The sequence below is a fragment of the Lethenteron reissneri genome, chromosome 24, assembly GCF_015708825.2.
Source record: "Lethenteron reissneri isolate LAM-NWPU_2019-01 chromosome 24, ASM1570882v1, whole genome shotgun sequence".
Classification (NCBI taxonomy): domain Eukaryota; kingdom Metazoa; phylum Chordata; class Hyperoartia; order Petromyzontiformes; family Petromyzontidae; genus Lethenteron; species Lethenteron reissneri.
In genome coordinates, this window is record NC_083802.1 from 14,150,049 (window position 1) to 14,294,227 (window position 144,179).

Sequence of the window (144,179 nt, forward strand, 5' to 3'; positions counted from 1 at the left end):
AAACATCCCGGCGCCCTGACCACTCCGCTCACTTTCCAGTACGTCTGCATCTCTTCCCGCGGAGCCAGAGGCGCCCCAGAGTAGCCCCCCCCCCTACCCTGCACCCCCACTGCCCTTCATCAACCCTGGCCACCGCCTTCCCCAGCCCTGCCTGGTCTCCGCCACCCATTCATAACGTTCCTGTCGCGTCCACGCAGTGAGGAAAGCGACGAGCTACCTAGCTACCCACCAACTCTCGACCGACAAACCTCGTCGTCCCACATCCATCATCACCATCACCCCCCCCCCCCCTCCATGCTTGTAATCCCTCCGTAGTCCACCCCTGAATCCATACATCCAAACCCCTCACCATCCCAACCACTCCTCGCCATTTTCATCCCCACTTCTCCTTATCCCAAGTCTTCATTTATCATCCTAACACCTCATCATTCCCTTTTCATCATCACTCCTCATCATTCCAAGCAGCAATTATACCCCCCCCCCCCCCCACCCATTACCTTCATCATCTCTTTAATCCCCAGACCTAACCAGCTCCATTTGTCATCTCCCCAATCCATAATCACCCACCACCCCTCGTCATTGCATCCATCCCCAACTCCTCTTCATCCCAACGCGAAACCTCGTTTGCTCCATTCATGCCGAACTTTCGCCGTCCCCTCGCAACTCACCCACCCCACCCTACCCCACCCTCGTCTCTTCCCTCCACCACACCGCCATGCCCCCCACCCCCCACTCATCCTTCTCCATCTCCTCCCTCTGTGGGTAAAATGAATCTCGGCTCCACAGGGAGAAAGCGCGCAGGCGTCACGGAAGCCACCGGCTCGGGGTGGATGCGTGGCTCTGTCGCGCCTGCTTGCACCGTGTATTATTATTCTGTGTCCTCCTGTGCACATATTTTTTGTTGGCAGATTATGAGTGTCCCCATTGGCTGGAGAAGGATGTTAGATTATGGTAATATAAATAATAATAATTCCGCTGTAGAAAGTTACAATCTCTATTGGGCTCGATAAACGTTGTATCACTGTGGGAAGTCACATCGTGTTCGTCATACAGTGTGGCTGCCCCTCCTCTCCCCTCCCCCGCCATAGGAATGTGGAATGTTGGCTACTTGGTAAACAGCAAGCGAAGATCAGAACCTCCCAGTGTTCGTTTGACTGAATTGTTTATTTACAGAGGAATGCCACCTACATTTTAGTATAAACTCCAACCTTCCTTCCACACTAACACACCCCAACGTACCTTAACGTTAACACGCAACCGCACCATACACACCTCGGTCGGTCTCATTACATATTTATTGATGTCTCGGGTAAATTTCAATTATCATTAAAATACTTCTTACATCTGGGTGAATTAGTTTGCGTATTTTGCCACAGCAAGGCGCTAAAGAACTAACATACGAATCCACAACATGAGTCCAAAGCCTTATTTATCTGGAAGCTGAGTAATTTTACAAAAATATGAAAATCACAATACCAATTTCTAAATAAAATCAATATCTGCTAACTTGTTTATGCAATCTTATTACAAAGATAAAAGTAATTAAAAAGATAAACCTAAACGAAGCGACAAGACGATGTCTCGTGACTCGCAGGCAGATTCCGGGTCCCACGATGGCCAGATGTTGACTACCTCGCCAGGTATACAGGAGGTCGTGGATAATACATTACGGATGATATTGGTCGCGAAAGCCTACGTGTTAAAAGGAGGTCGTGGGTTATATCCCAACCCTGACGCCTGCTGTATATTTGGAGTTTGTAATCCCCGTTGTCATCTGGTTTTTCACCGGGTCCTCCGGTGTTTCCTTACAGATTTAGAAACACACGTTTAGAGTTTTTCTCGTTGCTATAAACTTTACACTTCATTGAGCTATCAATCGTGGCCCGGTCGCTTATGAAAAATAGCTATACTGTATAGCTCAGTGGGCCTTACCTGGTAAAATCAAAAATATTTTCTAGTTTGCATATACACTACACAGCTGTGGGATCTAAAACATAAAGCAAAAAAGATCAAGCCCAAGTCACAAGAGTTAAATTCAAATTCTAAGTTCAGATTTTAAAAGAGGGGGAGCAGAGGTGCAATGGTGAGCGCATTGCACAACCTGAGTTTGACTTTTGGCTATGGATGACAGCAGTGGCCAGTGACAGATCCACTGTGGGGATGTCTTCATAATTGAATCTCTTGTTTGGAATTCACGGGCCACAAGTAATGTTTATCAATGGTCCTATTTACCGTACGGCATCATTTTGCACTACTGCCACCAAGAACAAATTTTCAACTGCAGCGAGCACATTCGCCTCTACCCCACGTACAGTACTTGATACTTAATCAAATTACATTCTAATTACAATTAGAACATCGACAGGCTGCTGCACACGTCTCCTGCATGAGTGGAAAATTAAAGACAAGCCTGCACAGCAGAGCGATTGTGGCCATGCAACCCAAACTGTGGACCATAACAGTAAACCACTGTACGATACAATAGTCTGCGTTCCTTCAACGGAGGCATAGCAAACCTACACAATCTCTCTCCTTAAGCCCTCTCTCTCTGTATGCATGTACCGAATGTTGAACTTCTTTCACACCGTACGTATCCAACGGTGATAATCGTGGCTAGCGGACCTCGACATTTGGCATTTAATTCTAGATTTGAAGCTTTCGTGACTGCAAGGATTCATATTTTGGCATTTAGTTTCTGGACGTATTGCCATGCGCCTGATTCGAATTAGAATTACAGCCTTGTTCTGTCGTCATTGGGAGTTGTTTTGACCATACTTCGCCAGGCTGGTCGATGCAGGATTGTTTTAGAGAGCGGAGCACAGGACCGGTTTCGGCATCACTCACCGCCACTGCTGTTCACCGCGGCCAGAATTAAAACTCGAATCGGCCGGGTTCCATATCGCGGTGCGCCAACCGGTGCGCCGCCGCTCTCCCTTCTACCGAATCCGTTTGGTGAAATATAAGACGTACGTCAAATGTTCGAGTCGCCCACACGACTGCAAGAAGAACAGCGCACACCTCCGCGCTAACACTCGCTCTCATCACCCACCGTCAACCCCACCACCACCACCCAACAACAACCCTCCACCACGCTCTCATCACGGCCCCCTCACGCCATCTCTGTGCGTGACCCCCATGGGGCCAAAGTCCGTCCGCTAGGAGCCCGCCCCGCCGCTCTCTTATCGCGACCACACGGCCCCCGAACCGCCAGCGTCACCACTCTCCCCAAGGGCAGCCAGCCCTGCCCCTTGCGTGGGAACAGAGAACCCGCCCTGGGGGGGGGGGGGGGGGCAGCCGGCTCCACGCACAGGGACAGGCACTGGCGCCGCCTCGTCTCCCTCCCCTGCTACCCCCCCCCTTCCCACCCTCCTCTGTTCTCCCTGTTCCCTTGGTCGGTCTCTGCAAAACGATGAGGTCTGCATTACTCGCAGTGTGTTGCTGGGTTTAATCACCAATGCGTTTCTACGTCTATGCACCCCACCTTCTTTTTCGATTTAAAGCTTTCGTGACTGCAGGGATTCATCTTCTTGGTTCTTTCGGTAAAGTCACGTAGAAGGGAAATAATAAAATAATAATAATAAAACATAATAAAATACAATTCTCACGACGTTTCGGCCACAACGCAAGCAGTCGTCCTCAGGTAAAGAACAGGTCTGTCGGAAAGACAGCGTCTGAATGAACGCCACCAAGCTTGGCAGCGTATATTTAAGCTGGGTTAAATAAGTATTATTATACATAGTGTAATATTGCAATGTATAGTCTAAGGTATAGGGTGGTGTATAGTAATGCAGTATATAATTTTATGTTGGGTTTGTCTATGGCAGTATATCGTACGGGGTAGATCCGTGTGATGTAAAGAAAAAGTTTAGCTGGAGGCATATTTTTTCACCCAACCTTCGTCGACCAGCTGAGCGGTATGGTGAAGTATGGTCGAATGGGGGCCTTTTTATGACCTGCACGGTGAGGGGAGGGCCTCAATGCAGCAAAGATTCACGAGGGGCTGTGCGTGAACTAATAACACCAATGCAGTTTTAAGATTCTACAATTTACGTTAGAAAAATATATATTGAGAGCGTTTGATCAAAATGCCAATGATTTTATTCATAAGGGTCCTGCGTTGGGATGTTTGACCAGTTTAGTTAATGAGTATTTGGTATGTGGAAGAAAACTGGAGTACTGTACATACTCAAAAAAACCAACCATGCATCGGAGGGGGTGACACTAAAAGCTCCGCACAGAGTCGAGAACCCATTGCTTTACTGACATCGCCTGAGTGTTTTGAAGCCCCAAAGCCTACAACCCCTGGTAACCCCAGGCCATCTCCCACCCAAGCACTAACCAGGCTCAACCATGCTGATAGCCCACCATCTGTTGAGATTTGGTACATTGTGGGTGATTTGCTTATCGGAAAATCACGATTTTAAAGGAAAATTTTAAACTTGGAAATCCATCATCGTCAACATCATCAATAGTGTCCATGGCTTGGCACTGCCTGGGTCGGTTAATAGATACTACTGTATGTATCTATGCGTTCGTATATACCAGGTTTAGTTTAACCAAAATTTAAAAAACATATTTCAAGAGCCGCAATGCACGTGAATACGAGAAGATGGTCCTTAATAAACAACGTCACAAAGCAGTCCTTAAAGAGCCGCATGCGGGTCCAGACCCACAGGTTGCCGACCCCTACAATATACCCATCTCATGTCTTCGTAAATATCCAGTCCTGTCTTCTCTTTTCCAAAGCCTCCACGACATTTACTGGAAACTGCCGTTTCACTGCAGGTAATGACCCAGAAATAGTGTTCTTCACTAATTTTCGGGGGGAGGACACTTTCGCCGACAAGACATCATCAGTATGAGGGCCGCCACACCATTTGAGACCATTGGAGTTTGACATCATCATGGGGTGTTTTCACATTTGCGTATTGTCGGGGGCCCACGTCAGGGGCCGCACTAAAGGTCACCAGGGGTCACCAGTGGCCGACGGGCCTTGCAACGAAGACCACTGCTCCAGGGCAGCGGTCCACAAGATGACATAGACACTTGTCCGAGTTCTAGAGTTTCTCCGATTGGCTGTTCAACCAACAGTAGATGGCGCTCTTTCATGCTGTGTTTCATTTACACTCCCACTACGATACCATCCGCACGATTGTATACGTGTACATGCACAGCCCTTCCTCAGTCCACTGCTGGATGATGGCCTCGCCATACCAATGTGGGTCGTAAGGGTTATCAATGCAGGTTGATGACAATGGGGAAGAGAGACGCGGGAGTATAGAGTGCAGTACAACAATGGGGTTTTTCTGTTCACCTCAGTAACAACGGCCGATAACAACCTGCTGTGCACGGAGGTTGCCCATCGAAACGCTATGCAGGCTCGACCCTACTTAGTTTCAGAGATCTGATGAGATCAGGCACATTCCAGGCGATTCGGTAATAGGCCCCTCAAACAATATGACGTGCATTTCTGCTTTGAAATACGTGCACCAATTTAAGTCACGTGTGTCACGTGAGACGTCTTCATGACCTGGTGAACACCTTCGTTTGGGAAATTCTGAGATTTTTCTTATTTTGGATAAAAAGACAATTCATTTAACTTCATTGTTATCATTAATCGTGTTCTAAATCCTGCATATTGACACCTAATCTATTGTAAATTGTGATAACAGTGAAAGTATAGTATAAACAGACAGAGGATTGCAAAATCTGGCACATGCGATATACAGTGCAGTACGTGCCATTGTAGTGATTGTGTTTTAGATATGGATTATTGAAAGGGCAGATTAATTCCATCTGTCTGTGGAATTAATCCCAGCCCAAAAGGCCTAAAGGCTTGTACATTGACCTTGATACAAATGCAATACATAGAAACAAGCAGAGATAATTCCATCTGGATGTTGGCCTCCCAAAGGCATCACTATCTATCTAGCTCCTCCTAGGGGAAACTCTCATCCAGCAGTGGATTAACGTGCATGTGACCAATCATATGGATGGTAAAATATTTGGTGCAGAAATTAGTAGATACCCTATCAGGTGTGGTGGCAAGGTAAGTGTAGTGGGGATATTTAGAATGAATAAAGGGGACACATTATTTGATGATGGCAGTGGTGCAAAATAACAATGCACAAAAATCTCAAAACACATTCGTCAACAACAATTTCTTAAATGGAAAAATATATAATTGTTCAAAATCTCATCCATTAAAAGTGAAATATTGCTTTTACTGCCATTTGACCACTCATATGGCACAGTGTGTAGGCAAATTCTGCCATCTGCTGTGTAGAACAAAGGTTACTTAAAGGGATCTCAGAAGTAGCTTTGTGATATCCACTTCTGTGGGTCGTTCTCTAACACGAACGGTTCGACTGTTCTGCAAGACTTCTGGATTGTTTGTCTCATTCGTTGAGTATTTGGCTGCTATAATTGCCCATATGATAAGCCACTTCCTTGAGCTATCATTTGTGGCCCGATCGCTTCTGAAATAAAGTTTTTGTGGGCCTTACCTGGTAAGATTAAAAAAAAAATTCTTTCAGATGAACGCCGATAGCACAAATTTGGAACAGGGCAAAAGACAAAAAATGCAAAAATCACTGGTAAAAAACTCCAGGACATACGACTCGTGGATCCCTTACATTGTAAAAGTATACGATAAATTCAAATGAGTTACCGGCGGCTAAATAAAGGACATCAAACAGTCTTCTCTCCTGTCTCACCCCCACGTAACCCCAATCTCAATGCTTGCACCACCACCCTCTCTCTACCCCTCCCCCCACCACCCTCTACCCCGCACTGCCCGCCCCCTACCGGGCGCCACGTGATCTATCGATCGATCGGCTCGGCCGCTCTGCTGCACGGGTCTGGGCGCGCGGGTAACGCGAGCCCCCCCCCTACCCCCCACCCCGCCCCCCCTCCGCGTGTTTTTTTTCTTCCCGCGCGCGCCGCCGAGTCTAGACTATGGGGAGGGGGGAGGGGGCGCTGGGGGGTGGGTGGGGGGAAGTGGGCGAGGGGGGTTGAGGGGAGGAGTTCGGGTTTAAGAGGGCGTGGCCTGTAGCCGCTCGCAGCCAATGGTAATGCGAGCTCTCCTGTTAGGTTCGCAGCCAATGGTAATGCGAGCTCTCCTGTTAGGTCCCGCCCTCTTTTAGTATTAACCCCTCCCTCTCATATTCTTGGGTCTTTCGGTAAAGTCATGTAGATAGGTTCAAATAAAAAACAAAAAAATTACAAAACTACGACGTTTCGATCGCAACACAAGTAATCGTCATCAGGACAAAACAATTGCGGGAAAGCTACTGAGGCAGGATGTTTTAAAGGTTTGAAATGGATGTAGCCCAAGGGTCATCAGCGAAGTGGGCGGGGCTAGTGATGTTAATGTAATCAATTAGCATGTCAATGTAAGATCGCAGAGCCACCGCCACATCCAGGAGAACGAGCAACGATGGCTGTTAGTGAGACATTGAACCTGTTAATGTAAAGACATTTAACCTGTTCATGTAAAACCAGAGAGTCGAAAATAACTACTAACATCGGAAGGTAGGATGGAAACATCCCAGCCAGTTATGACTGAAACTGGTTAATAATGTCCTTCCAATGATTGCTCACTTTGTACTCATCTTCTCGGTTTAAATTGTGTCTGTGTCGATATATATGGATGGCTTCATGAACGAATCTTTGTTGATAGCCAGTGGGCTTGCAAAGTACCTTCGACTTAGAGAAATCAATTTAGTGTGAGCCCACCGCATTAAAACAATGATCAGCCACGGCCGAGGTATTGGTCCTACCGTGTTTCAGATCTGCCTTGTGTTCACGAACACGGTCCGAGACATGTCGCTTAGTTTCCCCAATGTAACTACTGCCGCAGACACAGCTTAGTTTGTAGACGCCGGGGTATTGCATGTCAGGGATCACATTCTTCACAGATGGGATCAGATCACGAATTTTATGTACTGTGTTAAATCTAACCTGGATCTTGTGTTTGCTCATGATTTCCAAAATCACGATTTTATGTACTGTGTTAAATCTAACCTGGATTTAGAGTTTGCTCATGATTTTGGAAATCATTTTGGAAATCATGAGCAAACACAAAATCCAGGTTCGATTTAACACAGTACATAAAATTCGTGCAAATGTATCACTTTAACATCACTCGCTTATGACCCTTGGGCTACACTAATTTAAAACCTTTAAAACATCCAGCCTCAGCAGCTTTCCTGATATTTTTTTTTCTCCTGATGACGATTGCTTGTGTTGCGATTGAAACGTCGTAATTTTTGTTGTTCTTTTATTTGAACCTATCTACGTGACTTTACCGAAAGACCCAAGAATATGAATTCCTACAGTCACGAAAGCTTTAAGTCAAGATTTACCCCCCCCTCTCCCGTACAAACTCCGTATAAGAAATCCTAAGTGAAGGGAGGGGGATTTATCGATTTAAAGCTTTCGTGACTGCAGGGATTCATCTTCTTGGTTCTTTCGGTAAAGTCACGTGACTTTACCGAAAGAACCAAGAAGATGAAGGGAGGGGGGGTTAAAGCCCCCCTCCCTCACTTACCCCGTAGGTCACGTCCCCTTTAAAACAAGACCACGCCCCCGTGGCTCCGCCCCCACACCCCGTGGCTCCGCCCACACCACCGTGGCTCCGCCTCCACACTCCGTGGCTCCGCCCCCACAGCCCCGTGGCTCCGCCCCCACACCCCGTGGCTCCGCCCCCACAGCCCCGTGGCTCCGCCCCCACAGCCCCGTGGCTCCGCCCTACACCCCGTGGCTCCGCCCACACCACCGTGGCTCCGCCCACACACTCCGTGGCTCCGCCCCCACAGCCCTATGGCTCCGCCCCCACAGCCCCGTGGCTCCGCCCCCACAGCCCCGTGGCTCCGCCCCCACACCCCCCGCCCCACACCCCCCACGCGCACACTCGCGGGATCGCGCGCACGCACGCGACTGCTTTCGCCCCGTGCTCCGCTTGTTCCCCATTTAACCATTAGTATTGTTATTATTATAGTTAGAATATCATCGTTATCTTTGATGTCATTTTTTTCTTTCTTCCAGGGGTAGTTTTTTTTCCGAAAAGTTTGCATCGATTCGGGGTAAAATTATTTTTTAGTTAGGGGGTTAAATTAATGTTTTATTTACGTTATTCTTTTCCGCTAGCGACGTTCGCCGCCTCCTCCTCCTCCACCGCCGCCTTATAAATGCCCTGCTGGTCGTAGAGAGCTACTCATCGTGGCCTTAATGCCTCGAGTGGTCAGTGCCTCGTTAGTTTTAATTAATGCGTTCTAACTAACATCATCGGTGCTTTACCATGCGCGTTAGCAAGCGATAGCGACACGGCCGAAGCCGCTGGCAGTTTTTTTTTTTCATTTTAGCCACAACCCCCATTTGTGTTACTTCGTAACACGCCAACTTACTTTATATGCAACAATTTTCACGAGGTTTTTTTTTAGTAGATTAGTTTAGTTAGCATTGTTAGCTTTATGGTCACTTATAAATCCGCCCCGGGAGGTTCGTGCACGTGGGGGGCCGTGGGGCGGCAGTGAGAGAGGTTCGAATCCGGGTAAAGGTTATCTGCGTTACGAGTTGGGTTAACCTCAGGTTGGAGTCTTGGTAAGGTTAACATTCTTGGCAATAGTTTGGCTGGTAGCTAGATTACCCGCTAATGTTTTGGTAAGAAGGGCTAATAAGTCGTCGGGGCTAAGAGGGATTAAAGTCGTCACGGCGTGGAGCTGAACTGCGGTTGTAGTCGGCGTCAAGGGGCCGGGGTGGGTTAACTTCAGGTTGGAGTCTTGGCGAGGTTAACATTCCTTGCAAAGATAACAGCATATAGGCTGCTTGGTAGCTAGATTACCCGCTAATGTTTTTGTAAGAAGGGCTGGTAATTAGAATCGGCATAAGAATTAGTACCGAGGCAGATTCGTGTGTCGGCTTCAGGCATTGCAGTAGAGGTTAGGCTCCGGGCTAGAAGTGAGTGGGTGTCCGAGGGGGTGAGGGGGGGTCAGGTCAGCGAGCTCTGTGCCCCCCACGAGGTCCCCGGGGGGGCTGCTGCTGTCGCTGCCTCTGCCTCCTCCACCACCGCCGAGGGGGGGGGCGGTCGGAGCCCGAGGCGGCTTGGAGGGGAGGAGGAGGAGGAGCGGCGGGGGTGGTGCGACCCAGACGCTCGTCGCCATTCGTCGGGGCCCCGGAGGTCTGGATGGTGCCCCATGCCCGCGGGCCCCGCCGCCCTGCCCCCGCCGGGCCGCGGTCGCGCCGCCGCCAGCCCCGCTAGGGCCGCCCGCCCGCCCGGCCTCGTCCCCGGCCTTCTCCCCGGCCCCCCCGACCTCCTCCCCGGCCGCCCCCCCGGCCTCGCCTCCTCGCATGTTCCGCTCCCGGCGTTCGGGCCTCGTCCGGCGACTGTGGCGTGGCCGAGCCTCCGCAGCCTCGTCGTCCCCGTCGTCCCCGTCGTCGTCCTCGTCCCCGTCGTCTCCGCCGTCGTCCCTGCTGCTGTCGGCGTTGTCGTCGAGCATGAGGTGCGAGGAGGCGACCGAAACGCGGAGACGCCGTGGACGCGGAGACGAAGAGGACGACGACGAGGAGGAGGAGGACGGTGGCGGCGGCGGTGGCGGCGGGGGGGGAGAAGGAAGGGACGACGGAGCCGCTTGCTCTGCCTACAAAGCGCTCACGCACGCCTTGCTCAAGCGCCTCAAGGAGAAGCAGCTGGAGGCGCTGCTGCAGGCCGTGGAGAGCCGTGGAGGGGCCCGCACGGCCTGCGTGCTCGTGCCGGTCGAGGGTTCGGCCACCCGCTCGTCGCCCCGTCTCGGAGGCCCCTCGGTCACGGACGCCGACTGCGGTCTCCCGCTACCGCCGCCGCACGTGTTACTCTGCCGGCTGTTCCGCTGGCCCGAGGTGCGGCACACGGCCGAGTTGAAGAGGCTGAGCGTGTGCGGACAGCATGGCCACGTCGAGGGCGACTCTGTGTGCTGTAACCCCTACCACCTGAGCAGGCTGTGCGGGCCAGGTGAGACCGGGGGGGAGGGCCCACAGGCACGGGACACACGAACCTAGCACATGATACGAACACGGGTCACACATACCTAGCACATGAGACAGACCACGGGTCACACAAACCTAGCACATGAGACGATCACGGGTCACACAAACCTAGCACATGAGACAGGCCACGGGTCACACAAGCCTAGCACATGAGACGACCACGGGACACACAAATGTAGCACATGAGACAGACCACGGGACACACACACCTAGCACATGAGACAGACCACGGGTCACACAAACCTAGCACATGAGACGACCACGGGACACACAAATGTAGCACATGAGACAGACCACGGGTCACACAAACCTAGCACATGAGACGACCACGGGACACACAAATGTAGCACATGAGACAGACCACGGGACACACACCTAGCACATGAGACAGACCACGGGTCACACAAACCTAGCACATGAGACGACCACGGGACACACAAATGTAGCACATGAGACAGACCACGGGTCACACAAACCTAGCACATGAGACGACCACGGGACACACAAATGTAGCACATGAGACAGACCACGGGACACACAACCCTAGCACATGACACAGACCACGGGACACACAAACCTAGCACATGAGACAGACCACGGGACACACAGACCTAGCACATGAGACAGACCACGGGACACACAGACCTAGCACATGAGACAGACCACGGGACACACACACCTAGCACATGAGACAGACCACGGGACACACAACCCTAGCACATGAGACGACCACGGGACACACAACCCTAGCACATGACACAGACCACGGGACACACAAACCTAGCACATGAGACAGACCACGGGACACACACACCTAGCACATGAGACAGACCACGGGACACACAAATGTAGCACATGAGACAGACCACGGGACACACAAACCTAGCACGTGAGACAGACCACGGGTCACACAAACCTAGCACATGAGACGACCACGGGACACACAAACCTAGCACATGAGACAGACCACGGGTCACACAAACCTAGCACATGAGACAGACCACGGGTCATTGGAAGCGGGGACATGGGGGGCACAGATTGCACGCACGGCAGCCGCATGGCACAGACGGGGGGGGGGGGTCATGGACATCGGAGACACAGGGCTCGGTTAAATGGGGCATGGGGGCACAAGTGCTTGGGGGCCATGGGGACTTCGAGGGCATCGGGAAACTGGAGCCAAGGGCTGTGACAGGGGGGGGGGGAATTAACACCACCGCATCGGTAAAATGGATGTTGAACTTCGTTTCCAGAAATGTAATTTTTTTTTTCAAAATAACGCTTAAGTATGCGAGCTTGACCCAATTGGCTGAAAATGTTAACTCCTTACCCTGATGTTATACCAGGCTAAACCGTTAGCCATACATCTAGCCCTAACCTTTTTAATTTCCGTCCCATCTATACCCAACGTTTAACCTAGCCTCAAGCTTGGTATAATAAATATAATTCTATCCTTAATCCCATTCGTAACCATAACTTCGTTTCTAATCCTGGCCTTGCCCTTGTCCATAAACGCAGTCCTAACATTAGCCGTCACCTTAACATTGTTCTTGACACTGCCCCTAACCCGAGCGCTTACCCAAACCCCAACACCACCGTAATTATATCCCAACCCGTAGACTTAGCCCTTAACCCTATCCCCTAACCTCAGTCTTAACCTCTAACCCCCAGCCCTAACCCTTACCAGCGTCTGAATGACAAGCACAGTATTTCCAAGTTGGTTTTTCAATACTGAGCTGGCAGCTCTGGTTCGTCTGCTTCTCATTGCAAATATACAAAAGGATTTGTTATTTATATGCACAGACGAAGGCTTTCTTACATCGTGCGGGCCTTTGGTGTTATTTGATCATAGTTTACTCTGCTGGTCAGTGTGGGTTGAGTGAATGTTTCGAGCATCAACGTTTGCATCTCTTTTGCACAGGTCATTTGCTGCTGCTTCTTTCGTACGGCTGACGTAGATGCAGAGCAAAAACTACAATTTCACATTCTGGTGGTCAAGTCCAGATAACCACATCAGTCAGCAGTGCTTTTTATCATCACTGCAATGTATTTGTGGATCGGGCATTGCGTCGTTATATATTGTATGGTCTCTTCTGGATGACCACAGTCGCAAATCTGCTGACCATCTCGTAGCACACCTATTACAACCTGTTGTGCGTGGTGGTCACCCATCCAAGCACTATCCAGGACTTAACTCTGCTTACCTCTCGTTCTGGGTAATTAGGTAAAAGGCTTTTATCCACAATAAGCGTTGTAGATTATCCAAGTTCACTCACGTGCCTTTGGAGATTTAAGGCTGTTTCTTGGAGCTGGTGTACAATTGTAATGGCAGTGGAGGCTGGAGCAGAGGCAAGCATAATCATGAACAGTGTGTGCAGTGGTTATTAATAAGGGATTTTTTTGGTTCTTCTGTTCGTGGCGTTCTAACGAGTCCTTTGTTCTTTTTATAAAGGTGATATGAGATAGAAAATGGGCTATACTGTCAATAGGCTATACTGTCAATAGGCTATACTGTCAATAGGCTATACTGTCAATAGGCTATACTGTCAATAGGCTATACTGTCAATAGGCTATACTGTCAATAGGCTATACTGTCAATAGGCTATACTGTCAATAGGCTATACTGTCAATAGGCTATACTGTCAATAGGCTATACTGTCAATAGGCTATACTGTCAATAGGCTATACTGATTTGATTTTTTTTAAACCATTACAACTCTTAAGGGGTGCAGAAACAATTATCTTCACCTCGAAATGGTATAAAAACAAGTTTCAGTCGTCTGCTTTCACTGCGAATACAATGGATAACAACAAAGATTCATTATCGAGAAGAGGAGTGTGGTATTTGGCTTTGAACTTGTGGCTGCAAGAGAGTGTGGGCTAAGGGGGAGTTTGAAACTGGCCAGCAGAAGAGAGGCCCACCCAACAGATTGATCACAGTGCATGGTGCAGTGGGGTTGTTACACATTTTTTTTACTGCTTTTGTCATGAGTGCGTCATATAAAATTGGATTCAGCTCGTTATTTGACCGAGTGAGCTGATTTATACGATAGTCGGGTTTTACTACGTACGAGACACCTGCGGGAAAACCCCACAAGTTGTAGGGGGGGGGGAGAATAAGATGATGCAAAAAAAGCAACATTACATACATCGTTATGGTACTAAAGATACATTTGAAACAGTTCTGGTATTCATATTATTGGTTCTTTCGTTAAAGTCACGTAGAAGGGAAATAATAAAAATATAAAACAATACAATTCTCACGACGTTTCGACTGCAACACAAGCAATCATCATCAGGTGTGAAATCCACTTTTTTCACATTTTCTTGCTGTGGATTTCACATCTGATGATGATTGCTTGTGTTGCAGTCGAAACGTCGTGAGAATTTAATTGTTTGATTATTTTATTATTTCCCTTCTACGTGACTTTACCGAAAGAACCAAGAATATTAATCCCTGCAGTCACGAAAGCTTTAAATCAAAATTTAGCTCTGGTATTATTTTAGTAATTGTCAAAAGTAAGATTGTATCGTGCCAGCCTATATTGTATTTTTTTATTATTAACGATAGTTTAAAAAATATATACCCATACATTTGGTTTCTGAAATCCAATTTATTGTAATCTAGTAAGCAACGGGGAACAATTGTGTGCCAAAGCAATACCTCAAATGACGACTGAAATTGTAAATGTGTGCTGAAATCTTATTTGGTGTTACTCATACTGTTTTCTATATATCAGCTGTATTTGTGCATATGTAAGTCTGCTAGGTTGTTCACAACCACAGAAACCCAAATATAGGATGCTCTCAGCAGGTATGAAAGGCAAAGTATTTGCTTACCCAGTGAGGCGTTTGGGTTCAAAGCGACATGCCAAAGAAAACTTTCCCAAGAATTTCATGTGTAACTGTAGGGTTGTGCTGCCAGGTCGCACTTTTTGCGATGCATCCATTGTGTTTAAAGTTTATTACAAATAGTCTTAATAAACACTCTGCAGCGTGTTTGTAGCGTGTAGGACAGACAAATATCACGTGTGCCTTGTTTGCTAACGAGACATTCATATTTTTAATCGGACAACGCAAATGTGAACATGAAAAAATGTGCGACATTTGTAAATGGTCCGGTTATCCAACGTTTAAAGTTGTGTAAATGCCACAGACGTATTGTTTTTTTCTGTGCTGCCTCGTGCCTTTAGTCTAAAAGTAAGAAGGTAAAAAAATGGGAAAGATGAGTTCAGATACGATTTTGGACAAATGTGTTAGGCTCGTTTTGGAAAATGTGATTTTATCTTGGCATAACCTATGGTGTAAAATCTTACAAGAGGAATTGCTGTAGGTTCGTTGGGCCTTTTTATTGGCCTCTGGTGGACTATGCAGGCAAATGTCTATGACAAAATCGTGCTAAAATATGCTGGTGTTGTCAGACCTTTGGAGCTAAGCAGAGTTTTGCCTGGTTATTTGGATGGGCTACTGCCAGTATTTGCCAGGTGTATTAGGCATGGGGCTTTTAGTTGTGGTCAGGGGATGGCAGTGCTGAATGTTTTCCTTTTTTGTATGTTTTTTTTTAGTTTTCTCCAGGTACTCTGGTTTCCTCTGACATCCCACTCATTCATTAATGGTATTAGACACACATCATGATGTAAGACCTTTCTGGAGACGAAGAGGACGACGACATTAGCATTAAATAAATTGGCAATTTAATGATTGCGTATGACAGAATCGCCTAGAATGAGCCCAATCTCACCGGATCTCGAAAATTAAGCAAAGTTGGGCTTTGATTGTGTTTGGGTAGGTGATCACCATGCAAAAACAGATTGTTAGCTTTGTCGGGTTACGTGGTGGGCAGCAAAGGGCATTACAGCAAAATCAGTTGTCTTGTATTCCATGCTTCCAGATTTATGCTCACCATCTTCAACCCTCACCAGTATGGTGAAGTATGGTCAAATACCCCCACAACCCGCACGGGGTTGGCAGGCCCTCATCTAGCAGTGGATTAACAATGTGCAGATGTAGAATGAGGTTGCGGCATTGTTCAGCAGCTTTCACACGTCAATGATTTAACTTTAGATGCATTTACCGCGTCATGGATTGGGAGATTTTGGTCAATTGCAAGTTATGCAAAAGTATGACTGCAATAGAGATTGGGGAAAGGTCTTAGGATCACAAAGTATTATATAATTGTACAACCTTTGCAGTGCAAATGTGTTTGCCAACCAGGGCTGATAAGTTTTATAGCAATACAGTATGCTTAAAATTAATCATGTGTGTTTGTAACACAACCAAGCTTTTATGATGATTTGCACTTTTTCATAAGCATATATGTTATTTCACTTACACTACTTCATAAAGATTTGCAAATGAATGAAGGCGTTCATTCAGATAAACACACGTTGAACTGCATCTTAAGCTTTAATTTATGGTTTGTGAAAATGAAACGTCCAAAAGAACATTCTATAAATACAGTATATGTATATTTAAAAATCTACTTGCTAACCCTGTATCAGGTTCCAATTTTAAATGTTCAATTTCTGAATCAATGTTATGCAGAATTTCCTCGTTAAAGTGATGAGTCTCAAAATAGTATATAAAATATAATCCCTGGTGTGAGAATATTCAGCTATGCTAAGAGACTGGGTGTGTGCAGTGTGTAAGACATATGCATATTTTGTAACATAATATTCCTAACGGTTGTTATCCAGGTGTTTTATATTTTGGCTCAATATTGTTATGCGCTTTCATAACCGGCATCAAACCAAAATCCATTATCGAACTGTATGCATTCGGGCATAACTGTACGCTGCGTTCCTTTTGGAGTTCACATTTTCTTTTAATCATAGCTATCACCATTTTTGTCATCTGATGGAAGAAAAACAAAATCCTATGCTGTCCTTTTAATGTCTCCTCGCTACCTTATCATTTTATTTATTGCTCTTTGAACATCAGGGTGAGGTGGGTGGGTCTTGCCTGGGACTTAACAGCACGTTGCATTTGAAACAGGGGCGTGTTGGTGCGAGTCCAGTTGCATCAAGACGCCTCAATTATAGCGAAGTGTAACTGTGGCTCACATGGCTACACCAGCGTCGGTAGTAAATTCAACTTTCCACAACTTTTTTTTGTCAAACGCAAGCACTTGGCCATAAAAACCTCCACCAGCGGGCCCTTTCCCCTCCCCTCCAAAACAAATTCTGTGATTGTACAGTGCCTTTACGGTGTACCCACGAGACCGAATTTCAACGTTTTTTTTTTTGGTGATCTGAGTGTTTAAATACCTGAGCCCCGATTCTCTTTTTGGGGTTGGTGGAATGGTGGGAACTTGGCATGAAACGTGCTGTGCGCGAGAGGCCTAGCGAGGGGGTGGGGTTTGGGGATAAGGGTGGGCGGGAGGCGGAGGGAAACGTCGGGTTTGAGCGATTAGTAGAGACTTGCGCATACATGCCTGGCGCCAGCCGAGACTTTTGTTTATCTGGGGAGAGACCGAAATCTCTTTTGCCCCTTGGACTGCCCGCAACAAACGCAGAGCAAACACAAAGAATAACAAAGCGGGCTGTTTTGGTTAATGCTTCTCTCCCGCCTGTCTGGCTCTTGCGTGGAATAAACAAGGCTAAGCAAAAAAATATATAAAATAGAGCCACAGACGGCAGACTGATAAATGCCCAATAATCCCTTTTTCTGCCTCTTGTATGTGGTCAGCTCTTATGGTCGTTATCACTTATCATTACCAGCTAATTTTCACTTGCTTTGTGGGGTAAGTTTGGGGGGTTTTTTCAGCCCGTTGGAAATTCCTTCTGTGCACATCCATATAAAGTTGTTGATATTCCACTGTATCTGTGGTTGCCACGTTTAGTGTGATTCTTTGAGTATTTTACTGTTTTAGTTTATACGTTATAAGCGTACTCTTGATTGTGTTATTTTATGCTAGAAAACAAGTGTTTATGGTGAAGCAAACGTGGTTTAATATTCCATTCTAAAATGTGTTTTTGTCAACCATTTTAACAGAATCACCCCCACCTCCCTACTCACGTTTCCCTCTGGTGGAGCAGAGTAAATCTACGGGTAAGTTCAGTGAAGTCATCCTCTTCCCCACCTCGCCTCTTCTCTCAACTGCCCCAAATGTTCCAATCTCCCAATCCAACACAACGCAGTTAAGCACAGTTTGTTTTAGAACGATGATGGACACGTGATGAAGAACATCCATCCTGATGTTTATGGAAACATTTCTATAAATGCATTCTATATTTGAAACTTGCTTCTTAAACTTTTTTTCTAAATTAATCGTCTTATTCGTAAACCTTGCTTTCCGTTCAAGTATTGAATGTGTCGAGTTAATGTTTGTTGCCCCTCATGATTTCATAACTGCTTGTTTTTCTACAGAATGACATTACGTCATATTCCTGGTTATCACGTTTTACAAAGCTTTATATCTTGTTTAATGTTACAGATCTCTCTGAATCGACAACTTCATCTACAGAAACAGGAGCTTCACAAAGTCCACCGCAGTTTTCTGGTAAGCATCTAACATACAAATTACGTGCATGGGTCGTTCGAATCGGATTGCGTCGATATGGATAGAGTTTCGAATATCTGGCACATCCAAAATGTCTGCAGCTCGTGCAAAAACAATGATGCATTATAATTGAGAATGGTACACCTCATGCTTCTCTTTATCTTATGCCTATATCAGCTTGTAGCTGTGCATTTTTGAGACGTACAGACATACCCGCATAGCACTTCATGGAAGCTGTGGGTATGCGTTTTAAACCACATTTTCCTGAGGCAATGAAATGCCCTCTCTGATTACTGCAAGTGAAGTTGAGTTGAGAGGTTGCAAGAAGGATTAATAAATAAATTACATTTACTTTTCCTTCTGCTTTTACTGACGTGTACAAGAGAGACAGCTCAGACCGCGTTCAGTACAGTTTTAAGATAGAGTAGTTAAGATAGAGTAGTACAGCGCTGAGATAGAATATAAGTGGTCGTCGTCGTGTTTGAAGAGAAGGCAAGAGAGATGAGGAATGAAGACAACCGGATTGTGTCAAGAGTAAGATGATGGACAGATAATTGCCGTGGCGCCCTCATGCCATGTAATTACAAGGACAGCAGGTGATGGTTACCTGTAATCGCCCGCGCATACCTTTCATGCGTCTGGTTAAGGGAGGGGCTTGCAGCCAGTTGGGTGTATGTGCGTTTTTGTGTAATTTCTTTCAAGAGTTTGGGGTGTCTTCGTGCGGTGTGTGTGCAACATTGCTTCCTTTGAACATGTACAGAATTGGTTATTCTTGCATATTCGTGTGATGAAGCTACAAATATAGTCAAGGTTTTGTCCACTTTTGCAAACTACCTCGATCATTGTGCTATCAGTTTTGAACTAATTGTTTTAATTTAGTATACATGTATTAAAGTATAGTGTTGTGTGAATTATAACTGAAACACATTGAACGTGTGGGCCGTACTTTGTTGGCTCAGCTGGTGTGACCATACTAGTATAATCCTCATTCCAAAGTGAAGCTTATACATAGTTTAATCAATTTGAGTTTATGGTGACTGGACATGGTTTAACAGTTAGGTGTGAAACGGGTGTAATGAATAAACCAGGAATGATAATGTCAGTAGGAGCAGTCAAAAACAGTGCAAAAAATCTCCAGTTAATAAATGGCAGAAGGGAGTGGATAACACAGATTTCATGCTGTGTGTGAGTGAAGGGTTTATGACCTACAGTTGTAAAGTCTGAGACGAATGAATGGAGAACCAGAGTCCTTTATCGTTTGCAAAATGATGTGCTTTGGAAGACAAAGTAATGAAGAAACGTTGAAAGCACCAATTTACTCAATCTATTTTATGTTCTTCGGTTTTTTTTTGCACTTGAAATTGTGCCGTGTTTTTGCCCTTCATATTAGTTAGCAGGATAGACTAGACGTTGGAGGACTTTCCATTGATTCAATTTGCATAGGATCTATTACTCCATTTTAGCAGCTTGGGCATAGTCTGTAGGCATTATGAAAGACTGCAGGGCAATTTCGTTAAGGCAATCTAGATTTGAAGCTTTCGTGACTGCAGGAATCCATACTCTTTGTAAATGACCTTGAGCACAAAAGTTTGAAAATGAATATAAACCATTTTTACCTTTATTATATATATACATTATGTTTAACGTGTTCAGCCTAATTCTAAGTAAAGGAAATGAAGTTGAAAATTAGAACTACCGCTTAGTAAATGAAAAGGGCGGCGTATCATCAGGATATTGGAGATTATAATTCTGCCAAAAAATACTTCATTGCTGAAATAAATACTTGTTTCATTTGCGCATGTAAGATGTTGCAAAGGTTTAAGTTTAACTCGTTTTTGAAATTTGATAGTCAATCTGCATGGTTTTGAGTATTTTCTTACAATTATACAGATTATATTGAATATAATTATAGCAGATTCACTACAAGTTTTACACACACGGTAATTAAATATTTACATGTCTGCTAAAAAGAACAGTTTTTGGTAATGCGAGTTTAGATAAACGTTACACCTTACATAAACAATAGGACGCATGTAATGTATGCCTCTAACACGCAAAAGTGAAGGTCTTGCAGCGAAGTACACTTCAGTGAAACTCAAGTTTTTAATTGTAAAATTAACTGTAAACTGCACATTATACAATTCAACATGCCACATGCAAGCCTGAAATAAGTGGTGGATGATTAAAGTAAAGTAGTTGAATTCGGCTGTAATATATAGGGTGACAGTTGTTCGCAGTACTTTGTTTTGCAGTCCACATTTAACTATAATGGAACAGAATGATTTAAACTGTTAACACTTGTTGGGACTAGATCAGCATTTAAAGCACTTAGAAAAAAATGTGTGTACGTTAACCTTGTTGGCTAAAAATGGTTTGCTAAAGCGCTTAAGTATAAGCACATGGTAATGCAGTCCCGTGTGTATGAGGCATTAGTTTCATGGCAGGGTGCGTGAATGAGGTTGGTCATACTTGGCTTAATATTCCGTGGGTTAATTTACACTGCAGACCTAAAATGACTTCCCACTACAGATTGTGCGACAGGATTAACTAAGTGGCACCAAATGATATTGGCAGTCTCTCTGTGCTTTCATTTTGAAAAAAAAAATACTCATGCTGATTGCCAACTTTCAGGGGTGATTCATTCATATTTAGGAAATGCTTTAAGGTAGGAAACTGGTGTGGCCTACTGTGTGTATAGAATTTTCGGTCCAATTCTCTCTTGGGTCCATGACTAACTTGATAAAGTGAAGACAGCAGTTTCTGGTTGGTACAATCGCATGGTCTCAGTACTCCTCCCACCATTCCCTTGGGGATTTGAACGGGAAAAGCGGCTTGCGGAAACAATGAGGCTAGAGTACTTCCATCCTGTCGCCTTGCCTGGTCGTGCGGGATCAGTTTTGTCACATGACTTTTCTGTGGAAAGTTTTGGCGTTTTCGACAATTGTGCCTGCTTTAAAGGTTTGCTGCCATTTGCACAAGACCATTGAATGGGTAGCACTGGCACCCTTGCACATTCCTGGTCTGCGCCACTATTTTTTGTTTTTTTTAGCCATATATATTTTTTTCCTTTTCCCTTACTCTCCCTTTGCTTTGCCTGTGTTGTTCTCGCCTTGTCAGTCTTCCCCTCCCCACACAACCCCAATCCTTTCCACCAGCACCCCCCTCCCCAACACAGCACACGCACACCCTCAGGGAACAGCCTTCCTGGCTCCTGTTCAAGTTTAAACTGCAACCCCCTCCTCTAAACAGACCATGCCGTGCAAAGTAACTTCAAGCCAGAAATGTCTCTCAGTCCATCATGAACACAGACTTACCCCCTCAAGGTCTTACAAGCATTATTAGTCATTATTTAACACAAATGTCACCTATAGGCATCCATACATATTCCACTTCAAAGGTCAAATAGAAAATGCAAGTTCAGAAATATTATTTATTTGAATAACGTTTTTCATTCAGTGTTTTCCAAATATCACGTTCCATTTTTCAATTTATCAAGCAGTCAATAATCAACTATTGTATGAAATCGCATTAAAGTACAATTTTCCGCTGTTAAGAGACTTAACATATTTCAATTTATGCTGTCTATTGTGCCGGTGTGACTTTCGTTTTTTACAAGTGGTCTGTAATTCCCGTTTGGCATGAGTCTGGTTTACGAGTTCGCCTTGCCTAATTCCCCCCCCCCCTTCTTTCATTCTGCTTTGCTTCTTCCCATCGCGTGCAGTGATTTTTACGATGGCTTTCGGTCTTAATAACCTCCTCCAGACCTCAAAACCCCTACCCTCCTCCCCCATCCAGTTCCCTTCCTCCCACATCCACAACTAGGCTTCCTACTTGCCCTCCCCAACAAAAAAATTCAAATTGCATGCAGGACTTCATCTGATACAGGAGCATGGGGTAATTTGGGGCACACTGCGAAGGAGAGCTTTGTCGCTGCCATAAAACCAACTTCTTCTTCTTTCGTACGGCTGATGTAAATGCTGAGCAGCAACTATAATTTCACATTCAGGTGGGTCAAGCCAGATAACCGCGTCAGGAGCAGTGCAGTGTATCGCTGTAATGTTGCCTTTGTATTTGTGGATCGAGAATTGCGTCGTTACATATTGTACGGTCTGTTCTGGATGACCACGGACGTATTTTGGAGAGTTTTTAATTTTCCATTTGCGCATCAGTTGTCCGCATCTGCCATGGTTTGTTCGGGTGTGGATAAAACCAACTGCTTGACTATCACTGCCACCCCTTAGTTTATCCCGTAATTTGAAACCAGAGAAATAGAGTGGGTTTAGGAGCGAGAAAGCAGAATGAGCAGTTCTTGCCTGTACGGCCTGTGGCCTCATGGTATGAATTCCTTTTAGGTTTGACTTGAGATTGTGCCTTTTAATTAATGATCAGGAACGCAGAAAGGTGGCCGCCCCATGGAAAATTATAGGGTCTTATGTGCACAAATCGCTATGTTCCTGTGGGCCAAGGTTTGGTTTACGAATTGTTGTATGTAATGCCTTGTTTTTTAATTTATCTTGAAGCAAAAATGTGACCAAGCATGTTATATGAATGTATTTGTAAATCTGCAAGAAATATAACTAGTGACAAAATTTATGTTCTTGTACTACCACCATACTACCCACCCCCACACACATTGTTTTAATCTTGCATTCTTATAGTTTAGTTGCATTTTACAATGCTTAGATTTTAAAGTGAGAACTTTTATGTTCAATTGAGAATGTCTGTCTAGGCTATCCACCATCTAAGCTTGGAATGCATTTATGTGCATTTGTTATAATGGAGCAATTAAAAAAAATAGGACATTTACTTTAGCATCCAGTGATTTTTGCCTGTAAAAGTAAAGTTACCTTGCATTAGTGAATGCAAGGTCTCTTCTTTAGTTCAGAAGTTAATGCACGTTATTCAAGTACTTTTGAAGTTGGATGCATGTACAGTAGACTTTAATGGTTGCTGGTTTAAATAAATGGCATGTAGTGATGTCCATGACCGAGTCTTAAAAGTGTCTTATTGGTCTGCCTTCAAATTGAAAAATGTACAACAATACTACTGTACAATGTGCATCACGTAATCTTCAGTGGGCTGAAGGTGGGTGGTAGTGGCATTTGATTACTTTGGCCTTAATCACAGCATGCGAGCAATGCTCCGCTGACCCTCCCATCCCCCAAACTCCTGCCTCACTCCATTGAGGTCTTTGCTTTCCTGCCAAGCTTATTCCCCTCCCTTCTCCTTCGCCCTCCGCCCCCTACCAAATCAACCTCTCAGCCAGTCACCACGGCCTTCAGACATGGAGCCTAATGGCTTCAGCTTTTGGGTTTGGGGGGGGGTGAACTCTGTTTGTTCAGCACTAATCCACACCCCTTGCTCGCCTTGGTCAGGCCAGGCAGAGGCCAGGCCCAGTCTCTTTTGGGGGCTCTGCTGTTAACCACGGTGCAAGATGGCGGGTGTAGTAACCATGCCCTGCTAAGAATGTACGTGTTTGTGAAGAAATTACCTTATCAAAATGGGTGTGCAACAACAACAGCAAAAAAAAAACATTATTTCTTATTTTTCATGTAAATTTGTTTTAGTTAAATTAATTTCCTATCGTCCACAAGTACTGTATTGCGGTTGTAATGCGTTGCAACATGCACATTTATGACATCTGTGGCTTGGTTTTATAAGTCATTTTTGTGATAATTTTAGACAACGGAAAACCTTTAAATATGAAAACCTGTTTAACTGTTTTAGCATTAGGGAAAACATTGCATTTGTATTGTAGACCGTGCAATTTTTTTTGCGATTTTACAGAGTAGGACTTGAAACCTGAGTTGGTGTGTGTTTAGTGATTAGATAGGAAAGAGGGACTTAGAAAGGGGACTTTGGAGCACACTTTTAACGTAAATTGAGGGTTAGAGATAAGATTCCTGAACCCTACCCCCAGCCCTATGCACCCCGCCCTCCTGAAACCCCATTACCGGCTAAAGTAAACATTCTTCTGTTAAAGCCAGCAATTACCCCCCCCCCCCTTCATCCTGCCTTTTCTCCCAACCACCACCATCCTCTTCCCTACATTCTACCCGCTCCACTTTTTATGGTTCTGGTTTGTATCTGCGAAATGACATCCTTCCAGATTTAGTCCAGCAACAACTGCTTTATTGTACTTTCGTCACCAACGGGAGGCCCCTGGTCAGCAGCAACCTTTGCCTCTCCTCTGCTTGTAGAGGTTATTGAATTCTTCTTGTGGTATTTGCAGGATACATTTATCTTTTATTGCATAGTCATAAACATTTTCAGTTATAAAATTGTGTTCAAAGAACTTGTAAAGTTGCTTTTATAATGTCGAGCTTGCTTGCCGATTTGTCCAGTTAGTAACATTTTGGAATGGACATTTTAATGTGGAGAGATGTTTAAGTTTATGCTTGTTTAGTGATCATAGTGTAAATAATGAAACTATGTTTTATTGTTTTGTGCAAATACAGTAAGATGCTGTCTTTCAGAGTACTAAAACCATCTGAAACAAAGAATCCGTTAACTTGATTTTCGTCATTAAATACTAGAACATATTTACTGTTTTAAAAATGCATTTGAAAGCACAGAAAAGGTAAACACCTGAAAATCCCAAGCTTTACAGTAAAGCGATTTAATACAACTTGGTCATATTGGAGATAAAACTGCAAAATGTGACTTTATTAGCCTTAACTGTACACGAGTAATGAATTGTGCTAAGCTGGTAATTAGTAAAATACCACAATATTGGCAAGAAACATGCAGCATATGATTCCTCAAATAATTTATCTGCAAAATGTGCCACAAACATTAAATACATATCTTTTATGTGATTAGACATAGCTTAACTGTTAATCCCCAACATCTATGACCTCTAGGTGTCTGCCAATCTTGAAAACAAAACTGACTTGTGTTGCATTGGCATGTTGTTGATGATGTGTTGGTTCCTAGAGAGTGTAGAATAATATAAAACTTGGTTGGACCAGAGATTTTATTGAACTTCCACATCAGTTTACCCAGGTTGGAGTCCAGCCACTGTACCCAGCAAGGGCCCCTTTAGGCCTTTTAGAACTGAAATGAATACCTGATGCTGCGAACATTTGGGAAGGAATGAATAGTGGAGGGCAGTGAAAAACCACCCCCTTCGCTTACAGGGCCAAGAAACAAGTGCAGCCTAGCACCCTGTGGTCCTTCAGGAAATTCGGTACGGGTGCTTCGACTTTTATGTACATATTTTTCAAATAAATGCTTTTTAAAGAATGGAGCTGGTTGGCTTGCCTCAAAGAAGGAATTGCTCATTTCAGCTCCATAATAAATATGCTTGTCTATGACCTAATCACCTAAAATGTGGCCGATCGCATAAGACTTTGGCAGCTCAGCAGAGTTGAGCTTGGATAGTCCTTATTGGGTGACCACCGTGTACAACACAGGTGTTGTAGGCTACTGTGACACAATATTGTCAGCAGAGTGCAGTTCAGCTCATGCAATTGTGCTCTACAATGCTCCAATATACCTCCCTGCATTCACTAACCTGTGCTAACGAGTGTGGTGAAGTATGGTCAAATAACCCCCACGACCTGCATGGCTTGAGGAGACTCTAAATCAGCAGTGGATGGATTTAACCGAAAATATTACTGCAGATGTGAAGGTACAATGTACCATAAGCAGCAATCTGCAATCGTGTGTGTTTGACTTTGCCTGGAAAGGAGAGAAGGAAAAGTGGGTAAATTCTGTATCGTGGTAAAAAAAATAGGAGCTATCACACGAGGCATGTAACAATTTAATAATTGATTTATGTTTAATTTGCTCTAATGTACTGTGCCTATATATGCTAAATGTGATTGTTTTGGTAGTTGCTATTATTTCCACTTTGTTTAAGAAAAAGAAAATCAACAAGCTGGGGGAAATGGGTGTCCGTGAATTGCACAAGTCACTTGTTAATAATATTCTGCAAAACACTCGAAGAAAACAGAACACTGAACGAATAGTGTTTGTTGTAAAAACATACGAAGTTGTTTGACAGCGTAAACTTGTTGATACTCAAAAAGTTTTTCGGGCGAGAGTTGTTGAAAACTAATTTGGAGATTTCTATTAAATAGGAAGTCGTGTTGAGAAAACATATCCTGTTGCAGGAAAGCAGTATTTGCTAGTCGTACATTTCAAATAATTATTTTCCAGCCTCGTATTAATGACCACTTAAGTCCAGAGAAACTTAGTGGATCAGGCCATGGCAAGCAGGAAGTGGACTGACAAAAGGAACACATAACTTAAAGTGGAATTCCAATAACAACAGTTGAAGCAAATCACATAAATTATTTTGTTGTTGTTGTAGGCTGTAAAACTGTTGACCAACGCTGTATCAACATATCTGTTTAGAACTGTAACATACTGTATATACAGTACATATTTACCCTCTTCATTGCAGTTGAATCGTGTATTGCAAATGTAGAATGTGCATGTAATATCTATCGGGCAGTGTTGGAAACTGGTATTGGAAAGAATCCCTTTTAAGTCGTAACAACCTCAGATATTTAGTGGTATTTCCCAAAAGGCTCCCTTAAAACAAATACCCATCTAACACCCCCACCTATTAAATGGCATGGCTCTGCAAGCGTAGCTAATGAAAATTAATGGTCTGAAAACAGATGGCAAAGGTCAGCTAGGCGTGCTTGCATGTAACATATTTGAGCTGCTCTCTTCATCAGGCGGTTGCTTGCTTATTTTCTGTATTTTAACACATTTTTAGACTTCACTATCAACGTTTACTCCTTTTAGGCTATTTCCTACCGTGTCTGAGAAATATTATGTCTATTCGTCCATCCAAGGACACTTCATGGAACTACAAAATCCTGAGGCCACTCACCACAACTTACCACACAGGTTACCAATAAAATTGTTCAGATCTCGATAGTTTTTAGACGAGAGTGACAAATACGTGATTTTTATTCATGGTAAAACACCTTGTTGCTTTGTACCCACACAGTCATGTGTTTGTGAGAATGCATTAATGTGTGTGTGTGTGTTTTAATATTCTGCAGAAATCCAATAATCGTCGTTGATATGGCGGGGCAATATCGCAGATCCTGTAATCTGCGGCACACCACGACGATTTCAGGAGGAATTTGCTACAGGATTCCATTGGTCCATGAACATTTTTCATATTTAAAGTGGAAGATTAGCATGAGGCTTAGGGATAATTTAATCCGCGATAAAATTTGCGGAGTATGAGGTAAACATTTTCTCAGACCTAAATGGCGCAAATCTGCCGTATGGGTCTATAATATAGGATTATTTGCATATTTTAGACTTGATATCCAAGTCTAAAGAATACAAAATATTTTTCTGCTCAACAAACCACATCAGCACAGCTAGTCTGTGTGGATGAAAAACTATTTTTTTAATGAAATAAAAAAAATCGTACCTCTGCATTTCCCTGCAGTTCCATTCATGCAGCTCCCCATTAGTCTGCCCCCTTCTGTGGATCGCGGTTTGCAGTCCGAGAAACTTTTTCAATCCCCTGCAGTGTGTCGCAGATTACATAAGTGTATATACAATCATATATCTATAATCATAACAGTTACAGCAAGCTTGCATCAAAACTCAGAACTCTCAAATAAATGTTGGATTTTCTGTGCACGTCTGTCCACGTGTGTCCATTTGGAAATGCGTTTTGTGTGTTTCTTTGTGCACATCTTTGTACAGCCAACTTTGCTTCTAAACAGTACTTTGTGTGGTGTAAACTAAAAATGTAAGCATATTGCCTCATAATCTGGATGGAAAACCTATTACAGAATTGTAAAAATGCATTGGTATTTTGTTCTTTAAAATGTTAAACAAAATATTCAGTTGTTGTTTTGAAGTCTTCAAATAGATGGTATTTTCATGTCACCCTATTTTGAGCCTTAAAAGTTTGCCTCCCAATAGCTACATATGTCCTACTAAAGTGAATGCTTTAAAAAACAAAGTGTCAGAATAGAGTAGATGCCATCATCATCAGTGATTGCCTACTGCTGAATGAAGGCCTCACTTTCACCATATCTTACGGTTCCCTGATACCACAGCCCATTCAATTCCTGCATCTGAACTCCTATCATCACGCTTGTTTCCTTTGACTGGCATTCCATCACCAATATCGTCAATTGGCCATCATACACTTTTGCATTGTGTCATGCCATGACTCAATTATTTTTCTCAATCGATATGAGGACTCATTTGCCTTTTCTGTCTGCCGTGTGGTCCTCTTTCTGACGCTCAGTATAATCATAGCATCTATTTCCACGTTTGTACACATCAGCTTGTCTTCCACTGTCGGTGTATATATTTTTGATCCACATGTCATAGTTGGCATTGTGATGTGATAGTAAACATTATTTAGGCATGTGGATATGCTGCAAAATAAAAATACAAATTCTTTAACAATAACATTTTCATTAAAAGCCCACAACTGAAAAACACGGCAAGGAAATGCAGGCCGAGGGAAATCATGGAAGGCAGACGATGAGGTGGAACAAGAGAAGGGTGGAGTGATTTTCTTAACTAAATTTGTACTTTAAAATATATATTAGTTTAGTTCATTTACAAACATTTATTATTTTCTTGGCAGTTCCAAATATAATACCACAAACATGGTTGGAAATTAGCCCCATTATATGGCTTTCATTGACTTTGTGAATACATCTTTCCCATCCTTTGCACTCCAGTCGTATTTTGTATTGTTTGCTGTAACTTTCTGACTTGCCCCTACTTGACATTTGTGAAAAATTGCTTATAGCTCATCTTATTTCTCCAGGATAAAAAAGATTCTGATTCTAATCTCGGTATGGTTTAAATTTAACAAGCACTGGACAAATTCAGTACGTTAATTTTGTTCTCAAAATATTATTTCAGATTCTGCATGGTCTGTTTGTGGAATATAATTTTAAATCTAATCACATTGTATATGAACATATTGAATGTCAGTCTAACAATGTTCAATGTAGTGCTTGCAATATGTTTTATATATAGCCATATATTCATTCAAATACTGTGTTTCATTTTTAAGGGAGAATATTTAATATACATACACAGATGTGAGTTGTTGATATTAGTAGATGACAATCAGATGGGACTGTTCAAATATGAATAATTTTGACTAAGTCTGGCTTCTGCTGCCTTTCCTGTCCAATTTCTGTTTCCAGTTTTGAAGTTAAAATGCATTTAGCTGGGCAAATGGTTTTTGGTTGGCTGGGCGAGGTACTGTATAGAGGTCCCGTGTTTTTCTAAGGTCTCTGCTAGGGCTGTGGCATGTCAGATATTAATGGGCCTCTGGCCGACTCTGGTCTCAGATTACGGGGGAGAGGGAGAGAAATAGAGAGACCGAGGATGATAGAGGCAGTGAGAGAGAAGAATCAAATGAAAGATCCATGAAGGAATGTCTTAATGGAAGGCAGAAGTCCTTGGAGAGTTTGGGGGTGGGGAGGGTTGAAAGACACGTTCATGTATTTATGAATGGGTAGACAAACATTATCGGTAAATGCTGTATTTTTAAAACAAACAGATTGTACAGGTTTGCTTTATGAATTGTAGCCGTTTGAATAATTTGTTTCAAAGCTGTTTCATGAGAATTGTTTGTGTTTTCTGTAATGTAAAATCTTAAGTTAAATTTGTAAAAAATATACAAATTGACACCTTGTTATACATTAACATTCATGTTTGGAGAAACACTTCATAATCGGAGTGAATGTATATTGTATGTAACGTAATTGAGAAATTACAACTCTACAAGTGAATAATATGCTTTTGGAAGCACAGGCATGATTACTTTTGCTCGTACCATTGTTGCTGTGATGAATGCTCTGCAATTGAAAGCCTGCAAAAAAATCTCCCAAAGCTCTGCATACTCTAATGTGTACATCAAAGGCTGTAAGATTTGCACAGTTAGTTTGCTAATGTCTTAGCCGCATATGCAAATCTGAAACTCATATGAACAAATCTCAAATAAGCAAATCCACAAAAACACAAAATAAAAACACAATTAATTTGAAAAAATTTCCCACGCACAATAATACATGTCAACAGGTTTTCACTTGGCTTCCCAAGTTATTATTCAATGATAATAAATATATGGAAAACACTTGTTATTTACGTTATTAGGATTGCTGTTTTGACTTGTTTAAGTTGTTTTTTTTCACCTCCCTCCCTCCCTCTCTTCCAGACCAGAGCCTGTCACCGGATGCCATGAAGCAGCCCTGCTGGTGCCACGTAGCGTACTGGGAACACCGATCTCGAGTCGGGCGCCTGTACCCCGTGGGCGACGCCTCAGTGGCTGTCTTCTACGACCTCCCCCACGGTGACGGGCTTTGCCTAAGCCAACTGACGGCGAGCCACGGCAACCGGGCTGGTGGAATTGGTAAAGCCAGACACTGCTGCGTAAACACCCTGTGCTTCACGCCAACCCTCGCTGTCAACCCGATAAGGCTTTAATGGGAGTGAGAGGATTATTTTGGTGCGGGGGGGGGAAGAGACGTTTTTAGCATTGCTTCTGACTGTAATTGACGAAAATGATCTTGTAGTTTGACGGTCAACTATTTTTGGTCACAAACCAGTATAAATCTACGAATAAATAAGCGCGTAAATATTTACGTGCTTTTAATGTGACATTTTTGCTATCATTTACAGGGGTTCTGCAAAAAAAAGAGAAAACAAAACCTAGTAAACTTAGACATATAATGTAATATTTCTAAGTTTAGTTTACTAGGTTTTGTTTTATCTTTGTTTTTGTACCTGATGATGATTGATTGTGTTGTAATCGTTACGTCGTATGCTGTTATTTAATTATTATTTTCTCTTTCTATGTGACTTTACCGAAAGAACCAAAGAGTAAAATGTTTCTTCTTTTGCCAACGTAAAGCATGCACACAAATGAGACAATGCTGTGGGCATTGCATGAGCTGCTACAGCCATATGTGGTGTTGCTGTTCCTATGAATGCCATTTTTCATGTGATCTATTTCTCCATGGCTGAAATATGAGTGAACAGTTTTTGTCAGTTTTAACTGTTTTAACTGACAAAAATAACACTAGCTCTGATATGTTTTTGCTCTCAAAATGTCTATCCAGGAGCAATAAATGTTTCGTTTTCTCAGATATGCTCTGCATTTGTTTAAGATTATTATCGTCGCTGATTTTCCCACCACAAGAAACAGTTTCTAAGACCCAGAAGTGGATTTTGGGTCTCAGTGCTGTGTCTCAGCAGCGACTCTTGCACTTTTATTTACTTACAGATGGAAGCTCGTGTGTGTTGTCGAGGAAACTGTAAACACTAATCCCTACAAATATCAACATCTCTATCACTTCATTGTGATGTTTTATTTAGTATTTTTTTTGCGAGTGTAAGTTTGTTTGAATTGCACTTCCGATTAACACCGTTGGCTATTGGCTACGTATGGTTCGAAATAATTTATAAATACATACAACCGCAATTGAAAACTGTGTGGTCACTATAACTGCTGTTATTGTTTTTCTTGTTTAAATATATTCATGCAAATTTCCCTTTAATCATTCTGGAAATTTAAACAATTAGTTCGGCCATATCTCTAGCATGCTTCCATTTCGGCATGGAGAAATGTTTACAGAAATTCGTCCTAAAGCACCAGGGGATGCCTTGTTATGTGCCTATATATTTGTCTTGGCACAATGTCCATTTTGTTTAAAATTATAATGCACTTGAGCAATCGAAAAATATGTCCCCATGCAGCCCACAGTCACCACCCGATTAATCGTAATCATATGTAGGTCACATTACCAAAACCGTTAGATTGTTGAAAAATTATTAGCACCTAGGTGGCCGGATGGCTCAACGGTCAGAGCGCTGAGTGGGTACCGACAAGATCCTAGATTCGGATCCAGGCAACCGCCTGCACTTAAACTGGGCTCTCATGTGCAGTGAGTCGATATTCTCAGCCCAATCATCCATGATTGCACAAAAACAAAATCCATGACATTATATCTGGTTCTTCAATTAATTTGACTGTCATACATCAAACATTACTGTCAGTCGGACAGCAGGTCCGCAAGTGCTGTCCACTACTGTGTGTACCAGAGGTCACTTGGATTGATTTCAGAGGTAGCCCTATGATATCCATTTCCAGGGTCCATTCTCAAACGTAAATGGTTGCACTGCTTTGCGAGCGTTACAAATAAAATAAAAAGTTAAAAGCACCATAGACATTTTTGTCAAAAAAATACATTCGCCGCTCCTGTGAGCTGGCCATATTAAAGCAATTAAAAGTGAACTGCTGTTTAACGACACATTTATATATTTACGCAATATAACACAAAAACCTGTATTTATCGATGATATTGGTTGCGTAAGCCTACGCGTTAAACTGCTGTTTGATATTGGTCAAAATAAGTCAATAATGACCTCTGTGGCTTTGCACTCACTTTTTCTTCATCAGCTGGCAGCGGTGGTGGCATCAGCGAGTCGACAAGCCGCACCAGGGCCAAGATTGGCTACGGGTTGCTGCTCAGCTGGGAGGCAGACGGTGTGTGGTGCTACAATCGCAGCCAGCATCCACTCTTCGTCAATTCACCCACGCTGGATGGGCTTGGTGCACGCAATCCCGTTGTGCGCAAGGTAACGTTTCACTGGTGACACGCACCGCAAAACTTTGTCTTCGTATTTCGACGACCATACGTGCACATAGCCTACATCTAAAATTACCAGGAATGTGCCCAGTCCCATCAAATTTCAGAAGCTAAGCAAGGTTGAAACTGGATGGTGCTTAGATGGTGACCACTGCATAAAACAGGCGTTTTATTGTTTTGGGCAGCAGAGGGCAGTGTAGTGAAATCCATTGTTGTGCTGTGATGATATGCTTCCACATCTGTGATCCCCGCCTTCATCAACCTGCACTGACCAGCATGGCAAAACTATGGTCCAATAACCCCTATGACTGACAAGGCGTAGGGAGGCCGTTATTCCATGGGTTGCCAAACGAGCTGTACATGTACACACTGGAGCCATATTATGAAAATATTGGATAGCGGTGTTGATGTGCCATTGTTGTATCTTAACCTTTATATATGATAGATATTTATGTAATTGCTATGAAGAAGGTACACTGCTGACCCTCCATTCTATTTCTAATCAGACTAACACATTTACACTTTCACATGTTTAAGTGTATAGTTTAAAATAAAATAAACCCATTCGTGTGTTTGTATTTGACGGCATGCAGGTTCCTCCCGGCTATTCCCTACGGGCTTTCGACTTCCAGCAATCGATGCTGCTGCAGGAGCATCAGGCACGTCACGAGAATGGACCCTACGATCCCAACAGTATACGTATCAGCTTTGCCAAGGGCTGGGGACCTTGCTACTCCCGTCAATTCATCACGTCCTGCCCCTGTTGGCTTGAAATATTGCTGAGCGTGCGCTGAAGCATGGTGGTGCAGACTACGGAAATTGTGGATTGAGGTTGGATCGCAGTGTCTTGAGGTCCAGTTGTCTGGAGAAGAATATTTTTTGGCCGACCGTCAGGCTGAAGTTGGCCTGGTTCTACGCGGAGTCTCGACAGAAGGGCTGTTTTTTTTACTGTGATTGAATTAGCACACCACACTGAAACCCTTCGTGCAAAGGTGTTCTGCTGTTGCTGTTCAACATAGACCTGTGCGCGATCAGAGAAACGCAATGTTTTAAAAATGAATGGGTTTAAAAAAACGAATGCAGTAGTTTTGAAGATGTTGCTTCCATCACTTATTAAAGGTGCCAGGTGTTCACTAGCAATCACTAAATAAACCACTCCTGCCAGTGTGTATGTAATATTAACATTTCATTTTATGAAGAAACCCATTAGAGGCTTAGGCTAGAGCCTAGAAGGATAATAAAGTTACTGTAAAATAGCAGTATCAGAGGTGTACTCCAAGAAGAACGTATCTTCCTGTATAAAAAACAAGTCTACTCAGCACATACAAAGTACAGCTTAAGTGACTATTTCAAAGGCTTGTTTAGTACGTTATTTTTTTTTACTTGTTATTGTGATGAAGGAATTTAGAAACCTGGGGAGCCAGTTTGTGAAATGAACTATTCTTAGATAAGTGTGTGTTGTAAAATGCAGTGTTAGGGCATATACCACACAAAACTAATATGTATAGTGTGTATTCTGGCACAGTTTTATAAAGGCAGCATACGCATTACAATACAGAAATTGTGGAGAGTTTGAGATAAGTGCTCGATTATGATTTGCAAACCTCATGTTGACGTAATGGCTGTTTGCGTCTGTGTATTATTACATTTGTATGCAAGTGGAAAGGGAGAAGCCAGCACCGAAAACGTAAGAACATCCATGCTGGATGCTTTCATTCAATGAGACTCGTTCCTGGAAAATGAATTGAAAGTGCGGGAGTAGCAAGAAGAATTAGTGTTGTGGGGACATGATGCATTATGACAATCTCATTTGTACTGCTTCTCCACACAAAGGATTGGACTTTGCTTTATTTCATAAAGAATGGTTTTGTAATTTTAAGGTTATGTACACACACATGCACTTGTATGTGTATATAGAAGTAAATAACCACAAGGACATGAACTCTTTAACCATTAAACATTTCTTTGTCCCATAAGAGAATCGACTGTTGCGAAGGCACATCAACACAGATTTAATATAAATATTTTATATAATAAAGTATATATAAATGTTACATATGGAAATATAATATGACGATGCGTGTAAATACGGACTCATTTGTACGGTTTATTATTTATGTATAGCCACAGATCTTGTATGGACAGTGACGAGATGCACTTTGTTCACACAGTATGTAAATCGGCTTTAGAGAGCAAGATGAAAGCTTTTACTGCAGACAAGATTTTTTAAGAGGCTATTTTTGCAGGGTGAACAAGCCAGTAACACCCTGGTGTGTGTTAACCCATTCTTTGCGATACAAATCATCGATGTTTATTTGGATAAATAAATTATGCTAAACAGCATTATTCTTCTTACATGCTTGAAATTGTGTGTTTAATTTTCCATCATCATTGCCATGCCATTTGCGATGTTGAAATGTGGTCTGAAATCCTCACTTTGGAAGGATAAAGTTGAAGATCATCTGTACATGTCATACTCTTGGCAGAGTGGAATGTGATCAAAGCTAACGTGATGAGATGCCATGTGACAGTTTGGCTGATGAGCTTGGCACCTGGGCTTCCTGTATTTGAAACAAACTAAAGTTACTATAAATTTATTTTTGATTTCCAAACAGGTTGTTTGCGAATTTTGCGTTTATAAAGGGTGTCACGTGGGCCTGTGTTCCGATATTAGGAAGCCACTGGAGCTTTGCACTTTGAAATCTTGATTGAAAACTAATTTCTTGAACACCATTGGAACCTCTTTTGCCAGTAGCAAAATATGATAATTGTTTCTTTTCCCTTTTATCTGGCAACAAAACTGACACCTTTTTTGCAAGGAGTCATGTTTGCATTGACCACAATACCTGCGGTCGGAATGCAAACAAAAAACATAACTCTGATTATGTATGCACTGTCCTTGAAATTGATTGGTCCACACCCGAGACAGCTTTCCTTAGAGCCATCTGGTCCAACACCATGTGAGACTAGGCTCTAAGGAAAGGTGTCTTGGGTGGACCAATCAATTTCAAGGACAGTGCATACATTATCAGTTATGTTTTTTGTTTGCATTCCGACCGCAGGTATTGTGGTCAATGCAAACATGACTCCTTGTTAAAAAGGTGTCAGTTTTGTTGCCAGATAAAAGGGTAAAAAAACAATGATCAATTTCTTGAACAGTTTTTTTGCGTTTAGCTTCTTGTCCTTCCCCCGCAACTCCAATGAGCACAGTTGGCTCCGTACGGTCCGAAACAAGTTAAACATACATATTCTATTACGGTGGTACTTCTCTATTTAAAGCTTTCGTGACTGCAGGGATTCATCTTCTTGGTTCTTTCGGTAAAGTCACGTAGAAGGGAAGTAATAAAATAATAAAAATAAAACATAAAATAATTCTCACGACGTTTCGGCCACAATGCAAATAGCCGTCCGACTTTACCGAAAGAACCAAGAAGATACGGTGGTACTCTTTAGCATTGCTTCCACGAGATGCAAATTGCTCGAGTATTACATTTGGCATACAAGCTGTTTGCATCAATTTGCTTGTCAAAGTTGATAATATACTGGGAAAGTTTTTTTTGTTTGAGGTCACCTTTGCACCCAGCAATAAGAGTACAACGTGTAAAGTGGATCATTTTCGGTGAGTTCAAATGTCGGAATTTCATTCCTTGATGACTGACTCGAAGAATAGGTCAAACTCCACGAGAGTGGGAAGCAAACTTTCTGCATTGGCACGAACTGCATGAAGTAAGTGTGTAACAATGAATCGACCATCGATTAAAATCAATTCCTACTCTCGCAATACATGCATTAATCGGTGTATTTAAAACTGTTTTGTGATTGGCTCGCATACACTGCATCCGTGAGCGAGAGGTTCTACATGCAACGCAGTGGCAACACAAACTTGATTCTGGGATTGTGATGCAGAAAAGAAGCAATTCATTGAATCATTAAGGGGGGGGACTTGCACGCTTGCCGATAGCGCAGGAAGCTGTATAATTCATAGTTGCACGTGTTTACACGGCAATGCATTTGGTTTTTTATATTGCTTACAGAAACTGCACACAGTCTGGGCACGCCAATCGCACACTCTTCGTTCTTGTTGCGGAAAAGCTAAAAAATATATGTTCATGCTTTGGCGGGCGACCATCATAAAACTTGACTTGAGCATACCAGCCTAAGCCCACATACACGTGCGCTCTGGCACAGCATTTTTGGAGAGGGGTGTGTGTATCACTGCGCGAGTCGCGTATATTAATGCGTTAGGGGGGGGGCATGGGCGTTTGAAAGGCGTGGAAATTGATGGGATTATCACAAGTCACGGCGGAGCAGGCATGGCACGGATAAATTTAGTAGCGCGGGACGTTTTGGTGAGAACGTGGCTTCATTCTTAGGCTTCTATACCAAAGACCTTATTGGGGTCAAAAGAGTCACATTTGATCGTAGCGGGGGGGGGGGGAAGTGGCAGGCCACGGTATGATTTTGTCAAGCACTGCTCGAGGTTAAAGTACAATAATCTACAACCCCGTACATGTTTTAGGCTGAAGGCAGGGACAGCGAGGGTTACGATCATGGCTTTTAGAGCCTGCGGCCTTGTGTCAACCACCACTGCACAGTCCCAAAGGACAAAGCTCTGCTTTATTGCTCCAAAGTCTAAAAATGCTTTGAAAAAAACCGCTTAGCACTGGTAATCAGCAAAGGGCAGTATTGAAAGTACTACGGACAGCTGTATATAACATGTCAAACTGTATTTGTATTCATTTGAGGAGTTACACAGGCGATAGAGTAAGTTTACCATATCGGAGTATCGTTGAAATACAAGTATTACGTAAACTAGCAAACATGCTTATGTCGTGTTCATCAAAAATTATCGGTTATGCGTCATTAAAGTAATATTTTATTGATAATAGGTTTTTCCCCCTTTTTATGGCAACAAAACAGGTGTTAAGATGTTAAAACACCAAACTGAAACCTTTTATAGGAATCATGTGTGCATTAACCACAATGCTTGTGGTCAGAATGCAAACAAAAAAATACTCTGATAATATATGCACTGTCCTTGAAACTGATTGGTCCACACCAGAGACATCTTTTTTTTTAGCCTTGTCTCAAACGATGTTAGACCAGAGGACGCCACAAGGCGTACAGCCCAAAGACAATGCACTATCAGAGTAATGAGAGCTCGGGTTGAGCATCTACATCATGGGACATCCTTTGCCAGTACCAAAATATGATAATAGGTTTTTTCCCCTTTTGTCTGGCAACAAAAACAGGTGTTAAGATGTTAAAACACCAAATTGAAACCTTTTACAAGGAATCGTGTCTGCATTAACCACAATGCTTGTGGTCAGCATGCATTACAAAATCTCACTCTGATAATATATGCATTGTCTTTGAAACTGATTGGTCCACACCAGAGACAGCTTTCTTTTGAGCCTCATCTCAAACGGTGTTAGACCAGAGGACGCCACAAGCATTGTGGTTAATGCAGACATGATTCCTTGTAAAAGGTTTCAGTTTGGTGTTTTAACATCTTAACACATGTGTTTATTGCCATAAAAAGGGGGAAAACCTATTCTCATATTTTGGTACTGGCAAAGGAGGTCCCATGATGTCATATTTTATTGTGATTATTTTGGCGATATGCGATTGCAGTAAAGCTATAATTTTCCCCAAATGTTATCCCAATTGTGTTAGCATTACATCATCAGATTCGTAAAAAGCCATGAGGAACTCACGATGTTGCAAAACCCTGTGTTACTGTCAGGGGAAGCAGGTATCACAGAACTACTACCAAGTGATCTCGTATCTACACTAGGGGGCATCACTTTTCCATCAGCCCTGCTGCAGATATTTGTCATGAAAGTCAAACTGATATTTTATCCAACAAGTGCCTAACCGAATTTAAGGTGATATTATTCTTGTGTAGTCAATGGTGACTAGTCTGAGACCATCAACTAATGCTATTCACAAGCCCCAAGATAAATGGAATGAGTGCTGTTTGTAAAACTAGTGTGTATTTTTTTACTTTTCACTCAACAGATATGATTATTTACAATTGCTCTGCACTCTTGCAGTTGGATTGGCGTTCCAAGAAATTACAGACCTTACTTTTTGGTTCTTTCGGTAAAGTCACATAGAAAGAAAATAAATTAAATAATAGAATACGCCATTTCGATTGTAACACAAGCAACCGTCATCAGGTTGAACTACATTTGAGAGAGAGAGACAAAACACGGAGACACACAAGCAGAGAGAGACACAACAGACACACCGATACCCAATGCCTCTGTGTCGAGGCATGAAATAGAGAGAGAGGTGGGTCTGCTGGAGCAGCTGCTGGGAGCAGAGAAATTCGCATGTCACTGAAAGACTCAACAAGACTGGTACATTTTAGAGAGATGTGTGTGGAAATCCACCCCGAAGCGACCGAGGAGAGAGAGCGAATGGACCTATGAGAGCCTGGTAATTTTTTTAGAGAGAAATAGGCAGTTTAAGAAAACAAAAATTTTGCTAATTTTTTGGAAATTGATTTCAATGCAACACAGAGAGTCGGCTAACACACAGTTAACGCATAGCCTGGTTGATTACGATCTCCAAAGATTGCTAAATTTGAAGTTAAGTGTGAAATTTAACAAATAGAGACAGAGAGAGAGAGAAAACAAACTTACATCCTCCCCGTAGAAGTGGTTCAAACTTGATTTGAAGCGTTCGTGACTGCAGGAATTACTCTTTGGTTCTTTCGGTAAAGTCACGTAGAAAGAAAATAAATTAAATCATAGGTAGAACTACATTTGAGAGAGAGACAAAACACAAACACGGAGACACACAGACACAGACTCTCATAGGTCCATTCGCTCTTTCTCTCCCCTGGCCGCTTCGGGGTGTAGTTCCACACATATCTCTGTGTGTCTCTGTCAAATTTCACACTTAACTTCTAAGTTTAGCTATCTTTGGAGATCGTAATCAACCAGGCAATGCGTTAGATGTGTGTTAGCCGACTCTCTGTGTTGCATTGCATTACATTTTAAAAACATTGCTACATTTTTCTTTCTCAAACTGCCTATTTCTTTCTAAAAAATATTACCAGGCTCTCATTGGTCCATTCGCTCTATGTTGTGTCTCTGTGTGTCTCTGTGTTGTCTTCTCTCTGCTTGTGTGTCTGTCTGTGTGTCTCCGTGTTTGTGTTTTTGACGGTTGCTTGTGTTGCAATCGAAACGTCGTATTCTATTATTTAGTTTATTTTCTTTCTACGTGACTTTACCGAAAGAACCAAAGAGTAAATCCTGCAGTCACGAAAGCTTCAAATCAAGTTAGAGAGACCTTTGTTGCGAAGGATGTGGTTATATATAATGATTTCGTGATATATTTTACGATGTTTATGGTAATTTTTAAACTTTCTTTAAAATACTTTGTAATTAATATATTTACATGCTATTGTAATGAGTAAGAGGAGATACAGATTTAATGATTCCACCACGTATATTACAGATTACAGTATTTAACTATCACTTGAAAAAAGAACTACATTAATTGTATAACTAAAACCTGAATATGGTTAGCCGTTTGTAAATCCACTGATGGACAAAGGCCTCACCAGTCATGGGGGGGTGGGCTGACCATACTTCACCCCACTGGTCACTCAATGGTCTGTGCTAGTTGGTGAAAGGGAACCAGGACCAGTTCAGATACCACTCGCCAATGGTGTTAGTTGGCCTGGAATCGAACCGAGGTTGCTGGTAAGCATGCCTTTATTGTGTCGAATGCATGTTCTGTGAGAATTAGAATGATTAGTCGAATTCAGAGGAAATGAGCAGTAGCCAAACTGAGGCATCATAAAGAGACAGTGACATGACAAATGTAAAACATTAATATAAGTTGTTTGTCTGATGCATGCCAATGCGATGTGTGCTATCCATTATAAAGGCGGATCGTATATATTGTGTGTATTAACAGGTCATAGTGCTACACACCGTTAACCTAGAAACCTAGAGACTAATTCAGCCACACGGAGGTGAGAGTTTTAAAATTTTTGGATCTAGCAAGAGCCAGATAAATTAGACATCTGTCTGCTGGGCAATAAGATGACTTTAGAGGGCAGTCCAACCAAGTATGTTAATAACATGTCCACTTAGAAGGATAGGAAAATTCCATCATATACATGAGGTTTCTTTAGGGGTTCCTCTCATAAAAGTAAAATTCACCGAGAAAAATGGCCATACACAGCAGGACCGTCTGAAAAAAATCATAGACTCGAGGGCTCACCAAGGACACCTTGGTTAAATGCAGTATTTCTAATTGTTGCTTTTAATCTGTTTTTAACGAGACCATGGAGAATTACGTTCAATACTTGGTGTGTAAGGCGGCCGGTGCTGCATTAATGAACTTCCAGCGAGCATGAATGAAGCCCTTGTACGTGTTGGGTGTCAGGGTTGCATATTCATATGTACTCAACCCCATGGAGCGACTTACGGTGCAGCGACGCTTGTGTTAATTTCCTTGCCGTTAATCCCAAATCGTGCACATATGGGTTTCTGTCCCGAGTTTGACTGTTCAATTAAGGTTGTATTCCATGGTATTAGACTTTTCCCCCAGTCAATATATATATTTAATATATGCAGCGTACAGGAGTTCGGTACCATACCAATACGGGCATATTGTTTACATTCACAACGGTGATATTTCGCTTTTTAAAAAGTTATTTTGTTTTTAAACCCTGCAGTCAAGAATATGATTGTGTATTGAACACAACATCAGCATCACTGGAAAAGTTGGTGCATTTTAGTAGGTGACTTTGATGTAGTGCCTCAGTACAGTTTACTGAACCTTTTTGAAAAGTATTTTTGGTTCTATTTATTTTAACTTGTGACGATATATTTGTGTTTATGTGCATTGGTATGTACAGCATCTTCGAATACTTTTGCGTTCAGATGCTATGTACAAATCCCCCAAACTATTAATATTTCATCCATTGCTGAATGACCAGAAAAAAATACACGTGTTGGGGACCTTTAATTTCTGGTGGGGGGGGGGGGGGTCCGGAAAAGAGTGGTCTTCGTGGGGGGATCTAGCGTGAGGTTCGTATTGTGTAGGAGAGGGTACTGACCTGCTGCAGGTGGGAGCAGAACAAAATTGTTTTTGGAGGGTGGGGGAAGCGTGGGATGAGTGTGGTACTACTCCTGTTATCCTCGCTACAGCAGCAGCTTTTTGCTTACCGTCGAACGGAGACAGTCACCGCATTGCGCGCTTTCTGATCCACTTCTGCGGCCGTCTGGAATGCTCTTTCCTTCCGATATTAGGAAGCCACTGGAGCTACGCACTTTGAAATCTATATTGAAAACACATTTCGTTAGGACTGCTTTTCGTGTTTCGTAGTGTTGTCGTTTCCCTGCACCTTCGCTTAGCACGGTTGGCTACGTACGGTGCGAAAGAGGGTCAACATACATATTGAGCTGTAAGCCGCATTGCATTATTCATTTGCGCCAGTTTTATGTAGGATAGTGCCCAGGCTGAACATTTTAGAATAATAATAATAAACTTGGTTTTCGATAATACAATTCGCACTAGGCCTCAAAGTGCTATTGCACGTTCTGGGGGGCTTAAAGTTTTGGGGGGCTTAAAGTTATCGCATTCCGCATCATGTTCGCATTGGTTGTAATCACTTCATGCAAGCCTTGTGATTAAGTTGTACTTACCGGGTGTTATTGGTCTGGTAATTACTAAACTCAAACTTGTTTTTATTTTAGGAGGTAAGGCCTACTGAGATACATAACTATTTTTCAGAAGCAACCTGGCCACAAATGATAGCTCAACGAAGTGGCTTATCACGTGGAAATGTTTATCAGTAAATAACCTCAACGCATGATTTTTAATGTGGAAGGAAAACCCCGCAAGACCCTGAGAAAAATCAACGTGACCATGGGGGCAACATGCAACTCCAAATATACATGCGTCACGATTGGGATCGAACCCACGACCTCCTGTATACCAGGCGACGTGGTGAAAATCTCGCCACCGTAGGTGCTCTAACGGTACCGTCCCCGACTGCCTTGGCTTGGAGAGAAGTGAAGCCCGTGTCCACTGCACAGCCTAGGAAGACAGAGGAACCTCTCCTCCCGTCGTTGTAGGAAGCGCGTGTTTCTTTCCGCAACTGGCCCAGCTCCCCCCCCCCCCCCCCCATCGTATCCTGCTGCTACCAGCATTGCGCATCCTCCACTGGTGTTGACACCACCGGCACACTTGGCGTTGATTCCACATTCCCATCCGTTTGACCCCACCAATTCCTCCTTGTTGATTCCACCAGTACGAGCGTTGTTGACCCCATCAGCTCTTTTAGCATTGACCCAGAGCATTTAAAGCGTTAGTGATGTGGCTCACGATTTATAAGATAAACAAATATAATTACATATGTGGGAGTAGGCAAAAGCAGTGCCTCTTATTTTTGTAGAGAATTGGGAGCTTAAAATGATCGTTGAGTAGTTGCTTTATGTTTAATTTTTCATTCTTTTTGTGGGGCCCAATCATGCGTACACTCACAACAATCACTGTTGATTTTCTTACACCAAGTGGTGCTCCTTTTACTGACCCCAGGGGAAGGACTGGCGATGGCGCCGAGTGCATATGGGCCATGTTTTGAACTCGCTTTCTCGTGCCTGGGAGCCCTTACTGGGCTCTACCCAACTCGGTCGTTTCCAGATTTGGGCCGGCTGGGTGAGTGGGTGTGACTGCTGTTGACAGCAGCGTCTTTGATAACAGATCCTCAGTGCAACGGCAAGGCGCAGATCATCGCTAATGACGTACGTCACTGGTAAATTGTTAACGGATTTCAAATCCCTGGCCTCCTGTGTGCTCGCTTTGCGGTTTATAGTCAACAACGGGGTTGGGTTGGCCAACTCGCTTCGTTATCGAAGAGAGAGAATAACACGGTGGGGGGGGGGGGGATATAAACGTGAGAAATGTACAATTGTGTCAATACAGTAAAGTATACAACAGCGCCTCGTGTCAAAATGCACATTCAGACTAACCATTTTCCCTCTCGTGCACATTTGAAGTTGTGTGCAATCCCGCGCAATAAATGGTGGGCATCAAGTTCTGCAAGGTTATTCAAGGACCTTGAACATATGTGGCCTATTGTTCGTGTGTGTACGTACTGCATGTTTTGCATCAACAGTCTATACGGCTTAAACGTACATTTTTATATATGTATAGCTTTATTGCAAAATATGTTTGCAACAATGATTATATGTACACGTATGTAGTCTTATGTATTTGTCAACTTTAACATTGACATTGTTCTTCAGGCAGCACACCAACATATATATGAGTCAATCTCTGTGCTAACTCTATTCTGAAGAAATTCAATTGGCCCTAGGCTGTTGTATATTTATTAACGCAAGAATCATATTGATGAGTGTGGTGCGTTCTGGTTTTAATGTGTGCTTGAGCAACACTGTCAATCATAGATTTTGTATTTGTATCCAAGATGTTTGCATGTACTTTATGTAAGGTATTGTATACAGTATTTGTATTATGTAGGCAGAGTAATGCATTCACTAGAGTTCAAGTGGGCTTATGCATTTATACAAGGGGTTGTGTATATGAAAGAAAGGTAATTGTATATGCCACGTGTGTAATATGTATACAAGGTCATGTACGCATGGGAGGCAATTTCACTTATTCACCCCTCCAACGAGTTGGGGAATTGACGCCATGCAGGGTCAAGAGTAGGTTACTGTATTAATTATTTTTTGGTTAGGTTTTTGGTTTTTTTCAAATTGTATATGCTTGTGTGCTCCGTTAACCTAATACTATATGTAACGATCTCAATCACACATGTTTAGTATGGGGTGGAGGGGTGGTGCCGTGGTTAGCGTACTATGAACTCAGTGACCGAGTTCAACAGTGCAGAGTGAGATCTGATCAAATCCCCCCCCCACCCCCCTTCACCAATCTGCACTGACCAGCGTGGGGAAGTACGGTCAAACAAACTGCACGATCGACGTGGTTTTGGGAGGCCTTTATCCATCAGTGGATTGACAAAGGGCTGTGGATTATTCTTCAGTGTATAGTATTTCAATGGTTATTATAACTGACGTATATAATAAAATAATGAATTGTTGTGCGCACACTTTTATTAATTTTTCGTGAGTATGCATTACTAAAATTCAGCTCGGGTGGAGGTGTCGGATGGATTATTGTATTGCAGGATCATGAGGATAGTGGCGGATTGGAGAGATCTTCATCCAAAAGTAGATTGACGATGGCTGATGCATCATCACACGCCTAATAACCCACGGTGTACATTTCAACGCTGAACGATCTTGACGCCAAGCACAACTTGAGTTGTTCTTTTTTTTCTTTTTTTTGTTGAAAAGTTCACTCGGTGAAGAATCCCCGGAGGACTCGAGTGACATTTGTCTAGTGTGTGTGTGTGGGTCTGTGTCCGTGTGTGTGCACGCGTCGGTGGTGAAGGGATCACATTTCAAGGTTCTATCCTGTGTGCGCAGAGGCAGCAACACATGCAACGTTGGGATGAATCGGTGCCATTCATTCCCTTTAAAAGCGCTTCCACCGGCCCCTGCACGACACAAGTCGTCGTCGTGGGGGGAATCTAGAAAGGAATGGGGTTTTTTTTAAACCACTCAGAAACTAGAAAAAGCACCAACCAAAAGGGACGTCCCATGCCAATAATCTGCTTCCAATTAATTCACTAATGCCGGCAGTGCAGGCTTATTATAATCACTACGGCTTCAAATATTTTGCAGTATGGTCGTACCTTGTGCAAAGGCAAGTGTGATCATGGGCTGGAGTTGGGGTTAATCCCGAAAGTTGCAGCGATGGTTAAGCGTGCGAGTTATCAACACGGCTTACGTATGTATGTATGTATGTTGAACTTCTTTGGCACCGTACATAGCCAACTGTGCCAATCGGAGGTGCAGGCTATTGCTAACGATAGAGGGATCATATATGTTAGATTTATTGCGACGATGTTAGGGTAGGGTGTGGATAAGGCTCATAATTACCTAGTTATAAAAATGTGTCAAATAGGACGTCCTCCACGGAGGTGAAGCCATGAAATGGTCTCGTGTGCAGGTGCTGACAGCTTGGGGAGACCTTCATCCAGCAGTGGATTGATCATGGTTAATCCATTTCAGATTCATATGGTGAGTATCAGAAAGTTAAAATGTAAATACTAGGGTGAAGATATGCATGATAGGTTGAGGTCACAATTATTTCAAGAGAGAGCAATGTGAGTGGCAGAGGTGTTAGGGTCAACATTACATTTGAATATGGTTCGGGGATAAGGTCATACTTAGGGTTTTTATTGAGGCAAGAGTACTGTAGTTAGGTTAAGGGTAGGTTTACAGTTAGAATGAGGTGAAGTGGTCTTATGTTAAGGCACATCCATGCCTCCTGCAGCTTTAGCGAGTTACGCTGCGAGGAGGAGGGAGATAGGAGTGGTTGCATGATTAGAGAGCGTGATGGTGGTAATAGAGGGTGGTGGTTATGGTTTCATGGTGGTAATAGAGGTTGGAGATGGTGGTGATGTCATCATGGTCGTGGTGGTACTACAGTAATAGAGGTGTGGTGGTTGTTTCATGGTGATAGTAGAGTTTGGTGGTGCTAGTAGTACGGGGTTTGGCGGTGATGGTGGTTGGTGTTGGTTTCAGGAGTACGGAGCGCACACAGGCACACATGCCATACTTTCCTTATCGCCCCCCTCCCCCCCGAAGAAGAATGTTTTCTTACAGTGACGTTGGCTGTAACCTTTCTTATCGCGGTTCCTGTCGAGTCAACACAAGCGCCACCCGTGGCTGTCCTTCGCTGGCTTCGAGGCGTGGAATTCGTGGCCATTGGGTAAGTAAGATGCGGCATCATGCACCGTGTCACTCGTGGCACCTGGCAGGTAAGATTGCTTGCTGCAACAAAATATCCTCGTGAAGTCTCTCTCGAAGATGACAAAGCTGACAGCTAGCACAGTCGATCTACATGCAATACATTCGAACGCAGACAAAGAGGGTTCTTATTATGGCCGGGTGAAGTACCCCTGCAATATTAAACAAAACGAAAGTTGTTATACTGCGGTGGCACTATAACAACTTTCAAAGAAGAACACTGTCCTAAGAGGGAAAAAAACGAATAAGTCGCGTTTCAGGCAATGACCCTTTATCAAATACAATCAGATTCTCTCTGCTATGAAGAAGGATCATCGCCAAAAACGTTCTTTGTTAGGGCAGTGTTATTGACAAATGTGTAAACATGTTTTTTACCTCTACAGTGCAGTGACCTATAAGTGGAGTTGGTGAACCATGTAAGGATGGAACTGTGAGGGTATACAGTATGTGGACAATGAAATCCTGTAGAACGCAGGACAGAAAGTAGGTTTCTCCAGGCTGTCTGGAGCTTGAGTGCTTTCGTATGTGTATTTTCTTCTGCATACAAAATTCTGGGCAGGGTAAGGGGTCAAAAAACAAACTACAATAAGTCAAAAGGTAAAATGTAAGCAATGCATTTTAAAAGACCAGTCTGGTGGGAAAAAGCGGGCAGCCTTTGAGAAAATGACAAATAGAATCAGGTGTTTTAAACACCCATCTATTATCCATTTCTACGTGTGGATTTTCTCCAGGTACTGTGGAAAATACTACAAAATTGGTGAACCATTCTAAACAGGACCCTCTTAAAAATGTGTTGAGACTCGGTGCAGCAAAATCCAATGTGGTTCTACACTCATCCCACCTTCACCAACCCAGATGGATGAGCTTGGTGAAGTATGGTAAACACAACTTGTCACGGCCAAGCAAAAGAGTGGGTAGGCCTTCATCCAGCCGTAGATTTACAAACTATAAACGATGGTAATGGTACGCTATTTGTTACAATTACACGTAAAAAAACTACGTGGCCAAAACCCTGAGTGTGTTCAACTTCGTCAGATCTTGGCAGCTTCGCGGGCTTGAGCCGGTTAGTACTTGGATGGAAGACTGCCTGGAAAACCAGGTGTTGTATGCTTGGTTTATGAGGTAGCGAATACGTATGTTTGTGCGGAGATTTTGAGTGATGTCCCCTTGTAAATGTGGTATTTCTCCAGGTACAGTACTCTGTTTTTTTTTACCATATGCAAAACACGACTGGAATTGGTCAAACATCCCCGTGGAAAAAAAGGCTCTCAAAACTGAAGGACACTTTTTTGAATGAAGGGCATTATTAATATTATACTGTATTACATAAATGCTGATCTTAGAAGAAATAACATTTTTCAAATGTATGTTTTAAAATCTCTCTGAGAGGAACAGATGACTTTGGCATTTCAAGCAACTCAGCTGGATTTAATAAGGAAGGTTTTTTTTTAAGAATCGTAATCACATTTTAGTTCATCTTATTACTTGTGATTATAGATGAAAACCTCAGTGAACACAATATTCAAAACTTATGGATAATAAGACAAGTAAACTTTTGCTCTGCATCTCCACATAAATACAATATGCATTTCAGTATATCGGTCTACCAGCCTTCCAGAATGATTTAATCCAGCTGCATTTGTGCAGTACTTTTGGATACTCTGTGGACTGGTGGCTGATGGTGTAGAGAGAGGTCAACATTTTGTAGGCCAGAAATATTTGTTTAGCACACCTAACTTTGCTGATGAGCCGCAGAAGGGTGAAACTGGTCCAGAGTTTGCATCCTTGAGCAAATGCAGGTGTTTAGCAGAAGTGTCAACAGTTCATAGACTGATAGACTAAAATCTATCTTATTTTGATGTGGAGATACAGAGCAAGTGTTTATTTACCTCTATTAAGATAAGACTTTGCAGACAAATATATATTTTCACCTGTCAAGTGTTTCTTTACTTCTCAGGGAGATATATTTTTTTATTATAAGATTTTTATTTTTTATAAACAAGATACATTTTACATGCCGTGTATACAATGTAAAATCTAAATGAGAGCTTCTAAGGCTGCCGACTCAACCATGACCTGCACCAACAGTTGTATAACTGATATCACTGTAATTAGTGAATATTTTACCCTTTGCCAAAATTGATACTTGAGTTCAATTGTGCAGCGTATGAATGATTGAACTTGCATCGATATGGCATTCTCTCGATCAAGTAGTGAAACGCCTAAGCGCGCACAACACTCGATGGGCAGTTGTCCTTGTGCGGCATAACGTGAATCATCACCTGGCTCAGCGATGGGCAAAACAGTCTTCCAGTAGGGAGCAATGATTGCCATGCGGTCTAGCCTAGGGGCAGTCCCAACGGCAGCTGTCCCTGTGCGGCACAACGTGGTCCATCACCTGGCTCGGCGAGGAGCAATAGTCTCCTAGTAGAGGGCGATCATTGCCATGTGAATAATTTGTCGGTAATTTTGTTGCATATTTTAACCGAGATTGAATTTTTGTTTGGCGAAGAGGGATAAACCTGGAGAATGTAGGGGAACCCCATGCAGAATAGGGGGAGAACGTACAAACTCGACACAGAAAGGTCCTGGAATCAGCAATCGAACCCAGGCCCTTCTTGATGTAAAGCATGTGTGGTACAACTGCGCCACCTTGAATAGTTTAACACGTAGGCTTTCGCGACCAATATCATCCATAATAGAGGTTTTTTTGGGTTAGATCGCGTAAATATATAAATGTGTCGTTAATACCCGCCGCCACCCAACACAGCCAACTAGTAAGGGTTGTCACGTAAACAGAACATGCTAATTCGTCACTAGTACAGCACACCGGTGTGTTGGACAGCCAAGCCACAACATTTACAATCTGAGTACGACGTTTCGCAATTAATTGTGGTTTGGCTCTCCAACACACCGGTGTGCTGTACTAGTGACAAATTGGCATGTTCTGTTTACGTGACAACCCTTACTAGTTGGCTGTGTCGGGTGATGGCGGGTTTTAACGACACATTTATATATTTACGCGGATCTAACCCGAAAAACCCTCTATTATGCACCTTGAAGAGGTTTAGATTTTGTTTTGTTCTGGTGGTGATTTGTATTTTCGCAATGTTGCGTTTTGTCTTTGAGATGCCACGACATTTAAGCACTTAATAATATGTTAAAAGAGCAGTGACTCGCTGGTTAGCGCACTGAAATATTAACCTGGTAACCTGAGTTAAATTCCCAGCCACAGCTAACAGCAGTGGCTAGTGATATCTGAACCAGTCCTGGGCCCACCCTTCACCAATCGGCATCGCCCGGCCTTGTGAAGTATGGTCAAATAACTCCCATGACCGACACAGTGTGAAGAGGTTTTCGTCCAGCAGTGGATTAACAAAGGGCTTTAAAAAAGCCTTATACTACTTGGTCTTAGATTGTCTGTTGTGGAAATTAAAGGTTATTTTCAGATGCAAATATTAACTCAGGTTGATTTCAGTGTTTAGAATGTGAACTCGGTTAATCATTTCACATCAATCATACCAACATAGTTTTTAATCCTAAAAAAATTGTTGTTTTTGAATTTTTGTGAGCAAAATTATGTTATGGGGGTGCAAAACACCACCCCGGGCACGCATACAGTATGAGTGTTTCTTAAATCTGGCGTGCTCCATTCAAACATTTCCACCCTCCCTGGGAAACGGGGATAAGTTTACGCTTTCAGCCTGCCAAAATTCCTTGGAAGTCTCAGGTTTCGTGACTCATACGCGCGCACACGCACACACGCACGCACTCCTAGTAACAAGGACAATATCACACCCATGCAGCCGCACACATCCATTCAACCACGTGTATTCACACACACATAAACAATGTGTGTTTGGACTATTTAGCCTAGTGTCGGATATCTTAATGCCACATGAGAATTGTGAACTTACAAGACAATTTTTGTCATTTTTCTTTTATTTACAATTATAAATACAATTTGGATTCATATGCAGTCTAAATGCAAAAAGTTATCCGGAACAGTGGGAGATTTATCCTGATCCATTTGTACTCGCCATTCTATGAAGGATTTATCAGCAGTGTGTATTGAGAGGTCCCCATACTTAGACCATACTTGGACTCTGCCATCCTTGACGAAATAGCCAAAACACATTGCCTTAGCCTTGGCGATTTGCCCCATGCTTGGTGATGGAGAAATTGGTACAAATTTGCAACAACTAAAAATCAGATGACAATGGACGATTGCCATCATGTGAATTCGTAGCCCAATTCCTGGGCCCCTCCGGCCTATGGACCCCCAGTTCAGTTGCACCGCTTGCACGCACGATAACCACGCCACCGCACGCCACATTTAACGCTCTCAGGCAGGTGCACTCTCTGCGTGCACTCGTACCACTATAACATTTACGCCTGCTGTGAAGCTTATGCCTGCTTGTATGAATCCAGGGTCACCGAAAGGGTTTGTGAGGCCTGGGGGCAAAATGCCAGATGGGGCCCCCACTGAGGCCCCCATAGCCCTTAACTGAGGTCCCCTTGGATCGAACGCCCAAGAAAAACTGCCTCAACTGCCCCCCCTGCCCCCCACTATGTATGAGCAAGTGAGTGTGTGCCTTCTTTAATGTCCTCCAGCTCCTGTTCTATCGTGATTGTATTAAAGGGCAGCTAATCCCGCAGACCGGGTGACTTTCCTTCCTCTAAAATGCATCATTAAGCTGCACAGCCAAGCAGCGTACTACTTACAGTATGTATATACAGCATAGGCAATTATACTACACTGAGTGGGCTATGTTTACGAGCGGAATCTATTCATTGATTAACATTGATTCTTAAGCGAAACGATAAATGCATGGAATCGCGTGTAAAAGAAGCAATGTTTTATTGTAGGTTTTTTTTATGTAATGGGTTCACAAGACCCCTTCAGCTTTTACAGGCTGCTATATTCAGTATTATTGTATTGTGATCCTGTATTGCAACAATTCGTTGCATTGCAGGGGCAGGAGGTAAATCATTACTAACTGTAATGTCCAAATTGGTTAGTGAAATGCCGCTCAGGCAGTATACTACTCATTGATTAGCAAACGGTATCTTATGCATGTATGGTGTGCGAACATCTAATAGATTTCAGTCATGATTTGCATGATTGATCATCGGGAAATTCTGCAGCAATTAAATGCAATTGGTCAGTATATATTACCTACAATGGTATAGATTAAAGACATGCTGGATGAAGGCCTCCCAAAGCCATGTCGTTCATTGGGTTGTTTCACAATACTTTGCCATACTGGTCAATGTAGATTAGTGAAGGGGGGGGGGGGATAAGGAGAGTGTTCAGGACCAGTTCAGATACCACTCTCCACTGACGCTGTGGCCAGGAATTGAATCGAACTCAGGCGGCTGGGTTCAGGCCATCGTGTGCTAACCCCAACCGGTGCCCACCGCTCCCGTTGGACATTTTTGACACGGCACCTCTTATTCCTCGTACCTTTGTGTGCACCATAAAATAATGCACGATAAAGTTACCCTCGATTATTTGAAGGGGAAAAAAACCGGCATCGGAGGTAGTACATCTCACGGGCAGGTCACTTTGGCAGAAAGCAAACAGAAAGTGGGGCAGGGCGCACGCACGAATGCATGAATGCGTGCCGACTGAGTGGCTCACCGCATTGCGTTACAGGGCACATCAGTCAGCCCCGCTCCAGCACCCTGCTCTCTGCATACACTGCGCTGTGCTGCTGTCATTCACTCACCACTCAATTCCGCCACCTTTATTTAACCGTTCAAAGAAACCATTGGCGTGGCGGTTTATTTATTTATTATTACATCTTTTGCAAGGAAGACTTTATTATCCATATGTTAAAGCAAATGTACACACGTAAAGCGCTTTTGGCCAATTCACGTCGAGATGAGAGACTTTCAAAGCCACGTGAGTCATGGGGCTATTTGACCATACTTCACCATGCTCATCAATGCAGATTGTTGAAGACGGGGAGCTTGCAGGTGGTAGCGTGGAAGTACAGTACAGCAAATTGGTTTTGCTGCATTGCCCTCTGCTGCCCCGAAAGTAGCCTATAACAACCTGTAATGTATGGTGGTCACCCGTTCAAGCACTAGCCAGGCTAAATTCCGCTGACATATTATGTGCTCTGGCGCATTCCAGGTGATTTTGGTCATATACAAAGAAAATGTAGTGCCAGGTAAATTTAAAACTATGGGCTATGCCAATGCACAGCAAATGACCTGCTCTTGCAAACGATGCTACAGGCTCTTTACGTCTGCTGTACAGCTTGACGTCTCGGGGACTGAAGCTTAAACGTGTCAACGGCGCACGGCACTAACTGCATGTGACTCTTTGATTGACAAGTTACCGCTGTGTGCACACAACTTTGTTCCTTCACTGAAATTGCTTCCGGCTTACATCATTTTTTTTCTCTCTCTCTCTCCCTCTCACAAACACTAATTCTTGTTCTATGCAGGTAGTTGTTGGGGGCAAATATTTTTGTGCTGCGTGCAGGAAGCCTGTCGGAAGTGAAAGAGGGTGTTTCTTAATGTAACTCTAGTTACCGTCCGTTTTGATACATTGGCCTCTTTCCAGTCAGCACTGGTGCCAATGCCCAAAGCTCTACTGAAAGTCCCTGTGTGGTTCAGCCAGAGCTAAAATATGTAGCTTTTTTTGTGAGAAAAAATACTTTTGCTTCTTTCACAATTTCCATAATAGCAATAACAAAGCAAAAAACCCCATTGCGTTTTAGTCTCAATAGTTTAAAGCCTCAAAACAGTGATGTTCTCTATATTCAATTATGGAGTTATAATACCAATCTTCAGATGTTGTCAATCCACTGCTGGATGAAGGCCTCCCCAGTGTACGTCGGTCATGGGGGTTATACTTAATCATGCTGATCAGTCAAACTTTTTGCAGGATGGCTAGGACCGGTTCAGGTACCACTTGCCATTGATCTCAGCCGTGGCTGGGAATCGGACTCAGTTTGCCTGATTCATCACGCAATACGCTAACCAATGTGTCACCACTCAACCCTTACATAATAGCACTATTACAAAAATATTGTCCATGAAATATGACCTATGATTTAACAATAACCAAAATTTCACTAAATCTCATAATTGTCTGAATAACAATTTTATCTTGATCATATTTCATGCTCTGCCCATTTAAAGCTGTAATTTACATAAGTGTTGAATGTTAAAAGTGAGCACAACATTGAAATCAATTTAGTTGGGATAAATTTGTTGGCAATATTTGTAAGATAATCGATTTGTGGAGCCGGATTTCAAATCGGTTTAAATGAAAGTAGCATCGTAAAATCGCAGCCCATAGTCAAAGAGGATTGAATCAGAATCGGAAATCGGATTATTGGCTAATCACGGCAATGGCTAGGGAAGTGGCCAAGCGAGAGGGAGCATGGAAGGATGTGTGCCTGCCGTCGACATTTGAGGGACCAGGGTATTTGGTCGATATCCATTTTAGTGGCACACTGCTTTAACTCGCTCGCACACAGTGAATACAGAACACAAAAGGCAGCCCCTAAAGTAGGGATGCAAAACTCTTGTGACCTCGAGACCACTTCAGTCAACTCTGTTTGCTTGTGCGGGAGTATTTCAGGAGGTTGTTTACTTGAGTGGGAGTGTTTAAGGGAGGTATTTTTGTAACAATAATAATTTAAGAATGTATGCTAATAGACGTATCCAGGTGGCTCAGAGGTAAAATCTGCGAGCTTGCACCGCCGAGAACATGAGTTCAAATCCAGGTTTCAGTTAACTCATTAAACCAGGGTTTCAAGTGTCGTGAGTTGAGGGTCTCAGATTGGTTGCCAATGATTGCACACAGAAAGTTAAGGTAAGTTTGGTTCTGCATTTAACATTGCCAAATTCCAGCTGTGAGGAAAAACAAATATCAGCTTGCCTGTCATGCGACAAGCATTACTCTCTGCGTCAGGGTGGATGGGAGAGTGCTGCCCCCTGCTGCGTGGACCAGAGGTCATTTGAAGGGATTTCTGAAGTAGCTCTGTGTTATCTGCACTCCGTGGGTCTCTCTAAGATAAAGGGATGCACTTCCTTCGCGAAAGATCCGAATGGATACTATAATCTCATGACGTGACATCAATAGCACAATTTTAATATGAGGGAAAAATACAAAAAGATAGTTCAACAAAAATGTTGTCAACGGCTATAATGGAGCTTCAAATCTACGCTATAATGGATACAGCACATATGAATTGTCGTGGTCATGTAAAAACACCAGCAAGTGCAACTGGCAGGGCAGAAATTGCGTGGAAATGCAAGTAAGACATTCACTAATAAACGAAGACCGATGTGGGCAATGGTGGAGCCAGAATTTTTATGTAGGGGGGAGGCGACCCCTCCAGCAATGAAAAATGATAGAGGAGTTGTTAGTAAGTAAGGACTTGTCCCTTGCTTTTTATTCGACGCGTGTGCGGTGATGGCGCAGCCACTGATCGAGGTTCGAATTAGAACCGCGCTGTGTGATCGGCATCGCGCTCGCTGAAGGTGTTCATGCCTTCAGGGAAGTCGTGGAATGTATACGCAACTGCACACAATTCTGTGAGTCGCTTATAACTACAGTACTTTGCCGTTACTTATTGCCAATTATGGACTCAGACTATTGTCATGTCATCTCATAGAGTCCCTGGCACGTAATGATATGCTAGACAGTGGCAGTAGGGGTCGCAAAATGCCGATTTATTACGAATAAACCCCAATGATCCGATCGAAATGAGGGATTTCGATCCGATCATGGGGGGGGGGGGGGCACGTGCCACCCCCCCACTGGCTCCGCCAGTGGCTGTGGGTGATATTTAGAGATGCAGGGAACGGATAGGTAGGTGTCAGATCCGGGAAGGGGCTGCATGCAATTGCCCAGCCCTAACTAATCCCACCGTCACTACGGCAAACAAAAAAATCAGCCCCCTTCGTGGCACCTCCACCAACGCGGGCGCTCCGAGGAAGTCGCCTCCCGCTGCTGCGTAAAAGTGAGCGGAACAGCAACGTACGCTGAGTTCTGGGCATTCTTCTTGTGAAACATTCCTCGTGCCTTTTGTGGGCGACGTCTCTACGACGCTAACGAATTTATTTATTTTGGTGGGGGTGGACCGTGGGGTGGGGATGGAATTTCTTCAAAACGCACGATGCAAGGTCCTGTGCTGCCCTCTGGAGCCGTAAGGTGCGCGTGGAGATGTGAGTGCTGTGGGCGATGGTGATTGTACGTATTTCGCTTTTGATGGGGCTGAGTGTCTTTGTTTTTGATGGTCTGGCTTGTAAACTCAATCCGGCTGTTTATAGCGTCTATATGTGACTGTATCTCAAAAAGGCGCTGTTCAGAAACGACGCACGCAACATTAAATGCGCAGAGACGGTCCTGAGCCATAACTCTGGGACGAATTACCCGGTGAACCTCGTGTTGGTTGAGTGATACAAAGATCTGCTGAATTTGTGTGGTCAAACACAACTGTGTGAGTGGGTATCGAGGTGCCGGTTAGATGACAGCACAGCAAGTGGGATTGCTGGCGCGTCCTTTACGGAATTGGAACATTGACCCTTCATGGACACGGGTTTCCCACGGGGAGCCACTCTGGTTTCATCAACGTGACTTTGGGCCAACAACATAGGGGTTGTACTTAAATGAGTAATTTTTGAGTAAAGTAGCAATGCAAATAAAAAAACTAAAATGCTAAATAACGAGTGTGCAAAAATACTGTAGCCAATTTACGTATGAAAGGGTAATTCCAAAACTACAAAAAAACTTCACCAAGTACAAAATTAGAGATTTAAGTTATAATCTACGGTGTTACCTTAATTTCCACGCATCCAAAGGAGCATTCGAAATACACGGGGAATACAAAGACTATGGGGTAAAGGTAAAGCGACAGCAGAGGATAACAATATAATCTAGTAACTTTTTAAAATTTACATGACATCGTTTCTTAATTTAATACATAGAAGCAGGACGTAATAAATAAAAATGTGCAGTGCAATATGCTGTTTGGATTAGTGCACTTATTTTAACGCTTCTATCCCATAAAGTGAAGCAGTCATACAAGTCATCATGTCTATTTACTGTATTTCGTTAAGAGTTTCTATATCAGTGACACATCAAATGTGGACGTGATGTACACAATATTAATCTACACTATGGGGACCTCATTTGCCAGTAAAAATATGATAATTGGTTCTTTACCCTTCTATCTGGCAACAAAACTGACACCTTTTTACAAGGAGTCATGTTTGCATAGACCGCAATACCTGCAGTCATAAATACAAACAAAAGACATAACTCTGATAATGTGCACTGTCCTTGATGTTGATTGGTCCACACCCGAGACAGCTTTCCTTAGAGCCTAGTCTCACATGGGTTGGCCCAGAAGACGCCAAAAGGCGCCTTTTGGCGTCTTCTGGGCCAACCCATGTGAGACTAGGCTCTAAGGAAAGCTGTCTCGGGTGTGGACCAATCAACATCAAGGACAGTGCACATTATCAGAGTTATGTCTTTTGTTTGTATTTATGACTGCAGGTATTGCGGTCTATGCAAACATGACTCCTTGTAAAAAGGTGTCAGTTTTGTTGCCAGATAGAAGGGTAAAGAACCAATTATAATATTAATCTATATGTACAGCATACCTGTCACCCCGTATCAGTGCCTACCTTATTACAGACCAATCCAGACCCTAATTAGTCATCCCGTGCCCCTTACAAATATCAAAGTTCACCCTACAAAGTCCCATAACAAGGGAAGAAACACAAACAAAGTGGAGAAAAAACACATTTTTATTGCAGTTATTGAAACGGCTGTATGCCGTATGGACCTGAAAATGCAATTCTCCTGTAAAAGAATACGGGTAGACCGTGTGGGGTTGGCAGCTATGAGTAACTCCATAACAATTCATGGCCTGTGACCAAATCACTCTCGACGCGCCTTATCAGAAGCTAAGCAGGTGTTGAGCCTGCCCAATGCTTGGATGGGTGCAATATAAACCGGTTAATCCGGGTTCCTGCGGGAGGCTACGCTGTGGGCTGCAGGCGGGAGTGCTGCACGATGTACGTATGTGTCCTCCGCATCGCTTCACTCGCAGGCTTTCATCAAATCCTAGATTTGAAGCTTTCGTGACTGCAAAATAAAATAAAATCACAACGTGATTTTATTTCATTTTCATTAATTTTGATGTTTTTACCTACGTGACTTTACCGAAAAAACCTAAGAATATTTCATCAAATCGTGGGGAAGTATAGCCAAACAGTACCCACACGCACAACTTTACACCACCCACCCACCATCTCATCTCCAGCAGTGAGTGGGCTGATTTAACAAAAATATATGGAGGGCAAGGCCTGTAGAGTCACATCTATGATAACAATTAACAATGCAGCGAAAGGGGGCATCAATCCATTTGCTTTGCACCGACCCACAGCCTCCTTTCTTTGTTGTTTAGAGCGCTTAGTGTGGGATAAATTGGGGCGGGGGAGGGGGATTATTTTTCGTTAGCGGAACGAGCCTTGTCTGGTAAGCGCAATGGTGCCCAACAAAAGCATGAGGCCCGAGAGGCGGCGAAGAGGCTCGCGCCGACTCAAACACGCGGCGGAGGGATCTGTCGGCAGGCAGCGGCAGTCGCAGGGGGGGCGGGGGGGGGGGTGATGAGACCGGATCTCATTTTCCTTTCAGCGTCCGTTTTTTTTGGTGGGGGTGCCTCTTGTTGGAAGAAAAACATTGTTTTACTTCGCAATTGAATTGCTTATTTCTCCCCCACCACACCACCACCTTCCTGTTGTTGTACATAACGAGTTGAACTTCTCAATAGGTGGTCTCGCGCGGGTGGGAAGAACGGCGGCGGCGAGCGGGCTGTGATGTCGTCCATGCTGCCGTTCACGCCGCCCGTCGTGAAGCGGCTGCTGGGCTGGAAGCGCGGCGAGCCGGGCGGCCTGGAGGACAAGTGGAGCGAGAAGGCGGTGAAGAGCCTCGTGAAGAAGCTCAAGAAGAGCGGGCAACTCGACGAGCTTGAGCGAGCGATCGCCGCGCAGAATAGTTCCACCAAGTGCATCACCATCCCCAGGTAACTGGAGCTCTGTGCACGGTGACGGCCCTTAACCGCTTGCGGCCTACAAGCCCGAACGCGCAGCCTCGGCCTTGCCTGGAAGCTGTGCCCGCGGAGGTGCCCGGAGAGGCGGCCGGGAGAGCTAGGCGAGACCGGGGATGTTGCTGGGGTGTGGGGGTGGCGAAAACAATCGCGTTGTTGGTCGCTAGAAATGGAAATGAACAGCGTTTGTTGTTTCTGTTTTGGCGTTTTGTTCATTGTGAGTGAGTCGAACAGAAGTTGTGTGCGTGGTTTGCGAGGGGAGAGGAGGTTTTTTTTAGATGGAAGCTGAAGTTTTGTGCGATGACGCCGCCGCTGATGTGCGTGGAACTCGCCGTGCCGTTGTCTCGTACCGTTTTGTACCTCTTAACGGAACAGACTGACGTGACTTCACTGTGGGTGGCTTTCGAGGGAGAAGAAAATACATTAAGACACTGTTCTAGAGACCACACGATGTCCTGCACTGTGTATGCTGTGTACTGTGTGTTTGTGCGCGTCATGCGTGTGTCCGCTTTGTTTTGCACGTCCGTGTGCGTTGTTTGCGCGCCCCGTTTTTCCCTGTGTGTGCCTTGTGTTTATTTACTAGTCCTGTAAGTCGTGTGTGATTTGTGAGAGGGAGTAGGTATGTGGTTCTTATACTGTATGTGGCGTGTGTGTGTGCGTTTCTGTTCGGGAGTGTGTCCTGTGTAAGGTATGTGCTTTAAACTTGATTAGAAGCTTTCGTGACTGCAGGAATTACTCTTTGGTTCTTTCGGGAGAGACAAACAGACACGGAGACACAGACAGACACACAAGCAGAGGAGAGACAACACAGAGAGACACACAACATAGACACACAGTGTCTATGTTGTCTGTGTGGCTCCGTTTCTGTGTTTTGTCTCTCTCAAATTTAGTTCTACCTGATGATGACTGCTTGTGTTGTAATCGAAACGTCGTATTCTATTATTTAATGTATTTTCCTTCTACGTGACTTTCCCGAAAGAACCAAAGAGTAGTTTGTGGGCTTTGTCGTTCTATGTTGGAGTATGCCCTGTGGTGTGTCATGTGTTCCCTGTATGTATCCCTCGCCCCAGTGTTGTCACATCTGAGGGGGAAAACTTCTGGGTACATGTAAAACAACCTCTAGATTTGTATACTAAAACTAACACGTTTTGCAAAACCTCCAGAATTAAAACAATCTTCAGTGCAATAATTGGCCATCACACCAACGTGGCAAATAAAGTTTTTACGTTTGTTTTCTCCACCTCGGTAACAAGAAAAGTAAAATGTACACCCCCTGAAACTAACTTAATCTCGGCACGAATTTTTCTTTAAACAAATTCAATTCACTTCTCAGGATGAGAAACAGAACAGTCTGGATCTTAGAGCTCCAGAGGTAAAACTGCTGATCTGGGGAGGTCACCGCGCCTTGAGGCGCATGTATTTAAACACCCGTAGCTGCCAGTGTCGTCCCCAAGCCTCCTGTTCGTGCTGTTGCACCGAGTTGAAGTATGAGTGGCCTGTGAGTGTTGTTTTACACCACACTACCATTCACAACATGTAGTACAATATGGGGAAGCCTTGTTGGTATTATAGCGTGATGGCAGCAGCTAGGCCGTATTGTTCACCGTGAAGGGCCTTTGTTGGCATTGCACCAGTTTTAAGTGTATGCATTGCCCCAGTTTGTTTAAGTGTATGCATTGTTTAATGTTTGTGCTCATTGTTAATGGCTTCACGGTACATTTTTGCCAATACCGTTTTAGATGACGGCAACGTTTGTTTTATTTAACACATCTAGTATGGTTAAGGAATTGAACCCTGCAATCAGAAACGCCAACCAAAGCAGTATGTGGTCTTTTGTTTTGTTCCTATGAAATTTTATGGGGACATGGCATTGACTCGTAAACCCATTTTGGAAAACCTGCTTTGTGGGGAGGACTGCAAAGAGCAGCTATTGCAAAACATGTAATGGTTCATGTGTAGGGGTTTGACAAGGGACCACAGCTTGAATTAGCACGGCCCCTCTGCCTCAACACAGGTGGAATGCAACAAGTTGGGGTCTCGTACCTTTTTTTTGTACACTGTACTGTATTTTTCTTTTGGAGCATACCTGATAACGCATGCAAGTTACCAACAGAGACCTCGTTTGTAGATGTGGATCAGGTATGCTTGTGGTCTCATTGATGTTTTAAAATCATCTGATATCTGATGTACGTATACTCACAACCTTCTAAGCCTTTAGTTGTTTACTTTGAAAATACATACTGAGGCAATTAACACCTCCTAGATAAACTGACGATGGGTATATGTGATATTTAATTATTCTTGTACTGTATGTTTTAACGATTTTGTGCACTACACATGGCTACTGCTTTAGCTTCTGAGGTTGAAAGTGTTTTAAAACATTGTTTTAACAAGTTGCCAAGTGTTTAATTCATTGCCTAATCAGCCATAGAATCTGCCATGGGTGAGTAAATGTGGCTTGGGCAAATTCTTTTGACTTGAAATAATGGAACCACTGACAAATTAGAAAAAAAGTATCTCATTGTCAAAATGTTTTAAAATGTTGCTGCATATAAATGTATTTTCTTGTTTTGAACGTCATACGCAGCAGTTTAAGAAACACTGTAGGAGTAAGTTTGATGGTTGCGAGACAAATTGCTAGTATCTTGGGCATAACACTAGTACACAAAGGACCACTCTTTTGAACTGCATTGTGTGGTCCTTGCATGTATATGGAGAAGCCCCCTCCAATATAAATGAAGTTCATATGCAGTCATAACTTTTCCTCAACACATTACAGGGACAAGAGTGTTTCAGCTGGCGTACCTTGGAGTCGGAGGCAAGTGCCCTGCATCTTTGCTACTATAACCCAAGTTTGCTGTAAACAAACGAACCACCAATTCCAATTGCACTCTGGTGCAACATTGATGGTTGGTTTATGGAGGAAGGTGTCGCTTGAAAGTTATGTTTTTTGATCCAGAGCATAGACAGCCTACTCATAAGTCATGTAATAGTGATGTTTTAAAAGGGCTGGATTATTTATGCCTCATTCCTGCCCAGTTTCAGGATGTTTGCAGTAGAAGTTTGGTGTCGGGTGCACTGATTTTTATTCATTTGCGTTATATGCAGTGAGGACAGGACCAATCGGACGTTTACTTAAAAATAAACCTTTTTAAAGCATTCTATTTACATATAAACATTGTTTGTGGTTCATTTGGCCATTAAACTGACACATTTGTATAAAAAAACATTCATCAACAACACTGCCTAAAAAGCAAAACTAAAAGGTGAAGTTTTGGGCAATAGCCATTTATCAGAGCACATAAAATGATAGGTGACCTTATTATCTGAATGGTCAGATTATAGTCTGATTATTAAAAGTGAACCATGGTGCCTTTTTACTTGTTTATGCAGTCAGTGTTTTTGAGGTTTTATAGAACAGTGCACAAAAGAGATGGAGAAAAAAATCTAGCAGTCTTGGATGCAGGTCCGAAGCACTCGGCCATCCCAGCTCCTGTTAACATGTTGTTGATTTATTATAATTTCATTTGCTTTTCTTTATTTCGGTACCATTCACTATTTCAAGGCAAAGTGGAACTCGTATTTTTCAACAGTGTAGCGGTCTCCAAACTTAACAATATTAAGCATGCTCTAACTTTATATCTTCATAAGAAACTCAAGGCTTAGAAGGATGATGACCTCTTTGAAACTGCTCTCCAATGCATAGGTTGGTTACAATGAGCAACATAATAGCATCTATAAAACTTGAGGTCCCCCACACTGAAAGTCTTCCTCGTGAAAGCAAATGAGCAGGGCGGTTGTTTTTTTCCTTGCGGTTGCTCCTCCTTCACAACAGAGTTCCCCCTTCCCTGCGCAGTCGAATGAACATTGCCTTGTGGTGCGGCCCACTGTGCGGTGCCGTGTGGCGGCAGGTCCCTGGACGGGCGGCTGCAGGTGTCTCACCGCAAGGGCCTTCCGCACGTCATCTACTGCCGGCTTTGGCGCTGGCCAGACTTGCACAGTCATCACGAACTCCACGCAATTGACGCCTGCGAGTTCGCCTTCCACCTTAAGAAGGACGAGGTCTGCGTTAACCCCTACCACTACCAGCGCGTCGAGACTCCCGGTGAGTGCTCATTTTGTTCAGAGCAGTGTGGCATTTGGCATCACTGGTAAACATTAAAAGCAAATTCCAAATTGCCATGGCCAGGATTGCCAGTTATGTTTCGAGCAATTTAATAAAATTGTGCAGTGTTATGTGTCGGTCGTTTTCATTGTGGCGGCTTTGCCAATTTTGCCACGTTTGTGACAAGTTCCGATGCAGCTGAGAGCTTGCAACAATAGTCTTGAGACTGGGTAGTCATGAGTGGATTCTAAGTAGCCTTTTTTGTTTTGTTATTGTTGTTTGGTGGAAGCAGTGCTGCCTCCCGTGTTAGTGCCGAGACACACAGACATTCCCGCCGAGTTACCCAAGCTGGACGACTACACGACGTCAATTCCAGAGAACACCAACTTCCCCGTCGGACTGGAGCCCCAGGGGAACTACATACCTGGTGAGTAACTGTCCGGACAGGCCCCGCCCAACTGCAACATCCATCCCACCCACATTGCAATCTCCCCTCAGGGTGTCCTGACCACACACGCTTGTCACCAAAATCATGATGGTAATGTGGTGCTAATTTTTTATATTTCCCTATATTTTCCCCATCGCCTACTTAAACAGAAACCCCTCCTCCTGGTTACATCAGCGAGGATGGGGAAACAAGTGATCAACAGATGAACCATAGCATGGACACAAGTAAGTAAAAATAACTCTACTTGGCTGAAATATATTTGACAAGCATTTATCAATGTGTTTTTACTCATTCATGTTGCTGCTTCAGTTTGTATTGTATCTTAAAGCTTTCGTGACTGCAGGAATTCATATTCTTTGGGTCTTTTGTATTGTACTGAAGTTGTTTGTTTTACTTTGCTTTCCATCAGGTTCACCCGCAGAACTTTCACCAAATCCGGTGTCCCCTGCCACCTCAGTTCAAGGTAATGTCAGCAACTGATTAACAATATCAGAGTGCAAGTCTTGGTCTTTAAAAGGCTTTCCAATTTCCCTGGTGCACTGCTTTTGGTCTTTTCTGTGAATTGTGTGCATGCTCATTTGTGCTTGAGGTCCTAGTAGCCCAAGTCCTCACTGAGCGGAGCTACATGTCTCGATATTTTCCAGGCTCGGTGTCATCCGCTGACCTACAGCCCGTAACGTACTGTGAGCCAGCGTTCTGGTGCTCCATCTCCTACTACGAGCTGAACCAGCGCGTGGGCGAGACCTTTCACGCATCGCAGCCCTCGCTCACGGTGGACGGATTCACTGACCCCTCAAACTCTGAACGCTTCTGCCTCGGACTTCTCTCCAACATTAACCGCAATCAGACGGTTGAGATGACCCGCAGGCACATTGGTTAGCATTTCTCCCATAACACGAGCTGCAATGTTATTTTTTGGGGGTGGGGGGAGTGTGGGAGGGTTTCTGTTTAGGTGTAGCCAACTTCCTGTTATTGCCTTTTTGAATTTTACAGCTTGTGACCTGTTTAAAACTTTATGAACTGCACATTTTTGTGTTGTGAGTTCTAAAATTAAAAGTGGCAAGCCCTCTTGCACTTCCAGCCTGCAGTGTGTGAAGGATCGTGCTGTGTTTCCTACAGGGCGAGGCGTAAGGCTGTACTACATTGGCGGGGAGGTATTTGCGGAGTGCCTCAGCGAAAGCGCCATCTTTGTGCAAAGTCCCAACTGCAATCAGCGCTATGGGTGGCATCCTGCCACTGTATGTAAAATTCCGCCAGGTGAGACTCGTGTCTTATAATCATATGTCCTTGACTAGAGATATGTTATGTTTTTTGTCTTCGAATTTGAACAACAGGTTCTGCTGCTGAATATAATGGCTGTGTTTTTTTGTGATCTCTGCCCCGCAGGCTGCAATCTGAAGATCTTCAACAACCAGGAGTTTGCGGCATTGCTTGCACAGTCTGTAAACCAGGGCTTTGAGGCGGTATACCAGCTGACGCGCATGTGCACCATCCGCATGAGCTTCGTCAAGGGCTGGGGTGCCGAATATCGGTACGTTGACGCCGCAACAGGCAGTGTATTTGTTTGGCTCTTGTGCACGGGGGTGATGCACGCTCGTAATCCAGTGAATTGCGGAGGTGGGGTTTGGTGAATTGTGAAGTGTTGCACTGCACAGGAGTGAGACCCAAAATGCTGGGTAACTATGTGCCTTTATAGTGTGTTGTTGGAGTAGGTTTGGCAGATTATTCTATATATTTAACAAAAATCTTGAATGGGAGGTTTTTTTCAGTTTGTGGATTCATCCCACATAGAGAAAGAAATATGACAAGGAATTGGCCTTGCATACCCAGCATGACCCTCATCAGTTGTAAACCGAGTGAGGCTTTCGTGAGTGTACATTTTAATATTGAACTACCTACTAATTAAAAAAAAATTGTCGGTTCGAATACCACTTCCTGATTATTGAAAATATTCATAGGCGTTGGTGTAGTCTTGATTAAAATTTACACTGTGCTTGAATTATGATTTTAGGTAGATAAATAAACCATTATTAATCTAATAGCCCATTGAGACCAGAAGTATATTAAAAAGTACACCTGGGGTAGGCTTAGCAGTATGCTGCATCATTGAGTACTTTGAAGCAAGCAGATTCGTCCTCGCACAGGGGGTCACCAACCTTTCAAAGAAGAGGAGCCATGTTTTTGTCTTTGACTAAAATAGAGCCACATCACACGCAGAGCAACTTGTATACATGTACAAACATAGCAGATATACAACAGATGACAAACCAATTCTGACTTAAACAAAATAGATGATAGAATAAACTGCATATATTTAGTTTATTTCTCCCTTAGTTATTTGTTAACAACACAGTTTGTACATTTTATTGTCACCAAGACATTCTCTATAGTGACCCATTCCCTGCTATATACAGCTGGCCACAAGGGGGCAGCCAAAGAGCCACAAGGGAGAATCCAAATATCTGCATGCGTCTCTAGAGCCGGAGGTTGCCTACCCCTGTCCTACCACAACAGTATCACTATTCCAGCATAACTGAGCTTGGAGTAACTTTATTTCTGCTTCTCTGCCCCCCCCCCCACCTTTGGTGACAGGAGGCAGACTGTGACCAGCACCCCTTGCTGGATTGAGCTCCACCTCAATGGACCCCTACAGTGGCTGGACAAGGTGCTCACCCAGATGGGATCGCCATCAGTCCGCTGCTCCAGCATGTCTTAGGAGATTTGCACCCCTCTTCTCTCCTCCCTCCCACTCCCTACTTCACCCCACCTCTGCTGTCTACACCCCCTGCCCTACGCCGCAGGCCATTACCACCCTCAATGGGGTTGTGGCCTCAGGAGTTTTCATTGGTTGCACGACGGTTACTTTTAAACTGTTTCCTTGTTTTGTTTTATAGTTACACCGCTGCGTGGCAGCGTCTCTGCAGGCCCATTGCAGTGTATTTATTGGGAAAAGCAAAAAAGGGTGTACATTTAACATAATACCTTTTATTAGCATACTGACAGTGACCACTGCCTAACTTTTAAGTCGGACACATGGTTTTTAAAGACGTGTGTAAATTTACAATGAGAGCATGAAATTGGGTATTGACACAATCTTCTCTCGAAAATACAGTGTATCTAATAGAAAAATACTTTGCTTGCAGTAGCATATTTCCCCATGAAGAAGGTGTAGTGAGTGATGTGTTGCGTCTTGAGGTGTTCAGTGTTTTCATTAGCAGTACCCTACCTAGCACAGGGCTCCCTAATCAATGGTGCAATAATGTAGTGGGGTATTGGTGTAATGTTATATAGTCTCTCCTGCAATCCAGTGCCCATTGGGGTGGTGTGCACCTTTACCGCAAAAAGGTTGGAGAGCCCTGCCATGGACACACAAACACGCCATATGTTTTTTAGAGTGGTATCAAAGATTAAGACCCCTTGTTGTATATAGTCACTTTAGTCTAATTGAACTCTTGATGGATTTTTTGAAATTCTATCATAAATGTTAATGAAGGGAAATCATCGTTGCGTCATTGTGGATTTATCTCAACGAAGGAACAAACTACACTGCTAATGTTAAAGAATCTCAAATAAATTGATGACATAGTATACGCATTGAAAGGCACTTGTTATGCTCCAAATTTGTACTTGGCACCTTGGCTATGATGGTTGTTTCTTGTTATTTTTAAGAAACAATGTGTGTTTATATATATGTGTGTGTTTTTTTTAAGTTAAAATCACACGGGTAGGTTTTGAGTTTTTTTTGTTTATAGTTTAGCTTATTAGCTTCTTTTAGATATCATTTGTCTTCGCAGTCCATGGTACATAGATTAACTTTTTTGCCAACAATTAAATTTCAGCTTGTTCTGCCAGTATTTTTCCTCTCCCTCTGCTGCTCTGGATAGCTTATAGCCTAGCAACTTCACACATTACAAGTGAATCTGTTTTATAATTGTAAGGAAATGTCATAAAAATGTGACTGTTTCCCATAATGATTGAGAAAATAACTTTAAAAAATCATGCTTTTCACAGCTGGTAACTGCTAAAATACTGAAGTAGGCGCAACATTTTGTGAGACAGGATTGTGAATCGTCATCCACTCTCTGCCATCTCCCGCCTGCAGAGCAGGGCTTTGAACAACTTTGCATCCAGTCATGGGTGACCAGCATACAACTCGAGCCTTTGGCATTTGAACAGGTGTTGTCATGGAGATAACTCGAGATTGTTACATTTATATGTTTAAATACAGCGCACATGCACAAATGGCTGTTTTAATTTACATGCCACTAAATCGTGGAATAGTGGAGTGGCCATCTTTTTAAGAGTTTTGATTTTTAACGTGGGCAATGATTCATTCAGTTTGTTTCATCTACTTCGGCTAAGTAGTAACTTTTAATGTCTTCCAGCCAGGGCAATTAAAATAACAGCACCAGAATCTGCAGTCTTTTATTTAATTCTTTACAATTTTAAGTATATGTTTAAGTAACCATTTAACTATCAGGCAAGACCAATGTCAAGCCGAAACGCATTGACCAAATTCACATGGTTTCCAACGGCAACCAAGGCGAGATGTTGTGGACACAGCCCCTGATGACGGGCGGGAGATTGACAGCCACATTCAGCCACCCCCTGGTTCAACTTCTGTTGACCAGTGTTCCAAATGTCCTGACGAAAACGGCGTTACCTCTTAAGTGCTATAGTCAACGGGTTTGAGACAAAACCTGCACAAGCATCCTTGCAGCACCTGTGCACAGGTAGAACTCATGCCAAGGCATCCGACATTTCTATTGCTTGTGATGAATGGTGCGCTGCTGTACGTGTTCTCGCAAAGTTCGATGGGAGATTTTATTTTGTGTGAGTGCGCACTCGCGTAAAAAAATGCATCTACTAGTTCAGGTAAAAAAAAAATCTGTGTGCTGTATTGCGTCGTCTTTTATTCTGCACAGTTACAACTTTTTCATTGTATTACCTGCAGTATCTGCTTAAGATTAGATCATGCCATGTATCTGGAGAGATTTTAATTTTTTTGTTTTGATTTAAATAAGTGTAGCATTGACTGTAGGGTGTAGGTACATTGCGGTCAGCTGTTAGCAATGTTGAATATATTTTTGCTTCCACCGTTTCCCCCTGTACCAAATAAACTATTTGTTAATGAAGCCGAAAACGTATGTTTTATGCTCCGTTGTTAATCCATGTAGTCTCGCAGCATAACATTGGCGACCCCTTTGTCTAAACATTGGTAATTAAGATAATATATTTGAATTCTGGAGCCGTATTCTAAAAAATATATACACGTATTTTCGCATGAATCTGCTAAACAATTGTTATTTGTTCTTGTGCTCCACTGCCAATGCAGGATATCCAACTTTGTTTAAACACATGCAGGTTTCTTTGCATACGCAAACCAAAACGCTGCAAATCATGTGAACAGCTTGTAAAAAAAATTCGAAACTATAAACACCTGGTCACCTTTTGGAATCCACTGCTACTTGTACCTGCACTTGATTCCACATAAAGCACTTGCAGTTAAAATCAGTTGCATCTAACATTTTGCAGATTAGCCTAATGCAAAAACTTTTGTTGGCGTTGGAGCTGGTTAGCCTTGATTAAAAAAAATGTATTGAAAAGCCCTGTTAAAAGGCGAACGTGACGAAAAAATTGGATAATAAGACTAGGTTGATGGACGGACACACACAACTTACCCCGCCATCATGAGCACTGCTTTTCAATAGATACAGATAATAGGGTACTAACCTCGGAATTAGTACCATTGCCCCAAACATTAGCTCAGTTTATATATTAACCAGTTATCACTTGCACTTTAAGCACACGGGAGAGGGAAGGGGGTACAGGATTCATACCGTCAAGGAAAAGTATTGGATTAAATGTTGCCAGTTTTGTCGGGATATGCGTACATTCTGACGAAAAATGTTTAGCTTGTTTTTACCACAGACCGAAAAAAACCGACGAAAAGCACAAGGAAGATCGCAACTAAATTTCCCAAGTTTGTGGAGGAGACTTCAAAATTGAAAATTTGTTCATTAAAAAAAAATAAACTTGACATTTTCTTAAAAATGTTTTAACTTAAAATACCTTTCCATGGCGTGCACAATGTTTGGAGAAATGTACGTGCAATATATTGACTGAGCAAAAGTGGTATTGCATTAGTGTGCAGCAGTTTCAGTTTCATGTATTAGGTGTAGCCCTGTGAGCCATTCGGCTCTTGAATTGGGTGCAACCGCAACAAACAAAAAACATGAACAAGAAAACATCTTAAAGTGACTATGCGCAAACAGAAAAATCCAGGAAAAAACTGTAAAGTCTTCCAGAAAAAGCACCGTACACCAACGCTGAAAACATGCAGAGGCATTGCTGGGATATCGCGAAGTGAGCCATGTTTAATTTACGTTTCATCTAAAGACCGTAAGTGCATGTAGCTTGTAGGATACAGTACTGTCAAATTTCGACTGACATGTCCATCAAATTTTTCCTTTCAGTTTGAATTAAAAGTCCATGTGATCAACAAAATCTCCAAAGGAATTGATTTAAACGCGAAGTTTAGTTCCAAAACAAATTTGTATAAAATCTTGCAAAATGCATGAACAGGACATTTAGAAATTCGAACAGTTACGATTCTTATATTTTGGGCATGTTCTGAAAAACATTGAAGAGGTATAAAAATACCTCGATGCTTTTCTCCGTAGCAATACACATCCTTCTGTCAATCACACTGCAGAAAAAGCACTGCAATTGTTCGTAGAACATGACATCTCGATGAAAATTTAATTGTGCTTTCTAATGTCCTCACCAGTCCACTTAGAGGCTTGGTCCTCTGGACAACGCATCAGCTTTGATTTTCGGGGGTAATTTATTTAATACAAAAAGTCAATACAGCACATGATGCAACCCTGTACTATACGAACTTTTTTGGGTTGAGTGATATCGACAATATGGTGAACAGATTTCTCATGTATGAATACCTCCTATAATCACCCAGGAATGTCCTTAACGCTCGTGACGTCACTCCACATCGACCAGCCCCCCTCATTAATATGCATGAGCAGGTGATGTCCTCCAAATGGACACCCCCCCCCACATTAATAATCATGAGCAAGTGACGTCACCCCACATCGAACAGCCCCCCTCATTAATAATCATGCGCAGGTGACGTCCTCCAAATGGACACCTCCCCCCCCCCCCCCCCATTATTTTCCTCGTGTAATTCAAAACATAATACAATTCAAAGATGTTTCATTTTAAAACTTCAAAACAGAGCATCGGGTGCTTGCGTGAATGCGTCGTTCGTGTGCTATTTTTTTCGTGACTTTCCTGGCCGAAGGCCGTAAATGGTTGAGGGGTGCCACAGGCGCCCCCGAACAACCCCTAGTTACCTACTATAATGAGCCAATAATGTCTGTGTGCAACGCTCGTGACGTCACTCCACGTCGACCAGCCCCCCTCATTAATAATCATTAACAAGTTACGTCCTCCACATAGACCCCCCTCATTAATAAACATGAGCCGGTGACGTCACTCCACATCGAACTGCCCCCCTCATCAACTGCCCCCCTCATCAGTGGCTCAGAGGAAAGCGCTCCAGAGGGTCATCAACACAGCCCAAAAGATCGCCGGCTGCCATCTCCCCACATTGGAAGAACTACACAGTTCACGTTGCATCAAAAAAGCACAGAACATTATAAAGGACTCTTCTCACCCTGGACACTCACTGTTTGAGCTGTTGCCATCAGGCAGACGATTCAGATCAGTCAAAACAAGGACAAACAGATTCAAACAGAGCTTTTATCCTACAGCGATCACCACACTCAATAATGCTAATTAATTATTAAGTAATAGTGTTTACAATTGACTGTGAAATAGAGATGTGCAATGACAAAATGTAACCTTATGTGGGTATGTGGGTATACTTGGGCTGTTTTTATATATAGTATAAATTGATTATCTTTCATTTAATTGTATTTTTATTTTCTTGTTTTATTTAATTAAATTTATGAATGATGCCCTGACTGGTGAGCATTTTAAATTTCGTTGTACTGGTGACAATGACAATAAACGATCTATCTATCTAATCATGAGGTGACGTCCTCCAAATGGATACCCCCAACATTAATAATAATTAGCGGGTGACGTCACTCCACATAGTGGGGGGCGAGGCGAATCCTCCCCCCCCTCCTCAGCGTCAACTTACAACCCTCACTGCAAAGGCAGAACACTCACGTCACGCGATCTCCGTAACGCTGTTGAGACACTGAATTAAAAAGGACGTCATGATGAACAAGGGCTTATCACCTTTAAATGAAATAGGTCAGTGTCACCGCGGCCTTCCAAATTGCACACGCATTGATGTAATGAATATCACGTCGCGGTCTGCTTTTCGCTTGCAAGTTTCAGATTTACTGCAATACACCCGTCCTTGGATGGCCAAAAGGCTAGTTGTATATATCTGGTCAGATGGCGTATTTTGGTTTTGACGTGTATTCCATTTGAACCCTTTTTCATTTTAGTTTCTGTACAGCTCGAAATAAATGATCCGAGTATTAAGACGCTAGAAAGTCTAAATTAGTTTCGTGTACCGTTGGAAATGATGTTGCCACGGTGCTAATGGTGAGCACACTGGACTTGTAATCCAAAGGTCACCAATTCGATATGCCCCAACGTGGCAGTTGAAATAATGGGTACATTTCTTACATCCCGCCAGCCTATGTACCCCTGTTGGACATGCATTCTGATACTACACTACAGCTAGTAATCTCGCCATAAAGGGTAATTGGGTAAGCGAATAAAAACGTACTGACCCACCCACACTGGGAATCTGTGAAAAAGAGCTCTGTATGTCATCGGATTCCTTAAGTCTAAATAAAGATTTTGATTCTGAATTGAAGATGGGTTTAAAGCAAAGTGAGATTTGATGGCGTAGTGAGGTTCAAGAACACTGATTTAGAGCTATTACATCTTGACTTAAAGCTTTCGCGACTGTAGGAATTCATATTCTTGGGTCATAGATAGGTTCAAAGAAAATAACCAAAAATAACAAACAAGCAATCGTCATCAGGAGAAAGAAAAACGATTGCTTGTGTTGCGATCGAAACGTCGTAGTTTTTAGATATTATTTGTTATTTTCTTTGAACCTATCTACGTAACTTTACCGAAACACCCAAGAATATAAAAGAGCTATTATGTTCTGCGGACGATAGGGGGCAGCACTTTAAGGATGAATGAGGTGGGTGATGATAGTGCAGCGGCGATGGAGATTTCGTTTACAAAGCTAATGAAATTAGTTTCTTCACAACATACGAATACCATGAACAAGGTAGTAGTAATAGTAGAACAGGGCCTACAAACGTGCCCCTTCGACGGACGGAAATATGCCTCCAATAGAAGTTATTAGTGCAGTATTGGCAATGTTTTTTAGGTGTACGCCCTTTGCAACAAGGGCTATGTCGTCTTCGTATATTCATTTACGAGATGACGTACATGGCAGGTCACTTATACGTATGTTAAATAGCGAGGGCTCGAGGACACTAGCTTTGCTCAGAATTGGGCATTGTTCAGAATTATCTTGCTGTGGTGTTCATCAGCGAGGTGTGACCCTGGAAGTTTCGTTGTGCATCGCTTCGATTAGTTGTACATTATGTCTTGTTATAATTGACCCCTGACATGTTTCTCTCTTTGCATATTCGTTTCTGTTTTAAATAAAAACCTTACTTAAAAAAGAGATTAAGTTTAAGAGAATGCTATGGGTGGGGGGGGGGGGGTTACAAGGCATCTGGACCACCCTGTAGTACAGTAACTATGTTGCATTTATTTCGCATCGTACGTGGCCAACCGTGCCAATCGCCGGTGCGGGCAAGTGGAACGAATTCTGATGATTTTAGCCCAACAGCAGCAGCAAGCCATGACCCCCCGGACAGCAGCAGAGAGGTCAATGGCTCAAGGGTGGAAAAAACCCGATTTTTTTTGCTAATTTTATCGGGTTATTGGTTTTATTAAAAAAAAAACGATTTTGTCGACAAAAAACATGGTTTTAATCCAGCAAGTCTCTTGATGAAAACGAGTTTTTCCACCGACTTCACGCTCAGGCTGTTCCTCAGCTTGGAGTGAATGAAGGCCATGGTGAAGAAGTTCCTCTCGGATGCGGCACTGGATGTGGCAATGCTGAACAGCTTGACGGCGATCTTTTGCAGTTCAGGCCACTCAATGCCATCGGACAGCCAATACACCATCGGCATCTTGCGACCTTTGACCATCATCTTGTAGCGGAACGTGTTGTTTGTTTTCTCTTTGTGGGGGCTATCAAATCGAATAAAACCAGATATTTGGCCATCTGAGATGATCGTTTTTTTTATTAAAACCATGAAAAACCCGATGATAAAAACCTGATGCTGCCAAAACTCTGGCTTGTTGGGGAAGGCAGTCCCAGGGGGGTTTCGATAATGGGAGAACATATGGCAAGAACGGCACGTTCTATCAACTTGCGGGTGAAGAACAAAAGGGATTTTGGTCTGCAGCCAGAGGGCGATGACTTTGACTGGCTTCCACGTAGTACCAAGTTCACGAGGAACTCTGGACGCAGGCCATCACATCCCACCCAGTACCTTGTTGCACTTAGTGGCCCTGAGGACCACTTTTCCACTTCAGCAACCGTGCATGGCCTTGTTCAAGCTATTGCTTGCGGTAGTTGGCTAAATGTGATGGTGAGTTGTTTCCGGACAGCTTGTTTGGTGAATTTGCTTCTTGGTGCCTTTGAACAAGACAGCATGGATGTGAACTACGTCGCATAACACACCCAGCAGTACACCACAGTCGAGGGTACATCACAAGTCGATCGCCAGGTCGTCCACACGTGGTTGGGTAAATTTGTGTGGACTATACCTCCTCCTCTTTTGAGATGTCTGACCAGCATGCACATTGAGAGCTTCATTCACAATTGGAGATTTTCAAGTTGATTCCCGGGTCTTGGATCAACTCGGCGTATCACCCATCCAGAGTCGATTTTGTAAGCACAACCCTGCGGGAAGTGAACAGTGATTGGGCGTGTGGGGGAGCATGCACCCTGCTATTGAAATATATAAATAACTAGCGGAAAGAACCCAGCATTGCCCGGGTGTTAAAAATATTTGAAAACTGCTCTTAAAAATGTAACAGCAGTGCGTACTGACTGTGGTGGTACCTGCTATGATGACAGCAGTGCATACTGACTGTGGTGGTACCTACTAGGATTACAGCAGTGCATACCGACTGTGGTGGTACTTGTTATCACTACAGTAGTAAATGTTGACTCTATAGCAGTATTTATCGACTGTATAGCACAAAGTACTCACCTGACAGAGTGGCATGGTGAGGCCTAGTCCCGTGCAAAGCCTCCGGCCTCACCTAGATTGTCCAGCCGGCCGAGGTGGCACCTTGGCAGGCTGGGGCTGGGCTGCTCCCCCTGACCCCCTCCCCAGCCACGATCTCCCCGGCCGCTCTGCAGTAATATCTACGGCCTATCGTGGTAACATCTAGCGACTGTGTAGTAGTAATAACTGGACGCATCGGGGTGGGGGGGGGACATCACACAGTGAAGAATTTACCTGAGCGTTTAGTGTATTTTATAGCATTTTTAACACGAAAGAAAATGTCCCCCTCACTCTCAGCAAAGGTGTGCAACTGGCAAGGGGCCGTCTACCCCACCAAAGGCACGTGAGTTGTTATGGTCGTGCACTCGTCATAAATAAATAAAAGGGAAGCGCACACAGATCGGCAGTAAATCGCTAATTAAGCTAATTTAAAGTTGACGGATGTGAAAAAGGAATAGCGCTTGCTCACCGCTGGGCTTACGGCGTGGTACCTGGCTGTTTTTTACATGAACCCCACCGTTGGAGAACCAAGCGCACGACCACACACAAACCCACACACAAAGCCACAAACCCACACACAATTTTTTTACTTTTATATATAAAAACTGCTTTCAAAGGAAAAATATAATAGGGCGACGTTTTAGACAAAGGCCCTTCTTCAATGCACATGCCCAAAACATAGTTATATGTATGGTCATGCTAATTTTGACGAATGTGTTAAAGTGTTTTGTTGTTATATATGCTTGTGCACCACTGCTTATGCAGCAGCGTCAGCAAATAATTTGCTTCATTGACTGATAGGACGGACAGAGATGCGCCCAAGCCTCTTATCTTATTTTGTTTGAAGAGCTTGATTACTATCACAGAGTACACTCGGTGAACTTTGTCCATAGTGCAAGCTGAAGCAGTAGGTGTGGAATTTGGACCGAGTAAGCTTGTTAAACCAGAGTCATTTCTCCCATTCCAGCATTTGAATAGGGTTGGAGCTGGGTGAGAATTATTATTCATGTAAAAAGGAATAATGTTGCTTATGTGAAGTGTGGCAAAAACGCACTGTCAAAACGCACTGTCAAGTGAAACGAATAAGGATTTGATTGTTTCAGCAAGATTTGTTGTCACCAGCGATTGGCACGTGGCTGAGATACAGCGGAGGGCACGGCGGCGCAGCGTGACTAAGATGGAGCTCCTCTCTCTCCTTGCTGGGGCTGTGGTGACGGTGGCTTGCATTCTGCTGGCCTCTTGGATATTCTGGCCGCAGCTGTGGCTGGGTGCTTGGCGCTCCCTGCGTCTCCTGCGCGATGCGATGTACAGGCACCGCCACTTGTCCCGCAAGCCCATCTTCTCCGTTCTGGACCGGCTGCTCGAGCGAGCGTCCGCCACTCCGCACAAGCTCTTCCTCACCTTCGAGGACGACAGCTGGACGTACGGGGAGTTCGTGCGCGACGTGGCTCGCACCGCGCACGCCTTTCAGGAGGTGGGTTGCCCTATACGCTCGACTCAGTTTGTGAGAACGGGCGTAGTCAAGATATATTTACCGCCACTAAGTGGTGAACGGCGGTTGTTATTGCTGTGCCTTGTCGTCATTCATAAGTGGCTACAGCACACATCATGATTACTGCTCGTTCCCCTCCGCCCTTCTATGCACGACCCCTTGCGATACAGTTGCATTTAGATGCTTTGGAACTACAAATGTAATTTGTGCGGTATCGCCGTGTTGCCTTTTCAGTTTGGGGGCGTGCGCCCGGGCGACACCGTGGCTCTGCTGATGGAGAACGAGCCGGCGTTCTTGTTCGTGCTGTTCGCATGCACATCCCTCGCGTGCCCCGCCATCCTCATGAACACGAATCTGCGCGGTCGCATGCTCTTGCACTGCCTGACCACGAGCAAAGCGCAATTCCTGGTCACTGGTTCTGGTGAGACTCCCATCTCGTCGATTGCACGTGGATGCTCTCGGTGCCCTGCGGGCTACGACACTCCTTGTATTCATGGGGTTAGAATAAGTTTGACCTATGATGTAATTTTTGCTTTTTTACATGTGATGCATTCGTTTCACGTGCATTGGTGTTTGCCACTCAGGCAATGGTCAATTGTAGATGCAATCAATAAACAAAATTTTTTCAAGCTAAGTTGCTATTAAGTCACAGCTACTCTCAGTTCCTTGAGGTTTCAATAGTTTAACCCTCCATTAAATTATGTTCTAAATATACTTAATTCAGAATTTATAATAATAAGAATAATTTACAACCCTTTTATCATTCCCCTAATTTACGAAGTCCTCCCCATCCTTTTCACTCGAGGGGGTTGTTTTGACCATACCTTCCCACACGGCTCAGTGTGGGTTCGTGAAGGCAAGGGCCCAGGTCCCTTTCATATATCACTCGTCACTGATGTTAACCATGGCCAGGAATTCAACTAAATTCACAAGTTCTGTCGCGCAGTGTTTCTGTTTCTCTAAAACTAGGGCCTAAGTTCAGTTGGGTCTGTACATGTCAGCAACCTGGAATATATTTCCACACGAGCCACATCCTGTCTACCTCTCGCTATGCCTGTGGCTACTTGTCGGGTGCCACCTTCCCGGGTTACTCGCCCCATCTAATACCATCAATATATTTAAGTTGTATGTTTCAAACGGCCAGTATACCTTGATTATAAGAATCAAACCTATTTGAATTATGCAGTACAAAGATCAGTGATATATGGCTGTGCCTGACCTCCAACCACGGACAGGGCCACTATTGGTGGCGGTGGAGGAAATGTCAGTGGAGATGAATGAGCTTCAAATCCGTCCTCTGGCCATGGGCGACGCAACCCCCGGGTCAGCTGTGCCATCACTCGCCTCCACTTTCCGTGAGGCCCCCTGCAACCTCCCAGCAGCCAGCGTGCGTGCGCACATCACTGCGAAGGACGCCTTCATATACATCTACACGTCCGGCACCACTGGTTTGTCTGATGACCCATACTGCTGTAATCATGTTCACCATCATCCTATTGTCATCATAATCACCATCAGTAGCATTGGCATTGCCATATTGTATGATCATTATTTCACCATCATCTATGCCAGACTTTTAATATCATAATTGGTAATTGTCTTATTTTTCTGTTGTATTCTAGTCTGTCAGCGAAATAATTTCCAACTGCTGTGCTACAAATAACAATAAAAAATTAAAAGAGACAATACTCAAATGTTTAACAGGTCCATTGATTCTCTCCCGATCCCACACATTGCCAGGACTCCCAAAGGCTGTGAAGGTCAGCCACACACGTGCATGGTCCGGAAACTTCAACTACTTAATGTCCGGCGTAAGAGCAGAGGATGTGGTGTACATCTTCCTGCCACTCTACCACAGCTCGGCTATCATGGCTGCGTTCATCGGCTCCCTCGACATCGGTAAGACTCCTGGGGTAACTGCTTTCCCACGCTTGTGATGTTTGTCCAAGCCCTGGATGTTAACCTACGCTGGTGACATCATCATCGGAGATCTGTGAGCCTCTCAATACTCGTGTCGTGAATCACTTCAGAGACACTAGTAGTAGGAGGCACTCTCGTTTATTCTAGCCATCACAAGTACAGGGGATAACTATACTATGGCCAGGACAGCTAGCACACTGCCTGATCAAGAGCGCCGAGGAGGTGAAGGCGAGGCCGAAGACGGGGATGAAGACTTGGTAGCACGACGGGTTCCATTCAAGACGACAGCCCCGACCCTGAGTCGGGGCCTCCCTTTTATCCCCCCCAGTGTGACCTGGCTCCGCCCTCGGCCATGCCCCCTTCTGGAACCTACCAGTAGGTTCCCGGCTTCACCTCACGTGTCCCCTCCTGTCACTTTTGCCCTACATTCTTTTTCCGGGCCTATCACATGCCCTGCCGGCAGACCGGGCTGCTACACCTTTAGATCCCCCTCTCTGCCAATAACAATTGCTATGTACCCTAGTGACACATTCTATGTCACTACATCACCCCCCCTGTGAAAAAAAACTGCCGTCCCGGCTGACCTTCATACCTCGCGTAGCGGGATGATAACACAATAACAACAACAACCATCATCCCACTTGCGAGTCAAATAACAAGAACAATACATAACCGGAACGTTAGAGTAGACAAGCAAAATTTCGAGAACACATGGCAATACACCCGGCCCCCAGAATATATACAACCCCCAATGACCGTCAGCGTGCCGCAGCCCATGAACAACAGGAAGGGCCCCAGTTCAACCGGTAGCCACAGCCCGGCTTGCATCTGTGTCTACCCGCCAGATGGCATTGGAATAAATAGGACGACTGAGGGCGGGTTATTTGAATCAAACAGTTTTGGGAACGGGTCCTCGTCGCCGGGCCCCCAGGTAGAACAAGAGCGGGTTTTCCAGGGACCCCGGGGACGACTTAAAAATTGCCTAACAGGCTCGGCCCCTAAGATGAAGGGGAAGAAGAAGAGGAAGCAGGTGGTGGTCGTTCCATCCTCCTTGGCTGGCTTGTAGACTGCGCAACTGGTGGTTCTGCGGGTGTCAGGTGCTGGGATCCTTTGGGACTGAAGGAGTGGAGGTTGGCACGGTGGAAGACGGCGAAGGCAGGAAGAATTGCCCAGGTTCGGCGTGGCATCCCTTGGGGATATGGCCCCGCAGGCCACACTTAAAATAAGTGACGGGGGCCCTCCACGGTGGAGGGAAGGTTCTGCTCCATTGTTCCCGCTCCCGTCGCGTCCCGTGTCGGCTCTCCCGCATGGACTCCCGGTGAGTGAGGCACAGACTTGAGGGGGCTCCTGACGCTCCAGTTCGTCCACTTCCCCCGAGGGTCTTGTACAGGCGGCCACCCCGGCTCGCCATCACAGGTTACAATGGGCCTGGATGCATCGAGCTATCTTGATTGAAGTCAGGTAGTCCTCCTCCATGGCGGGCAGAAAAACGTCCATTTCCTGGGTCAACGTCAACAGTCTCTCCAGCACCAGAGAGTCCAGGCCTGCCTGCTCCATCTTCGGGTATGCGGCTTGGTCTAGCGATATCAGCGCACTGTGAAAGGCGAGGGGCATCTCGGCCTCCCCCCGTCTTCGCATCACAAACTTTTGGCGCGCATTGGACGGTGGATCGAAAATTGCCGCCATTTGAGCATAGGCCTGTGACAGCATCGCCCTGTCCTTTGGGGGAACAGCATAGAACGCCGCCAAGGTGTCGTAATTGTCCAGGGTGGTGGGAAGAACTCGCAGCGCTTCTGCATTAGTCCATCCCGCAAGCACACACGAAGCGGCGAAACGGCACTGGAAGGCTGCCCAGTCACCCCCCGCAGCTGCAAACTCCCTCACGACTCACGACTGGCAGCCACTTCTTGAGGAAAGGCACCTCCGGGCAAGATGTTGGCGGCAGGTCGAATTTGGCAGGAAGCGATTCCTGCCCGATCGACAAAATGGCGGTCGCTCGCGCGGGACGGAGCTCCGCCGTTTCTTGCGCTTGGTTGGCGGCGACGGTAAGGCTGTCTGCTCGCTGCCCCCGAACCGCTGCGTCTTCCTCCGGCTCCTCCACCTCCAGCTGCACAACCAGCACTGCCACTGTGGACAGTAGGTCCGCGAGGCATGCGTTGCGTACACGCCGTCCTTCTCTGGACGGCGGTAGCGTAGAGTCGTCGTTCCCCACCCGCTGCTCCACCGGGATCGCCTCTTTGGGACCAGTTAACAGGGTCCCGGATTCCGGGGCTGTCTGGGGAATCACCTACCCGTCGTCTTCTTCATCCGAGGACGCTATGGTAAGAGCTTTCCTCCTCGTTGACTTTGACATTGTAAAGCAAACTTTTATTTCCCTATATTTCTAATGAAGTAAATTTTTTGGTTTAACACTTCTGGCACCAAATGTAGTGAATCACTTCAGAGACACTAATAGTAGGCACTCTCGTTTATTCTAGCCATCACAAGTACAGGGGACAACTATACTATGGTCAGGACAGCTAGCACACTGCCTGACCAACAACGCCGATGAGGTGAAGACGAGAACGGGGATGAAGACTTGGTAGAACGACGGGTTCCATTCCAGACTATAGCCCCGACCCTGAGTCGGGGCCTCCATTTTATCCCCTCCAGCATGGCCTGACTCCGCCCTCAGTCACGCCCCCTTCTGGAACCTACCAGAAGGTTCCCAGCTTCACATCACGTGTCCCCTCCATCACCTTTGTCTTACATCCCTTTCTCCGGCCTATCACATGCCCTGCTGGCAAACCGGACTGCTACACCCTCAGATCCCCCTCTCTGCCAGTAAGCAGCGCTACGTGCCTTAGTGACCCATTCTATGTTACTATACTCGTAAATCGCTCCTAATCTTTTGAGTAATCCATAGTCGACAATAATGTTACATGATTAACAGCATCGCTTTGATCACTTTTTCCTGTCGCTTACAAATAGAGCCAAGCCTATAGCAGTAGTGTGTTCCCGCATGTTGCAAAGGTTCATGGTTCAATTCCAGCGACTGCTCTGGTTAACGATAATATGCGCTGTATGCTTAAGAGTGGATGTTAAAGATCCCCTGACGTCATTCGCACGAGAAGGCCATTGTGCGCCTGTCAGGGTCCAAATTATAAAATTACCTGAAAATACTCTACTTAGCAAACATCATCCTCTAAAGGTAGAACAGAGTCCCAGGTCACCCTTTAAAATTAAATTATCCTTATCTCTTAACTTCTCGCTTGGTTCAACAAAATAAACTCGAAACAAATTCCTACACATGCAAATGTATGTGTACTGATAATTTATAGAATTGAACTCGCACCTGACCGTGTAATTTAGAATCTTTACTCAGAATCCGAATCCTTATTTATCCTGGAGGAGTGTATTGCACTGAATTCCACCAGTAGAGCCAATCACGGTTGCAATGGCAGTTGCATATTTGTCAGTTGCATTGCCTCGCATGTACACACTACATTGTTCAGATTTAAACTGAACGTTGGCTATAACAATATGTCTTCTTGGTTCTTTCGGTAAAGTCACGTAGAAGGGAAGTAATACAATAATAAAAATAAAACATAATAAAACAATTCTCACGACGTTTCGGCCACAACGCAAGCAGCCGTCCTCAGGTGAAAACCAGGTCCGTCGAGGCGACAGAGTCTGAATGAAACAGCACACGAGCTTGGAGCATATATATAAGCTGGGCGCATTGACAAAGGAATTTGCATATCAAAAGGAATTTAGCATATTTATGGGAAATGCAGGAATGTGATTAGTACTGCATATGCATGTGCATTATGCAGGATTAACAGCATCAAAGGGAGCTGCAGTTACTGCTGCTGCAGCAGTTGCTGCTGCTGCTGCAGTTTCTGCTGCTGCTGCAGTTTCTGCTGCTGCTGCAGTTGCTGCTGCTGCTGCACTTGCTGCTGCTGCCTGCTGCTGCTGCACTTGCTGCTGCTGCTGCACTTGCTGCTGCTGCTGCACTTGCTGCTGCTGCTGCTGCAGTTGCTGCCTTATCCATTTTAATATAACACTATGTATTATTCTACCCACCCTAATGTGTATCATACTGCTATATGTTTACTGTACAATTACGACACCATACATTACTCTGCACACTGCACCATGCCAGTGAGTGGAACGCGGTCTGAAAGTCACCGTAAACGTGAACACAATCAGTTAAGATCCGAAATGGTTTATTACGTCCTTCCAATGATTGCTAAGCCAGAATCCATCTTCTCGGTTGAAATTGTCTCTGTGTTTGTATATGTGGATCGCCTCATGAACGAATCTCTCATGATAGCCAGATGGCTTGCAGAGAACCTCTGTCTTGGAGAAGTCAATGTCATGTGAGCCCACTGAATTGTAACAGTGATCTGCCACGGCTGAGGTGTTTGTCCTACCGTGTTTCAGGTCTGCCTTATGTTCACGGATGCGGTCTGAGACATGTCGTTTGGTTTCTCCAATGTAACTGCTACCACAGAGGCAACTTAGTTTGTAGACGCCAGGGTACTGTATGTCTGGAACCACATCTTTTACAGACGGGACCAGATCACGGATTTTATGTACTGTGTTGAATCGGACCTGGATCTTGTGTTTAATCAGGATTTTGGAGATCTTTTTTGTGACCCCAGCAATGTAGGGTAAGGTGATGGTCTTGAAAGGCTCCTCAACAGGATCCTTCTTGATGGTTGGAGTGATGGCTTTGCGGATTGTGTAGTCGGAGTAACCATTAGCCTTAAGAGCTTGGCGTACGTGTTTGAGTTCACTGGAAATGTGTTCATGGTCGGAGATGCATTGGGCTCTATGATATAGAGTCTTGATGAGGGAATTCTTCTGGGATGGATGGTGGTGGGAATCCGGTTTTAGATAAGCATCCGTGTGGGTGGCTTTCCTGTAGACAGAGTGGCTCATTGAACCATCAGGTCTCCTTTTGATTAGGACATCCAAAAAGGGTAGCTTGCCATCATTTTCGACTTCCATGGTGAATCTGATGGCTGGGTGTATGGAATTGATGTGGTCGAGAAATTGGTCTAGAGCAGGCCGGCCATGTGGCCAGATGACAAAATTATAAAATTACCGAACTAGATCAGTTAGACAAGACACTCTACAAATCACACTTATCTTTGAGTGTAACAATGTCCACATCGGATTGGGAACATGTGGAAAAAATGACTGCCTCTTCAGCTGCCGCTATGTCGACTAAATGTAAGGACAACTTGATTTCCAAATTCAACCGCCTCTCAAACAAGAAACCGGACCCACACATTGAAAAGCTAGATGTTAACAAAGTCGTAATTAATCGCAGTAACAGTCCTATTTCTGAAGGTTCGAAATCCGTTTTAGCTAAAGGACTAAACTTTGCAGTCACACCTAGACACATACCAGTTAATGATATAATTGCTCGAGTAGATGTAGCTCTCAAGGGCTTGAGTCACATCGCTGCAGACGTAGCAAGATCTGAAATCTCTGTAACCCTCAAAAACGCTAAGATGCCAGCTAGCAACATCAGCAAAGATGAGCGTTTTGAATTAGCTCAATTAAAAAAGAGGGATGACATTGTCATCCTCTCAGCCGACAAAGGCAATGCCACTGTCATCATGGACAAAATAGAATACAACAACAAAATTCAAGAACTACTCAACGATGGCAGCTATACAAAAATAAAAAGAGACCCCACCAACAGCCTCGTCTCCAAAACCAACAACATCATTTCTGCTTCAACCGCATTAATTGATCAGACCAAACAGTTCTCGTTGAAACCTTCTGCAGCCAGGCCACCAAGATTGTACGGCTTGCCAAAGATACATAAAGAAGATACACCTCTTCGTCCCATTGTCTCTACTATCAACTCCCCCACTTACAAACTGGCTCGTTTTTTGTCCGAAATCCTACGGCCTTTCACTGGAAAAACCACCTCTGCAGTACTAAACTCTACTGACCTGGTATCGACAATCAAGGGGATTGCCCTGTCCCCAGACGACCTGCTTGTCAGTTTTGATGTGGTTTCCTTGTTCACCAAGGTGCCTGTGCCTGACACCATCGCAATCATTGAAGACTTGGTTCATCAAGGACTGAATGCTGGGGTACCCCCCCTGGTGAGACACTGCTTAACCAATACATACTTCACCTGGAATGGAACCTTCTACAAGCAAATTGAGGGCACCCCAATGGGCTCCCCCCTATCTCCGGTTGTAGCCAACATCTTCATGGAGAAATTTGAGACGGACGCCATCCAGACTGCCACTCTACGCCCGACCTTATGGAAGAGGTACAGTAGACGACACTTTTGTCATCTGGCCACATGGCCGGCCTGCTCTAGACCAATTTCTCGACCACATCAATTCCATACACCCAGCCATCAGATTCACCATGGAAGTCGAAAATGATGGCAAGCTACCCTTTTTGGATGTCCTAATCAAAAGGAGACCTGATGGTTCAATGAGCCACTCTGTCTACAGGAAAGCCACCCACACGGATGCTTATCTAAAACCGGATTCCCACCACCATCCATCCCAGAAGAATTCCCTCATCAAGACTCTATATCATAGAGCCCAATGCATCTCCGACCATGAACACATTTCCAGTGAACTCAAACACGTACGCCAAGCTCTTAAGGCTAATGGTTACTCCGACTACACAATCCGCAAAGCCATCACTCCAACCATCAAGAAGGATCCTGTTGAGGAGCCTTTCAAGACCATCACCTTACCCTACATTGCTGGGGTCACAAAAAAGATCTCCAAAATCCTGATTAAACACAAGATCCAGGTCCGATTCAACACAGTACATAAAATCCGTGATCTGGTCCCGTCTGTAAAAGATGTGGTTCCAGACATACAGTACCCTGGCGTCTACAAACTAAGTTGCCTCTGTGGTAGCAGTTACATTGGAGAAACCAAACGACATGTCTCAGACCGCATCCGTGAACATAAGGCAGACCTGAAACACGGTAGGACAAACACCTCAGCCGTGGCAGATCACTGTTACAATTCAGTGGGCTCACATGACATTGACTTCTCCAAGACAGAGGTTCTCTGCAAGCCATCTGGCTATCATGAGAGATTCGTTCATGAGGAGATCCACATATACAAACACAGAGACAATTTCAACCGAGAAGATGGATTCTGGCTTAGCAATCATTGGAAGGACGTAATAAACCATTTCGGATCTTAACTGATTGTGTTCACGTTTACGGTGACTTTCAGACCGCGTTCCACTCACTGGCATGGTGCAGTGTGCAGAGTAATGTATGGTGTCGTAATTGTACAGTAAACATATAGCAGTATGATACACATTAGGGTGGGTAGAATAATACATAGTGTTATATTAAAATGGATAAGGCAGCAACTGCAGCAGCAGCAGCAAGTGCAGCAGCAGCAAGTGCAGCAGCAGCAGCAAGTGCAGCAGCAGCAGCAAGTGCAGCGCAGCAGCAGCAGCAGCAGCAAGTGCAGCAGCAGCAGCAAGTGCGGCAGCAGCAGCAAGTGCAGCAGCAGCAGCAAGTGCAGCAGCAGCAGCAACTGCAGCAGCAGCAGCAACTGCAGCAGCAGCAGCAACTGCTGCAGCAGCAGTAACTGCAGCTCCCTTTGATGATGTTAATCCTGCATAATGCACATGCATATGCAGTACTAATCACATTCCTGCATTTCCCATAAATATGCTAAATTCCTTTTGATACGCAAATTCCTTTGTCAATGCGCCCAGCTTATATATATGCTCCAAGCTCGTGTGCTGTTTCATTCAGACTCTGTCGCCTCGACGGACCTGGTTTTCACCTGAGGACGGCTGCTTGCGTTGTGGCCGAAACGTCGTGAGAATTGTTTTATTATGTTTTATTTTTATTATTTTATTACTTCCCTTCTACGTGACTTTACCGAAATAACCAAGAAGATGAATCCCTGCAGTCACGAAAGCTTTAAATCGAAATATAACAATATGTTTTACCATTTCTGGAAAAATAACAGGTGCTAAGATGTTTAAACACAAAATTGAAACCTTTTGCAAGGAATCATGTCTGCATCCTGGCAAGGGGCTTTCCAATGATGAACGTTGGTTGCTTGCTCATCTTGCGCACGTATATAACTTTATCCAGGAGGGGGCACTGTGCATCTCACTTTCTCTGCTTGCGTGGGGAGATGTCATTGGGAGCAGTTCGCGCTACGCTGCTCTACGAACCCAGCCGCCCGAGTTCCATTCCGCTCACGGCCAAGACCAGTGACGATGATCTGAACCGTTCTTGGGCCTCCAACTGAAAGGTCGACTCAGCGTTAAAATAAGTACCTGGTCTGATATGTCAACATCGGATGTGGCGCTAACCAGCACCCCCCTCGTGTGCCACAAGTGCCGGCCTTCACAGGTGCTCGCTAACAGCACTTGCCCCAACAGTCTGTTAAAGGCTACACGGGGGATCTTTGCCCTGGTTTGGAGAGGGTGATCGCTCGTGTTGTTGGAAATAAGCTGAGGGTAAGAATATGATTCGGTGCTAACGGTTAGTTTGGTGGACCACCATGCAAATATGCATGTATGTTGAACTTATTTCGCATCGTACGAAGCCAACCGTGATAATCTGATGTGTTATAACGTCAGTAAACCAATGCCAGCAAATGAGCACATTCAGTCAATCGCCAACTTGTGTGTACGAGTCGCAATACAATCGAAATAGTTGTACAATGGGCAGTAAAATAAAATACGGTGCTTTGTGAAGAAGAAAAAAAATCGAGCAGTTCCGTGGACCACTTCCCACAGCCTTTTCGGACCACAGGGTGGGAACCATGAATGTAGGGCATAACGAATAGGGTTAACCGGAGGCTTTGGGTTGAGGTGAGGAGTCGGGTATGAATAGGGTTTTAACATGGGTTTATATGAGGGTGAGCACAGGGTTACGGCTTGGGTTGGGTTAAGATTCCAGGCCAGGTGCACTTTGAAGCCACGTGTCGAAGGCTCGCTGGCAAGAGGTCACGGGACAGACCCAGGTGCCGTGGGTTGACTGAGGTCATATGATACCTGACCTCGCACACACCTGACCTCGCAAGAGTGCAGAAGCGTGATCACCACATCTGCGCCTCTATATAAGGAACGAAAGAGTTAGACTTCACAAATCTGGCTGTCGCCTGATGAAGCTAGTTGTAATTACTGGCGAAACTTCGTACTCAGATTGTAAATGTTGTGGCTTGGCTCTCTAACAAACCGGTGTGCTGTACTAGTGACGAATTGGCATGTTCTGTTTACGTGACAACCCTTACTAGTTGGCTGTCGGGTGGTGGCGGGCTTAACGGCACAATTATATATTTACGCAATCTAACCCAAAAAAACAACCTCTATTATGGATGATATTGATCGCGAAAGCCTACCACGTGTTAAACTGACACCAGCACTGATCCCATTATTCCCCCCCCCCATCCCCCGTGTTGTCTCGTCGTCTCATCCCCTGGCTTCAGGTGCGCGCTTGGTTCTACGGAGGAAGTTCTCCGCGAGCCACTTTTGGGGAGACTGCCGCCGGCACGGCGTCACCGTATTTCAGTACGTCGGCGAGATCTGCCGCTACCTCCTCAGCCAGCCCAAGGTGCCAAGTGCTGCCTCGTTACCGATCAATGCGCGTTTATATTTGGATCAAGCAATTGCGGGTGATGGGCTCTCAAAATGAGAACCATGTACGTGGACATGTACGGCCCTTTTTGTCAAGGCACTGCTGCATGAGGAGTGCTTCTCAATGGCATGGGGGTCATGGGGGGGTTGAACATACTTCAGTGAATTCAGTTCAGAAATTCAGTGAAGAAGCTCCTAGGCACGCAGAGCAAAATGTCAGACATAATGCCCAATGACACACGATAACAACACCGACAACACGTCGGAGCAATAGACAGTACAGCATAAGTGCCAAAACACCTACTCAGTGATAGTACACCACCTTATACATTTTCTGCATTGTCAGTGATGGCACACACACTATCATGTCCTCTCCATAGATGCTACGAAAACGAAATTTCGCTCAAGGAACATTCTTTTCCCCACCCTCCCTGCCTCCCTCGCGTGCCGTGTCAAGAACGAGCTGGACCGCGTGCACTCGGTACGCATGGCCGTGGGGAACGGAATGCGAGCAGACGTGTGGGCGCGTTTTCTTGAGCGGCACGGGGACGTGAGATTCTGCGAGCTCTACGGCGCCACCGAGGGCAACGTGGGCTTTGTCAACGTGGATGGAAAGCTCGGGGCCTGCGGCCGGGACCTGCCCTTCCTGCGTGTGCGTCGTAATTTCTCAGCCGTTGTTATTATTGTTGTCATTCCGCTGTCAAATCCTGGCTTCTTGCCACACCTCCTTCTTCGCAGACTGCCTGGACCAAGGTTAGCTTAGGGAGTGTGCCTCTATTTTGGGTGTGCTGTCTTGGGACGATGTTAACAAAAACTCAACACGTTCGTCAACAACACTATGACCTTATTAAGGAAAATAGTAGAAATGTGTGATGTGTAGGGCAATGGCCCTTCTTTATAGCACAAATATTTAATATATTTAAATTTTAAGGCAGCGTTATTAAGAAACGTGTTGAGTTTGGGTTACTTGTGCCAACACAGTATCGTAAATAATATTTTTTCCTGGTTAATATCGACCCATAACACTCTTGATCACCATGAGAGGTGAAAATGCTGCTTTAGCTGTTGCTGAGCATTTAGACCTTGTTGAGTGGGGCCCTCCAGGGTTTGTTAAAATTGGGTTCATCATGAGCAACGGTCGATAGGTAAGCCCTGGCCAAATCCACAGGCATCTTACACAGATGGACTTTGGCACGTTGAATATTGTATGATTAAGAATGCAAATGAATACATACCACAAGGTAAGCAAGACATGAACTGCAAATCAAGAAGAAATACACTACAAAGTATAATTTGCAGAAAATTAACTATCATAATCGTAAGGCAGCAAACAAAGTAGTTTAAATCTACAGTGTCTTAAAATTCACAAAAATGTAAGTCTCCTGATTGAAATTAAAGATAGACCTAAAAAATATTTGTAAGACAGTCTTTGCCCCAGCAGTCAAAGGTAACAACTGTAGTGTTGTGGATTCAGGAGACGCCAGAGACGGTTCTTGGAGGCAACAGTATTTATTAAACCACCTCGCTCGGCAGTACAGTCCCAGAACACTCAGGGTTACTGTCCTCCTGTACCACTGTCTGGGGAGGTACTGCGTCCGAGCTAACATGCCCTAACACAGGACCACACTCAGGGTCCTCCGGCTCTGGGTGCGTAGGGGGAGGCTATTCTAACTCGCCATAGCCAGGGTGCGAGTACCGACCACTGACCCACTGGATCCGGCCCTTACAAGGACGTCGGGCCAGGGGTTCCCAGGGTCTCACCACTGAGCCGCACAGAGTCCCGGCCCTGATAAGGACCGCGGCCCTATTGGGCTGGTACTGCAGCCCCTCCCTTGGCGGTATGAGGTACCGCCTGCAGATGGGCCCCGTCTACCACTACCGGTAAGTGCGGCCCATCTACGGCACTACGTAACTATACCTTGTGCGGGAGGACTACAAGGGAAAGATGAGTGACCTTGAAACTGTTCGTGTGGCTTTACTTCGTTTCAGCTCCTCATAAAGTATGTTCTTGTTAAGTATGACCATGAAAAGGATGGACCAGTGCGTGATGACAAGGGCTTCTGCATCCCCTTACCCAGAGGTGAGGGTGCCAGACACTGACGACCATAGCTCAATAACAAGGCAGACACACCAAGAGGAGATTCAAAAATATTATTTTCATTCATAGCTGCTCCCGAACAGTACTTGCCCTATGTTTGTTAAAGCTTATATGTGGGATCTTTGTATTTGTCGGCATGTGGGTTAATGGAGCAGGACAGCCAGGTCTCCTGGTGGCCCCGATCTCGAAGCACATGCCATTCGATGGTTACTTGGGGAACGCCGAGTTCACGCAGAGGAAGATTCTGCACAACGTTTGCATGCATGGGGACCGCTACTTCAACTCGGGAGACATCATGCGCATCGACGAAGAAGGCTTCATCTACTTCATCGACAGGGTTGGGGATACTTTCAGGTGATTATCGCTCTCATTTTCATTATCTCTGTCTTCAGTTCAACGCTTAAGAGACAGGTCCATAGTTCACGCTCCTGATGTCTCATCTACCTTCTGCTTCCCCTCTGTCCCTGCTTTGGATGATCCCAGAAAGAAGAGTAGAGGTGATTTCCCCTGGTCTTCCTCGATTGTGTTCTATTAGATTATCTCCAGATAAATTATAATGCTGTACCTAGGACACTCATCAATCATCAGCATCTGGAATTATCATCATCAGCATCATCATATTACAGTTGTGGTTTTTAGTTTCCTCCCAAATGGAAGTCGTGTATTCCTACTTTTGGTTATGGTATGCAGGTGTAGTTATTTTGGCAATGTCAGCTCAGTGATCAGAGCTAGGCCATTGCGAGCGACCTCGGCTACACCCGACTGGCTTGAACTCGTGTGGATTCCTTGTTTCTGTCCATAAGGTGGAAAGGTGAGAACGTCTCGACCATGGAGGTGGCAGACACTCTGAGTGACCTGGACTTCATCAAGGAAGTCACAGTGTATGGTGTCACCATCCCAAGTTGGTGGCGCAGCTAATGATCGACTTTAAAACAAAACTTCAATGGAAAGCAGATTGATGAATGATTTAGTACCTTCTCACTACTCTTCTATCGCTACTACTATGGTTTCTGCCCCCGTGAACTTCACTCAGTGATTCCTCCTGCTCCCATGTTGGGGACTCAATCTTCCAGACTAATTAATACCTCAGTGGGCTTCGCCTGGTAGGGTGGGGATGGTTTCGTTTTATTTGTATGTTTTTGGCTGATTTCTTTACCTTTTTTGTACTTTGTACTGCTATCGTGTTTTTGTATCGATTGTTGTTGTATCGTTCTTACCTGCCCCTATTGGACATCTGTGAAAGATAACTGTATAGCTCGTAGAATTCCTCCAGTATAAATAAATATTCCTATTCAGACTACTCTTGTCTCATCCACACCACACTGCAGTTTAAAGTACCTCTGTCTTCTTATTCCCTCGCAACTGCTCAACTTTGGAACGTCCTTCCATTTGCCAAGTTCTTATAACTTTGCTCAATTCAAGAGATGTATTAACGATGACCTATCTACTTTCAATAATGCGGGGTGGGGTGTTGCTGGCCGCTTTGCATGTTGGGCCTCTGGGCTTTTCCTCGGCAATCATATATCACGAGCTTAATCAACGTTGATCTAATTTTTTCCCCTAGTTATTGAAGTAAAACATGTATCGGATCGCCCTCACCAAATGAACAATATGTTCACATTATATATAAGTGGTCATCAATCATTATGTCGTCAATATAATATTCATGGGAGTAACCACATGCTAAGAAACGTTTTATAGGCACTGAATAAATTTATATTATTTTCTATTTTGTGATGTTATGAATCTTTGTCTTCACTCGTTGTTCTTGTTGATAATGAACGTAGTTAAACAAGTTATAAAAAGTAACACTTAAGCATAGAGGATTCTTACACCAATGTGTGTAATTATCAGTACAGAAATTGATGGGTATCCTTTAGGGCAAACGTTTTGAGCAATTCTTTTATCAGTTTATCTTGTTTTCAATAAGGCAAGTCCAAAATAGCAAGACAACTTTATACTACCGGTCCATATATATTGGATCATCTTTACGAGAGTTGTAGTTCTGGACGGACAGAGCGAACGCATAAACGCTTTGAACATTAGTTTGAAACCATAAAAATATCACTATTAACCACCACCACTGCTGGTGGCTGCGTTTTTTGTTCTCAGATAACGAGGGCCGGGCCGGCATGGCAGCTGTGATCCTCGAGGAGGGCCACTCGCTCGACGGCCCGGAGCTGTACCGCCACGTTGTAGGACACTTGCCAACCTACGCCCGCCCTTACTTCATCCGCTTGCAGGTAGAGGTTGTCCGCCATGGAGCCTACAGAGTGGCGTCGCCGGACTGTGAGATATGAAGAGGCCTTAATCCAGTAGTTTGATTATGGCTGATCGTGATGGATGGGTGGATGAAGGGCTCAGGTCGATCCCCAACAGAGCTTTGAACTTAAAATCTTTTGATTGCAAGGCTTGCACTCAACCACTGTGCTACCACTGAGTTTTACAGTGTTTGATTTTTTTTCCTTCCCCCACATCTCTCCGATTAGCACGGTTGACTACGTATGGTGCAAAAGAAGTACATACAAGCTCACCCTGCCATAGGAATGTAGACTTTCCACCACTTGCTAAGGGCTACATACTCCTGATGATCACTGCCCCATGGTTACTTGAGTAGAAAAACTCTGGCATTTGGAGTTATTTTCAGATCATGGCAATGTTGTAAATAATATTTGCTGTACATGCTCAAAATGCTAACATCATTACATAAACATATGGGCATTTGATACAATCTATACCAAAGAACAGCAGGCATCCTTTAGTTTGTTTACACATTTTTATTTTCATTTCAAAATCACACTCAGAATATTTATTTATTATATTGGAGGAAAACGATGCGCTACAAAACTCATTTTGACAGATGTCTAGCAGGGGCAGGTTTTATCTGTGATTATTTTGTTTACTCGTAGTGTGTTTTCCTAATTATTTTACCATTCCGGATGTCACACCCTGAACCCCTTGTCACACAGGAAGCATTGGAGTTGACGAGCACATTCAAGCAGATCAAGACGCACCTCTTGCAGGAGGGCTTCAACCCGGCGCTCACCCCTGCGCCCTTGTTTTACCTGGACAATGCAGCGTGCAGCTACACGCCGCTAACTCAACAAATCTACGAGGGCATCGTCAGCGGCAAAGTGAAGCTCTGAGTGACGAGCGTGAGGGTTTTGAGCCAAATCATTCCTCAGAGGGATCAGAATCAGAATCTGTATTCATCCTGGAGGAATCCGATGTGCTATGAAGCTCTTTTTTCACAGATGTCCAGTTGGGTCAGGTTAGTCAGAAAGTTAGGTGGAACCATGGTGCTGAAGTTATGCCTATTTTTTACAATAAGAGGCGGATATCTGACACCAGTTGGGATTTGTATTAATCCAGCCCAATTCCTGAGCCACCGAGCCAACTCAGTTTTTTTAGTCTTTTGTGTCATACAAAAGCAGAGTTATGAGCGAACACCTACACATAATATGTCAAATATTTATACTGCCATTTGCTGGCAACACGTGATGATCTTCACGCAGTCTGCATGTGCCAATGGTGGTCAGCGTGCTATGCTATGATCTCGGCGACCCGAATTCAATTCCTGGTCACGGCCAACGTTTGTGGCGGGCGGTATTCTCCACCATTCTCTAACCTGCACTGCCCATAATGCTGAATTATGGTCAAACAACCCCTGTCACCAATATTGAATTGGGAGGTTTTCATTCAGCAGATGCTCGTTAAATGGCTGTAACTTACAATTGAGCAATCTCATAGTGCTGTTGGTGATTACGGTCATGGCGCTTAGGGATATTCGAGATATTTTGTGCAATGCCACCTCAGCAGTTGCCTTTATGTGCAAACGGAATTCAAATTGTATGGCTTGAATCCACTTCTCCCAAAACTAAGTGGTGAGAGGGGTACCGCGGTGTAGAAATGTTATCTCCCTTGCTGGGTATGCAAGCGGTCGTGGGTTTGATCCCAACCCTGACGCCTGCTGTATATTTGGAGTTTGCGTGTCTCTCTCCCTGTGGTTTCCCCTCAACTTTAAAAACATTTGTTTCGTTTATTTATCTGCTATAAATTGTCACATGATAAGCACTTCGTTGCGCTATTATTTGTGACCAGGTTGCTTCTGAAAAAGAGCTAATAGCCAGAGGTGGGACAAAGTCATTGTTATGCAAGTCCAAGTCGAGTCTGAAGTCATCAAATTTATGACTCGAGTCTGACTCGAGTCCAAGTCACATGACTCGAGTCCACACCTCAGAGGTGGGACAAAGTCATTGTTATGCAAGTCCAAGTCGAGTCTGAAGTCATCAAATTTATGACTCGAGTCTGACTCGAGTCCAAGTCACATGACTCGAGTCCACATCTCAGAGGTGGGACAAAGTCATTGTTATGCAAGTCCAAGTCGAGTCTGAAGTCATCAAATTCATGACTCGAGTCTGACTCGAGTCCAAGTCACATGACTCGAGTCCACACCTCTGCTAATAGCTGATCGGGCTTGACCTGATAAATAAAAGTTTATAGCTTTACATATTATAACTGTTCAATAACTAAAGACTTTTCACCATAGGTGGTACCAATTTCTCCTCTGACCCATGGAATACAGACCAATGGGCATGAGGTTTTAAAGCATGTCCAGGCAGTGATAGTATACAGTACATTCCCAAATTATGATATTTTATAACGAAATCACTTTACCTTTATTCCCCCAATGACAAATGTGTATTTCAAGTTTAAAAACTATGTATCAGATAAAATGACATTAAAATTGTTTATGAAAGAACATCTATCCATATGCCCCCATCATTTAGTACCCACAACTTGAATTACATCGCCTCCAAATTAAATGTTGAAAATATCAATGGAGGCAGATCTAGAAACTTCTAGGAGGCGGGGGGGGGGGGTGATCATAAAATCTCAAACTTTTTCAATCAGGCCCTCAAGTAAATACAACATTATTTGGTGAATATCAGGGAGATTTCCACCATCTGGCACGAGAGAGCTCTTAACTTCTGGCCAGTGCCATGACCTCTAGACACTCTTGACTTGACTCTGGTGGTCAAGGGCAGTCTCTTCCTCTCTGCCCACAATGCAGGTCTCCATTCCGCTCGTGTCGTCCTTGGCTGCTGAGCCCTGCAGCAGGTCTGTAGCAGCCTGCGACACGAGCCGCCAGTCCCGTAGCACATCCGCCTCTGTGGTGAACTGAGACGTGATGACGAAGCGGATGATGAACTTCTCCCCGGCCATGGCTGGCGCCACAAACAGCTGCTGTGACTCATTGAGTCGCCTGAGAAGTGTCTTTGTCAGTTCGTTTGGGCCCTGCAAGGAGAACAGGCTCAATATAATAAGGTGCTTGAATAAAGCAATGTCTATTTTATTGCAGCCGTTAAACCTTTTTACCTCTCAACAGGTTAACAGCGATGAAAAATAAGAATAGGTTTTACCCTTTCTGGCAATAAAACCTATTATTATTTTTCATACTTTGATATTGGCAAAATGGTCCCATAGATATGGTCACATCTTTCCTAGCCTGCAGCCATCTACATCGGTTGGTTGTCATCCACCGTGTTAGTCTACCACTCCACCAATCGAAGGGTTCTGTGTATGAGCTTAACGGTCTTGCAGTCCACAACTGAAAGTAAGAGGGTTTAACTGGATAAGAAGACTCAAAGAGTGATATAAAGCCACAGGCTAGGTAACTAATTATATTCTCCTAGCCTTTTGCCCGGCAAGGACGGGTGTATTTCAGTAAATCTGAAACTTGCAAGCGAAAAGCAGGCCGCGACGTGATTGCATCAATTCGTGTGAAATTTGTAAGGCCGTGGTGACACAGACCTATTTCATTTTAAGGTTATAATCCGTTGTTCACCATGACGTCCTTTTTACATCTATGTCTCAATAGCGTGACGTGAGGGTTCTGCCTTTGTAGTGAGGGTTGTAAGTTGACGCTGAGGAGGGGGGAGGAGGCGCCTCGCCCCCCCATGTGGAGTGACGTCACCCACTAATTATTATTAATGGCGGGGGTGGTGTCCATTTGGAAGACGTTACCTGTTTATGATTATTAATGAGGGGGGCTGGCCGACATGGAGTGACGTCACGCGCAGGACACGCAGACATTCTTGGCTCATTATAGTAGTAAATTATATTTAAGATTTATATAGGGCCCTTTCCAGGGCCCTCTACAATGCAAGCTAACGGCGGTACACAAAGGGGCAAAAGGGGAGCAACGGGTGGAGTGGAGCAGCTGTCAGTGAGGGGGGTAATGGAGGGATAGAGGGACAGGGGCTGGGAATGGAGCATGATGTTGCAGGGGTAGGGAAGGAGTAATAATGTGGAGTGTGATGGTGAATGAGGGTGACAGATGGGTGCAACGTGCATAAGAGGCAGCTAGTTATGGGGCACTTGGGTGAAGTGGTAAGATAGGTGGTATGGCTGGACATGGACGAGGGTAGGTGAAGGGTAGTAGGGGCAGAGGTCTGGTGGCCGGATTGTTGAGCTGATTGAGGAGCAGAGTGGATGACTGGGGGAGAGATGTGGTTAGGTGCACATAGAGAAAATTACACGTGGGAGCTGGGTCAGGAATTAGTGTCGTAGTAGGAAGTGGACCGGGAGTGGGTTAGAAGTGGGGGAAGGAACCGGTAGGGGTGGAGGCAGTGGAAGTGAATAAGCGATAGAAAAAAGAAAGGACCTGAGGGCAGAGCAAAAGGAGGAAAGCGAGGGGGAGAGTCTAACGTGGAGGCCAGTAATTAAAAGCGTTCCATTGCATCTGCAATGTCATGAGGAAAAGCTGTAAAATCTCACCTGGAGACGAAACACAACGAGTCCCAAGTTGCTCTTCGCTGGAATTTCGAAGTGGGGGTCTTCCCTGACGAGGCTTTCAAAATACCTTGCAAGTTTATTGGTCTGTAGAAAAACATACAACATTGATATACCCCTTCCACAATTAGTATCAGTAAATATGATCATTGGTTTCAACCATCCTGAGTGTCAGTGACTAAGAGCGCGTGTCACACGAGGCCCTCACCCTGCGCACGTGCTCCTGCAGGCCGTCCAGCCCGAACGAGCGAATCACAAACCACAGCTTGAGCGAGCGGAAACGCACAGTCAGGGGGATCTGCCAGTGCTGCACGAAAACACCACTCCGATCATTAACACAAATTTCACAGCACAATTATGTACTGTACTTGGCATGAGGACAGTTGCTGAATCATGGTGGGTGAAAATATGAGCCCGCCACAAATAATAGTGCTCATTAGCTCCCTTGACTACTTGATATGGGCCCCCATGTCCAACTCCCGTCCCTCCCAACTTCCACAATGCTCCCACATATCTAAGCAAAATTATAATGGCGTGAGTGTCACTGGTTACAGAAAAAATGACATTCTATCTGTGTTTTCTTACAGAATGCAGAGAAACATGTTCAATACAATGGAACCGCTGTTAAATACATCAGAATAGACTTTCATATTAAGGTCAATTGCTGAGCTAAACTATGGTTTTTTAAAGAGAACAAGTTTAACTAATTTTATTGACATCTTGACAAGATGGTGCTTTCTGATGTTATCTGCTGTGTTCTCAGAGCAAATATACCCACATAAAATGTTCGGGTGTGTTTGTGAAATGATTTAAGATTGTATAAAGACGATCAAACTCTTTGCACCAAGAATATCAGAGCTGTTGGCTTGGTACGCCTAGACATAATGTAATAGAGCATAAACTGTTCTTAGGTTTTTTCGGTAAAGTCACGTAGGTAAAAAATAAAATAAAAAATTGGTCTCTATGGTCAAGGTCATGGTACTATCTCTTGATGATATCCTCATCAGTTTGGATGTAGTATCTCTGTTTACCAAAGCCCCAGTGCCTGATACCCTAACAATAATTGAGGACTTGGTCCAACATGGATTGAATTCGGATGTACCTGCGCTGGTTAGGCATTGCCTCACCAACACTTATTTTACCTGGAATGGCACCTTCTACAAACAGAATGAGGGTACCCTTATGGGCTCCCCCTTGTCACCAGTGATAGCCAACATGTTCATGGAAAAGTTTGAATCGGACGCCATCCAGACATCCACCCTGCGTCCTTCCCTGTGGAAGAGGTATGTGGATGACACTTTCGTCATTTGGCCACATGGCCTCCCAGCATTGAACCACTTCTTGGACCACATCAATTCCAGACACCCATCCATCAGATTTACCATGGAAGTGGAGAAAGATGGTAAACTACCATTGTTAGATATTCTGTTTGAGAGGAGACCTGACAGATCCTTGGAACATTCTGTCTACAGGAAAGCCACCCACACAGATTCCTACTTGAAACCTGATTCCCACCACCACCCATCTCAAAATAATTATCTCATCAAAACGCTATACCACAGAGCTCATGGAATTTCTGACCAACACCACCTGGCCAGTGAATTAAGACATGTACATCGGGCCCTCAGGATGAACGGATACTCAGACCGCACCATCCGCCAAGCTGTTTCTCCCACCATACAGAAACAGCCACTTGAAACTCCGATCAAAACTATCACATTGTCATACATAGCAGGCGTGACCAAAAAGATCTCCAAAATTCTAAACAAACATAAGATCCAAGTCCGATTCAGTACAGTACATAAAATTCGTGATCTAATTCCATCTGTGAAGGATGTCATCCCTGACTTGCAATACCCTGGAGTCTATAAACTGAGTTGCAGCTGTGGTGATTGTTACATTGGGGAAACGAAACGTCATGTCTCCGATCGTGTCCGCGAGCACAAGTCAGATCTGAAACACGGCAAAATTGAGTCTTCCGCCGTTGCCGATCATTGCTACAACGCGGTGGCCTCTCATGATATTGTTTTTTTCGAGACCAAGGCGCTCTGCAAACCCTCTGGCTACCATCAAAGGTTTGTACACAAAACCATCCAGATATACAAACACAGACAATTTCAACCGTGATGATGGGTACAAACTGAGTAATCATTGGAAATATGTTATTAACCATGCAAAAAAGATTTAACAACACATTTTTGGACCATCTTATTTGACAGGTACTATTCTACTTTACCGAGTGTTAACATCCCCAGCGTTGAACAGCACTCTCCTTTTTTGTATTTGGATGGCCACCAACACTGGGTAAAACAACATGTGCATTGTCGTTCTCTTCTAGCATCATGTGCTCCTTTAGCATGTGACCTGTTGTTCTCTATTAGCCCCGCCCCCCCCCCCCCAATACGTTCCATTAATTGGCTACCACACTCAGATAAGCTCCTCCCCCCTCAACTTGTATTCATGAACTTGTATCTTGAAATTTTTGCCACACTTGATACACTAAATCTAGGTGTGACGGTCCCACCTGATGACGGAGACTTGTGTTGCCTCTGAAACGTGATTTATTATTTTATTTCTATTATTACTTTTATTATTTTATTTTTATTTTTTTACCTACATAACTTTACCGAAAAAACTTAAGAGTATGAATCCTTGCAGTCACGAAAGCTTCAAATCTAAAAATAAACCGTTCTCTTCCACGAATGCATGCCATTTTACGAGCAAAGCATGTTAAGTGCAGCAAATTCACCCACCATGAAGTCTGTGACCGAACCGGAGTACTTGTGCTGTAAGTAGTGCGGCTCCACGCAGAACGTGCTCTGCAGACTCCGCTTGTCCGCCACCCTGGCACAGTGAGTCGGGCTCTTAGCGTGCGGTCAAGTGTGGGAGGCTTGCCAATAAGAGGTATGCGATTACGTAGTTGAACTGTGACAGTTGGTTCAAGAGGTGTCACAGTGGGTGGGATCTCTTTCATTCAATGCCCTTGTAGCATTCATGAAACCGATCAGTCGGTTGCCAATGGGGTGGGAATGCTGTCACGGCACTCTTTGGCACTTCACTTCCCAGAAGACAGGATATCGAAGCATATTAAACAGGTATATATGATTGGTTTCCAGGTCATATAAATATCTGACATTGAGAAGTGAAACATAAAATCCAAATAAACAAACTTTAAGAGCTTGTGTTTCGTGTAACAAGGCAAACACGATCTTGTCCAAAAGTATTTTGCACGATTCATGGAGGCCTCACCAAAATACGGCGCAGTCCTGATTCACCAACATCAACTTGCCCATGTTGACCACGAACGAGTCGGCAAACTCGACCCCGCGCAGGGGGTCACGCAGCTCGGGACACAGGAAGGCAGTGCCCGCGTACGCCGCGTCCACGTGCAGCCAGAGCCCCTCCTGGCGGCCTGAGTGGATCGCAAGAAAAGCCAATAATCGTGTTTCTCCCTGATGTTTGGCTCTTGCTTGTAAAAAGGTTTCCTAAACCAGGTCTAAACAAATGAGTTACATACAGTAAGCAAACATTTTGCTCCTGCTTTAAAATCTCATGGGTAAGGACTTAAGTTTATGTGTGTATGTATGTCGAACTTCTTTCGCACCGTACGTAGCCAACCGTGATAATCGGAGGTGAGATTATAATGGTTATGAACTCCGGGTGTTAGGAATAAGAGAAATTCAAAGACCACATCTCACAGATTGGGCCCAGTTCAGCCATGTTGTCAAACGCGCAGACGCCTGTTGTGCCAAGGGTTGCGCACACCTATACACGCACGCACAAGATGCACGGTGGTGAGAGCACGAAAGCATTATACACACGTAGTTATTTTACCAATAGAGCTATCGTCATCTGAGCCATACTGTTCGTGGAAACGATCAAACACATTGAGTAGTTCTGTTGCATATATCCTGTCAGCTTACATGGCTAATTAGCAGGGAAATTACACCCCCATCATGTCTTTTGTTCCATACAAGTGTAATAAAGCACTTTGACGACGATCTGTAGTTCGTATCTTCTTTATTGTGCATTTCTCGTCGGCTGGACAGCTCCGTGTTCTCTTCACACCGACACCGCTCCACTCTTGTTCCGTGCGTTAGATGTTGTCGCTCCGCGCACAGCTCGCTCACACTTCCCCGCTCCTGCCCGCCACGTGGCCGTTGGCGTGCCGGAGGCGCGAGACATGGTCTCGCCTCTAGACTCCACACACTGACCCCGAGCTTCCCCCGCCTATAGCCACGCCCCCTCACGAATCTTCTGGATGGTTACCCACAAGAACCCTTGAGCTCCGCCCTTGAACTTGGCATATCCATCTAATTGGCTGATGGCTGAAGTGGCGGAGCCTATCCCACCGATCGGCGACCGTCGGTGAACTCTCGTATTACACAAGTGACACCAAGTACCACATCTAATTGAACCACACGAAAGCCAAAATTTTAATTAATGTGAAAGTTGTTGCATCCTTGTCATGTTCATATTGTGGCCTGGTTGTGTTGCAAAGCACTTTCTTGCAGCATGACTGAATGAATGGGTTTTCCAGAGCACGTGATATTATCAAGTTTTGTTGATAAATAACAGTTGCTATGTGTGTGAAGCTTAAAAGTTAAGAATCCTTCAAACAGAATCAATACAGGTACTATATGACTCCTGTGAACAAATATTCAAGTATGTGGTACAGAATCTCAATAGAAATACAAACCCCATCATGAGTAATTCAGTAACTTCTAGGCAGTCAAATACAGTACTGTACAGCAAGTAGGTTTCTGACGTGTGGAATTTTAGTGTTTTGCCTTGCATGTATAGGCTCTTAGATGTTCCAGTATCCTATAAACATCTGAACATTCTCTAAAAACAAATTGTCTAAATGGCCCCAGACACTCAGTGATGGGGTTTTTTCTGGGTAATCCAATCAAGTACAGTACTGTAATAATAGATGTTTGTGAACATTGCATCGATAAACAAATTCACGCTTGGAGTTAAGTAACTCACGAAGAACGGGACAAGTCCCTGTGCTCGGTCCTCCTCCACGGCGCGTCGGAGCGTCTCCCCGCGCAGCGAGAACTCCAAGTCCGTGGGCAGCGAGCGCAGCCTCACCAGCGACACGAGGCTCGCCTTCAGCACTGACGAGTGAGCCTGGCGGGAGTCAGAATTCACCTTCATTCGTACTCTTTAATTATGTATGGATGTTGAACATCTTTCGCACAGTCCGTAGCCAAACGTGCTAATCGGAGGTGTGATTAGGTTTAAGTTTAGAGAAGGAAAAGTTACGAAAATAAGTAGAAGCAGGTAGCATTTTCCACACGCTCTGATTGAAGCATCATTCATCAAAAGCGTACGATAATGCTTAATATTCTTCTACTAGGTTGTTAGGGGGCACCTAAGGCGCCCCCCAACAACATAGTATGTGGTTGTGCGAGAGCGCATGCGCGCCCCCGCACAACCACAGCCTGCGGCACCCCCCAACAGACTGGTCAAATGAATCCTTACGATCCACCCACACAGCGTGCGGTGGGCCTTCATCCAGCAGTGGATTTAAACCAAAAAAACTCGAATACTAATGTAATGGACAGAGCACGGCTCTCCCTCGGGGCAGCAACGGAGCGAGCACGGCTCTGCCTCAGAGCAGCAGTGGAGAGAGTGCGTCTGGCTCCCTCACGGCAGCAGTGGAGACAGCGTGGCTCTCCCTATAGCCAGCAGTGGAGAGCACGGGGGTCCGTCAGGGCAGCAGTGGATGGAACATGGCTCTGCCTCACTCTGACTCACCCATCTCCTCTGAGCTGCATGCGATTGTGTGTGTGTGAGTGAGCTGTGTGTATGAGTGAGCCGATCGACCGTCAGCTTTCCGTGGCTGCATCTCCGGCGCTGTGGCCGTCATGTTGCTGCTTCTCGGGCCTCTGAGGTGCGGGGTGCACCACATACGGAAGTGGACAGCTCGCGGTCACGTGACGCACTTCAAACAAATCTGGGAGCATACATATTTGAGAGGGGCGTACCTCTGGTTAGCTGCTAGCTCGCAGTCACGTGACGCACTTCAACCAATCCGGGGGCATTAATCACAGTCACAGAAGGACAGATTTGGGCTATTATATATGTGAATTAAAATGAAAATTTGTGTGGGGGGGGGGAGGGAATAAATCATTTTTTAAACTTAAGGTGGGCACGGGCATTAGAGAGTGTAGACTGGCACACCTGGTCTGAGGTGTACCCCACAAGTCGTGAGTTGAGGAGTGCGTCATTGCCGATGTCCTGGCTCACATCCCCGCGTAACTGTGTAAGAGCGCGTGTCCGTGCCGCCAGGAGGGCCAGCATGGTGGATTCGCTCACTGAGCTCTGTTCGACAAATACGCAAGTACACACGCACATACATTTTTGGGATGAGTGCAACAAACTGATACATTAATAATTATAATTGATCAAAAGTTTAAAAAAAATGGTCCACTGACCTTGGAGGCGACTGTGCTACACATGCAGGCCATGCAAGCACCCTGATGAACAAATGTGGCAGTAGGTCACTATTACATTGCGGTTAATATGACAATTGCTATCACTCCTTTATCTCAACTGGCCCCTTCTAGCATTCAAATCTCTTCTTAAACACATCACTTCCAACTTGTATTTCCCACAGCGCCATCCTATCAATTATCCTGTCTGTCTTGATTTGAAGCTTTCGTGACTGCAGGTATCCATACTTTTTCCATACTCTTTTGAGTATGGTCTCCTGTCTCCACTCTCCACCCCTTAAATGTTTGCTTCTAATCTTTCTTGCCTATTCTGTTAATCTGTTTATTGTTTTAGATGTATTTAGATTTTAAATGTACTGCTTTGTAAACCAAAGTGTTGCAAATATGATAATGATATAGATGAATGACCTGTATGACTCCACCTCCACATCCATCTGGGTGATCATGTCGAAAGGTGTCAGGGAGGGACAGCATGTTCACCAGCCAGTCCGTCATCACTATCTGCAGCTCCGTGGAGGCCGGGTTAGATGCCTGGTCCAGATCACGCATCAACAGTTACAAAACACAAACGGTCCGCTTATTACCATAGTTTTAATAATAGTGTTGGAGCTGCTCAATAACCAATAAAACAAGGAATTTTACTTGAATCAAATAACCTACCTACAGTCTCAGCTTGCAAATAAATTGTATATTGAATTTGTAAAAAAAAAATGTTTCTTGCACGTGTTTTTTTATTCTGTAAATAAAAAAATCTGAATATTTTTTGGGCCAAATTAAGTCTTACCAAATTAAGTCTGGCCATGTTTAACATTCGTGGCAAGCAATATCTGATCTTCCCTGGACCCCCCTATTCACTGAATATATATTTTTTACTTACATATCTTAAAATATATCCATTAACACGTTTTCTTCAACATTACGCGATTTTATATAAATGTAAATACTTAATTTGCTGTAATGATTGTGTAATAAACTATTAAAATTATTTAGCAAATGTTTTCAAACTTTAGTTAAATTTGTACATTTGTATTGTTACCCTTGCTTCTTGTTTTCTCAAAACGTTTCCAAATGTCTTCATTTAACTAAGATGCATATCTAAAAGAGTTCCCGCATGTTTTTTGATGGTTGTCCATCGATCTGTTTTATATGTACTGTCACTCATTGTGTATGCACCGAGCCTGGCACAAGCGCTGTGTGGTGACATCACCGCCACTTAGTGGTGAATAGTCGTTGCTGTCGTTATGCAAATACGGCACTTTTACACACAGACGTACCCATGTGAAGCCAACACAATTCATCCCAGTCGCCAGCATGTCACCAAGAAGCGATGGGTACGAGTTGAGTGCCGGGAAATATCCATGCATGTGTGGGCTCTGCCAGTGTGCAATCTGCATGCACGCCAAAACTTGCATTAATACAGCAGAAATTAAATAGTGGTCCGATGTTTTTTCAGGTTACACCACATGTTGTAAGGCATGATCCTATCTTATTCACGTTTCTCTGGCTGGGTGCGTTACCCCAGGCATGATGAGCCGCTCCACGTCCTCAAAGATTTTCTCCCAGGGCTCTCCTTGCTGCGCAGGGCCAGGGGGCAGCAGGGGACGCAGGTAGCCAGGCCGCACGGATGGGTTCACAGGCCGGTCACGTAGCCCAGTTAGATACGCGGCGATGTAGTCCACCATCTCCTTACCTGTGCAGAAACAATACAATACTTGTGTAATGAGAGAGCGCCACCTGGGGGGTTACAGGGGACATCTGCACGGCCACCGCTGGGTAACCGGTATCCAATCAGGAATAGGGATTCAATCTAGACCAAAGGTAATGGGCGGAGCTACGGAGAATATTCCGTAGCTCCGCCCACCTAGAGGGTTCCACGAGGGGGCGTGGCTGTAGGCGGAGCTTAGCTCTGCCGGGGGGCATATAAGCAGAGGCAGTAGAGGACTCGAGGTTAGTGTGGGGAGCCTGGAGTCCGGTCTGCATCATCACCTACCTCTACTCGCCAACGGCTACGTGGCGGGCTCTGCCAGCGAAGCCTTCTCTCCTCCCAGTGCGCTGCCAGCCTGCGGCTAGCGTGGAGAGAGAGAGAGACGCAACAGTGGAAGAGAGAGAGCGCGCGTCATGGCAGTAGAGAGAGAGAGAAGCCATCCAGAGAGAGAGCGGTGCTGTGTGGACATTCTGTTAAATAAAAGACACCAGTCAAGAGTCGTCGTGGAAGTCGTTTATTACATTGGAGTCAGAAGTGGTTCTTCTGGAGACGGAAACATACAACAGAAAGAGAAATGTCCAAGCATCTCAAGAAGAAGAACCCACCTGTTGAGTCTTCCGACGATGACGAGGCGGTGACCCAGGACCTGCCGACCCCGGGATCCATGGTCCTGGTTACAGCAACCACGGCTGGTGAAGTCGCCGTACCAGAAGTGGGCGGGGCGGCTGTCGCTTCTTCACCACGGCAGGTGGAAGACGCCTGGAGGAGGATGGAGGAGCAGCTGGAGTCGCTGCGGACAGTGCTTCTCCAGCTGGTATCGCTCGTCGCCTTGTCCACGTCGTCGGGGCGCCCGCAGGAGGTACTGCTGAGGGGTGACGTGCAGAGGCTTCAGACTGGAGCCTCAGAGAGTCCCCCTGCGGAAACAACGGCCGCCGTCGCGGGCACTGGGGAGGCATCTGTCATTACACGTGCTGCGGAGACTACGCGGCAGGACGCCGCCATCTTGGGCGGCGCGACTAAGGCGCGGTCGGAGCCCGCCATTTCCAGTGAGCCGCGGTGCGCGCTGGCTGCGAGGGCCGCTGCTCCTGCTGGGCAACACGGGGCTGAGCGCACCCGCCAGCTTCCACACGTAAAATAATTAATCACTGCCGGCGGTGATTGGAGTGCCTTCACTTGGAAGTTTGAGGCAGCGTTCCGGTCAGTGCAATGGTCAGAGGAGGAGGCGCTGGTCGCTTTTCCAACTGTCCTGGACGACGATGCTCTAGCGGTCTTTAGATCGATCCCTCCTAAGAAGAAGAAGACGCTTGAAAGTGTTTATGCCAAAATTGCGGAGGTCTATGAACCACCTTCCAGCACCCGATGAAAGTTTATGCAACGGAGAAGGGGAAGCTCAGAGTCTCCGCTCGCCTACTGAAGTGCCCTTATAGCATTGGCTTTGGCCGCATACCCCGATGTTAAGCAGGAGGTTCTTGACTCATTGGTCATGGACTGCATGTTGGCCTTGGCAAGGGACATTGGAGTGGTCTTGCCCTCTTGCGGGCATGATGTGCTAGGTGTCTTCATGCGCATGAGAGCCTGCAGTGCTGGTCCCAGATGGCTGCGTGGACGAGCGACCCTGCTCGGGGGATGGTGAGCCCAAGGGGTGGACATCCCGCCGGAGCACGCAACTGCTGAGGGCAGTTGGCTGCTGCTGTGCCTCGTTGGGGTCGAAGTCGAGATGACCCTTCGCGATACCGGAGGTTCGGCGGTCTGCATCAGCGTGAGGATGGGGATGCCCGGCGGACGGCCATCACTTGCTTCAGGCGTGGCCGCTTGGGCCACTTCGCGAGGGAGTGCAGGGGCTGCCCTCGATCGCCGATTCTGCCTGCTGCTCCGGCTCCTGCTGTTTCTCCGATGGATCACCATCATCGGCCAAAACTCAAGCTCGTAACGAGCGTTGTGCACGAAGGTCTGGCCGCGGAATGCCGTGGTCTGTGGGTGGCTTCATTGCCCTCAGACGCCTTTGGGAGAGGTGCCTTTGGTCATTGGTGTGCGCGCATCCGGGCGGGATCCCGTCATTGGTTCGTCCACACGTCCCGGTTGAAACCATTCTTTCCTCCGCGCGTCGCTTCGTCATCTCTAAAGATTGGCTTGCCGGGGACTGATGCATCCGACGCGCCAACCCAGTTTCCGGTTGATCTCCCGAAAGACTCTGTTTTGCCGCCCACAGCCGCCCAGGCCCTGAGAACTTCTGCTGCTGACGACTCCGCTCGAGCCAGCCCTACGTCGGCTGCATCCGCTGCCGCACCGTCGGCACTTCCACCGCTGGCTGCATTGGAGCCAGCGAGGCCGCACATTCCAAGTCGAGCCGATTTCGTTAATCCTTCCTATTTCACGCTGGTTTTTTCGTGTTCATTCGTTGCGTTCAATTTTATGCATTCTGTTGTTGTTCCGATTCTCGCCGGGTTCTGCGGTATTGCTCTCCCATTATCTCCCATTATCTGGGTTAACCTTCTTCTTGGTTCTTTCGGTAAAGTCACGTAGAAGGGAAATAATAAAATAATAAAAACAAAACATAATAAAATAATTCTCACGACGTTTCGGCCACAACGCAAGCAGCCGTCCTCAGGTGAAGAACAGGTCTGTCGGAAAGACAGCGTCTGAATGAAACACCACCAGGCTTGGAGCGTATATTTAAGCTGGGTTGGAGGGGGAAGAGCACCTTGACAAAATAATGTGTATATCAAGAATAATTTAGCATATTTATGGGAAATGCAGATATGGGATTAGTCATTACTTGTGGAATGCGTAGGAGGTGGGCGGGGGGTTTCAAAGTCATAATATGCCCGTGCATTATGCAGGATTAGCAGCATCAAAGGGAGGGAGTAGGGTTAGCATTAATAAAGGGAAGGAATGTTAATAGTATGGAGCTGCAGCAACTAATATGCTTATAGGCTATACATTGTAATATTACACTATGTATTATTCTACCCACCCTACTGTATACCACACTGCTGTATATTCACTATACAATTCCGATACGATATATTACCTTATACATTGTATTAAACATTACACTTTTATACTATTTATTATTATACAGTCTGCTATACACTATACCATTGACTGTCACGTGAAAGGGACTAAGAGGAAGCAACGAAATATGTCAATGGGAGAGTGGTGGTAGGAGACTTGCAGCGGAGCAAAGAATCCATTCCCTGCGGATAATAAAATATATATAGTCAATGCCAGTGAGTGGACTGCGGTTTGCTTGCGTTGTGGCCGATATGTCGTGAGAATTATTTTATTGTTTTATTTTTATTATTTTCCTTCTACGTGACTTTACCGAAAGAACCAAGAAGATGAATCCCTGCAGTCACGAAAGCTTTAAATCGAAATTTGGGTTAACCTTCTTCCTAGCCAGGACGGCTAGTTTTTTTTTATCCCGGAGGGGCGGGGGGGGGGGGTGTAATGAGAGAGCACACCGACGGGCGACGGAGGGCTGCATAGGCGCTGCTGCATCGGTCATAGCCAATCAGGGCTAAGGGTTCCATCTGGGCCAAAGTTCATAGGCGGAGCTCATGGGTACATGCGGGAACCATCAGGAAGGTTCTAAGGGGGGCGCGGTTAGAGGCGGCGCTTTGCTCCGCCGAGAGGGATATAAGAAGAGGCAAGGGGAGGACTCGGGGTCGGTGTGGAAGCCTGGGTTCAGACTGCATCTCCGCCATCTCGTCATGCCACGTGGCAGTCTCGAGGGCCCGAAGCTCTCCTGACTCCCGGCACGCCATCGACCAGCGGTGCGTGGGGAAGTGAGAGCGAGGGAAGCCGCGTGGGAACGGAGGAGCAGTGAGCGCGTACATGCGGCGAGAGGGAGAGAGGGTGACCATCGAGAAGGAAGTGCAGAGCCGAGCAGTCATCACTAAATAAAGAAAGGACGCAAGTCTCAACCTGTCGTGGAAGTCGTTTATTACATATGTAAAGCATATTCAAGCATTGCCCTTAAGCATAACTCTTGAGATAATTAATTACGATCATACACATTAGCTATCCTGGTTACCATTAAAACTGACAAGCTATACTGTAATCCACAAGCATTATACAGCACAGTACGCTCCTGTATAATATAATACAAATACATAACACATTTGTAATGCTCGTAATAAAAATGCGCGTTGCTGAAAGAACGTAATTTATTGCGTATATGACAATAATATAAATAAGCATAAGTAGCTTTTTAAATAATGGGGCATTTAATGTATTCATCCTGCAATATAACTTTGCTGAATGATCAACATGCAGTCCACGATGCAATAGATTAGTTCGAACATATCTCGGGAAAACATGACGTATCTAAAATGTTGCCTCAGAGAAGATAGATTGAGAAGCGAGCACAACAACGCACACACAACACGCACACGAATAATACTTTCAAAAAGTTATCTGTGTTTCAAAAGGATTGCCATTTCAAAGTGGTGCGTTCAATATCAACTGATCGTGCAAAGCAGTTGCTGCCGTCGAGTTACATGAATAAGAAATGTTTGAGTCATTTATTTTCGTTAATTGCATAACCTTGCCGAGGAATCTATTGACGTATACTTTTGCCTTTGCATATTAGAGTGTCATATGTTTGTTTAGAATTAAAATTGCTTAACACCAAGTGCTCGAGTGCTTCTTTCCCAGTCCATGCAAAACTGTCTTATTCATAAGAACTGTAACCTGCGATGAGATATGAATTTGGAGACCTAACATAACATAAACACACTAAGATAATCAATAAATGTTTAATCAAAGATAATCGGTTATCTCGATTGATACAACTCTGGATAACGAAACTAAGCGTAGTTATCATAACTGCGCACATTAACATAATAGCAAGCGTTCGCATAAATAAATACGATTATCTCCGTGATTATCATAAATTATGCATATAATTACATAAATTAACATAATTCGTGCGATTTAGGCATTTTTTGAAAATTCATTAATTTTTATTGTTTTTATCAAAAATTCATAATCCGGCATATACAACATATGGGTGGCATCGTCCGGGATCTCGCAGACAGTGTTTTGCATGGATAAAGGAATGAATCAATACGTGTTAACCAGAATATTGTGATCGAACATTGCCTTGTGATTGTAAACGGGCGTAAAAAAAAACGCCCTCTGAGGCGAAACTCCAGTATAGCAGGTTGGAACAAATACAGTGGGATTAAGATAACATCATATCGAACCGATTGCATCCTGTGATAAGTGGTGTTAGAGATACGCACTCTGAATTGGAAAAATAACAGAATAGCTCGAGTCAAAAGACTACATTCTGTGATACAATTGTTTTATATGCACTCTGAAAGGGAATGTCAAAGTAGCTCCTGCCACACTTGAGATGCTAGGATTAGGAGGAATTTTTGAATGGATTGCGGAATACTGGGAACTCGTATTAAAACGTACCGACCGGTCTGCTACAAAGCAGGACAATCAGAGAGACACATGGGAAGGGAGCTGTATCGATGACGCTACGACATATCGAGAGGAACTAATCAACGAGGTAAAATGTCCCCACACCCTTGCAAGGGAGGAGGAATCAGGGCTCTCGACACCAGCGACACTCACAGACGTTGATCCACAGAATAAATATGAAAGTAATAGTAAACCACACTCTTAGGCACGTGGACATAGTCCAGGGACAGATCGCACAAAAATTAAGGGTATCGATCAAAATATCCTTGACAAAGAAAATCCCTCACAAGTCGAGAGAAGGGATGGGGAGATACAGATGAAAATAAAAAAGGGGGAACTGACAACCCCGAAGCTAGGGGGAGGCAAAATCGTAGAATGAAGTCGCCAGGATATGCTCCACTAAAGGCAGAGGCAAAAACTGCAGGTAATTGGCAACACGAGCGACACAGCCCAGACAGCTCACCAAAAAAATGCACACCGCTAAAACACGCCCGACACAGCACACATCAAAGTGACCGCTCGTCTGACGACGACCAACTTTCGGAATACTCTTTCGACAGTAAAACCCTTAAATTGATGGACAAAGCTCTCGTCAGAATTCCCGATTTTGACCCACACAATAAGAACAGGGATATACACACCCACATCGCAACAGTAGAAGAGGAGGCAATGATCAGAGGTCTGATGAGACGGGATGAGAAAGCGAGTCTGTTGAAACGGAGTTTACATGGACAATCTATACCATGGGTAAAGTCGCTACCATACAAGATTAGGAATGATTTCAAACAACTGAGCCTGGCAGTGATTCGGAAGTTAAGAGAATATTCGACACTCACTGAGGTGTTTAATGCTGTAAAATCGATGACCCACGGCATGGACCAAGACCCACGCGACTACCTTTTACAATTTAAAAAAGCGTATTATGCAGGCGATGTGAATCGGTATCACGAAGGGGATCATATGTTCAAAATTATGTTTTTTGAATCCTTGAGCCCAGAGATTACAGAAAGTGTGAGAATGGCTTTGAAGCCAGAAACAGCCTCCTTACACCGCATAGAGAGCAAGGCATACATGACATGGTTATACTGAGCTAAGAATCATAATTCGGATCCAGAACACAGGGAGAGGAATAATGATCCCAGCCTTTCAGAGAGGAATAAAAATCACCGAGCAGTCCCACAATGCAGAGAGGAGCGAACACGCACGCACATATGGCAAAATAACCCAGAGAGAGGTTGGCACACAAATGAGAGTGACGCAAATTGGAGAAACACAGGGCCAAAAATGTACGAGAATCGCAGGAGGTGGAGGTTAAGAGCAGAACCATATCAGCACCCCATGCCCCGACACACGCAAGGTCAAAATTACACACACAGATGGCAAGGTAACAATCCAGGAAAAAGGTGGCACATAAATTGGAGAAATACAGGGCCAAAAATGTACGAGAATCGCAGGATGGGAGGTCAAACACAATCGGTCCAATTCCGACCGATTCCCCCACCGGCTATACCAGGAGGGAATAGAGACACAGATAATAAAGAAAAACAAACTGCCTTAACTGAGACACAAAATGCGGCCCAAATATGTGATGAACCACCTACAGTAATTGAGAGCGAGCTGCCCATACACGCCCCACCCGCTGAGTTGAAACTAAATCCTGGCCCCATTGGAAAATGCAAGCAGGCTGCAAGTGACAGGGCGGACAAATACCGCCACGATCAGGAAACATTAAATGCATACGATGCGGTAAAAAACGCAAGCATTGCTCCCGTAAATGACGCACAGATCGAACGCAAAAACATGACTGCAGTGAAGAGTGATTGAACAGTAGATAACAGACAGCAGAGACAAAGAGAAAAAACGGAGCGCACAGGAAAAACAGTGCAGCACGTCGCAGGATCACGCGATGGTGGTGCAAGGAGATGGAGCACAGAGACACGCCCTTTGGAGTACAGGCGTCAGCATTTGAATAGAGGGTATTCCAATGAAACAAAAATTAATGTAAGTCGGAGTACTGAAATGGAGGAGAATTTCCAGAACGTATCGAGAGTTGTGTCGAAGTCCAGCACCCTAACGGACACGGAGGGGGAGACACCACGGGGCACAGAGTTGAATCGATACACTGACTCGGCAAATGTGCATGTAATCGCAGAGAGTGCAAGTGCCACTGACAACAAAGTGCCAAAGTTGGTTGTGTGCGCGAGTTCTGGTTATGTGCAACACAATTTCACACCACACACTCCCACGACGCGAGAGAGTGATAAAGGAAATTACAAAAACGAACCTGAAAACCGTGATCGAAAGATCAAAGCGATAAGCACTACGAACCAAGTTAATGATGTTGAGAGATTGCATGAAAGAGTAAAGGGTTACTCTAAAATATCTGGCCATGAGAATATTGTTAATGGACAGGAAAAGGCTATAGACTGTCTGAAGGACAGTGCGTGGGAAGCAGCATGTCCACATAAAACCAAAAGTGGCAAACCAGATGATAATAACTGGGTAAAAATATGGCAAGGAGGTAACAGGAGGAAAATAACGCATAAATGCGTTCGAAACCACTACCTTGCGTTTCCCAGGAACTAAAAAAAAAAAACATTTTTTATAAAAACATTTTTTGCATTTTTTAAAATTTTTACAATAGTTATGATAGATAAGAACCGATGTAACATGTGGTATCGATGTTTAACATTTTGTTTTCTTTTCTTTGCTTATTTCAAATGTAACCATGCTAAGATTGTGATACGACGCGTGCGTTGAAAAAAAATTTTTTACAGCCGAAACACGAGGGCGGCTGATGGGTTCATAACGAAAAAAAGGGGCATTTACTTTGTTTAAAAATTCGCCAGTGGCCAAATCGACCACTAATAATTTTTTTAAAGGGCGGATTGTTGTATCTATGCCCTGTTTTCCAAAAATTAATATTAAGAATAATTAGGCCAAAAAAATGTTTTCTTTTATATGTATATATTTTTTCAATTAAATAATGTAAACAGCCCCTACTCCTCACAAGCACACCAGGAATCTGTGAAACATGGAGGGCCATTAAACGGTAAGAATTCGGAGCACAGAGGTCAGAGACATCCAGGTGGACAAAAGGTCGATGGCCTAACCTTCCCAAGACGTCTGGAGATGCACGGATAAGGTGCAGAGCAAAGAAAAACAACTGTTGCAATTCGCGTTTTCTGTAACGTTTTCCTTAACGAAAAGTAGAAACTTAACAAAAAGAATCAATCAGCCTACAATAGGGGCTTTTTATTACATATTCCCTTATTTTACTCGTATTCACCGCATATATATTATTTTGTATTGTATGTTTCTATCTACATGACCTTACCAAAAACTAAAGAATACGAATTCTAGAAAGCTTAAGTGGAAACTTAGTTACACTTAACCTCAGGACATTAAAATATAACTCAGAATAAAACACCAATCCCTGTAGACAAACACATAACCAAACTTGGCAAAGCCCTCAAAATAATGATGTAACGAGGATCATTACGAATATTCATTAAACATAGACCGAATAATAACCACGATATACTAAGACCGAGGGAACTCATAAGAAACATCAAGAATAAATGTAACACACAGGACCACATAAATGTATTGCAAAAATCTCCTCAGTCACCTTTGTCTCTAACGGTCCGGCACAAACCGATGGCACCATAAATACTTAGGGGGTTATAAAGGGTCGCGAGGAGGGGTCGGGAGGCTGTCTGGTTTTTTTTTCTCGGTTTGATGTTTGTTTTCCTCTTGCAAGAGACGCGCAGAGAGGTGAGGATGTTCACGTTTTTGAGTTTAAGCACAAGCGCACATCACGAATGAGCAGTCTGGTTTGAGTCGCTCTCAGGCTCGGGACTCGGCTTGCGACGCAGCGTTGCGACGGGGCTCGCAAGGGAGCCGGGGCGAGTCGTGCCTCGAGAAGAGATGGAACGAGGAGGGGTCGTTCGAGTTGCAGAAGTCTGAGTTCAGCCTAGGTCGAGGCTGGGTTTCAGCCGTGCTCCGGCTGGCGGAGCGTCGTGAGGGAGCAAACACCGATACCGATGGCCGGTGTCGTTTCTCGCAGAACGAAGTGGCGAGGTGTGGTTAAGTGCAAGTGAAGCTTGCGAAATTCCAGCTATCATTCTCGTGAGAGAACCTGAACCAACGAAACCCCTGAAGTGAGGGCGGGAGAGGCATCAGCGAGTACCCGCATGAGGCTGGTAGCTGCACGCCAAGGGATAAAGATGACCTGTGGATGAGCTGCGAGCGCTATTGGGCACCGCCGAAGGCGAGCATCGTGCCGACTCAACAATCATCCAGCAATGGAGAAGACTGGAGCTGCCACCAAGAGAGAGAGAGAGCCCCATCGAATGCGCCGTGTGTTTGATACACACATACACCGACCAACACCCAGTGAGAACAGACAAGACGTCCAGCATCGACGACGGAATCATCGCGCACCACGACGGCGAGCGTCGTGCCGACTCGTCATCCAGCGGTGGAGGAACTACGCGCTATCCGACGACGGAATCATCGCGCACCACGACGGTGAGCGTCGTGCCGACGCCACTTATCAAGCGGTGGAGAGAGCGCACGAGCAGCACACCCGGGCGTCACCGAGCTTCGTGCCGACTCGTCATCTAGCAGCGGAGGAACGGCACTATTCGACGACGGAATCATCGCGCGCCACGACAGCGAGCGTCATGCCAACGCTGCTCATTCCAGCAGTGGAGAGAGAAAGCAAGACGGGCTCGCTGCGGCCACGCCCAAGCCAGAGAGAACCTCTCTGGCCCTTGTTGGTATAACCCCTCCCCCACCCCACAACCTCCGACACAGCGCCCTGCCTCTGCTTAAAATATTAATTTTACAAGGGGACAACGCACACACAACACGCACACGAATAAGACTTTCAAAAAGTTATCTTTGTGTTTCAAAAGGGTTGCCATTTCAAGGTGGTGCGTTCAATATCAACTGATCGTGCAAAGCAGTTGCTGCCGTCGAGTTACATTAATAAGAAATGTTTGAGTCATTCATTTTCGTTAATTGCATAACTTTGCCGAGGAATCTATTGACGTATACTTTTGCCTTTGCATATTAGAGTGTCATATGTTTGTTTAGAATTAAAATTGCTTAACACCAAGTGTTCGAATGCTTCTTTCCCAGTCCATGCAAAACTGTCTTATTCATAAGAACTGTAACCTGCGATGAGATATGAATTTGGAGACCTAACATAGCATGACATAAACACACTAAGATAATCAATAAATGTTTAATTAAAGATAATCGGTTATCCCGATTGATACAACTCTGGATAACGAAACTAAGCGTAGTTATCATAACTGTGCACATGAACATAATAGCAAGCGTTCGCATAAATTAATACGATTATATTCGTGATTATAATTTATGCATCTAATTACATAAATTAACATAAATGTTTTTATCAAAAATTCATAATCCGGCATATACAACAGCGAGCACACCTCTGTAGTAAATGTTATTGAGAACAAATAAAGTACTGTACAGTGGTTCATTCATGGAGTTCCGTTCATTCATATAACTCTTCAGTTCATTAATGAAGTTAATCACTTAAAAATCTGCCTTGGAACTGTACTTAAACCTACCACAACATGTGCTCAAAACCAAGTAAATTTGCAACGTTGGGCCATCGTTGACCCAACGTTCCTTATTTAATGGCTACAATCCTATGCAGGTGTTGATGCAACATGTAAATGATGGACAGGAATACAGTATAAATACTAAAACCTCCTGGCTACCATCAAAGGTTTGTACACGAAGCCATACAAATATACAAACACAGACATAATTTCAACCGTGATGATGGGTACAAACTTAGTAATCATTGGAAAGATGTTATTAACCACGCAAAAAAGACTTAATTACACTTTTTTGGACCATCTTATCTGACAGGCACTATTTTACTTTACTTTACCGAGTGTTAACATCCCCAGTGTATAACAATAATCTCTTCATTGTTCAGCCAGCATTGGTATAAACATGGGCATTTTCGTTCTTTTCTATCATGTGTATCAGGCCTCCTCCTCCCCCCTCTCTGTCCAATGCGTTGGCCTGTGCAGCAGTTAGTCGCATGCGCACAATCGCTTCCACGCCGTCGCCCACTCTTTTGGCCCCGCCCCCCCTCCCTCCCGATACGTTCCATTCATTGGCTACCACATTCTGATGAGCCCCCCCCCCTCTCCTCCCCCCTCAGCTCGCTTTTAAGGGATGACATCTTGAATCATTGCCTCACTTGATGCAGCTAATCTGGCTGTGACGGTCCCACCTGGTGACGGAGACTTGTGTTGCCTCCGAAACGTCGTGATCTTTATTTTATTTTAATTAATTTTGATGTTTTACCTACGTGACTTTACCGAAAAAACCTAAGAATATGAATCCTTGCAGTCACGAAAGCTTCAAATCTAGAACTGATAACTATTTTCTGTTGACATTTTTTTCATAATTTACAGGATTTTACCAATCTACTTATGTATGTTAATCATGGCCGGTAATCGAGATCATTTCACCCGTGTCAAAAGTACGTTTAAACGCTCGTGTTATAGATGAACAATTCAAGAAAATTTGGACCTATTACATTTTCCTGAGGATGTTCGGAAGGCAGTGTCATTAACGAATGTGATTAAAATTTGCATAATCTTTGGTTTGGAGTTTTAACCAAGTAAAATGTCTTTCATTTCTTCATTTTGTACCTCTGTTGTGTTGTCTTGTGTACTGTAATTTGTTTGTTTAGCCTCACATTACAATTTTGCCCTCAAGCATGACTCTTGAGATAATTATTTACGATCATACACGTTAGCTATCCTGGTTACCATTGAAACTGACAAGCTATACTGTAATCCACAAGCATTATACAGCACAGTACGCTCCTGTATAATATAATATAAATACATAACACATTTGTAATGCTCGTAATAAAAATGCGCGTTGCTGAAAGAACGTAATTTATTGCGTATATGACAATAATGTAAATAAGTATAAATAGCTTTTTAAATAATGGGGCACTTAATGTATTTGGCGTCATCCTGCAATATAACTTTGCTGAACGATCAACATGCAGTCCACGATGCAATACATTAGTTCGAACATATCTCGGTAAAACATGACGTATCTAAAATGTTGCCTCAGAGAAGATAGATTGAGAAGCGAGCACAACTACCTCTGTAGTAAATGTTATTGAGAACAAATAAAGTACTGTACAGTGGTTCATTCATGGAGTTCCGTTCATTCATATAACTCTTCAGTTCATTAATGAAGTTAATCATTTCGATTTAAAGCTTTCGTGACTGCAGGGATTCATCTTCTTGGTTCTTTCGGTAAAGTCACGTAGAAGGGAAGTAATAAAATAATAAAAATAAAACATAATAAAATAATTCTCACGACGTTTCGGCCACAACGCAAGCAGCCGTCCTCTGGTGAAAACCAGGTCTGTCGGGGACACAGCGTCTGAATGAAACAGCACACGAGCTTGGAGCATATATATAAGCTGGGTTGGAAAGGGGGGAAAGGGCGCTTCGACAAAATAATTTGTATATCAAGAGGAATTTAGCATACATATTGGAAATGCAGGAATGTGATTAGTACTACATATGCCCGTGCATTATGCAGGACTAGCAGCATCAGCTTATATATATGCTCCAAGCTCGTGTGCTGTTTCATTCAGACGCTGTCTCCCCGACAGACCTGGTTTTCACCTGAGGACGGCTGCTTGCGTTGTGGCCGAAACGTCGTGAGAATTATTTTATTATGTTTGAATTTTTTATTATTTTGTTACTTCCCTTCTACGTGACTTTACCGAAATAACCAAGAAGATGAAGTTAATCACTTAAAAATCTGTCTTGTAACTGTACTTACACCTACCTCAACATGTGCTCAAAACCCAGTAAATTTGCAACGTTGGGCCATCGTTGACCCAACGTTCCTTATTTAATGGCTACAATCATATGCAGGTGTTGATGCAATCTGGATGATTGTGGCATCAGTTGCACATTATGACGACTGATGGTTGTCAGATATGCGGGTTAATATTAATGATGTATGACATGTGATTATGAAATGTTCAGTTCAAACTGGATGCCAAAATAACATTTAATTCTGAATATGACGCAACGCAGAAGAGCTTCTGATGATTGGACAAGGGCACTGCGATACCATTCACATCATCAGTACAAAACAATAGGGTGGACCTTAATGCTTGGTAGATATGTACATTTTGCAAGGTTTATACTAACTACATGTTTCTATTATATAAATGATGGACAGGAATACAGTATAAATACTAAAGCCGATTTCAGACTGATGATGACTATTTTCTGTTGACATTTTTTTCATAATTTACAGGATTTTACCAATCTACTTATGTATGTTTATAATGGCCGGTAATCGAGCTCGGTTCGCCCGTGTCAAAAGCACGTTTACACGCTCGTGTTATAGATGAACAATTAAAAAAATTTTTGACCTATTACATTTTCCTGAGGATGTTCGGAAGGCAGTGTCATTAACGAATGTGATTAGAATTTGCATAATCTTTGGTTTCGAGTTTTAACCAAGTAAAATGTCTTTCATTTCTTCATTTTGTACCTCTGTTGTGTTGTCTTGTGTACTGTAATTTTTTTTACAATGTCAATTTATAAAATGTACAATAGTGTACTGAATTGCCACTGTAAATTCGCATCTCCGATTAGCACGTGTAGTGCTAAAGAAGTTCAAACATACATACAATTGCAACAGTGATTATTTTAAAATTCTTACCCGTGTGCCCGTATTCATTCATGCTTTCCCATTTCTCTCGTTCCAAATGTTAACCCTGATGTGATTATAGACTCTTTCCAAGTTGTGGATGTAAACCTTACTTTACAGGATAGGTTAACAATTACATCTTGTATGCACCCATAAGTCCAAGCATATTTTATGCATCATTTCCAACCACTAAAAATCGTTAAAAGTACTGTATACCCATGTACAAGAATCACCATAAAATACTACATCAACTTCCATGTAAATCAAATACGTATTGTAAACTTGACAATACTGTAATGCCCGTGTTGTACCTTAAATGCTTTTTTTCTTTAATGCTGTACTGCCATTGTTTTGCCCTTAGAAATTACACTTTTGGTCTCGATAGATTCCAAACTGTTATAGAGGACATCGAAGCATGGAGAGAAAAAACCCAAGCAACTTGTTACACGTTTGGGAAATACCACAACTTAAGTTTGGCTAATTAGTGCCACGCTTATTTAGAGACATCAACTTACCTCGAACTTTGTACTCCTCGGCGTCCATGGCTGTGGCTGGCTGGTGTTGATGTAGATGCCGAGTTGCTAAGTTGGAGACTACACTTCAACTGTTGCGCTGTTGAACAGACTGGTAAACTCAGATGAATTGTAATGTGAGGGTATAGCCTCCCATTACAATTTTGCCCTTAAGCATGACTCTTGAGATAATTAATTACTATAATACACGTTAGCTATCCTGGTTACCATTGAAACTGACAAGCTATACTGTAATCCACAAGCATTATACAGCACAGTACGCTCCTGTATAATATAATACAAATACATAAAACATTTGTGATGCTCGTAATAAAAATGCGCGTTGCTGAAAGAACGTAATTTATTGCGTATATGACAATAATGTAAATAAGTATAAATAGCTTTTTAAATAATGGGGAACTTAATGTATTTGCCGTCATCCTGCAATATAACTTTGCTGAATGATCAACATGCAGTCCACGATGCAATACATTAGTTCGAACATATCTTGGGAAAACATGACGTATCTAAAATGTTGCCTCAGAGAAGATAGATTGAGAAGCGAGCACAACTACCTCTGTAGTAAATGTTATTGAGAACAAATAAAGTACTGTACAGTGGTTCATTCATGGAGTTCCGTTCATTCATACAACTCTTCAGTTCATTAATGAAGTTAATCACTTAAAATCTGCCTTGTAACTGTACTTAAACCTACCACAACATGTGCTCAAAACCAAGTAAATTTGCAACGTTGGGCCATCGTTGACCCAACGTTCCTAAATTAATGGCTACAATCCTATGCAGGTGTTGATGCAATCCGGAGGATTGTGGCATCAGTTGCATATTATGACTACTGATGGTTGTCAGATATGCGGGTTAATATTAATGATGTATGACATGTGATTATGAAATGTTCAGTCCAAACTGGATGCCAAAAGAAAATTTATTGTGAATATGACGCAACGCAGAAGAGTTTCTGATGATTGGACAAGGGCACTGTGATACCATTCACATCATCAGTACAAAACAATAGGGTGGACCTTAATACTTTGTAGATATGTACATTTTGCAAAGTTTATACTAACTACATGTTTCTATTATGTAAATGATGGACAGGAATACAGTGTAAATACTAAAGCCCATTTCAGACTGATGATAACTATTTTCTGTTGACATTTTTTAAATAATTTACAGGATTTTACCAATCCACTTATGTATGTTAATCATGGCCGGTAATCGAGCTCAGTTCGCCCGTGTCAAAAGTACGTTTAAACGCTCGTGTAATAGATGAACAATTAAAAAAAATTGGACCTATTACATTTTCCTGAGGATGTTCGGAAGGCAGTGTCATTAACGAATGTGATTAGAATTTGCATAATCTTTGGTTTGGAGTTTTAACCAAGTAAAATGTCTTTCATTTCTCCATTTTGTACCTCTGTTGTGTTGTCTTGTGTACTGTAATTTTTTGTTTAGCCTCACATTACAATTTTGCCCTTAAGCATGACTCTTGAGATAATTATTTAAGATCATACACGTTAGCTATCCTGGTTACCATTGAAACTGACAAGCTATACTGTAATCCACAAGCATTATAGAGCACAGTACGCCACAAACTGACGGGATGGTGGAACGGCTGCATCGGACCATCACGTCCATGCTGTCCCAGCAGGTGTCGATATCCCAGACGGATTGGGACCCCCGTATAGCCGGTGTGTTGCAGGCCTACAGAATGGCTCCCCATGCGGCCACCGGATTTTCCCCTTTCTTTTTAATGTATGGGCGCGAAGTTCACCCCCCTGTGGCGACCCAGCTGAAGCTCTCGGCGCCCCAGGCGAAGTCTAACTTGTCCGAACACGTTAAATTTAACATCGCTAAATTGTCTGAGGCGCGGGAAGCGGCCGTGCAAAATTCCGAACTCCGCCAGAAGGCGAACGAGAGGCTTCGGTTGGGGCGGGTGCAGGTGGTCAAATGGAAACCAGGGGACAGGGCGTGGTTGCACTGTCCTCAGGTGCCGCTGGCAACCTCGTCAAAATTGGTACGGCCGTGGCGGGGGCCAGTGGAGGTCGTGCAGGTTTTGCGGCCGCAATGTGTTCGCGTCAAATGGGGGAGGCGCCGGTGGTATGTGCACCCCTCAAGGTTAAAACCATTCGTCACGCCGCCCCGTGGTTCACACACACACACGCATGGCCAAACGTGTGAGGGTGTCGCCGACTCCCCGTCGTCGCTGCACTCGCCTAACCTGACGCCAACTGTTCCGTCCCCAGGTGAAACAGGAGTGACGGGCCCACGCCCACCAACCCCTCCCGGAGGGGTCGGGGGTCACTCGGCAGCGACGCCTGACCCTCTTGCACCCGGACCGTCTACAACCGTCACTGAGCGTGCCGGGACGGGCCCTTGTGACGGGCCCGCCGCGAGAACGCGCGCCAAAACACGCAGACTTTTGTGAGGTCGGCCGTTGGGGGGCCTTGCGGACAAAAGGGAAGGGGTGTTGTGAGGTCGGCCGTTGGGGGGCCTTGCGGACAATGGGAAAGGTGGCGTCCGGAGCGTATATATATGTTGGTTTTGGGGTATTTATCCGGGGAGGGTGCGTCGGGTTATTTTTTTTCTCTCTCTCTCTCTTCCTCTTGTTGTTCCTGTTGGGGTTTTCTTGTTCTTGTTAAAAAAAATTACGCGAGGCACACACACACGGGGTTTTCGTGAGGGATGCACCTTTATTCTGATTTTTTTTTTTGCAGCCGGGGACGGCTGCGAGCTGTACAGGGGGGGGTGATGTAGAGGTGTAATTGCGCATGGCTACGAATATTGAGGTGTGATTATGCATGGCCACGGATGGCCAACAAACACAAGGGGCGGGGTTACGGCCGTACACAAGGGTGGCGCTCGCACCGACGTCCGCATGTGTATCCCCCACGGGCCCCCCCTTGGGGGCAAGTCCTATAAAAGGTGATGAGCCGAAAGGCTCGGGAGTCGGGACTCAGCTTTAACCAGAGAAGAACGAAGACCTGCTAGTATAGGCCCCGGAGCTCCCCTGGCTCGCTGTCCTTCTAAGGGCCGACCAGGGCAAGCCGGTGGCGTGGCCCCGAGAGCCCAGACGAAGCTGGTCTGGTGACTCAGGGAGCCGGGATCCCAGCTTAACCAAGCTGGGACAGATAGCCTCCCCTAGTCCCGTAGTGGAGGAGTTGGTATAGGCTAGAGGGGTTAGCTGTCGAGAAATCCCTGTAGCCAAGTGACCTGTAATAACTGTGTTGGTGTAATAAATAAGTGTGCCTCCGATCCTGTCGTCAAGCCTCCATATATACTTACTACATAAGTATAAATAGCTTTTTAAATAATGGGGCACTTAATGTATTTGCCGTCATCCTGCAATATAACTTTGCTGAATGATCAACATGCAGTCCACGATGCAATACATTAGTTTGAACATATCTTGGGAAAACATGACGTATCTAAAATGTTGCCTCAGAGAAGATAGATTGAGAAGCGAGCACAACTACCTCTGTAGTAAATGTTATTGAGAACAAATAAAGTACTGTACAGTGGTTCATTCATGGAGTTCCGTTCATTCATATAACTCTTCAGTTCATTAATGAAGTTAATCACTTAAAAATCTGCCTTGTAACTGTACTTAAACCTACCACAACATGTGCTCAAAACCAAGTAAATTTGCAACGTTGGGCCATCGTTGACCCAACGTTCCTAAATTAATGGCTACAATCCTATGCAGGTGTTGATGCAATCCGGAGGATTGTGGCATCAGTTGCATATTATGACTACTGATGGTTGTCAGATATGCGGGTTAATATTAATGATGTATGACATGTGATTATGAAATGTTCAGTCCAAACTGGATGCCAAAAGAAAATTTATTCTGAATATGACGCAACGCAGAAGAGTTTCTGATGATTGGACAAGGGCACTGTGATACCATTCACATCATCAGTACAAAACAATAGGGTGGACCTTAATACTTTGTAGATATGTACATTTTGCAAAGTTTATACTAACTACATGTTTCTATTATGTAAATGGACAGGAATACAGTGTAAATACTAAAGCCCATTTCAGACTGATGATAACTATTTTCTTTTGACATTTTTTTAATAATTTACAGGATTTTACCAATCCACTTATGTATGTTAATCATGGCCGGTAATCGAGCTCAGTTCGCCCGTGTCAAAAGTACGTTTAAACGCTCGTGTTATAGATGAACAATTAAAAAAAATTGGACCTATTACATTTTCCTGAGGATGTTCGGAAGGCAGTGTCATTAACGAATGTGATTAGAATTTGCATAATCTTTGGTTTGGAGTTTTAACCAAGTAAAATGTCTTTAATTTCTTCATTTTGTACCTCTGTTGTGTTGTCTTGTGTACTGTCATTTTTTTGTTTAGCCTCACATTACAATTTTGCCCTTAAGCATGACTCTTGAGATAATTATTTACGATCATACACGTTAGCTATCCTGGTTACCATTGAAACTGACAAGCTATACTGTAATCCACAAGCATTATAGAGCAGAGTACGCTCCTGTATAATATAATACAAATACATAACACATTTGTAATGCTCGTAATAAAAATGCGCGTTGCTGAAAGAACGTAATTTATTGCGTATATGACAATTATGTAAATAAGTATAAATAGCTTTTTAAATAATGGGGCACTTAATGTATTTGCCGTCATCCTGCAATATAACTTTGCTGAATGATCAACATGCAGTCCACGATGCAATACATTAGTTTGAACATATCTTGGGAAAACATGACGTATCTAAAATGTTGCCTCAGAGAAGATAGATTGAGAAGCGAGCACAACTACCTCTGTAGTAAATGTTATTGAGAACAAATAAAGTACTGTACAGTGGTTCATTCATGGAGTTCCGTTCATTCATATAACTCTTCAGTTCATTAATGAAGTTAATCACTTAAAAATCTGCCTTGTAACTGTACTTAAACCTACCACAACATGTGCTCAAAACCAAGTAAATTTGCAACGTTGGGCCATCGTTGACCCAACGTTCCTTATTTAATGGATACAATCCTATGCAGGTGTTGATGCAATCCGGATGATTGTGGCATCAGTTGCATATTATGACTACTGATGGTTGTCAGATATGCGGGTTAATATTAATGATGTATGACATGTGATTATGAAATGTTCAGTCCAAACTGGATGCCAAAAGAAAATTTATTCTGAATATGACGTAACGCAGAAGAGTTTCGGATGATTGGACAAGGGCACTGTGATACCATTCACATCATCAGTACAAAACAATAGGATGGACCTTAATACTTTGTAGATATGTACATTTTGCAAAGTTTATACTAACTACATGTTTCTATTATGTAAATGGACAGGAATACAGTGTAAATACTAAAGCCCATTTCAGACTGATGATAACTATTTTCTTTTGACATTTTTTTAATAATTTACAGGATTTTACCAATCCACTTATGTATGTTAATCATGGCCGGTAATCGAGCTCAGTTCGCCCGTGTCAAAAGTACGTTTAAACGCTCGTGTTATAGATGAACAATTAAAAAAAATTGGACCTATTACATTTTCCTGAGGATGTTCGGAAGGCAGTGTCATTAACGAATGTGATTAGAATTTGCATAATCTTTGGTTTGGAGTTTTAACCAAGTAAAATGTCTTTAATTTCTTCATTTTGTACCTCTGTTGTGTTGTCTTGTGTACTGTAATTTTTTTGTTTAGCCTCACATTACAATTTTGCCCTTAAGCATGACTCTTGAGATAATTATTTACGATCATACACGTTAGCTATCCTGGTTACCATTGAAACTGACAAGCTATACTGTAATCCACAAGCATTATAGAGCAGAGTACGCTCCTGTATAATATAATACAAATACATAAAACATTTGTGATGCTCGTAATAAAAATGCGCGTTGCTGAAAGAACGTAATTTATTGCGTATATGACAATAATGTAAATAAGTATAAATAGCTTTTCAAATAATGGGGCACTTCATGTATTTGCCGTCATCCTGCAATATAACTTTGCTGAATGATCAACATGCAGTCCACGATGCAATACATTAGTTCGAACATATCTTGGGAAAACATGACGTATCTAAAATGTTGCCTCAGAGAAGATAGATTGAGAAGCGAGCACAACTACCTCTGTAGTAAATGTTATTGAGAACAAATAAAGTACTGTACAGTGGTTCATTCATGGAGTTCCGTTCATTCATATAACTCTTCAGTTCATTAATGAAGTTAATCACTTAAAAATCTGCCTTGTAACTGTACTTAAACCTACCACAACATGTGCTCAAAACCAAGTAAATTTGCAACGTTGGGCCATCGTTGAACCAACGTTCCTAAATTAATGGCTACAATCCTATGCAGGTGTTGATGCAATCCGGAGGATTGTGGCATCAGTTGCATATTATGACTACTGATGGTTGTCAGATATGCGGGTTAATATTAATGATGTATGACATGTGATTATGAAATGTTCAGTCCAAACTGGATGCCAAAAGAAAATTTATTCTGAATATGACGCAACGCAGAAGAGTTTCTGATGATTGGACAAGGGCACTGTGATACCATTCACATCATCAGTACAAAACAATAGGGTGGACCTTAATACTTTGTAGATATGTACATTTTGCAAAGTTTATACTAACTACATGTTTCTATTATGTAAATGGACAGGAATACAGTGTAAATACTAAAGCCCATTTCAGACTGATGATAACTATTTTCTTTTGACATTTTTTTAATAATTTACAGGATTTTACCAATCCACTTATGTATGTTAATCATGGCCGGTAATCGAGCTCAGTTCGCCCGTGTCAAAAGTACGTTTAAACGCTCGTGTTATAGATGAACAATTAAAAAAAATTGGACCTATTACATTTTCCTGAGGATGTTCGGAAGGCAGTGTCATTAACGAATGTGATTAGAATTTGCATAATCTTTGGTTTGGAGTTTTAACCAAGTAAAATGTCTTTAATTTATTCATTGTGTACCTCTGTTGTGTTGTCTTGTGTACTGTAATTTTTTTGTTTAGCCTCACATTACAATTTTGCCCTTAAGCATGACTCTTGAGATAATTATTTACGATCATACACGTTAGCTATCCTGGTTACCATTGAAACTGACAAGCTATACTGTAATCCACAAGCATTATAGAGCAGAGTACGCTCCTGTATAATATAATACAAATACATAACACATTTGTAATGCTCGTAATAAAAATGCGCGTTGCTGAAAGAACGTAATTTATTGCGTATATGACAATAATGTAAATAAGTATAAATAGCTTTTCAAATAATGGGGCACTTCATGTATTTGCCGTCATCCTGCAATATAACTTTGCTGAATGATCAACATGCAGTCCACGATGCAATACATTAGTTCGAACATATCTTGGGAAAACATGACGTATCTAAAATGTTGCCTCAGAGAAGATAGATTGAGAAGCGAGCACAACTACCTCTGTAGTAAATGTTATTGAGAACAAATAAAGTACTGTACAGTGGTTCATTCATGGAGTTCCGTTCATTCATATAACTCTTCAGTTCATTAATGAAGTTAATCACTTAAAAATCTGCCTTGTAACTGTACTTAAACCTACCACAACATGTGCTCAAAACCAAGTAAATTTGCAACGTTGGGCCATCGTTGACCCAACGTTCCTTAATTTAATGGCTACAATCCTATGCAGGTGTTGATGCAATCCGGATGATTGTGGCATCAGTTGCATATTATGACTACTGATGGTTGTCAGATATGCGGGTTAATATTAATGATGTATGACATGTGATTATGAAATGTTCAGTCCAAACTGGATGCCAAAAGAAAATGTATTCTGAATATGACGCAACGCAGAAGAGTTTCTGATGATTGGACAAGGGCACTGTGATACCATTCACATCATCAGTACAAAACAATAGGGTGGACCTTAATACTTTGTAGATATGTACATTTTGCAAAGTTTATACTAACTACATGTTTCTATTATGTAAATGGACAGGAATACAGTGTAAATACTAAAGCCCATTTCAAACTGATGATAACTATTTTCTGTTGACATTTTTTTAATAATTTACAGGATTTTACCAATCCACTTATGTATGTTAATCATGGCCGGTAATCGAGCTCAGTTCGCCCGTGTCAAAAGTACGTTTAAACGCTCGTGTTATAGATGAACAATTAAAAAAAAATTGGACCTATTACATTTTCCTGAGGATGTTCGGAAGGCAGTGTCATTAACGAATGTGATTAGAATTTGCATAATCTTTGGTTTGGAGTTTTAACCAAGTAAAATGTCTTTAATTTATTCATTGTGTACCTCTGTTGTGTTGTCTTGTGTACTGTAATTTTTTTGTTTAGCCTCACATTACAATTTTGCCCTTAAGCATGACTCTTGAGATAATTATTTACGATCATACACGTTAGCTATCCTGGTTACCATTGAAACTGACAAGCTATACTGTAATCCACAAGCATTATAGAGCAGAGTACGCTCCTGTATAATATAATACAAATACATAACACATTTGTAATGCTCGTAATAAAAATGCGCGTTGCTGAAAGAACGTAATTTATTGCGTATATGACAATTATGTAAATACGTATAAATAGCTTTTTAAATAATGGGGCACTTAATGTATTTGCCGTCATCCTGCAATATAACTTTGCTGAATGATCAACATGCAGTCCACGATGCAATACATTAGTTTGAACATATCTTGGGAAAACATGACGTATCTAAAATGTTGCCTCAGAGAAGATAGATTGAGAAGCGAGCACAACTACCTCTGTAGTAAATGTTATTGAGAACAAATAAAGTACTGTACAGTGGTTCATTCATGGAGTTCCGTTCATTGATATAACTCTTCAGTTCATTAATGAAGTTAATCACTTAAAAATCTGCCTTGTAACTGTACTTAAACCTACCACAACATGTGCTCAAAACCAAGTAAATTTGCAACGTTGGGCCATCGTTGACCCAACGTTCCTAAATTAATGGCTACAATCCTATGCAGGTGTTGATGCAATCCGGAGGATTGTGGCATCAGTTGCATATTATGACTACTGATGGTTGTCAGATATGCGGGTTAATATTAATGATGTATGACATGTGATTATGAAATGTTCAGTCCAAACTGGATGCCAAAAGAAAATTTATTCTGAATATGACGCAACGCAGAAGAGTTTCTGATGATTGGACAAGGGCACTGTGATACCATTCACATCATCAGTACAAAACAATAGGGTGGACCTTAATACTTGGTAGATATGTACATTTTGCAAAGTTTATACTAACTACATGTTTCTATTATGTAAATGATGGACAGGAATACAGTGTAAATACTAAAGCCCATTTCAGACTGATGATAACTATTTTCTTTTGACATTTTTTTAATAATTTACAGGATTTTACCAATCCACTTATGTATGTTAATCATGGCCGGTAATCGAGCTCAGTTCGCCCGTGTCAAAAGTACGTTTAAACGCTCGTGTTATAGATGAACAATTAAAAAAAATTGGACCTATTACATTTTCCTGAGGATGTTCGGAAGGCAGTGTCATTAACGAATGTGATTAGAATTTGCATAATCTTTGGTTTGGAGTTTTAACCAAGTAAAATGTCTTTAATTTCTTCATTTTGTACCTCTGTTGTGTTGTCTTGTGTACTGTCATTTTTTTGTTTAGCCTCACATTACAATTTTGCCCTTAAGCATGACTCTTGAGATAATTATTTACGATCATACACGTTAGCTATCCTGGTTACCATTGAAACTGACAAGCTATACTGTAATCCACAAGCATTATAGAGCAGAGTACGCTCCTGTATAATATAATACAAATACATAACACATTTGTAATGCTCGTAATAAAAATGCGCGTTGCTGAAAGAACGTAATTTATTGCGTATATGACAATTATGTAAATAAGTATAAATAGCTTTTTAAATAATGGGGCACTTAATGTATTTGCCGTCATCCTGCAATATAACTTTGCTGAATGATCAACATGCAGTCCACGATGCAATACATTAGTTTGAACATATCTTGGGAAAACATGACGTATCTAAAATGTTGCCTCAGAGAAGATAGATTGAGAAGCGAGCACAACTACCTCTGTAGTAAATGTTATTGAGAACAAATAAAGTACTGTACAGTGGTTCATTCATGGAGTTCCGTTCATTCATATAACTCTTCAGTTCATTAATGAAGTTAATCACTTAAAAATCTGCCTTGTAACTGTACTTAAACCTACCACAACATGTGCTCAAAACCAAGTAAATTTGCAACGTTGGGCCATCGTTGACCCAACGTTCCTTATTTAATGGATACAATCCTATGCAGGTGTTGATGCAATCCGGATGATTGTGGCATCAGTTGCATATTATGACTACTGATGGTTGTCAGATATGCGGGTTAATATTAATGATGTATGACATGTGATTATGAAATGTTCAGTCCAAACTGGATGCCAAAAGAAAATTTATTCTGAATATGACGTAACGCAGAAGAGTTTCTGATGATTGGACAAGGGCACTGTGATACCATTCACATCATCAGTACAAAACAATAGGGTGGACCTTAATACTTTGTAGATATGTACATTTTGCAAAGTTTATACTAACTACATGTTTCTATTATGTAAATGATGGACAGGAATACAGTGTAAATACTAAAGCCCATTTCAGACTGATGATAACTATTTTCTGTTGACATTTTTTTAATAATTTACAGGATTTTACCAATCCACTTATGTATGTTAATCATGGCCGGTAATCGAGCTCAGTTCGCCCGTGTCAAAAGTACGTTTAAACGCTCGTGTTATAGATGAACAATTCAAAAAAATTGTACCTATTACATTTTCCTGAGGATGTTCGGAAGGCAGTGTCATTAACGAATGTGATTAGAATTTGCATAATCTTTGGTTTGGAGTTTTAACCAAGTAAAATGTCTTTCATTTCTTCATTTTGTACCTCTGTTGTGTTGTCTTGTGTACTGTAATTTTTTTTTGTTTACAATGTCAATTTATAAAATGTACAATAGTGTACTGAATTGCCACTGTAAATTCGCACCTCCGATTAGCACGTGTAGTGCTAAAGAAGTTCAAACATACATACAATTGCAACAGTGGTTATTTTAAAATTCTTACCCATGTGCCCGTATTTATTCATGCTTTCCCATTTCTCTCGTTCCAAATGTTAACCCTGATGTGATTATAGACTCTTTCCAAGTTGTGGATGTAAACCTTACTTTACAGGATAGGTTAACAATTACATCTTGTATGCACCCATAAGTCCAAGCATATTTTATGCATCATTTGCAACCACTATAAATCGTTAAAAGTACTGTATACCCATGTACAATAATCACCATAAAATACTACATCAACTTCCATGTAAATCAAATACGTATTGTAAACTTGACAATACTGTAATGCCCGTGTTGTACCTTAAATGCTTTTTTTCTTTAATGCTGTACTGCCATTGTTTTGCCCTTAGAAATTACACTTTTGGTCTCGATAGATTCCAAACTGTTATAGAGGACATCGAAGCATGGAGAGAAAAAACCCAAGCAACTTGTTACACGTTTGGGAAATACCACAACTTAAGTTTGGCTAATTAGTGCCACGCTTATTTAGAGACATCAACTTACCTCGAACTTTGTACTCCTCGGCGTCCATGGCTGTGGCTGGCTGGTGTTGATGTAGATGCCGAGTTGCTAAGTTGGAGACTACACTTCAACTGTTGCGCTGTTGAACAGACTGGTAAACTCAGATGAATTGTAATGTGAGGGTATAGCCTCCCATTACAATTTTGCCCTTAAGCATGACTCTTGAGATAATTAATGACTATAATACACGTTAGCTATCCTGGTTACCATTGAAACTGACAAGCTATACTGTAATCCACAAGCATTATACAGCACAGTACGCTCCTGTATAATATAATACAAATACATAACACATTTGTGATGCTCGTAATAAAAATGCGCGTTGCTGAAAGAACGTAATTTATTGCGTATATGACAATAATGTAAATAAGTATAAATAGCTTTTTAAATAATGGGGCACTTAATGTATTTGCCGTCATCCTGCAATATAACTTTGCTGAATGATCAACATGCAGTCCACGATGCAATACATTAGTTCGAACATATCTTGGGAAAACATGACGTATCTAAAATGTTGCCTCAGAGAAGATAGATTGAGAAGCGAGCACAAATACCTCTGTAGTAAACGTTATTGAGAACAAATAAAGTACTGTACAGTGGTTCATTCATGGAGTTCCGTTCATTCATATAACTCTTCAGTTCATTAATGAAGTTAATCACTTAAAAATCTGCCTTGTAACTGTACTTAAACCTACCACAACATGTGCTCAAAACCAAGTAAATTTGCAACGTTAGGGCCATCGTTGACCCAACGTTCCTTAATTTAATGGCTACAATCCTATGCAGGTGTTGATGCAATCCGGAGGATTGTGGCATCAGTTGCATATTATGACTACTGATGGTTGTCAGATATGCGGGTTAATATTAATGATGTATGACATGTGATTATGAAATGTTCAGTCCAAACTGGATGCCAAAAGAAAATTTATTCTGAATATGACGCAACGCAGAAGAGTTTCTGATGATTGGACAAGGGCACTGTGATACCATTCACATCATCAGTACAAAACAATAGGGTGGACCTTAATACTTTGTAGATATGTACATTTTGCAAAGTTTATACTAACTACATGTTTCTATTATGTAAATGATGGACAGGAATACAGTGTAAATACTAAAGCCCATTTCAGACTGATGATAACTATTTTCTGTTGACATTTTTTTAATAATTTACAGGATTTTACCAATCCACTTATGTATGTTAATCATGGCCGGTAATCGAGCTCAGTTCGCCCGTGTCAAAAGTACGTTTAAACGCTCGTGTTATAGATGAACAATTCAAAAAAATTTGACCTATTACATTTTCCTGAGGATGTTCGGAAGGCAGTGTCATTAACGAATGTGATTAGAATTTGCATAATCTTTGGTTTGGAGTTTTAACCAAGTAAAATGTCTTTAATTTCTTCATTTTGTACCTCTGTTGTGTTGTCTTGTGTACTGTCATTTTTTTGTTTAGCCTCACATTACAATTTTGCCCTTAAGCATGACTCTTGAGATAATTATTTACGATCATACACGTTAGCTATCCTGGTTACCATTGAAACTGACAAGCTATACTGTAATCCACAAGCATTATAGAGCAGAGTACGCTCCTGTATAATATAATACAAATACATAACACATTTGTAATGCTCGTAATAAAAATGCGCGTTGCTGAAAGAACGTAATTTATTGCGTATATGACAATTATGTAAATAAGTATAAATAGCTTTTTAAATAATGGGGCACTTAATGTATTTGCCGTCATCCTGCAATATAACTTTGCTGAATGATCAACATGCAGTCCACGATGCAATACATTAGTTTGAACATATCTTGGGAAAACATGACGTATCTAAAATGTTGCCTCAGAGAAGATAGATTGAGAAGCGAGCACAACTACCTCTGTAGTAAATGTTATTGAGAACAAATAAAGTACTGTACAGTGGTTCATTCATGGAGTTCCGTTCATTCATATAACTCTTCAGTTCATTAATGAAGTTAATCACTTAAAAATCTGCCTTGTAACTGTACTTAAACCTACCACAACATGTGCTCAAAACCAAGTAAATTTGCAACGTTGGGCCATCGTTGACCCAACGTTCCTTATTTAATGGATACAATCCTATGCAGGTGTTGATGCAATCCGGATGATTGTGGCATCAGTTGCATATTATGACTACTGATGGTTGTCAGATATGCGGGTTAATATTAATGATGTATGACATGTGATTATGAAATGTTCAGTCCAAACTGGATGCCAAAAGAAAATTTATTCTGAATATGACGTAACGCAGAAGAGTTTCTGATGATTGGACAAGGGCACTGTGATACCATTCACATCATCAGTACAAAACAATAGGGTGGACCTTAATACTTTGTAGATATGTACATTTTGCAAAGTTTATACTAACTACATGTTTCTATTATGTAAATGATGGACAGGAATACAGTGTAAATACTAAAGCCCATTTCAGACTGATGATAACTATTTTCTGTTGACATTTTTTAAATAATTTACAGGATTTTACCAATCCACTTATGTATGTTAATCATGGCCGGTAATCGAGCTCAGTTCGCCCGTGTCAAAAGTACGTTTAAACGCTCGTGTTATAGATGAACAATTCAAAAAAATTGTACCTATTACATTTTCCTGAGGATGTTCGGAAGGCAGTGTCATTAACGAATGTGATTAGAATTTGCATAATCTTTGGTTTGGAGTTTTAACCAAGTAAAATGTCTTTCATTTCTTCATTTTGTACCTCTGTTGTGTTGTCTTGTGTACTGTCATTTTTTTGTTTAGCCTCACATTACAATTTTGCCCTTAAGCATGACTCTTGAGATAATTATTTACGATCATACACGTTCGCTATCCTGGTTACCATTGAAACTGACAAGCTATACTGTAATCCACAAGCATTATAGAGCAGAGTACGCTCCTGTATAATATAATACAAATACATAACACATTTGTAATGCTCGTAATAAAAATGCGCGTTGCTGAAAGAACGTAATTTATTGCGTAAATGACAATTATGTAAATAAGTATAAATAGCTTTTTAAATAATGGGGCACTTAATGTATTTGCCGTCATCCTGCAATATAACTTTGCTGAATGATCAACATGCAGTCCACGATGCAATACATTAGTTTGAACATATCTTGGGAAAACATGACGTATCTAAAATGTTGCCTCAGAGAAGATAGATTGAGAAGCGAGCACAACTACCTCTGTAGTAAATGTTATTGAGAACAAATAAAGTACTGTACAGTGGTTCATTCATGGAGTTCCGTTCATTCATATAACTCTTCAGTTCATTAATGAAGTTAATCACTTAAAAATCTGCCTTGTAACTGTACTTAAACCTACCACAACATGTGCTCAAAACCAAGTAAATTTGCAACGTTGGGCCATCGTTGACCCAACGTTCCTTATTTAATGGATACAATCCTATGCAGGTGTTGATGCAATCCGGATGATTGTGGCATCAGTTGCATATTATGACTACTGATGGTTGTCAGATATGCGGGTTAATATTAATGATGTATGACATGTGATTATGAAATGTTCAGTCCAAACTGGATGCCAAAAGAAAATTTATTCTGAATATGACGTAACGCAGAAGAGTTTCTGATGATTGGACAAGGGCACTGTGATACCATTCACATCATCAGTACAAAACAATAGGGTGGACCTTAATACTTTGTAGATATGTACATTTTGCAAAGTTTATACTAACTACATGTTTCTATTATGTAAATGATGGACAGGAATACAGTGTAAATACTAAAGCCCATTTCAGACTGATGATAACTATTTTCTGTTGACATTTTTTAATAATTTACAGGATTTTACCAATCCACTTATGTATGTTAATCATGGCCGGTAATCGAGCTCAGTTCGCCCGTGTCAAAAGTACGTTTAAACGCTCGTGTTATAGATGAACAATTCAAAAAAATTGTACCTATTACATTTTCCTGAGGATGTTCGGAAGGCAGTGTCATTAACGAATGTGATTAGAATTTGCATAATCTTTGGTTTGGAGTTTTAACCAAGTAAAATGTCTTTCATTTCTTCATTTTGTACCTCTGTTGTGTTGTCTTGTGTACTGTCATTTTTTTGTTTAGCCTCACATTACAATTTTGCCCTTAAGCATGACTCTTGAGATAATTATTTACGATCATACACGTTAGCTATCCTGGTTACCATTGAAACTGACAAGCTATACTGTAATCCACAAGCATTATAGAGCAGAGTACGCTCCTGTATAATATAATACAAATACATAACACATTTGTAATGCTCGTAATAAAAATGCGCGTTGCTGAAAGAACGTAATTTATTGCGTATATGACAATTATGTAAATAAGTATAAATAGCTTTTTAAATAATGGGGCACTTAATGTATTTGCCGTCATCCTGCAATATAACTTTGCTGAATGATCAACATGCAGTCCACGATGCAATACATTAGTTTGAACATATCTTGGGAAAACATGACGTATCTAAAATGTTGCCTCAGAGAAGATAGATTGAGAAGCGAGCACAACTACCTCTGTAGTAAATGTTATTGAGAACAAATAAAGTACTGTACAGTGGTTCATTCATGGAGTTCCGTTCATTCATATAACTCTTCAGTTCATTAATGAAGTTAATCACTTAAAAATCTGCCTTGTAACTGTACTTAAACCTACCACAACATGTGCTCAAAACCAAGTAAATTTGCAACGTTGGGCCATCGTTGACCCAACGTTCCTTATTTAATGGCTACAATCCTATGCAGGTGTTGATGCAATCCGGATGATTGTGGCATCAGTTGCATATTATGACTACTGATGGTTGTCAGATATGCGGGTTAATATTAATGATGTATGACATGTGATTATGAAATGTTCAGTCCAAACTGGATGCCAAAAGAAAATTTATTCTGAATATGACGTAACGCAGAAGAGTTTCTGATGATTGGACAAGGGCACTGTGATACCATTCACATCATCAGTACAAAACAATAGGGTGGACCTTAATACTTTGTAGATATGTACATTTTGCAAGTTTATACTAACTACATGTTTCTATTATGTAAATGATGGACAGGAATACAGTGTAAATACTAAAGCCCATTTCAGACTGATGATAACTATTTTCTGTTGACATTTTTTAATAATTTACAGGATTTTACCAATCCACTTATGTATGTTAATCATGGCCGGTAATCGAGCTCAGTTCGCCCGTGTCAAAAGCACGTTTAAACGCTCGTGTTATAGATGAACAATTCAAAAAAATTGGACCTATTACATTTTCCTGAGGATGTTCGGAAGGCAGTGTCATTAACGAATGTGATTAGAATTTGCATAATCTTTGGTTTGGAGTTTTAACCAAGTAAAATGTCTTTCATTTCTTCATTTTGTACCTCTGTTGTGTTGTCTTGTGTACTGTAATTTTTTTTGTTTACAATGTCAATTTATAAAATGTACAATAGTGTACTGAATTGCCACTGTAAATTCGCACCTCCGATTAGCACGTATAGTGCTAAAGAAGTTCAAACATACATACAATTGCAACAGTGATTATTTTAAAATTCTTACCCATGTGCCCGTATTTATTCATGCTTTCCCATTTCTCTCGTTCCAAATGTTAACCCTGATGTGATTATAGACTCTTTCCAAGTTGTGGATGTAAACCTTACTTTACAGGATAGGTTAACAATTACATCTTGTATGCACCCATAAGTCCAAGCATATTTTATGCATCATTTGCAACCACTATAAATCGTTAAAAGTACTGTATACCCATGTACAATAATCACCATAAAATACTACATCAACTTCCATGTAAATCAAATACGTATTGTAAACTTGACAATACTGTAATGCCCGTGTTGTACCTTAAATGCTTTTTTTCTTTAATGCTGTACTGCCATTGTTTTGCCCTTAGAAATTACACTTTTGGTCTCGATAGATTCCAAACTGTTATAGAGGACATCGAAGCATGGAGAGAAAAAACCCAAGCAACTTGTTACACGTTTGGGAAATGCAACAACTTAAGTTTGGCTAATTAGTGCCATGCTTATTTAGAGACATCAACTCACCTCGAACTTTGTACTCCTCGGCGTCCATGGCTGTGGCTGGCTGGTGTTGATGTAGATGCCGAGTTGCTAAGTTGGAGACTACACTTCAACTGTTGCGCTGTTGAACAGACTGGTAAACTCAGATGAATTGTAATGTGAGGGTATAGCCTCCCATTACAATTTTGCCCTTAAGCATGACTCTTGAGATAATTAATTACTATAATACACGTTAGCTATCCTGGTTACCATTGAAACTGACAAGCTATACTGTAATCCACAAGCATCATACAGCACAGTACGCTCCTGTATAATATAATACAAATACATAACACATTTGTGATGCTCGTAATAAAAATGCGCGTTGCTGAAAGAACGTAATTTATTGCGTATATGACAATAATGTAAATAAGTATAAATAGCTTTTTAAATAATGGGGCACTTAATGTATTTGCCGTCATCCTGCAATATAACTTTGCTGAATGATCAACATGCAGTCTACGATGCAATACATTAGTTCGAACATATCTTGGGAAAACATGACGTATCTAAAATGTTGCCTCAGAGAAGATAGATTGAGAAGCGAGCACAACTACCTCTGTAGTAAATGTTATTGAGAACAAATAAAGTACTGTACAGTGGTTCATTCATGGAGTTCCGTTCATTCATACAACTCTTCAGTTCATTAATGAAGTTAATCACTTAAAATCTGCCTTGTAACTGTACTTAAACCTACCACAACATGTGCTCAAAACCAAGTAAATTTGCAACGTTGGGCCATCGTTGACCCAACGTTCCTAAATTAATTGCTACAATCCTATGCAGGTGTTGATGCAATCCGGAGGATTGTGGCATCAGTTGCATATTATGACTACTGATGGTTGTCAGATATGCGGGTTAATATTAATGATGTATGACATGTGATTATGAAATGTTCAGTCCAACTGGATGCCAAAAGAAAATTTATTGCTGAATATGACGCAACGCAGAAGAGTTTCTGATGATTGGACAAGGGCACTGTGATACCATTCACATCATCAGTACAAAACAATAGGGTGGACCTTAATACTTTGTAGATATGTACATTTTGCAAAGTTTATACTAACTACATGTTTCTATTATGTAAATGATGGACAGGAATACAGTGTAAATACTAAAGCCCATTTCAGACTGATGAAAACTATTTTCTGTTGACATTTTTTAAATAATTTACAGGATTTTACCAATCCACTTATGTATGTTAATCATGGCCGGTAATCGAGCTCAGTTCGCCCGTGTCAAAAGTACGTTTAAACGCTCGTGTAATAGATGAACAATTAAAAAAAATTGGACCTATTACATTTTCCTGAGGATGTTCGGAAGGCAGTGTCATTAACGAATGTGATTAGAATTTGCATAATCTTTGGTTTGGAGTTTTAACCAAGTAAAATGTCTTTAATTTCTTCATTTTGTACCTCTGTTGTGTTGTCTTGTGTACTGTAATTTTTTGTTTAGCCTCACATTACAATTTTGCCCTTAAGCATGACTCTTGAGATAATTATTTACGATCATACACGTTAGCTATCCTGGTTACCATTGAAACTGACAAGCTATACTGTAATCCACAAGCATTATAGAGCACAGTACGCCACAAACTGACGGGATGGTGGAACGGCTGCATCGGACCATCACGTCCATTGCTGTCCCAGCAGGTGTCGATATCCCAGACGGATTGGGACCCCCGTATAGCCGGTGTGTTGCAGGCCTACAGAATGGCTCCCCATGCGGCCACCGGATTTTCCCCGTTCTTTTAATGTATGGGCGCGAAGTTCACCCCCCTGTGGCGACCCAGCTGAAGCTCTCGGCGCCCCAGGCGAAGTCTAACTTGTCCGAACACGTTAAATTTAACATCGCTAAATTGTCTGAGGCGCGGGAAGCGGCCGTGCAAAATTCCGAACTCCGCCAGAAGGCGAACGAGAGGCTTCGGTTGGGGCGGGTGCAGGTGGTCAAATGGAAACCAGGGGACAGGGCGTGGTGTGCACTGTCCTCAGGTGCCGCTGGCAACCTCGTCAAAATTGGTACGGCCGTGGCGGGGGCCAGTGGAGGTCGTGCAGGTTTTTGCGGCCGCAATGTGTTCGCGTCAAATGGGGGAGGCGCCGGTGGTATGTGCACCCCTCAAGGTTAAAACCATTCGTCACGCCGCCCCGTGGTTCAACACACACACACGCATGGCCAAACGTGTGAGGGTGTCGCCGACTCCCCGTCGTCGCTGCACTCGCCTAACCTGACGCCAACCTGTTCCGTCCCCAGGTGAAACAGGAGTGACGGGCCCACGCCCACCAACCCCTCCCGGAGGGGTCGGGGTGTCACTCGGCAGCGTACGCCTGACCCTCTTGCACCCGGACCGTCTACAACCGTCACTGAGCGTGCCGGGACGGGCCCTTGTGACGGGCCCGCCGCGAGAACGCGCGCCAAAACGCGCAGACTTTTGTGAGGTCGGCCGTTGGGGGGCCTTGCGGACAAAAGGGAAGGGGTGTTGTGAGGTCGGCCGTTGGGGGGCCTTGCGGACAATGGGAAAGGTGGCGTCCGGAGCGTATATATATGTTGGTTTTGGGGTATTTATCCGGGGAGGGTGCGTCGGGTTATTTTTTTTTCTCTCTCTCTCTCTTCCTCTTGTTGTTCCTGTTGGGGTTTCTTGTTCTTGTTAAAAAAAATTACGCGAGGCACACACACACGGGGTTTTCGTGAGGGATGCACCTTTATTCTGATTTTTTTTTTTGCAGCCGGGGACGGCTGCGAGCTGTACAGGGGGGGGTGATGTAGAGGTGGTAATTGCGCATGGCTACGAATATTGAGGTGTGATTATGCATGGCCACGGATGGCCAACAAACACAGGGGCGGGGTTACGGCCGTACACAAGGGTGGCGCTCGCACCGACGTCCGCATGTGTATCCCCCACGGGCCCCCCCTTGGGGGCAAGTCCTATAAAAGGTGATGAGCCGAAAGGCTCGGGAGTCGGGACTCAGCTTTAACCAGAGAAGAACGAAGACCTGCTAGTATAGGCCCCGGAGCTCCCCTGGCTCGCTGTCCTTCTAAGGGCCGACCAGGGCAAGCCGGTGGCGTGGCCCCGAGAGCCCAGACAAAGCTGGTCTGGTGACTCAGGGAGCCGGGATCCCAGCTTAACCAGCTGGGACAGATAGCCTCCCCTAGTCCCGTAGTGGAGGAGTTGGTATAGGCTAGAGGGGTTAGCTGTCGAGAAATCCCTGTAGCCAAGTGACCTGTAATAACTGTGTTGGTGTAATAAATAAGTGTGCCTCCGATCCTGTCGTCAAGCCTCCATATATACTTACTACATAAGTATAAATAGCTTTTTAAATAATGGGGCACTTAATGTATTTGCCGTCATCCTGCAATATAACTTTGCTGATGATCAACATGCAGTCCACGATGCAATACATTAGTTTGAACATATCTTGGGAAAACATGACGTATCTAAATGTTGCCTCAGAGAAGATAGATTGAGAAGCGAGCACAACTACCTCTGTAGTAAATGTTATTGAGAACAAATAAAGTACTGTACAGTGGTTCATTCATGGAGTTCCAGTTCATTCGATATAACTCTTCAGTTCATTAATGAAGTTAATCACTTAAAAATCTGCCTTGTAACTGTACTTAAACCTACCAACAACATGTGCTCAAAACCAAGTAAATTTGCAACGTTGGGCCATCGTTGAACCAACGTTCCTAAATTAATGGCTACAATCCTATGCAGGTGTTGATGCAATCCGGAGGATTGTGGCATCAGTTGCATATTATGACTACTGATGGTTGTCAGATATGCGGGTTAATATTAATGATGTATGACATGTGATTATGAAATGTTCAGTCCAAACTGGATGCCAAAAGAAAATTTATTCTGAATATGACGCAACGCAGAAGAGTTTCTGATGATTGGACAAGGGCACTGTGATACCATTCACATCATCAGTACAAAACAATAGGGTGGACCTTAATACTTTGTAGATATGTACATTTTGCAAAGTTTATACTAACTACATGTTTCTATTATGTAAATGGACAGGAATACAGTGTAAATACTAAAGCCCATTTCAGACTGATGATAACTATTTTCTTTTGACATTTTTTTAAATAATTTACAGGATTTTACCAATCCACTTATGTATGTTAATCATGGCCGGTAATCGAGCTCAGTTCGCCCGTGTCAAAAGTACGTTTAAACGCTCGTGTTATAGATGAACAATTAAAAAAATTGGACCTATTACATTTTCCTGAGGATGTTCGGAAGGCAGTGTCATTAACGAATGTGATTAGAATTTGCATAATCTTGGTTTGGAGTTTTAACCAAGTAAAATGTCTTTAATTTCTTCATTTTGTACCTCTGTTGTGTTGTCTTAGTGTACTGTCATTTTTTTGTTTAGCCTCACATTACAATTTTGCCCTTAAGCATGACTCTTGAGATAATTATTACGATCATACACGTTAGCTATCCTGGTTACCATTGAAACTGACAAGCTATACTGTAATCCACAAGCATTATAGAGCAGAGTAACGCTCCTGTATAATATAATACAAATACATAACACATTTGTAATGCTCGTAATAAAAATGCGCGTTGCTGAAAGAACGTAATTTATTGCGTATATGACAATTATGTAAATAAGTATAAATAGCTTTTTAAATAATGGGGCACTTAATGTATTTGCCGTCATCCTGCAATATAACTTTGCTGAATGATCAACATGCAGTCCACGATGCAATACATTAGTTTGAACATATCTTGGGAAAACATGACGTATCTAAAATGTTGCCTCAGAGAAGATAGATTGAGAAGCGAGCACAACTACCTCTGTAGTAAATGTTATTGAGAACAAATAAAGTACTGTACAGTGGTTCATTCATGGAGTTCCGTTCATTCATATAACTCTTCAGTTCATTAATGAAGTTAATCACTTAAAAAATCTGCCTTGTAACTGTACTTAAACCTACCACAACATGTGCTCAAAACCAAGTAAATTTGCAACGTTGGGCCATCGTTGACCCAACGTTCCCTTATTTAATGGATACAATCCTATGCAGGTGTTGATGCAATCCGGATGATTGTGGCATCAGTTGCATATTATGACTACTGATGGTTGTCAGATATGCGGGTTAATATTAATGATGTATGACATGTGATTATGAAATGTTCAGTCCAAACTGGATGCCAAAAGAAAATTTATTCTGAATATGACGTAACGCAGAAGAGTTTCTGATGATTGGACAAGGGCACTGTGATACCATTCACATCATCAGTACAAAACAATAGGGTGGACCTTAATACTTTGTAGATATGTACATTTTGCAAAGTTTATACTAACTACATGTTTCTATTATGTAAATGGACAGGAATACAGTGTAAATACTAAAGCCCATTTCAAACTGATGATAACTATTTTCTGTTGACATTTTTTTAATAATTTACAGGATTTTACCAATCCACTTATGTATGTTAATCATGGCCGGTAATCGAGCTCAGTTCGCCCGTGTCAAAAGTACGTTTAAACGCTCGTGTTATAGATGAACAATTAAAAAAAAATTGGACCTATTACATTTTCCTGAGGATGTTCGGAAGGCAGTGTCATTAACGAATGTGATTAGAATTTGCATAATCTTTGGTTTGGAGTTTTAACCAAGTAAAATGTCTTTCATTTCTTCATTTTGTACCTCTGTTGTGTTGTCTTGTGTACTGTCATTTTTTTGTTTAGCCTCACATTACAATTTTGCCCTTAAGCATGACTCTTGAGATAATTATTTACGATCATACACGTTAGCTATCCTGGTTACCATTGAAACTGACAAGCTATACTGTAATCCACAAGCATTATAGAGCAGAGTACGCTCCTGTATAATATAATACAAATACATAACACATTTGTAATGCTCGTAATAAAAATGCGCGTTGCTGAAAGAACGTAATTTATTGCGTATATGACAATAATGTAAATAAGTATAAATAGCTTTTCAAATAATGGGGCACTTCATGTATTTGCCGTCATCCTGCAATATAACTTTGCTGAATGATCAACATGCAGTCCACGATGCAATACATTAGTTCGAACATATCTTGGGAAAACATGACGTATCTAAATGTTGCCTCAGAGAAGATAGATTGAGAAGCGAGCACAACTACCTCTGTAGTAAATGTTATTGAGAACAAATAAAGTACTGTACAGTGGTTCATTCATGGAGTTCCGTTCATTCATATAACTCTTCAGTTCATTAATGAAGTTAATCACTTAAAAATCTGCCTTGTAACTGTACTTAAACCTACCACAACATGTGCTCAAAACCAAGTAAATTTGCAACGTTGGGCCATCGTTGACCCAACGTTCCTTATTTAATGGCTACAATCCTATGCAGGTGTTGATGCAATCCGGATGATTGTGGCATCAGTTGCATATTATGACTACTGATGGTTGTCAGATATGCGGGTTAATATTAATGATGTATGACATGTGATTATGAAATGTTCAGTCCAAACTGGATGCCAAAAGAAAATGTATTCTGAATATGACGCAACGCAGAAGAGTTTCTGATGATTGGACAAGGGCACTGTGATACCATTCACATCATCAGTACAAAACAATAGGGTGGACCTTAATACTTTGTAGATATGTACATTTTGCAAAGTTTATACTAACTACATGTTTCTATTATGTAAATGGA

The 144,179-nt window shown here is 43.3% G+C and overlaps 4 protein-coding genes across 7 annotated transcripts; 3 read left to right on the forward strand and 1 right to left on the reverse strand.

The window, feature by feature from the left end:
• The first annotated feature begins 8,917 nt into the window (after nucleotides 1-8,917).
• On the forward strand, nucleotides 8,918-35,490 carry SMAD6 (SMAD family member 6). Its single transcript, XM_061558391.1, has 6 exons — nucleotides 8,918-10,990; nucleotides 18,016-18,072; nucleotides 18,458-18,523; nucleotides 30,702-30,896; nucleotides 32,946-33,124; nucleotides 33,729-35,490. The coding sequence occupies exons 1-6, from the start codon at nucleotides 10,351-10,353 to the stop codon at nucleotides 33,927-33,929; spliced, it is 1,338 nt and encodes a 445-aa protein (XP_061414375.1). The 5' UTR covers nucleotides 8,918-10,350; the 3' UTR covers nucleotides 33,930-35,490.
• A 23,173-nt stretch (nucleotides 35,491-58,663) lies between these two features.
• SMAD3 (SMAD family member 3) lies at nucleotides 58,664-68,783 on the forward strand. 3 transcript variants are annotated; one of them, XM_061558386.1, is made up of 10 exons: nucleotides 58,664-59,071; nucleotides 61,875-61,913; nucleotides 63,007-63,200; nucleotides 63,493-63,627; nucleotides 63,798-63,872; nucleotides 64,058-64,111; nucleotides 64,293-64,523; nucleotides 64,768-64,905; nucleotides 65,035-65,179; nucleotides 66,241-68,783. In XM_061558386.1, the coding sequence occupies exons 1-10, from the start codon at nucleotides 58,866-58,868 to the stop codon at nucleotides 66,362-66,364; spliced, it is 1,341 nt and encodes a 446-aa protein (XP_061414370.1). In that variant the 5' UTR covers nucleotides 58,664-58,865; the 3' UTR covers nucleotides 66,365-68,783. The 3 variants fall into 3 exon arrangements, with proteins under 3 accessions (XP_061414370.1, XP_061414372.1, XP_061414371.1); XM_061558388.1 differs by lacking the exon at nucleotides 61,875-61,913; XM_061558387.1 differs by lacking the exon at nucleotides 61,875-61,913 and having other exon boundaries at nucleotides 58,664-59,070; nucleotides 62,985-63,200.
• A 7,082-nt stretch (nucleotides 68,784-75,865) lies between these two features.
• On the forward strand, nucleotides 75,866-94,853 carry LOC133346654 (long-chain fatty acid transport protein 2-like). The gene is made up of 11 exons (XM_061558392.1): nucleotides 75,866-76,458; nucleotides 76,711-76,897; nucleotides 77,712-77,924; nucleotides 78,217-78,375; nucleotides 87,846-87,970; nucleotides 88,451-88,645; nucleotides 89,983-90,073; nucleotides 90,247-90,445; nucleotides 90,895-90,992; nucleotides 92,204-92,334; nucleotides 93,061-94,853. Exons 1-11 carry the CDS (start codon nucleotides 76,162-76,164, stop codon nucleotides 93,235-93,237), a joined length of 1,872 nt encoding a protein of 623 aa, XP_061414376.1. The 5' UTR covers nucleotides 75,866-76,161; the 3' UTR covers nucleotides 93,238-94,853.
• An 89-nt stretch (nucleotides 94,854-94,942) lies between these two features.
• LOC133346655 (histidine decarboxylase-like) lies at nucleotides 94,943-119,905 on the reverse strand. 2 transcript variants are annotated; one of them, XM_061558393.1, is made up of 13 exons: nucleotides 119,764-119,905; nucleotides 104,865-105,037; nucleotides 104,622-104,735; nucleotides 103,756-103,878; nucleotides 103,330-103,371; nucleotides 103,076-103,216; nucleotides 101,876-102,019; nucleotides 100,585-100,651; nucleotides 100,136-100,298; nucleotides 99,640-99,730; nucleotides 97,095-97,193; nucleotides 96,872-96,973; nucleotides 94,943-95,389 (listed from the first exon to the last, which is right to left on the reverse strand). In XM_061558393.1, exons 1-13 carry the CDS (start codon nucleotides 119,789-119,791, stop codon nucleotides 95,102-95,104), a joined length of 1,575 nt encoding a protein of 524 aa, XP_061414377.1. In that variant the 5' UTR covers nucleotides 119,792-119,905; the 3' UTR covers nucleotides 94,943-95,101. The 2 variants fall into 2 exon arrangements, with proteins under 2 accessions (XP_061414377.1, XP_061414378.1); XM_061558394.1 differs by lacking the exon at nucleotides 103,330-103,371.
• Between the last annotated feature and the right edge of the window lie 24,274 nt (nucleotides 119,906-144,179).

Coding starts and splice junctions, on each gene's coding strand:
- SMAD6 (XM_061558391.1), top strand. CDS start 10,351: ATGTTCCGCTCCCGGCGTTCGGGCCTCGTCCGGCGACTGTGGCGTGGC. Junction 18,524..30,701: donor AAGTCCACCGCAGTTTTCTG/GTAAGCATCTAA, acceptor CCTCTCTTCCAG/ACCAGAGCCTGTCACCGGAT. Junction 30,897..32,945: donor CAACCGGGCTGGTGGAATTG/GTAAAGCCAGAC, acceptor TTTCTTCATCAG/CTGGCAGCGGTGGTGGCATC.
- SMAD3 (XM_061558386.1), top strand. CDS start 58,866: ATGTCGTCCATGCTGCCGTTCACGCCGCCCGTCGTGAAGCGGCTGCTG. Junction 63,628..63,797: donor CCAGGGGAACTACATACCTG/GTGAGTAACTGT, acceptor CTACTTAAACAG/AAACCCCTCCTCCTGGTTAC. Junction 65,180..66,240: donor GGCTGGGGTGCCGAATATCG/GTACGTTGACGC, acceptor CTTTGGTGACAG/GAGGCAGACTGTGACCAGCA.
- LOC133346654 (XM_061558392.1), top strand. CDS start 76,162: ATGGAGCTCCTCTCTCTCCTTGCTGGGGCTGTGGTGACGGTGGCTTGC. Junction 90,074..90,246: donor CTGCATCCCCTTACCCAGAG/GTGAGGGTGCCA, acceptor TTAATGGAGCAG/GACAGCCAGGTCTCCTGGTG. Junction 92,335..93,060: donor CTTACTTCATCCGCTTGCAG/GTAGAGGTTGTC, acceptor CTTGTCACACAG/GAAGCATTGGAGTTGACGAG.
- LOC133346655 (XM_061558393.1), bottom strand. CDS start 119,791: ATGGACGCCGAGGAGTACAAAGTTCGAG. Junction 103,372..103,755: donor GTGGAGGTGGAGTCATACAG/GTCATTCATCTA, acceptor TTTGTTCATCAG/GGTGCTTGCATGGCCTGCAT. Junction 103,217..103,329: donor GTAGCACAGTCGCCTCCAAG/GTCAGTGGACCA, acceptor TTTGTCGAACAG/AGCTCAGTGAGCGAATCCAC.